The 130,713-nt window shown below is 46.9% G+C and overlaps 2 protein-coding genes and 1 long non-coding RNA gene across 4 annotated transcripts in view; 1 reads left to right on the top strand and 2 right to left on the bottom strand.

The window, feature by feature from the left end:
- Nucleotides 1-48,791: 48,791 nt before the first annotated feature.
- Nucleotides 48,792-104,522, top strand: LOC139055637 (uncharacterized). Of its 2 annotated transcripts, XM_070533165.1 has the most exons (5): nucleotides 48,792-48,870; nucleotides 54,019-54,358; nucleotides 96,504-96,532; nucleotides 96,964-97,029; nucleotides 104,265-104,522. In XM_070533165.1, the coding sequence occupies exons 1-5, from the start codon at nucleotides 48,841-48,843 to the stop codon at nucleotides 104,466-104,468; spliced, it is 669 nt and encodes a 222-aa protein (XP_070389266.1). In that variant the 5' UTR covers nucleotides 48,792-48,840; the 3' UTR covers nucleotides 104,469-104,522. The 2 variants fall into 2 exon arrangements, with proteins under 2 accessions (XP_070389266.1, XP_070389267.1); XM_070533166.1 differs by lacking the exons at nucleotides 48,792-48,870; nucleotides 54,019-54,358 and adding an exon at nucleotides 95,851-96,064.
- On the bottom strand, nucleotides 79,874-82,782 carry LOC139055636 (uncharacterized). Its single transcript, XM_070533164.1, has 4 exons — nucleotides 82,376-82,782; nucleotides 81,705-81,727; nucleotides 81,012-81,053; nucleotides 79,874-80,303 (listed from the first exon to the last, which is right to left on the bottom strand). The coding sequence occupies exons 1-4, from the start codon at nucleotides 82,413-82,415 to the stop codon at nucleotides 80,085-80,087; spliced, it is 324 nt and encodes a 107-aa protein (XP_070389265.1). The 5' UTR covers nucleotides 82,416-82,782; the 3' UTR covers nucleotides 79,874-80,084.
- Nucleotides 104,523-127,593: 23,071 nt separating the features above from the next.
- LOC139056334 (uncharacterized) overlaps nucleotides 127,594-130,713 on the bottom strand; it is a 4,707-nt gene continuing 1,587 nt past the window's right edge. The window contains exon 3 of the long non-coding RNA XR_011512293.1: nucleotides 127,594-130,609. This is a non-coding gene — a long non-coding RNA (uncharacterized lncRNA). The remainder of the gene's footprint in view (nucleotides 130,610-130,713) is intronic.

Raw genomic sequence — 130,713 nt, 5'->3', positions numbered from 1 at the left:
TCCAGCTTTCATGGCTTCCGTAACTGCCAGCCTTTCTGTGACTTTGTCTCTGTGTCGACGTAGGAGAGCGCGACTTGATTTTATTTGTTTCTGAAGTAGTGAAGGAAGAAGGAAGCGTGAAGACAGAGGAGATTGTGACACCCTTTGTAGGGAATTTGCTGGAGTCAAGTTTTGGGGACAGAATGACACCAAACAATCATGCTTATTTAAGGGAGCTAATGACAGATAGTAGAGAGTTTTAGAATAGGGGCCCCAAACGTTTTGGGGCCCCAAAGAAATAGCGTCGAAGCCACTGCGCATGCGCGAGACGCAAACTGCGTTTGGGTTTTGCGTTGGGAACGCTATTTCACCGATTTAGCGGGAGCTCAAATAGCGTTCCCAAAAGCTTTGCGTCAACAAACATGGCGGCACCCATCGAAGCGACGGCTCTGACCTAGCACCAAACTGGGTTCGATTCGCGGTAACGCGTGAAGTTCGCAAGCTAGGAGAAGTGACTGCGGTTATCGCTTTCTCTCAACTAGCGTGTGTTATGAAGATTGACTCATTAGACGCCGCGGATTTCGAATTCGATTGTGGATTTTATGGCTCGTAGGCCTAACACGGCTAAGCTTGGCTGGTGAAGGCTAGTAAAGTTGGTTTGCTCAAAACTAAACGTAACTAATTGTTTGCTACTTACAGAATAGCCTCTAAATTGTAATTAAATGCGAATACACGAAAGCCAAAATTATTATTCCTATCATAAAATGGTATATTTTATTTAATTATTTCTAATAGCTTTTCTTTGACGCCGTAGTGGCGCTGTCAACGCAAGACGCTATCCGCAAACGTAAAACCCTATTCTAAAACTCTTCACTCCTACGTGCCCCAACGTTAACACCCGCAAAGCTCTTTGGGGCCCCAAACTATAGGGGCCCCTATTCTAAAACTCCCTAGTATTCTACAAGGGCTCTTCTAACAGTGGCCCAAACGTTTTACTGCTGTGTCACAACGTCTAAGCTAGCAGAGAACTTGCATATTTGCTCTTGCTTGAGAAGATCTGTTACATTTCCCTTGCGAAGACGGCCGACAAATAGCCAGAAGTATTCTTAATGCAACTTGGAACTTTTTTGTGTGTGTGTTACCACGAAGATGTTAAACTTGGGACAAGGTTTATTGGACTCGTCAAGCGTCACCCAGAAATATAGCGGCAGCAACGATCGCTCAGCTAGATCGGTGAACAGGCCGCGCGACACGCGATGGCGACAGTGCTTCCTAGTGTGCTGATCTTCTGGCTTGATGATGATGACGATGATGATGAATCTCTGTCATGGATCGCACCCACTAAGGGGGATACGCCAAAGATCGGGCGGCAGGAGGTAGCTAAAGGAAATTTTTTTTTGAAGACGATACACGCAAAGTAAAAGAAACAAAAAAAAAGATGCAATAACTAGATTAGTATGTGTAGTATGTGAGCGAGCAGTCAGACTAACTTAAAGGGGAATGTCCGACCTGTGGACGTGCAGGGACTGGTCCCTCATGGATCTGTTGTTCCTGAGCCACGTGGAGAAGCCGCACGACGCCACGTCGGTGCTAGCCGGTATCGAACACCTCGTGGATCTTGCACGTCTAAACATTAGGGGGCCGTACGATTGCGATCACATCTGGTTGCTCAGGTTTACGGACGCCGAAGCACGCGACAAAGTCGTCAATGCGTCGTACCTCGAGTGCGCCGGTCATCCGGCTTTCTGCGTCGAGCCGCAGCCCGAACACTCGCTTCACCGCGGACGCTGCGTCGGTGGAGCTCTGGGTGCGTCGTCACCCTGTGTAACGAATTACTCGTAACGGCGACCATAGCTGGCAGTCTTTCTTTTTTTATGCGTTAGCATTAGGAGAGTTAAAGTGGGGAAAAAGTATGGGTGGGAAGCCGGTCATATGGTGGAGATGCACACACACACACACACACACACACACATACATATATATATATATATATATATATATATATATTTATATATATATATATATATATATATATATATATATATATATATATATATATATATATATATATATATATATATATATATATATATATATATATATATATTCAGCGGTGTGCGAATAGTGCCAGACGCAACTCTAATGCAATGGAATGTCTAGTAGGTTTTGAATATGTTTTGCATAATGAACAGCCATTATCAAGATTGATATTAGATGATGTTCACAACCCAGTATTCTTAAAGTTAGCAGGTTTCTGTCATAGCATATCACGTTATGAAGCATTGTTAATTTGAAAGCAGAAATGGAGCATTTGGAGCAAACAAGTAGTTCCTTCGCATGCACAGGACTCTTCAGAAAGTGCGAATGATCACTGTACAGCCTGTAAAGTATGGCTGCCTAAGTGACGTAGCCTGCTCCACTACGCATGTTCTCACGTTCATGTCTATACTGTGCCCGCAGGACTGAAAAGTTACCGTACTTTTGCTGCAATATTATGTTTACTTGGGAGCAGTTGACGTTCTAAAATATTTGAAAAGAATTCGAAAAATATTCGCAGTTATGACTAGTACACTATTCATATTCCTTAATCGGAAGTTTCGAACATTTCCACATCCCTAAACCATATATATATTGTTACACGAAGGACTAGTCAGTAAGACGAGCAGCTATTTACTGGTTATGTGTGCAACAGCGGTTGAAGCGCTGACCCGTTAGATTCACAGCGCGAGCCCAGTTCGTTCTTCCTCCTTTGTTCTCGAGTGATGGCACAAACGCAGAGGGTGTTCGGTTGATGGGGGCAAACGTCTGAAAGAAGAGGTAGCTCGAGGCACAGCGTACCGGTGGAACAGTCAATGACGGCAGAATGCGTCGTCAGAAATTAGGTCATGAGGGCGACTGGTCAACACGGTGAACAGGACTGGAACTTGGCGGCCAGCAATTCCTATGCAAGCAGTGCACATACCCCTCAAGGCAACAGTGGCGCCATTGGCGACGCCTAGGGCTCGAGTGATGGAAGGCATAACTTTTTTGAGGCGAAGACATAGGTTAGCGCTCATTATGGATACTTCGGCTCCAGTATCCGTTAATGCCGTCTACAGAACACCATCTACGTCCACTTCAAATAGGTTCGTGTTGATGAGGAGCGTCAACGGAGGATTTGGACAGGACGAACGTGACGCAGCGCTACCTCCAAGAGTTGCATGGCCTAGTTTTCTGTCTGTCACTTTGGCGAGGAAAAGCGGTGAGGTTTGGGTGAAGGGAGCGACGGCGTTGAAGCGACAGCAGTCGCACGGAGGAGCGGCTCTCAGGGGCATCAGAAGTAGGGTACAGACGGCGAGGTGAATAACGGCGGACGTCGGCGTATTGGCGAGGAGCAGGGAATGGGCTCCAGTGTGTCCAGGTGGTGCGGCAGCGGCGGGATACATGACCAATGCGGTGGCAGCAGAAGCAGATCGATTTGTCGTCTCGAGTTCGCCATTCAGCAGGCCTGCGTGGTCTGGGATCGAAATATTGGTCATTACAGGTTGTGGACATGGGAATGGGGGCCGAATCAGGTCGCGAGGCAGAACAGGCGGTGGGGATGCCAAGGTTTGCAACTTATTGCCGCACAACAGCTTGAATAACGGGAATAGTGGGGACCGCTTGGTCAAAGGTACCGTCAGGGGGTCGGGAATGAAAAGGGGACGGACTCGACGCTTCAATCTCACGGCGACCGATACGTATGACATTTTCTTGAAATGGTCGTGTGGCGGTAAGAGCGGAGCAAGAGGACGTGGCAGGGTGTTTGGGAGCCGGGAAAACTCTAGGACGACGTGGCAGCTTTTGGCTACCTTGAAGTGGCAGCATTCTTTGACGATGGCGTCGACGGTAGAAACGTCGTTATAGACGAGCAAATCGAAGGCGTCGTCTGCGATGCCATTTAGGATATGTCCCACCTTGTCAACCTCGGTCATGTGTTCGTCGACTTTCAGACAAAGCACGAGCATTTCCCCTATGTAGGAGACATACGATTCGGTCGACGACTGTACACGGGTGGCAAGCTCTTTTCGCGCAGCCTGTTGGCGACCTGACAGGTTGATGAATAGGTCGCGATGCCGCTCTCTCAAAATTTCCCAGCTGGAGAGCTCGATCTCATGGGTGGGAAACCAGACACGCGGTGTCCCGTCTAAATAAAAGATCACATTGGCAAGCATGATGGTAGTGTCCCAGCGGTGGCTTTGGCTGACACGCTCATACATGCTGAGCCAGTCGTCGACGTCAACGTCATTTTGGGCGGAGAATGTCCCAGGATCACGGAGACTTGGAACGGTAACGTACGTTGTGGTTGGCGCCGCAGGTGTAGGTGGCGATGGGGTGGTTCCATCTGAAACCATGGCTGAGAAGACGACGTCGCGGCCGCTTCGGAGCTCCGTGGCGAGGACGGGGAACGTTCCACCTCTACCACAATGTTACGCGAAGGACGAGTCAGTAAGACAAGCAACTATTTCCAGGTGATATTTACAACAGCGGTTGCAGCGCTGACAGGTTAGATTCACAGCGCGAGCCCAGTTCGTCCTTCCTCCGCTTTTCCCGAGTGATGGCACCCACGCGCCTCGTTCAAACAATCAGATACCACACGCATGATCCAATATATATATATATATATATATATATATATATATATATATATATATATATATATATATATATATATATAGTGCGACTGAGGGCGGTCTGCTCCGGACAACAGTTGTACTTTTGCTACTGGAAGAAGCAGGCTGCGTGCTGAATTAGGAGCTCCTAAACCACTCTTTGCAATGTGGTGAACAGGATTCCAATCATGGAACCAGAACCTCAGAGAGATGTGATGTAATGCTAATGCATTTCTCATATTTACCGCTAGATTGCCACTGAATTTTTTTCTTTAAAGTTCATTTTCATTAGCTAACAAAAATATTAAGCAAGCTCACTTACAAAATATATTTTTGGCCTGCGGCTTACCCATACTCACTAAAGTCACACTAACCCTTACTCGCTTGATGGCTCGGAATCACTCACTAGGAGTGACAGGAATCAATAAGGTTCATCCACGATTAAACTCCCCGCCTTTCCTTTTTATTTTGCTCCCTCAGATTCACGCGAACACAAATGAACTACTGCTGGGCCAGTAAATGTGTCTGCAATGCACTAGCTAACCCAGCACCATGTTCTATTTAAGCTATATTTTCTTAAATATGTTTTGAAGTGAGTGTATCTGAGAACCTCACCACGGAGAAGCCTGGGACCATATTTCCAGCATTCATGGTTGACCACATTCGGGCATATTTTCACTTTTGCACGACTGGGAGCACCACCAAGGCGCGATGTCTCACTGGAGTGTTGGGTGTTTTGCGCACGGGCTTAGCCAATCGGCGTCCACCACTGATATTTATATATCCCACAAAATTATCTACCCAGAATACGGTGGCTGGATAACTTGCTTGATCTCCTGGCACCTCACAGCAGTAAACTTTCTCATCTAGTTGACAAAGTGGATTTTTTACACGTCCTCACTCAGGCTTATAGGTTTCCACAGACCCTGCCCTTGGATATCCAGTTAGATTCATTTATGATCATGTGGACTCAGTGTCACATGTAGTCTAATGAAGAGACAAAAAAATCGTATTGACATGCGGTCCCCCGCATGTTGGTCCCATTTCTTTCTCGCTTGAATTCCCTCCAAACTTTCCCAAGTTCCGATTCACTGGGAAAACGCTCTGATTCACTGTGCACAGCCTCTGCAGGCTTGGAGGGACGCCTGTCACTGGCAGAAGATGGCGAGAGCGAGTGGGGCTGTAGTATTCCAGGTACAACCAAATTAGGAAGGCCCACTAAGCTTCAACAAAGACACTCCTTCACCAGAACAGGAGTTGGCCTCCCTGATGCAGTATTCCGCCAGCCCTTCCCTCAATTCCCCAATGACCATCAGTCCCCAGCAGCTGCGGCGCACCTGACCAAGGTGGCTGTCAGACCTGTAACGCAGCAGAGGCTGCTAAGAATCTCTGGGTCTGGACAGGCCGCAAATGTAAACTGATGCTCGCAACGTTTAACACCCGAACCCTCACGAGTGAGGCTAGATTAGCAGGGCACTTTTAGGAAATATTCGACATTGTTTGAGATATCATCGGCATTAGTGAGATTAGAAGAACTGATGAGGCTTATACATTGCTGAATAACGGACATGTCCTCTGTTATAGACGTCTCCGAGATAAGAAGCAATACGCGGTAGGATTCCTAATCCATAAGGATATAGCGGGCAACATTGACGAATTCTACAGCATTAATGAGAGGGTAGCAGTAGGCGTATTCAAACTAAATAACAGGTATAGATGAAAGGTAGTACAAGCCTACGCTCCAACATCCGGTCACAATGTCGAGGAAATCAATCAGTTTTATGAAGATGTTGAAGTAGTGATGAGAAAAATGCAAACTCATCATGCAAAAGAGGAGGAAAAGCAGGCTGATGAACAAGCAATTGGCAACTACGGCGTCGATTATAGGAACGCTAGAGGAGAGATGCTGATAGAATTCGCAGAAAGGAATGAGCTTCAAATAAGGAACACCTTTTTCGGGAATCGTAGCAACAGAAAGTGGACATGAAAAAGCCCTAATAGTGAAACAAGAAATGAAATTGACTTCATACTTTCTGCTGCTCCCAGCATAGTGCATCATGTAGAAGTGATAGGTAGGGTAAAGTGCAGTGATCCTAGTTTAGTGAGGGCTAGGAGTCACCTCAATTCGAAGAGAGAAAGAGAAATTCAGGCTGGTACTTGCAAACAAATATGCAGCCATAGAAAAGACAGGTGATGATGACGTAGAGCTAATGAATGAAACCGTAACTAGGTTGGCTTCAGAGGCAGCAGTTGAAGTGGGAGGCAAGGCACCAAGGCAACCAGTAGGCAAGCTCTCCCAAATAACAAAGGACCTAATAAAGTAACGACAAAAAAATGAAAGTGTCCAACTCAAGAGATAAGATAGAATTCGCGGAACTGTCAAAACTGATCAACAAGGCGAAAATAAGTGATATTCGAAACTATAACGTCAGAAAAACTGAAGAAGCCGTAAAAAATAGACGCTGCCTGAAATAAGTGAGAAAGAAACCTGGCATACGACCTAGATGTATGCACTAAAAGATAATCAGGGTTATGTCATCAGCAATCTCGAAGATATAGTAAAAGCAGCGGAAGAATTCTATACTGACCTGTACAGTACCCAGAGGAGTCAGGATACCTCAATTACAAACAGTAATGAACCGAATACAGAAACTCCTCCTATGACTAGCGATGAGGTCAGAAGGGCCTGGCAATATATGAAACGAGGAAGAGTGGCAGCAGAAGATAGAATAAGAATCGTTTTAATCAAACATGGAGGAGACATAATGGTTGGAAAACTGGCGGCTCTCTATACGAAGTGTCTATCGACTGCAAGGGTCCCCGAAAACTGGAAGAATCCAAACGTTATACTAATCCACAAAAAGGGCGATGTTAAAGAACAGAAAAATAATTGGCCTATTATCTTATTCTCAGTATTATATAAAATATTTACGAAAATAACCTCCAATAGAATGAGGGCAACACTAGACTTTAGTCAACCAAGGGCTGGCTTCAGGAAGGGGTACTCTACAATATACCACATCCATGTCGTCAATCAGGTTATCTAGAAATCCGCGGAGTATAATAAGCCTATTTATATGGCTTTCATAGATTACGAAAATGCATTTGATTCAGTAGAGATACGAACTGTCATAGCGGGATTGCGTAATCAGGGAATGCAGAACGCTTACGTAATTACATTGGGAAATATCTACAGAGGTTCTACAGCTACCTTAATTCTACACAAGAAAAGCAGGAAGATAACTATAAAGAAAGGGGTCAGACAGGGGGGCAAAATCTCTCCAGTGCTATTCACTGCGTGCTTGGAGGAAGTATTCAAGCTATTAAACTGGGAAGGATTAGGAGTAAAGATGGAGGACGAATATCTCAGCAACCTTTGGTTTACCGATGACATTGTTCTATTCACCAACAATGCAGACGAGTTACAACAAATGATTGAGGACCTTAACAGAGAGAGTGTAAGAGTGAGATTGAAGATTAGTATACAGAAGACAAAGATAATCAGAAATAGCCTGGCAAAGGAAAAACATTTGAGGATCGCCCATCGGCCTCTAGAGCCTGTGAAGGAGTACGTTTACCTAGGTCAATTAATCACAGGTAACCCTGGTCATGAGAAGCAAATTCACAGAAGAATAAAAAGTGGTTGGATCGCATACTGCAGACATTGCCAGCTCCTGACTGGAAGCTTACCATTATCATTGAAAAGGAAGGTGTACAATCAGTGCATTTTGCCAGTACTGACATATGGGGTAGAGACTTGGAGACTGACAAAGAAGCTTGAGCACAAGTTAAGGACCGAGCAAAGAGCGATGGAACGAAGATTACTAGGCCTAACGTTAAGAGACAGAAAGAGAGCGGTTTGGATCAGAGAGCAAACGGGTGTAGACGATATTCTAATTTACATAATGAGAATAAAATCGAGCATGGCGGGTCATGTAATGCGCAGGTTAGATAATCGTTGGACCATTAGGGTTACAGAATGGGTGCCAAGAGAAGGAAAACACAATCAAGGACGACAGAAGACTAACTGGAGCGATGAAATTAGGAAATTCGCCGGCGCTAATTGGAACCGGTTGACGCAGGACAGAGGTAATTGGAGATCGCAGGGAGAGGCCTTCGGCCTGCAGTGGACATAAAACAGGCTGATGATGATGATAATGATGAAAGGTGAATGTTAGAAAAGCTACAAGCAAAAAGAAATTAATGTTAATAAAAATTAGGAGAAACCAATTTAGGTGAAATTAATGCAGTTTTGATATTTGGAATAAAGATAGAAGAATTTGCAGGGCGATCGTTTTGTTTCAGTTAAATAATCAAATACTGCAGAACAAACATTTCTGTGAGTATAGCCTAGTGTCGAGGCTCCAAATGATAATAACACTGGTATACTTAACCCTAATCCAATTTCGCAGAGTGAAGCTTCGAGTAATATCTTTCTCTGATGTGAATATCGTCTACATGATAAAAAGTAGAAATCTATTGATTCAATTTCCTTACAATTGTGACATAGAGGGTACATCATCAGACCAGCTCTATGTAAATAAAAATTCAATCGCCGGATGTGACAGCGTAGTGTGGTGTATGTAACTTCCAACTGCCGAGAAAAACACCACTGTTTATTCCAGCAAAAATTCATATGCTGAAAGTCTGGAGAGGGAATAATTTACTTACATCATTTTGCAAACAAAATTTTCTGTATCTCGATGCAGTGATGTAAGCTGTCTCCGTTAAACAGGGATCAAAGGTCCATTTAAAGACGTTCTGGCTAATACATCTGCCATTGAATTTAAGTACAAAACGCGGTGGCCAGGAACCCACCGCAAATTAATTTTTTGTAAACTTGTAGGGACTAAATTTCGCAACGTACTTAAGATAGCTGTATTCATTGCCATGGAGAGCAAGACACATGCCAACAGGGAATCTATAACTACAACAGCTGGAGATTTGTTAGCGGGAAGTTTGAGCAGTGCTAGAACAATAGCCAATAATTCTGCTATGAAAATAGGCGTGTAATCCGGAAAGCATTTAGAAAAGGACCAACAGAGAAAAGGAGAAAAAATGCCTACACCAGGCTTCTCTTTAGATAGTGGAGCATCAGTGGCTATTATATTGGTTGTTTCCAGGTGAGAAAGGTAATCTAGTAAATGGTCATTCAAATACGAGTATGGCATTAATTTAGTATATTAGGGGGAAATATCGTCAAATTCTATCTGAAGACTTATCTTGGATTGACCTGTTGGTTGAATACGTTGAATTTGTACATTCACTGGTTTTAGCTGTGCCTGTACAAATACAATCTGAGGTGTCCGTAGTCGTGGCCAGTGATTATTAAACGATGAACTAGGTTCATTAATGAAAACATACATTGACTTTTGTTTGCGGAGAATCGTAAATATTCAGGTACGTTTGGACTGTGAGGATCCTGAATCTACTTTTTAAACATGTTATTCGCGTTTTCATATGCAGAACGGTGTTTGCAACAAACTTATGGAGTAGAAGGCGCAATCGCAGAGCTTTTCTTCTAATAAAACCAGACGCTGCATTTTATAAGCTGGGCTGCTGGAAAACAAGACACACCCAAATTCCATGAAGGGTTGGACATACATAATATATGTCATAATTATTGTATGTCTTCGTAACCCATATCGTCGGTTACTGACCTTACGCAACCATCCCACGGCACGAGTTGCCTTAGACACGGCTTTCCCAATGTGGGTTTTCCAATTTAGTGTGCCATCATACGTGATTCCCAGGTTTTTAAGAGAACCTACCTGAGGAATGAACTCTTCGCGATACATGGATGAAATGTGAATGGAAACACCTAAAGGAAACAGAAGAAGTGCACTTTTAGTGACGTTCAGAGGCATATATATGCTCTCTATCCAAGTTTCAAGAGTGCATAAGTATTTTGTAATGATTGATAAAGTAAATGTAGATCATCATTCGATGCAAAAAGTGATGTCATCGGCATATATGTATACCTGAATGTCCTGGAGCAGTGGGATGGAGCTTTAAAAGATATGAAATTAAGCTGGAGATAACACTTACCCTTGTGGTACCCTGCGATTCTGCTTATACCTAGGCGATGAACATCTGCATTGAAAACAGTAGAATTATCTTTCCCTTAAAAATTCACAAACCCATGTCGTGATGTATTTAGGAAACTTGTAATTCTTTAATTATTTTATCAGTAATCCATGCTCCACACAATCACAAGCTTTAGCTAGATCTGGGGTCACTAATGCTGAATATCCTCTTCGGCGCCGAGCTAGTTGTATGCGACTCTCTATGTCTACGTGCGCACACCATATGGAGCACACAGATGCAAAGCCGATTTGACTGTTGAGTGTTGAGTTTTCAGAAATGTATGTTATAATTCGGCTTGTGTAATATATAAACTTGTGTAATATATTCTTAATAATGCCCACCTCTCTGTTTTTTATGTATCGGAATTACCTTAGCAATTTTCCATTCTCAATGCATCCAGGCATTTTAGAGAGTAATTTACCATATTCAAAATTTCCGGTGGGGATAATTCATGTACAATTTTCATCACGGCTGTGGTAACTCCAATTGGACCTGACGCGGAAAAAGGCAGAGAGCGAGCATCCGCAAGTTCTTGTAATGTGACTTCCCTAAATCCTCTAGTGGCAATGGTTTCAATAGGTACGGTGGAACTATTGAAGGGAATCTGTTTTAGTCCCTATCCAATATTTTTCAACAATTAGGACAATGCATGTGTCGAAAGGACAAAAGAGTTATTTGCTGGAATAAGAATCATCTTTCGAAAGCACAAAAATCTAAAGAGGGGTTTTTCTTTTTAGATTTAGACAGATAAGTAAATTTATTGTTATCATACTCGTCTTTGGCTTTAGCTATAGTACGCTTGAAAGATGCAGCAATGAATGGGTAATCTCTCCAATTGTTATACATTGATTACAAAGAAGTTTCTTCCAAGCATATATTCGTTTTCGGTGAGCCTGCGTGCATTCTGAATTCCACCACCGACTGAACGATTTACCTATGTCGGAGGCTAGATTAAAAGCTGCATTCTTCAAGGAACGTTTTAAAGCTGCAGAGAGGCTCATAGTTATAATATTCTCTGGCATATCCGTACGGGAAACCATCGTAGATTTCAAGTCCTTTTCAAATTTGGAGTACTTTACAAGTGTGGCATTCTTTCTTCTGAAAAAAATCACAGGTAATTCAATCTCAAAAATAATTGGAAGGTGATCGCTGTTTGTAGCGCAGTCTATAGCACTCCGCGAGGAAACAGAAACGAACTGCAAAAAGTGAGGTCTATGGCCGATTCTGATTGGTCGCGAAGAAACGTAACAACTTTTGAATTTAAACAGGATAGATTATTATCAAGAGTCCAGTCCCACAGGCCTTTGCCCCCTACATCAGTTTTGAGTGAGTGTTTATTGTTTAACGGCGCAAGGGCCAAGTATGGCCAAAGAGCACCATATCTGTGGTAATGAGTTTGCGATGTAATTATGATTACTATGAAGTTGGTGTGACGTGGCTGTAAAGGGGCCTTAAAAATATACGCTCTAAAGTGCGTAAAATCTGTATAATAAAATTATGGCGATGATGTATGACTTCAACTATGAACATTTAGATGCATTTAAAAAAGGATGATACGATAGGTAAAATATATCAGATTATATGAAATGCTAGAGCACTACTGCCTCCTTAGAGCCCTTGAAACACAAGGGCCTGGAGGCATGTGCTATGCAAAACAATTATCGCAGTGGCGTCCTTCGGAGAGAGGAGGCGCTACGAATGTATGGGACTAATAAAATGTAAGACCACATCTCTGAGGTAATCTAGGACTGTGTCTGTATTAAAAAGTGGTTCTGGACCGAGAAACATTGCAGGATGAAGAGGAATGTGCTGTCGGTATGCTATGGAAAAATGTCTCTTTCTCTCAGATTCGGCTTCCCGACACTCCAGGAGGACGTGGAGTACGGTCAGCCTCTCCCCGCATCTACCACAGATTGGAGGCTCACTTCCGGTGAGTAGAAAGGTATGGGTGCCAAATGTGTGTCCTATTCTTAGACGGCAGAATGGGACATCTGTTCGGCGCGATTTTGTCGTCGAGGGCCAGAATCCTAACTGTGGCTTTATCAGGTGGAGCTTATTATCCGTTTCCGCGTCCCACATGTGTTGCCAGTGATCTCGCAGCCTCCTTCGCAAGAAAGGCCTCAGATCTGTGACAGGCACATCAGCGGTAGGGTTAACAGCTTGCGATACGATTGACGTGGCCACCTCGTCCGCCAGAATGTTATCCTCAATGCTCCTATGGCCAGGCACCAAGCATATAATGATACGCTGGTTAGATATGTACGCTTTACACAAGACGGTGTAGAGTTCATTAAGTACAGGATGTTTGTGTGTATAGAGTGACATCAAGGCCTCCACGACGCTTAGGGAGTCTGTATATATCGCTGCTTTTGGAAGTTTTGATTTTCTTATATGGTTCACAGTAGACAGTAATGCGTAGGCTTCGGCCGTAAAGATACTTGTTTCCGGATGCAGTACATCGGATTCTGAGAAGGATGGGCCGACAGCAGCATAGGACACCCCGACATTTGACTTGGAAGCGTCTGTGTAGAACTCTGCACAGGAGTGCTTGTGCTGGAGTTCTAGGAAATGCATTCGGATTTCGATCTCTGGTGCGTGTTTTGTTAATTCTAAAAAGGATATGTCACATTCTACAACCTGCCACTCCCAAGGTGGCAACAACTTCGTTGGATGCATTATGCGAAGCTCGAGGAGTTGGATATGCATTTCATGACTAAGCTCCCTCACACGAAGCTAGAAAGGCTGTCTTACAGAGGGTCGATTCTGGAAAAGTGTAGAACACGTCATAACGTTAACAGTGTTAAAACATGGATGTTGATGATTGGATTGTATTTTCAGGAAATATGTAAGACTGACGTAAGTTCTCTGTAGATGGAGAGACCATTCATTTGATTCCGCATATAAGCTTTCAACCGGGCTTGTTCTGAAAGCGCCAGTGGCTAAGCGGATACCTAGATGGTGAACAGGATCTAGCATCTTTAGCGCGCTCGGGGCGGCAGATTTATATACTAAGGCACCATAATCCAATCGAGACCGAATTAGGCTCTTGTATAGATTGATTAAACACTTCCTGTCACTACCCCATGTAGTCTGGGATAGAAGTTTCATTAGGTTCATTGTTTTAGGCATTTTTCTTTCAGATATTTAATGTGTGGAATGAAAGTGAGTCTATACTCAAGTATAATACCTAAGAATTTGTGTTCCTTGTTGATAGGTATTTGTTGTCCACACAGTTTTAAGCAAGGATCCGGCCCCAGGCCTCTTTTTCTTGTAAAGAGAACACAAGAGCTTTTTTGGGGGGTTGATTTTAAATCCATTTTGGTCTGCCCACTTGGACACCTTGTTCAAGCCATGCTGTACTTGTCTCTCGCACACTTCGAGGTTACAGGATTTGAGAGCTATTTGAATGTCGTCCACATAGAGTAAAAAATGGCAGGTGGTAATGAAGCACGAAGCGTGTTCATCTTCACGATAAAGAGCGTGCAGCTGAGCATGCCTCCTTGAGGTACACCAGTTTCTTGTGTAAAAGGACGTCAGAGTACATTCCCGACTTTTAACCGGAAGGTACGAGTGGACAAATAGTTTTCTATTAGGATTAGCTTATTACCATCGATTCCCTTTTCTGACAGGTCTCTCAAGATTTCATAGCACCACGTTGTGTCGTATGCCTTCTCCATATCGAGGAATATGGATAGGAAAAACTGTGTACAAATGCATCACGGATGTTTGCCTCAATACGTACAAGGTGATCAGTTGTGGAGCGCCCTTCCCTGAAGCCACACTGATAGGGATCAAGCGTTTTTCTCTGTTCAAGGAAATGAATGAGTCACCGATTAATCATTTTTTCAAATACCTTACAAAGGCAACTTGTGAGGGCTATCGGACGGTAACTTGCCACTGAAGAAGGGACTTTGCCTTGTTTCAAAACAGGGACGACAATGGCTTCTTTCCACGCGGTTGGAAGGTATCCTACAGCCCAAATGGTTCACTGCACTCTGGCTACCGCACTCTGGCACTCTGGCTACACCGCACTCTGGCTACAAAAAGACGGACAACACCGGCTGTGCTGGCATTCACGCAGTGGCAGCAGTGGACGGCAGACTGAACGCGTTCTTACAAAATTCTACGCTTGTCCACAGGAAGCCACTGGGATATCACGAAAGCCTTGGGATATCATCGGAGCTGCGCCTGCACGCCTGGCTGACAGCCGAAGAATCATCGTGCCGATCTTCGCATCGATAACTGCGGACAAGCCACGTGACCGCACTCTGGCTACAAAAAGACGGACACCACCGGCTGTGCTGGCATTCACGCAGTGGCAGCAGTGGACGGCAGACTGAACGCGTTCTTACAAAATTCTACGCTTGTTCACAGGTTGGCGGTACTTTTAGCCTCTCTTGTAAGGACTGTAGATCTGGTTGTGTCCACTGCTGCCACAGTGAGGTGTTTATTAGAGCATTCTTGGTGATCTCGGATATGGAGGAAAAAGAGTGTTTGACATGTCATAGTGTGTTGCCTGAAGATGGCATGTACATAATATGCACTGGTTGCAAATACTCGTACCATCTAGGTAAATGCTCGGGGGTGAAAACATCCAATTTCCGTGCCAAGGGTGACTCACTAAAATCTAGCTGGAACTGTGCAACATGTGAACTTGGAAAAAAAAGATGTGGCAATACCGTGACACCAACAGAAGATTCAAACATTCAGAAGAGATTGAAAGAGCTAGATGAAAAGATAACCCTCATGCTTCCCCTCGTCACTAAAGTTGACAATTTGACACAACTATTGAAAAAAGTCAATGACATTGAAATATCAATACAGCACCTTTCCGACAAATATGATACAATATTAAGGAAATTAGACAAGCAAAACTCTGACATTGCAGTCTTGGAAAGAAGGGTCGAGGCCGTAGAATCGGGAACGTCCGCAAGCACGAGGGAAGTCAAACTGCAGCTGAATGAGCTGGAACAGTACAGTCGCAGGCAAAACATGGAAGTACAAGGCCTCATAGTGGAGGAACACGAAGACCTGCTCGCGAAAATGAATGATCGTGCATGCAAACTTCAGCTCCCGCTGCTTGAGAACGGTAACCTTGATGCGCTTCATAGGCTACCTGCACGAAAGGGAAAGAAGCCTATCCTTCTTGCTCGGTTTTCATCCGTCCTACATAAGGAAGAGTGGATGCGCAATCGCTCGCGCCTTGAGAATGAAGCACCAAACGTGAAATTTTTGGACAACCTGACACCTTTCAACAAACGCCTTCTCTGGCTAGCAAGTGGAAAAGGCAGGGAAAAGAACTATCGGTTTGTGTGGCAAAAGAATGGTCACATATTTTCACGAAAAACTGAGGGCGCCAACGCGATTCGCATCCGCGATGAAAGTGACATTGATAAGATGATATGATGTGCTACTTAGATAGTGTATATCTAGTGTGAATGACAGTTCAAATGGATAACAGTCCTCATCACGATGTTAACTCTTTTAAATGTATGAAGGTTTTAAAATCCGGATGCTTTTCCTTTTATCATCTGAATGCATGCAGTTTAAGAAGCAAAGAAGAAGAAATTGATATTTTTTGTCGTCATTGAACCATGAATTTGATGCGCTGGCTTTCACTGAAACCTGGTATACTGAATCGAATGATGTTGTTCGCTTTCCTGGTTATAGGTGTGAAGCGCTGTTTAGGAAAGCCAAAAAAGGGAGAGGTGTAGCTTTGTACAATAAAAACAGTTTTTCTTACGAAATAATGCCACAGTGCACAGTTTTGAGCCCTTCGTACGAATCACTTTTTATTCAGACAAATGCATTCATCTTTGGCGTAATTTATCGGCCACCTTCTGTGTCTCTTCAAGAGTTCTTCAACTTTTTAGAAATAGTATTGGGCGACCTCTCCTTACAAAGTAGGCCTGTGGTAATAATGGGTGATTTTAATATTAACCTACTAGAAACGTCAAATTCTGTCAATGAATTTGTTGATATGATGTTGGCCGACGGCTTTTCCAATATAATCACAACGCCTACTCGTATCACAAGCTCCAGCGAAACACTTATTGATCTATGCCTAAGAAACAGTGATATTGGTGGTACCACGGCAGGAGTACTCCTAAGCGACATCAGTGATCACCTGTCAACCTTCTGCTTTATGGAAAGGTCAAATAAACAAACATTCGAACATACTTACCCGCCAAATAGTTACCGTGTTATAAACCAAAGCAAAATTGAATACTTTCGTCAAATCATCTACTCTGTTGACTGGAGCCAATTGCAGCGTGATGAAGATCCTAATATTTTATACAACAAATTCTTGCACAAACTGACAGAGTTGTATGAATGCGCTTTCCCAGTTGTAACAATAGCAAAGTGTAGAAAAGGAAGGAAGCCTTGGATTACACGAGACCTGCTCAGGCGAATCAAGGCACGAAATAGGCTTTTCTCCAAGTTTATAAAATCTAAAGGCTTGACAGTTTTGAAAGAGTATCAAAAAGTTAGAAATCAATTAGGTGCAGATATAAAGAAATCTAGAATTCAATACTACGCTCATAAATTTTCAGATATCTCCTTTGACCCTCAAAAAACGTGGCGTACAGTCAAAGATCTTCTACAGAAGTCAGAAACAAATATACCTACACAAATGATAATTGGAGGAACGGTTCTGAGTGGTAAAAATCTTGCCAACGAGTTCAACAGCCATTTTTTTGGCATTTGGAGATTTTCCTGCCGGAACGCCCAGTAATATTGGAAAATACATGGAACGTAATCTTCAGCGCAGCCTTTTCTTATATCCAGCTACTCCTGCAGAGATTAATGATATTATATTAGGTTTCAAGAATAACTGTTCTTGCGGTTTTGATGGCATAAAGGTAGCACCAATTAAAGCAATTGCTGACCTAATAGTTAATCTACTTTGTCATATAACAAATCTAATCTTGACAACAGGTATTTTTCCCGAAAAAATGAAGATGGCAAGAGTTGCTGCTTTGTTTAAAGGCGGTGCTGCCAATATAATTGGTAATTATAGACCTATATTAGTTCTACCGTTGATTTCCAAAATAGTAGAAAATGTGATTAATACACGGTATACGACCTATCTTAACAAACACAAGTTAATCTCTCCCAGCCAGTACGGATTTCAGAGGAAGAAATCAACTGAATCTGCATTGCTCAGTATTAAGGATAAACTTATTAACAACATAGAAAATCAATTGTTCACATTACGTGTTTTTCTAGATTTCAGCAAAGCGTTTGATTCTATTAAACATAATATACTTCTTAGCAAACTACCGTATTATGGAATATGAGGCGCTTCACTTAAATTATTGCAAAACTACCTTTCCGGTCATTCCCAGTATGTTGTTATTAATAATGCTACGTCTAATTCTGAGATAATAAAATTTGGGGTTCCTCAGGGGTCAATCCTCGGACCTACTCTGTTTCTTTTATACATCAATGACATGGTATCTATCCCACAAACCCCTTCTATTATCCTTTACGCTGACGACACAAGTGTATTTTTTTTCTGGTGAAAATCTAGGTTCCTTAATCCCGCGTGTAAACTTATGGCTTAAGAATCTATCTGACTGGCTTGTTACAAATGAACTCTCATTAAATGTGGACAAAACAAAGTACATTGTTTTTACCCCTATTAACAGACCTGTTTAATTAATAAATATGTGGCATTCGAGTCGCGACCGCTAAAGAAGGCATATAGCACAAATTAAATTTTTAGGTGTTCAGTTTCATGAAAACCTTCGTTTGTCTTGCCATATTCACTATATTAAGCGTAATATTGCACACTGTATTGATATGCTTAATAAGTTTCGCTTATTGTTGCCTCGTTATATTCGACGTAAACTGTATTTTAGTACCGTTCATTCGCGACTGCATTACTGCCGGCTTGTCTGGGGCACCACTACTAGGTCTAACATGGAAAGCCTCCATCGATTACAGAAAAAAAGTGTGCGCTTTATTGAAAATCTACCCCAACGTGAATCAACATCTGTATATTTTTCGCAGAATCGCATCTTGGACATTGAATCACTATACAAACTGCGACTATCAGAGCTTGCATATTCAGATTTCAAAATTGATCCACAACTTTTCTCTTTGAGGTATACCAAACATGAATCCCACTACGAGTTTAGGAGAACCAACTTCACCAAGTTTAAATGCAGGACGAATTACGGGACACAACTGTTAAATTGGCAAATTCCTAATGTGTTAAACCTTTATCCTGGTCTCATAGACTTTATGGAAAACTGTTCCTCTTTGCCTGCTTTCCGAAACCAGGCAAAAAGATTTTTCTTAAATCGTGTATAAACCAGTTAGAAATTTGTTTCCTTTGTTCTTTTTTGTCAAGTGAACATATTTGTCATGTGAACATTTTTTTTTGTCGTATGGGAGATGCAGTTAGGATTCCTTGCTTTGTTTTTTTCTTTTCTTGGTCAAGTGAACATGTTTGTAGGTATTATACATAATTAATTAGATTGATTTGAATGTACAGTGACCCGCCGCGGTTGCTCAGTGACTATGGTGTTAGGCTGCTGAGCATGAGGTCGCGGGATTGAATCCCGGCCACGGCGGCCGCATTTCGATGGGGGCGAAATGCGAAAACACCCGTGTACTTAGATTTAGGTGCACGTTAAAGAACCCCAGGTGGTCGAAATTTCCGGAGTCCTCCACTACGGCGTGCCTCATAATCAAAAAGTGGTTTTGGCACGTAAAACCCCATAATCTCTTGAATGTACAGTGTATGTATATTGCTGTATGTGAATTGTTATAATCTTCCCGTAAAAAAAAAAGAAATTGTACTTCGCAACTTACCATGTCGAAACTGTGCCTGCGTGAATTCAGGGTGTCTAGGGCCTAGTCAGGTGACCACGTGTGTCACCTTTAGCCCCCTTCACCCGGACAACTGTATATCGTCTAAATTTCAATAAAGTCAAAGTCATAATGTCAGATCCCGGTGCAGAGCTCTTGCATGCACTCAAGGCAGCTCTCAACTCGGCAGTGCTAAAAGGGCGGTTGTATGGTTCATTCTGTCGAGATTTTCTGATGAGTGGCTTACATTCTTCTATTTGTCTGAATTTGAGACAGGATTGTGAATAATTTGTTGAGCTTGACACGCTCTCAAAATACTCCCCAAGTGAGTCTGCCTGGTCTTGCAGGGTATCGCCTTGTGTGTTTACCAAAGGGAGTGAATATGTTTGTCGCCCTCTTATCCTATTAACCTTATTCCAGACTTTGACCTCATCTGCATATGAGTTGATGGCCGATAAAAACTTCTGCCAACTCTCTCGTCTGGCCTGTCGGCGCGTTCTCCTGCCTTGAGACTTTACTTTCTTAAAGCCAATAAGATTCTCCGCAGTGGGAGAAGCGCGTAGCAACCTCCACGCTTTGTTCTGCTTTTTACGAGCGATCCCACATTCGTCGTTCCACCACGGGACACGCCGCTTACATGCCAAACCATTTATTTCTGATGTACATTTAGATGCGGCATCTATTATAAAGGCTGTAAGATACTTCACACCAGCATCGATTCCTAGCGAGGACATGTCATCCCATGAAATACTAATAAGAGTTCGAAATTTCTCTCAGTCGGCTGCATCATTCTTCCACCTAGGAGCCTGTGGTGGATATTCCTTTTCATTAGGTGTTTTTAGCAGTAAGGGGAAGTGGTCGCTTTCGTAAGGATTGTTGTTAACTTCCCATTCGAGTTCAGACAGTATTGACGGGGAAACTAGGCTAAGATCAATTGAAGAAAAGGTTCTCTTTGTGAGACAGTAATAAGTGGGTTCCTTCTTATTCAGCAGACACGCACCGGACGAAAAAAGGAATTGTTCAACGAGCTCGACGACCTCGCGCATCGATACTAGAGTCTCCCCACAAGCTGCTGTGTGCATTGAAATCACCCAGAACAACATAAGGTTCTGACAATTGATCTATAAATGATTGGAATTCATGTTTTGTTAATTTGTAATGGGGGGTATGTAAAGAGAGCTAATAGGGAGGAGATAGTTTAGGAGAACAGCTCGAACCGCCACTGCTTCAAGAGGCGTTTGTAGCTGTAAAAGTTGACACGCAATGCTTTTATGGATGACAATGGCAACACCACCCGATGATGCGACACCATCATCGCGATCTTTGCGAAACGTTCTATACTGTCGGAGGAAGTTTGTGTGTTTTGATTTTAGGTGTGTTTCCTGTAAACAAAGCACTTTCGGATTGTGTTGGTGGATGAGTTCTTGTACATCATCAAGGTTTCTCAGAAGACCTCTGACGCTCCATTGTATGATTTGTGTATCCATATTTAAAGTAAATTGGTGCTGTCTATACGGAAACAGAAGTGATGCATTCAGAGCTCTTGCGAGGCCCCGTAACCGGGGTTTGGCCTTTTCTGGAGCGTTCGAGGGAGCCTCGCCGCTCCTCAGGCGCTTGGTGCGCCATGGGGATAGGTGTTGTGTACATTGCCTCTTGTGAGGTGCTGGACACGCGCGCTTGAGAGCGAGAAGTTTTTTCGAGAGAGTCTCACCTCGGAAGGCAAGACCCCGGCGCCCACCAGCCCGGAGGTCGATGGGGCTCCCTGTGGGATTTGGCTGCGCCGGCTGTTGCCAGCGCTGGAAGGGGCCAGGGAGGTTGAGGCAGCCTCGGCTGCGCCTACCTTCGTGGCCCCTATCGAGATCGCTGCGTGTAACGCAGTTTGCCTCAAATGACTCTTTTGGTGCCGGCAACCCAAGGGTAGCCTGGCCTGTTTGCTGGTTGGATGGAGTAGGCTTACCTACTTCCACCCTGGGGCAGGAGCCAAAGGTACCTGCTCGCTGCACGCGGGCAGGGCACTTGGCAATGGCCGCTGCGACGCTGCCCCCCGACGCGCCGCATAAGCATATGGTGTGCTGTGGAAAGGTGAGCACCTCTTACGGGCTTCCTTAAACGAAATGTTTTCTTTGACTTTGAGGGTGATTATTTCTTTTTCTTTCTTCCAGTTCGGACAGGAGCGTGAGCAGGCTGGATGGTCACCACTACAGTTCACACAGTGGGGTGTGTCATGCAGCTGTCGGAGGGGTGGCCCTGGACTCCACTCTTTCCACAAGTTATTTGACCACGGCAGCTCTGCGAGCCATGGCCGAACCTTTTTCATTGGAAACAACGTCTAGGGTTTGGAATATATGGTTGGACTGTTAACCTAATGTATCCTTTTTCAATGGCTTCCGGAAGAACGCTAGATGCAAATGTTAAGACGAGGTGTTTGGTCGGAATTTCTTTGTTGTCCCGTCTAAGGATAATTCGCTTTACATCAGTCACATTTTGATCTTTCCACCCTTCCAGAAGTTCAGCTTCTGTCAAATCCTGAAGGTCTGCCTCTGACACTACTCCGCATGAGCTATTCATTGATCGGTGTGGTGTGATAGAAACTGGTATGTTACCAAATGTCACCAGACTGCCTAGCTTCTCGTACTTAATTTTTTAGGGATCTCAAGAAGAAGGTCTCCGCTTGCCATTTTTGTCACCTTATAACCTGACCCTTAGGCTTCTGTCAAAGATTTCGAAACTATGAATGGTGAAATGAGTCTGGCCTGTTTTGCAGCGTTCTCACTATCTACAACATGGTATTTCGGGTAGTTCTCTTTTGTGCGGGTCAAACATATGCTGAAGTCTTCGGTGCGTCCCCTCTTCTGAGGGTGACGATCAAGTAGGCAGGGAAATGCGGGTGTTCCCATGGTATTTCGGTTCGTTTTCGGCAGCAATGGCGGCCACCCACCACGGAGCGCAACATGGGGACGCTGCAGAACTTAACGCGTAAGGCTGCAGGCGCCAACCGCAGATTGCCACTATAACCTAATATATTATACCCAAAGGAGGGCACATACACAAGGTTAACCCTTGCCGCCCTAGGAAATTAGGAAGTGATCGAAGAGAAGAGATGATAGGAGAGTAAAAGAAAGAAGATAGGAAAGAAAATAGATTGAAGAGGGGGACAGGAAAAGGCGACTGCCGATTTCCCCCGGATGGGTCAGTCCGGGGGTGCCGTCTACGTGAAGCAGGGGCCGAAGAGGTGTCTTGCCTCCACCGGGGGGGCCCTAAAGGTCCGAACACCCGGCATCGGCTCAACCCCCAGGATCCCCCTTTCCCCGGACACGGCTAAGCCGCGCACGGCTACACGCAGGAGGGTCCAACCCTCGTTTGCTCGGGTACGTGGTGTCGCAACACACCAAACGCCTGCTGACGCAGACGCCCCTGCGGGGTACATCAGTTTTAAAACCGCAAGACATGTGGTGATAATTAAAGTCACCAGCGAGTACTATGGCTTTTCAGCAGGAAGCTAATGCGCTGTGTACCGATCGGGTATCCTGTACTCCTGCTGGAAATATAAATTTACTAAGGTAAAAGGGGAGCAGTTTGGGAGTGTTATGTCTAATGCTAAAATTTCGCATTCAGAATACATACACTGATATGAAAGTGTGGCCTTGTGACAAAATTTAGCTGAAATCAAGAAAGCAACGCCACCACCTCTGGCAGGTCGATCCAAACGAAATAATCGGTAATTCATTAGGAAAAAATTTTAACCATTAGAAAGCCAGGTTTCTTGTATATTCTATATCATAAATCTGTAGTAGCAGAAACCATCGAACGGCAATTGCACTGTAATAGCTGTAGAGAGCCTATGTTGAAGATTGAACGGCAGCGGAAACGGCCTGATCCGAAATACTCTGTTTCAAAAAGTCCTTCATGGAGAGGTCCTCTTTCAGATATTTTTTAGCTTTTGACTTAGGGGAAATTTTATGGGGAGGATTTCTGGTGCCTTTCAGACTCTTAAGTTCCATTTCTACATCCTGGAAGTCTTCATAATTCTCCATTAGTTGTTCTGGTTCCGTCGGCTGTACATGAGTAGAAGGTTCTGCACAAGGAGAATCAGCTAACGGATTGAGTGACGATGTTTGCTTTTGACCTAGATTTAGAATATTAGTTACTTGGAGTGCATGACCTTGGTTACAGGCAGCCCTAATGAACTGTGCCAGCTGACTAGACAGTATTTGTGCCAAGCATTTAAAAATAGTTGTCTCAAGACGTTCCATAACCTTTTCCGTAGCTTTCTCTACTGCGTCGGCTATGACCTTGTACACAGAAACATCTAAGCCAGCAGTGTGACGAGCTGTTACGCTTGCATAGCCATGGGCTCTTCCTTGAACCTCAGTCACTGCTTCCCTACGTGAGCGTCGCCTGCGTTCAACCACTTCGAATATTCTTAATTCTCGTTCTTTCGCAGAACAATTCGAATAGTGAGCAGTGTGAGCTTTAATACACAGACGACATTTCTCTTCCTAAGATTTACAGTCGTGCTGTCAGGATTTTTCTCCGCAAAGTCGGCATCGAGCGACTGACCTGCAGCCTTTGATACTGTGCCCGTAACACCAACATTTCAAGCACTGTAGTGGTCGTGGAGAAAGGGGCTCTACTATATATATCAGGGGCCATGCCTTGATTTCAGATAGACGGACTGTTCCCGCGAATGTAACAGTCACCGATTCCATTGGTGACTTGTTCTCAATAATTCGACTACATCGGTATACAGCAACAGCACCCGCAACTGAAAACAAGTGTAAAGTTACGTCCTCACTTGCGGAAATAAGCCCGCGCAAGGCGGCGCGCTTAAGTACGCCCGCCGCGAAAGGCGCTTTCGTGGCAATTCTCTGCCGCTCTAGGATGGGTACCGAACCCGTTTTTTTTTTTTTTTCGCGGCTCCGCGTTTCCGCAAACCCGAGCGAGCCAATCACAGGCGCCGAAGTCGTCACGTGGGCGGTGAGGTCATTGCTCTCGCCGCTGAGTCGGCACTGACGCGCGCGCCGTGTCCCAGCAGCAGGGGAGGAACGACTGAAACGCGCGGGAATTCTCGCGGGCTCCCGAAGCATCTGGAGAGAGGGCGAGAACTCTCGCCTGCCCGCCGCTCTCCGCGACCGCGAACGCGCAGTGGTGCGGCCTTCGGAACGCGGCGCGCGCTTACTTCCGCAAGTGAGGACTTACCCTAATGCTTCTGAATGGTCCAGGCTCACGTCTACCCCGCGAACTTAGCTTTTCGAGCAGGCAAGGTGAGCTGGAATAAACGGGCTCACCAGATTCGATGAAAACTCTGGAACAGTTGAGGAGGTCTCGAACGCACTCCTGATCAGACGAACAGCCCAGAATACCACCCCGACCACATTTGCCGACCTCAGCGATCTTCTGGAATGAGGAAGCGGCCTCCCGAAGCTGCACCTAAATAGTTTTGGATTTCTTAATCTGTATGGTTCCCCCATTAGTAGGCACTAGGGCCACAGGGACATTATTCACGCAACTGCGTAAATGTGTATCTATCAGCCATTCTCGGGCAGGGCTGGAAGATAGCCAAGGGGAATGCCCTTGACCAGGAGAAGAAAGACGTGGCTAGTCTGACAGCCTTAAACCCTCGACACACTGAATGGAAAGGTGAAAGATAAACCAATATACAAACCTAAAGAACAACAAAAATGTGAAGCGGACAGTATATTACCGCTGCCGGATACTTGACCACACCGCCTAGGGGCCAGGCGACGGTTCCAGCGGTGCAGAACGCGGCCAAAAGCAGCTGTCTGTGTAAGGTGTTTGAGCGATGGCCACAGGACATTTCAGTGTAATTCTTCTTCCTTAAAGTGTATCAAGTATTTTCGGGCACTCTGTCGTAGTCCATGAATGAACGGGATCCCCGTAAACGTGCCAGACAGAAAAGTAGTTTCGTCGCGGTGACCGGCGCCACAAAAATTAGCCACAACTCTAACTAATCACTTCCTGACCAAAATTATCCAATTACATTCCGAAACTTCGCCTTCAGGTAAGAATTATGCCAAGTGATAATCTGTTGCCCCCCTACTCAGTGCGTGTCTGTTTTGTATTTTTCTTTGTATTTTAAACTTTAAATGTTAGCTTGAAGGGGCCCTTAAACACTTTTCTAAATAATTATACAATCGTCTCAGGACGTCGCCTGCTGAATATTCTTCAGCTCAACTCATAAAGGTGTAAATGGATTTATACACGTAGTTATCGCACCGATGAGCGGCTTTATCGCTCCTTTCGTCATCACTAGCGCGCTGCAAGCTACACAGGGAGGGTAGCAAGGGGGCAAGGCTCTGCCGAAAATTTGAGCGTCTAGCAGGCGAGATGTGTTTTATTGCGGTAGAAATTATATGGACACTCCAAGCACATGTCAGCCGTAGGCGTCGCCGTGAGGTTTCGTATAATGTCCAAGGGCGTTAGCACCGTCGCCGCGCTCTGTACGCTGTATGTGCGAGTGAAAGCGTGCGAGGGGAATCGATGATCGGCGGCTCAATCTCGCCCTCGCGAAAGAGACGGAAGCGGGGCAAAGGCCAAGACGTCGCGCGCGAGCCACCCAACGCTACGAGGTAAGCGGGGGAGGGGAAGGGGAGAGGCGGCGTTCTACTCCCGCTGCAACTGCGCATGTGGCGGCTGCGCGCGCGGTTACCACTGAGGAATTGGAATGACTCCAGAATCATTCCACACTTTCGCGACCCCGGAATAGAATGGCGACAACGCTTGGAGGAAGGGAACGGAAATGGAATAACGTCTTTTTCCAAAAATAGAGGGCTTTTTCGTCTACGCGCTGTTTTTTGGCAAAATATGGTGAAGAACCAAGCAGCCCACGTTCAAGCATTGGTAAGTCAGAGCCTCGAATTTAAGCGTAAAGCAGTATTTTTAAAATGGCTTGGCTAATTACAACAATGGTACATTTATAGGCAACGCGCCTACTACAATTGTGTCCTTAGTGGGCACGGAGGCACAAACAAGCAGAATAAAGGACTCGCAGCGCATCTTTTTTGTTGTGCAGCTTCTGGGGTTCCTTTCAAGCAATGGCTGGGATCATCGAACGCCTCCTACTGTCCAAATTCCTTGTTGCTGGTCGACATAGACACGCCTAGCTATCAACTGCGCCGCCACTGAATCTTCACGTGCGTTAGCGAGCAGATCGCCCGGTCTTTCTGACGTCATTCCTTGGCCGAACATCGAGCAACTCTGCCCAGCGTCAGCGACATCGTCATGTGCAATAACGGACAATTTAAAAGCACGCACCGCTTGCCACCACGCTATAGTGGGCATGGAGGCACAAGCAGAATGAAGGACTCACAGCGCATCTTTTTTGTTGTGCAGGTTGGGGATAGCTTTCTCCTGCCTTGTAAATGTTACAAGACAGACGACCCATTTGCGGTTGTGCTTCCGTGCTCAGAAGCATTGTTGAAACCCTTCTGTTCTTTGCTGCTTTTGCTTTGTGGCGACATTTAAGAAAATCTGGGGCCATACAAGGCCATTGCGGAACTACTTCAGACGGTCAAAGAGACAAATGAGCGCTGTATTCGAATCGAACGTAACCAATCCAGTATGTCACAGGCAATGGCGGATCTTAAGATTTCCCAAGAGACGGTTTCTGCTATTGTAACTGACATCACCGTGCGATTGCAAACTGTAGAAAATAGGGTTAACGATCTTCCAAATCTGCAGCAAGAACTATCTAAAGCACGTCAATCGCTAAATCGCGTGGAACAAGAGGCGGCTGAGCTACGAGGCCGCCTTGACGAAGCCGAAGATAGGTCTCGACGGGACAACTTGCTGTTTCACGCCATATCGAACAATTCAGATGAGAAAGCCCGCCAGTCTGAAGAAAATGTTATCTCTATGGACCGTAACCAGCTGGACATTCACATGTGATCTAAAGAAATAGCACGTGCGCACAGAGTATGCAGAGATGCAGCAGGCAGAGATAATAATAATAATAATATATGGGGTTTTACGTGCCAAAACCACTTTCTGATTATGAGGCACGCCGTAGTGAGGGACTCCGGAAATTTTGACCACCTGGGGTTCTTTAACGTGCACCTAAATCTAAGTACACGGGTGTTTTCGCATTTCGCCCCCATCGAAATGCGGCCGCCGTGGCCGGGATTCGATCCCGCGACCTCATGCTCAGCAGCCTAACACCATAGCCACTGAGCAACCACGGCAGGTGTGGCAAAGATCGGCCACTCATTGTTAAATTTTCTTGCTTCAAATCAAAAGAACTCTCATTCTCTAAGCGGTCTGCCTTGCGGGGCACTGGCATCAGCATTACTGAAGATTTCTCCGCACCAACTCGCCATGCTCGTAAAAAACTAGTGGAATTCGGCCTTGGTCTAAAAACGCCTTTCGAACTGCGGTACAAGAGGCTATATGCAAACAAAAAGCGTTACGTGTATGATGCTTCCGAGAATTCCGTCTGCGAAAAGCCTTCCTTTCCCTCCGACACCCCTTCGCCAAGTACCGATGCCCTTTCCCCGAGGGCGACCCGCTCAGGCCGTACCTACTCTGCCGCTAGCTAGGACAGTGCAAGGGGTGGTGACACCGTCCCCGTCAGTGCATTCTGTGATTTCTACAAATATTCGCAGTCTTATTCCAAAAAGAGACAGTCTAAGCGCCTTAATTAATGATACAGATGCTGATATAATATTGCTGACTGAAACTTGGCTATCTGACAAAATTTCAACGTGTGAACTTTTTCAGTGCGAGAAAAGATTCATCGTATATCGTCGTGACCGAGCTGAGAGAACGGGTGGTGGTGTCCTCATTGCCATTAATGAATGCTTTGAATGCACTCTTTTGAACATTCCATGTAATTTAGAAATAGTGTGGTCTTGTATAACCATTGCTTTTAGAAAGCTGGTTTTTGGAAATTGTTACCGCCCGCCTAACTCCAACGCATCTTTTTGCGAGGCAATTCATGATTGTCTAAGCCAGATTTCAGCCAGATTTCCGGGTATACCAGTATTTCTTCTAGGTGATTTTAATTTTCCATCAATACAATCGTCTCATTTATGTCTGCTTGAAGAACCTGCTTCCGCCGAAACTAGTAGCTTCCTAGCCACATGCTTGGATTTCAACTTATCGTAACTCGTCCGCCTTCCTACACGTGTTACTTCTACGTCATCATCCTTACTAAATTTGATACTAACGTCATCACCTGAAATTGTATCAACAATAACTCACCTGCCAGGGCTCAGTGATCACGACGTTATACATTTTTCTATCTCTGTACCAACTGCTAAAAAAAACAAGCACTTTAAACTTATCAGAGATTATAATAAGCTAACTTTGACGCTATGAACACCGATCTTTCTTCCCTCCTCGACAGTTTTTATATATCTTACACCGACGCATCAGACGAAGAATTGTGGGCATCATTTAAAGGTAAAGCAATACATCTAATAAACAAATACATTCCCTTAAGAAAAGTTTATCAATCATCTAACGCGCCGTGGTACACCAGACACCTTAAACGACTATCTAACAAAAAAGCAGACTTTTTTCGTGCTGCAAAGCAATCAACTACTCACAAGCGGTCCGCTTATGCCGTCGCAGCAAAAGCGTACTCTAATGCTTTAAAAGAAACTAAATTTAATTTCTATAACACCACGCTTCCATCGTTACTCAGAACGAATCCGAAACGCTTTTGGAACGTCGTGAAAAGCCGCGATAGTCAAGGTATAATTCTTACTAATGAATTAGGTGAGATAATCCCAAGCCTTGTTGCGCGTCTACACTTCACATCGCTTTCACCCATTCATTTTGCCCCACTCACTCTGGCAGCTCTCCACCATTCATAGCACCTAGTTTCTTTCCAATGGAACCGATTTTACTCGACTCATCTGGTATCTGCTCTGTTATTAACAATCTAAATAGATCCTCTTCGTGCGGTATTGATAGCATTACGTCCAAATTCTTGCAGGGTACTACTGAATATAGTTCCGTTAGATTAAACTTGATTTTTACAAAATGTCTGAACAATAGCTCTTTGCCCAGAGACTGGAAAAAAGGCAAGGTGATTCCACTTCACAAGTCCGGATATACCCATAACCCATACAACTACAGACCTATTTCCTTGACATCAGTACCATGTAAAATATTTGAACACATAATTTTCTCCCATCTTGTCAACTTCTTGCAATCAAACCGGTTTTTTCATAACAGTCAACACGGGTTCCGTAAGTCCATCTCATGCGAAACGCAGTTATTAACATTTTGTAGCGATCTCCATACTTTTCTAGACGCTGGCTTTATAGTAGACTGTATATTTCTAGATTTTGCAAAAGCCTTCGACAGAGTTAACCGCCACTTACTCCTACTAAAACTCGGCCAGCTAAATACTGATCCCGTGGTCTTCAACTGGATTCGAGAGTTTCTTTCTAACCGTACACAATATGTAAGCATTAATGGTAATTATCCTCTTGAAGTTCCGCTCGGTTCAGGGGTACCTCAAGGCTCTGTTTTATAATCCTTACTTTTCTTAATTTATATCAATGATCTTCCTAAACAAATTGCAAGTTCCATTTGTCTATTTGCTGAAGACTGTGTTATACACCGCAAGATTGAAAGCACTAACTATACTTTAACAATCTAGGGTGATCTGAATAAGACTGCAGCATGGTGCAAGCTTTGGCTAATGGATCTAAACACTTCTAAATGCAAAGCAATGAGAATTTCCCGTAGCCAGTCAGCTTGCCCCGCCTACATACTTAATTATACTCCCCTTGACCCAGTACTCTTTTACAAATATCTCGGTGTGCATATTGCTAGCAATCTTTCATGGAAAAGACACATCGAATACATCACGTCGAAAGATAACCGCATGCTTGGCTATCTATCTCAGACGTAACTTTTCTTTAGCTCCACCGAAACTAAAACAACAACTCTACGTCACTTATGTCAGACCTAACCTCGAATACGCATGCTCGATATTGGACCCTGGGCATGGTACTCTAATAAATATCCTTGAAAGTGTGCAAAATCGATCGGTCCGTTTCATTCTTAACAATTATCAGCGTAATTCTAGCATTACTAACATGAAACTGGCTCTTGGAATTCCCCTTCTCTCTTCCCGAGGAAAATTATCTCGTCTCTCCCTCTTTCACAAAATCTACTATCATAACTACGAGCTCAAGTCCCGGTACATTACACCAGCATCTTATGTCTCCGCACGTGTCGATCATCGCTTCAAATTTCATGTACCTGCGCAGCGCACAGTCACCTACTCATACTCATTCTTGCCGAGGACATCTCTTGAGTGGAACCACCTGCCTGCATCACTAGTCGCTATCACAGATAGAGACCGTTTTCGCAGAGCACTATCAAACGAATTATAAGCCTACTTCAAAACTGCGTCACTACTGCGTTGTCACCTATTGCTATCGTTTTTTTTATTGCTATTATTCCGTGTTTTCGTTTTTCTATTCTTATTACCGCACTTGATTTTTAAGTGTTTATTTTTGCTTTGTTACCTTTGTGCTCATTTACCTGTTGTTGCTGTATTTTCTTTGCGGTATAACAGTTCTTCACTTCTCCTTGTATTTATTTTATATGTACTGATATACTAAAGCCCCTCCCCTGTATAATGCTTCTTGTAAGCCCTGAGGGTAATAATACATAAAATAATAAATAAAATAATATTGACTGAGTTGCCGGGAAGTTTGTCTCGATTCTTCGCGTAACCGCAACATAATGCGTTTGGTTTTCGTTGTGCGGAACTACGGCGGCGGCATACTACCAGCCCCCGTTATGCCTTGTGATTTTTTCTTACTTCAGCGGCGCCTTCGCCCCGGCCGCCTGCTGTATCGTCACCCTTCACTTCTTTGTTTTTGCTTCTGTCGCCATCAGTGGCTCGGACGCATATTCGAAAAAGCGTTTCTAGAAGTTGTCATGCGTATTAACGCTGGCGCGATGCTTGCGTTCACTGAAAGCTTTCGCATACCAGCTTGCGCGCCGTCTCACCTCGCACTCCTCCCCCCTCCTAACGCTTTTGCAACACTGTCCCCCTTGTCTAAACACACGGAAGCTTGTGCCTGAAGCTTTGTCGATGAATGTATGAAGCTCAGCGCAGCACACAGTCGTACACGATCATCGGGGCGCCCTCTCCCTCCATACCTCCTCCTCCATACCTCCCTCTCCAGATAGAGAGAGAATAAACTTTCGCAAGCATTGGTTCGGGAAGCCAGCCGAAGCAGGAGAGCCCACGTAACTGCGGCTACGGCGGCGCCTCCACGAGGCATAACGCGACGATTCGCACAAAAGAAAACTCACGTTCGCTCTGTTCTAGGGCGCTCGTTTTCTTTTTTTTTTCCTTGTGTTTTTTTTTGGGGGGGGAGGGGGGGGGGTCCGCTGTGGCGCCGCCGCCATGCTGGCGCGCGTGAGAAGCCCAACGGTTCATTTAGTAGCTCACGCATACTGTGATGGCTAGACAATGCTCCGAAACTACCCCCTCGGCTTTCTGTGCTACCACTCCGACCCTCCTTTCCAGCCTTTTATCGCTAATAAAAAGCGCTTCAATAACGCACTCGCCACACTGGCTCCTGCACATGGCTCACGCACGCGGTACGTCTGCCAGCATGGCACATTGGAAGCATTTTTTTTTAATTACCCGCGAAGAAAACACACAAGATGCACGCTGCAAGCTTTGCTTCGAAACTATTTATGCTGTAGTCTGAGTTTCTTCTAATTTGATTCGGCACCTAAAAAGAAAGCACTAACGTGAGTACACGCAACAAGAGAAAGGGCTGGCAAGCCAGCAGTAGATAACGTCGGCCTTCACCGCTGGGCGCAGCTCTGTGCCTGATCATCGAAAGGCTGCTCTTGACGACGCCATAATCAACATGATTTGGACTTACATGAAGCCCTTTTGTGTTGTCGAGAGGGAGGGATTCAAACAGTTCGTAATGGTAAGTTTGGCAATATTATGAGCCACCTTTCATCTTTCGAAACTGAGGTCGCCATCCCGAGCTACAAGTTGCCATCACGGGACGACCTCAGAGAGAAGTTCCTGCCCAGGAAAGTATCAGCGCTGCAGACCAAAATGTCATCGTCTTTGACGGGAGCGGAGTACGTCTGTATCGCACTAGACGTGTGGACTTGGCGGTCTACGGAGGCCTTCCTGGCTGTCGAAGCAACATTTGTAGACAGTGACTTCACGGCTCACACGTACCTCCTCAGTTTCACTCGCCTGACGAGGAGCCGCACAGCTGCTCGGATTCGCTCCGAGTAGGACGCAGCGATGCTGCAGTGCAACATCGCTAACAAAGTGAAATATGTATTATCGTACAATTTCGCCTCCGTTAACTCTCTTTATTTCATTTTCCAGATCCTTCGCGTGTTGACAGATAACTAGGGCTCATTGCTTTCGGATAAATCTGAAAAAATGCGATAAACACACGCCGGTAAAATTTTTTACTATTCGAATTTGTCCGATAAACTCCGATTTTAACGGCTAATGTGACCATATGACCCTGTTCTGTTCTTTATCGAAAGCATTTCCATAAAGGGCATGTTCTAAGAGGTCCCTGATACATCGGCCACTCTGGCCGATGTAAACTTTACCTCACCTCAATGGTATCCCAGCGATCGCACCAATCGCACATTTAACAACTGGCTTGTCGCCCTCGGGAGCGCGAGACGACATCTTTATACACAGTCCCCTGGCGGCACTCGAGCGCCAGGGGACCGAATCGAGTGCGGAAAGCCTGCTGACGGGAAGCATGGCACGCTCGCACGGCGTATTTCTGTAGCGAGGAACATAAATTTTGGACAAGCAAAATGGGAAAAAAACGAAAGCTTTCCAGTGACTACATAAAGGAGTTTAGTGTTACTGAAGAGTCAACGTCATCTGAAGTAGTCACTGTTTGCAAGTTTTGTCGTGTGACAGCATTTCCAACGGCAAGGTTGCCTTAAAAATTGTGGAGCATCTGCAATCACAACGCCACGTCCAGCTGAAAAAGCCCCGTCTAGACACTGATGCCTTCTTTAACTGTTGGTGCTCTGAATTTACGGCTATGTGAGAGTGTATGTAGCATGCCTCGTACAGCCTCACATGGCTTCTCCCTTTATTGTGCACACTTCCTTCTTTGCCAGGTGTCTTAACAGACTTCATTCACATGGTCGCAAATCAATTCGTTCACATCGTCTTGTTATTCCTATCCCTTAGACAACTCGTCACAGCAAAGCTCGCTGGCAGAATGCCTCACACGGGCCCGATCCAATAAACAAGACGCGGATGACACCCCGCAACAGTTTTGTCGTGCACTCTGGTATGCTGGGATTCCACTGCGCCAGGCTGATGGACCTCTTGGCAGCCTCTTTCGAAGCAAGTGCCCGGTGGCACGCACGATGCGAGGTAGTGATAAACTATATCGGAAATACCTAAACGAAGTCAGTGCGAAAGACATTGCGAGGATAGGCTCTTCGATGAAAGACCGCCCTATTTTTCACCATCGACGAGTCGCCGGAACTCCGCGGACGTCCAGCAGTGGCGGTGCTTGCATCCTTCTACGACGACGAGCTTCCTGGACGTAGGTCCCTCATGGTAGACTTGCAAGCGGTTCTGCAGTCTAACGCAGTATCAATAGGCATGTTCATACAAACCGCTCTTCAGAAGGTTGGAAAAGCCTTAGCCCACGTAGCTGTGTTGTGCTCCTATTCAGCTTACTACATGCAGAAGCTTCACAAAGACTTGCAACTCTTCAGCCCCGATTTCAAGGCACTTCATGTCAAAGATACGTGCCACCTATTTATCAACGCCCTGGAGGATGGAATTAAGACGAGCTCATTTAAGGTAGTTTACAATTTTGTTGTGCCCTTTCCTGCCCTGTTGAAGTCGTCGCGGAACCTGCGCCGTAAGTTTCGTCTTGCGTGCATGGCCATGGCCATGACCATCAAGTCGCTGAAGACTGTATGTCCGTCTAGGTGGTTCTCTTTTTATGAAGCCCTAGAAGATGTTCTGGAGTATTGGCGTGCCATATTGTCTTTCTTGAGAAGCGACGATGCCAAAGGAAAGCTTCAAAAGGGAAAGCTCAGAAGTTCCGTTTCATCGCCTGAAGTTGTGCACGGCATGCTGATTAGGCTGAGTTTTCTTAAGACAAATGTGTGTGCTGTGCTCTCAATAATTAAGGAACTTGAGGCAGAGAGTACCCTGGTACACTCCACGATTACCTCATAATGGGGGTTCGTTTGCACGCGCTCTTCATTCAATGGCGTGACCCACCTGAGGTCTTCCCATCAAATGTCGCAAGTCTGTTGGATCTCCTTGATGAAAATGACCGCTCAACGAATGTCGCGGACACCCATGAGTACTACGTTGCTGTCGCTGAAAAGTGGAGAGAGACAGTTGAGAGTAACCTTTGCGATGCACTCCAGTACACCATTGAATCGTTATGGAATAATGTTCAAATTGTGAATCCAAATGTGACGTATGAGCTACCCCGCGCGTTCGAAACCTACGCCGATTTTTAAGTTAGTGTTTCTTGAAACTGACGACATGAGTCAGCTCATGAGTGATTTTGCGATCAGAGCTATAAAATAAATAACATTGTTGAGTCCCTGTCGTTTTGGAGACTTCACACTGTCCAGTGGCCAGTGTTTTCTCGCTGCGCACTGAGCTTTCTGGCTCACCCTGCTTAGAGCGCAAACGTTGAAAGGGCATTTTCGAAGCTGAGAATCATCACTCGAAAGGAGCGCGCTTCCATCAGTGAGAGAAACCTTGCAATGTATGCTTCCGCCTATTACGAGAAGCTTTAAGGTTGTAATACGCACAAACGTAGGTGTTTTGTATTCAAGTATTTGTGCTTGTGTGTATATGTGTTTGTGCGTTCAAACCTTCCAGATAACTAAAAATCGCATCGTGTGTTCCGATGTTTTCGTGTTCTTCATCTAACATTTCGGAGTATTGAAAATAATGCAAAATTTAACTCTGAACTTCGTAAAATTGGGAATTTACGAGAAATAAACACCGAAAACGCCAAATTCCCAACAAAAATTGAACTCCGAAAACACAGAGCCCTACGGATAATGCTTCATCAATGATAAAGGCATTTGTATTTACCGGGTGGGAGACTGAAGAGGACGGTGATGATGAAAATTTCGACGACTGCCCGGAACGCTTAACCAAGGAGCTTTTAAGCGAGTTCCATTAGTTGGAGAAATTTTGATTTGGCTGCGCCGCGCACAGTCTGCAGCTGCCGTAAAAGACGCCATTTCGCAGGTATGCGATATTAAATAGCACAGTGGTTTCATCTTATGTGCGTTGATACATCGTTAATTTATTACTGTTTTCACGAACAAATGTTTGGGCCAAGCTTCGTTAAATATTTTGCCATGAATGCGTGGACAAACAATGTATGAATATAATATTTGCAGTTTGAAAAGTAAGGGCAGACAACTGTGCTTATTACAGTTTCGGTGCTTTGAAGCTTTATTATGCAACTACCCCCAGCTCATGTTTAGCCGAATTTTCGAGCGTTTCGCCTTTTCATCTTGGGGAATCGTGGTGCATTTGCTGTCATGACCGGGTTCACGAACTCTGCTTCCCATCAAACATTGGCTGAGGATCATTTTTATGCCACAGGCCAGGCACCAAGCTTACGTGAGTTCGAAGTCTGCTGTCACCAAGTCAATCAACCGTTCTGAAATACCTCTAAAGACAAACAAAAACAAAACTAGCACATCTTGTAAAGAACACCCACGGTGTCCTGAAGTCCCATTTTAAAAGATTTGGATTTGGTTGAGTCTTTACTCCAGCAGTTTTTATGTTATTGTGTTTTGTGCTCCTTGCTATTTTTCTCCTTTTGTGATCTCCCACTCCTTACTTTTGGATTACACTAAAGCAAGCGTCATTTACACTTCGGGTTTTGAAAACTAAATGGAGAAGCGCCCGTTTAGCTCATGACATTATGTTGCGAAATTTCGATGAATAAAACCAAAATAAAGCTTCTTTTAGCACCTTGCACTGCTTGCGACCTTTAGTGAAGCATTTATAAATCACGATGACACCTAAGTAAAATACGCTATGTCGTCTACGCGCGCCGCGTTCCGAAGGCCACACCACTGCGCGTTCGCGGTCGCGGAGAGCGGCGGGCAGTCGAGTGTTCTCGCCCTCTCTCTAGATGCCTCGGGAGCCGGCGAGAATTCCCGCTAGTTTCAGTCGTTGTTGCTCCCCGGCTGCTGGGACATGGCGCGCGCGCCGGTCGGGCTCGCCGGCGAGAGCATTGACCTCACCGCCCACGTGACGACTTTGGCGCCTGTAATTGGCTCGCTCGGGTTTGCGGAAACGCAGCGCCGCGAATAAAATGTATTCGGGCCCATCCTCGCGCGGCAGAGAAATCTTGACGCGAAAGTGCCTGTCGCGGCGCGCGTTTTTAAACGCGCCACCTTGCGCGCGCTTATTTTCGCAAGTGAGGACGTATACCTTAACGCGCAGCTGGACCAGGACTTCAGCGTAGCAGAGGTGGGGGCGGCACTGCACAAGCTCAACAGAAAATCAGCGTCGGGCCCGTACGGGATAACCAATCAAAACGCTTCGTAACTTGGACGACGAGTCGATAGAACGGCTGACGGATTACATGAACGGGTGCTGGGGCGCGGGCGCGATACCGAGCTCGTGGAAAACGGCGCGCATAATAATGAGCCCCAAACCGGGCAAACTGGTACAGCTCGACAATCTTCGACCAATATTTCTAACGTCCTGCGTCGCCTAGGTCATGGAACACGGGGCTCCCGCTCACCTTATTAACTACCTCGAGGACCGAGACATGCTACCACGCACGATGCTTGGGCTCCGTAGTGGCCTTTCCATGTAGGACGTCGTGATTCAACTCAAACAACAAATTGTAGAGAATCCCACGTGATCCACAAAAGTGATACTCTGGGTTGACCTCAAAAAGGCGTTCGACAACGTAAATCATGCCGCGATACTTGAAAGCATGCGAGCATTGGGACTGGGCGAGGGAACTTACGACTACCTACGGGACCTCCTTACTGGTCGCCTGGCCCGCATAGCGATCGGCGGACAGGAAATTGCGAGACATAGACATAGCTATGCTGCACGGGCACGCCTCAGGGCTCGGTCATTTCACCCATGCTCTTTAACCTCGCGCTTCTCTATAGTTACCCCGGAAACTACCACATACAGAAGGCCTCCACCATAGCTTGTACGATGATGACATCACGCTCTCGGTTGCTTAGGGAAATGACGGCTAAGTAGAGCAAACGTTGCAGGCGGCTCTCGGCGCGTTGCAGGAGCATCTGCGCGACACAGGCCTCGAATGCTCCGCGCCCAAATCGGCCGGAGCTCCTACTCCACAGACCCACGCGCAGGTACCGCAAACCCAAGAACGCTGATTCCGCCGCCGAGCACACAGACAGAGGAATTAGAGTAGTCACGTCAGACGGCACCGTCATCCCGCATCATCATCATCATTTATTTACCCTTAAAGGCCCTTGGATTAGGGCATGTTCACACCATTAGGGTACTGGGCTTGCGCCTGTGGGCAAACGGCCACAACGGCGAAACCGTACGCAGGCTAAAGCGTGCAGTCGATGAAAAGATCGGGCTGCTGAAACGCATCACAAATAGACATAGTGGAATGAAGGAAAGCAATACGATCCGCCTGGTGCAGGCGCTTATAACCAGCCACATAAAGTACGTCGCCTCCTACCTCAAGTGGCAGGTGACCGAACGAACCAAGCTAGACCACCTCATCCACAAGGCGTACAAACGTGCCATCCACTTGCCGATCAATACTAGCGCGGATAAAGTTCTCGAACTGGGTTTACACAATACCCTAGACGAGATAACCGAAGCGCACAACGTCGCGCAGTACGAGCGTTTGGCAAAGATCAAGACCGGACGACACATCCTCGAGACGCTGGGCATCAGCTATCCACACACAGCACGACGAAAAGGTCGCGATACCCACACCGATTCGCCGTTGCCCGAGAACATGCAGCCGACGCATCACGTCGGCCGGAGCAACAGGCGCGCGCGAGACCTGCAAAAGAAATACGGCAGCAGCAAAGAAACCGTTTCGCGGTCGCAATCACGGACCACAGCGGAACTTGCGTCGCGAGCGCAGCGATACGCAGTGAAGACATGGGGGCAGCCGAGGAAGCGGCGATAGCCCTCGCGGCAGCCACCACGGACCCCGAGGTGATAAGCGACTCGCAGGCAGCGATACGCAACCACGCTAGCGGTCAGGTCTCCCGGGAAGCGGTCCGTATTCTCCAAATTCCACATGGTAATATTTGCCGCAAAAACGGCAGTTTCCTCGTACGGACCCCCGCCCACACGGACCCTCCGCTCCCGGGCAACGAGACGGCCCACGCCGCGGCTCGAGGACGTGCATGCCGAGCCGCGGCGCCCGCCGTCAATCCCGACGTCTCGCCCACCGCGGGAGCCATGAGTGAGTGGACGTGGCGGGATCGTATGACCACCTTCAGAGACATTACGCAATACTACAGATTGAACAGATGCAGATACCCACCACCACACGCCAAACTGAAGAAGAAACAGGCGGTTGCCTGGAGGCAATTGCAGACACACACGTATCCGAACCCAGCGATCCTTCGTCTCTGCTACTCCGACATTTAATTCATCCGACGTGTGTAAAGCGTGCGGAGCCAGAGCGAAGCTGCAGCGCATGCTGTGGGTCTGCACCAGTAGCGAGCATCAGGAGGTCCCGACGAACGGGGTAGGCATGGCAGTCTCGAACAGAGGGGCGCGTTGGGAGGCGGCCCTGCTCAGCCTTGATCTCGCCGATCAACTGTGGGCCGTCCGGAACGCTGAGGAAGCCGCCCGTGTCCGAGAGCTCGAGGCCGTCATCTAGGCTGGCATGCTTAATGCCCCACGCGGCCCAAATCGCCGGACATTTCGAATAAAGTTTACACTCACTCACCACATGCGGCGTCTCTCGTGCCAGAGACGCGCCTCATATCTTATACCAGTGGCCTAGTGAATACTGTTGTTTAAGAATTTGCTTTGCATAAGTTGCTGCATTCCTGATCTTGTGACGCTCTTGCTGCTCTTTCCGGTCTCAACCATTCCACACGCCACGCAACCGCAATAATTCCAGAGCCACGTCTACCTTCACCGGCCCACAACGCCTTGGTGATGAACTGCCCTGTCACCCAAGCACGTGTACAGCCTCGGCTCGTGCGGCAGCGTACCTGTCGATGTGCTGCTCACCTCTCGCCCTTATGATGTTACCTGGGATGGTACATTCATGGGCGTTCGCATGCCCATGACGTGATTCAATGAATGCTTAAACGGCCTTAAACATTACAATTGAAATAAATTATGGGGCTTTACGTGCCACAACCACGATCTCATTATGAGGCACGCCATAGTGAGGGACTCCGGAATAAATTTGACCACCTGGGGTTCTTTAAGGTGGATACACACGGGAGGGCAAAATCCCGCCTGCTCCGCGGACAAAATAGTGACGTCATCACTTGAATCCGGCGCAGACGAGTTAGGTCGAATTCCCACAGCCGGAGCGCCGTTAGCGGAATCCGCGTGCTTACTCTCGGCGCCAACGCCACGCACGTTGCCAAATTGCTGGGTACGAGTGCGCATTCCAAGATAGACAGCTATCGGAGGCGGCGTTTGTCCGCGTTGGCTGTTCTACTCGAAGTGAGTGACGACGGCTAGGTGAAGGCTGTAAAAAGAGAACGATTATGCTGGAGGAAACCACGGATATCGAAGAATACGCTTTGTGTTCAGAGCTTGCTTTGTGAAGATCTGCTCGAGTGTGATCCGGCCGAATACAAGCGCCTACTGCGCGTCAGCAGCACGCAGTTTTTCGAACTTCTCGCCCGCGTTCAACATAATATGTTGAACGCGGATTATATTATAATCGAGCGGCAAGAAACCATCGTGAGACCATCTGTGCCAGCGGAGACACGGCTTCAAATCACTCTTCGCTTTCTCGCCGCAGGTAAGCACTAGCGTTTGCTTCAATTTGAAGTATCAAGTGTCACTTTTCAAGAGGCGCGCTGACTTTTAAAGCGAAGGCATGCCCCAGCTTTCTCCACTGTGACTGCTGCCGCTCTCTTGGGAAGTGCGCGCTTCACGTCGCGTGTAATGTGCGCGTGCACTTATTTCCGTTAGCCCGTGGACGCAGGAATGGAACGAAAAAAAAGAACCAAACCACTCTTTAGCGTTCTACATCTCTGTGCAGTGTGTACAATGACAAATACATCTTCGTTGTGACGTGACCGCCCTTACCTCTCGCAATGAACAGTTCGTGTATTTCGGTGTAGATATAGCAAATGCTACGGCGCATCAACAGTAGTAAATTGTTTTGACCGCCACGGCGCATGAACATCGTATACGCATGTTGCATAAGAATGTTGGAAATATGGTGAAATAAAAACAACTGTGTGTATGGAATTTAGTTTCATAGCATGAAAATAGCCGCTTTATAAGAGATTCGCTTTACACAGATTCCAGTGTGAATATCAGATGTGCATATTTTATTCGAATGCGGAGTTCTGTCTTTCTTTGTTAATTTTTAGCGTAACCAACAATTTCTTGTTTTTCCTTTTTTAATAGGAGAAACGCACTACTCCTTAAGCTGACAGTTCAGGGAGGACACTCAACTGTCAACCAGCTCATAAAAGAGACATGTGTGGCAATCCACCTGGAGCTGAAAGACGAATTCTTGAAGACCCCCAAGACTTACGGAGAGTGGTCCAGAGCCATGCAAGACATCAAAGAAAAATGGCAGTTCCCCAATTCTATTGGTGCGATAGATGGAAAGCATGTGTGCATCATCAAGCCAAATATTCAGGCTCTTTGTATTTCCACTACAATAAAACCTTCAGCATAGTGCTATTTGAGCTTGTTGATGCGAACTATATTTTTCGCTATTTGGACATTGGCGCCCCTGGTTCACAAGGCGATGGCGGAATTTGGCAGTCAACACCTCTGCGAAAAGCAATTGATGAAATAAAATGCGGGACTGCCCAAAACTGTAAAAGTGGCAGGTTCGCCGGATCTTGAAATGCCCCCGGTTATTGTAGGAGATGATGCTTTTCCTCTGGGTGAAAATTCCTGAAGGTGCGGCGTTTGTTCGGGAAAACCGTTTTTAGAAACTCTGCAGAGGTTCAATCAGATGAAGAAAACATAATGGTTCAAATCTAGAAGAGCATTCCCAAAAATGAAGTAAATGTTTCGGCTACATGGTTCATATTGAACTGGTAACATGCTGCTGACCACAAAACAGAAAAAGAGAGACAGGGCTGAGCGGCCTGCCCTCTCTCTTTATTTTTTTGGTTACGCAGCACGACATTATCCCCAAAATGAAGTTATAGCAAATAATACAAACCGACAGAGTAAGGCGCTGATTCTGCATGCCGCTGAGCCGTTTCGAGAGCCATCTCTTGCCATAGCCTGTAACGCAGCTGCACGCTTGCATAATCGGCGTGCTCTATATTAAATAGCACTTCGAATCCATCATCAAGAGCAAAAAAAGTGCCGGTCACGCAGGCTACGCGGTCTAAATAGGAATGCGCGTGCAACCACGACTCGCCTTTCCCGCTGCACCACAACAAAAGCACATGCGGTCACTCCTGCACAACAAAAACACACGTGGCATCAAGCCACGGATGCATCAAGCCGACAACATGCCATCGTAGCCACGCCAACCCGTCTAATGTTGGCAGATTTGACGCTGACTACGTTAAATTGAGGCCAGACGACCGCCAAACGGACGGATGGAAATACCGGCGAGCATTTTCAATCCGGACCGCGAGCGGAGGAGGCCGGACAAGGCGAGGGCGGCAAGTTTTGATGACGCGCGCGTCACGTGATGCGCCATCCGCTGCGAAAATTCCTCCTCCGTCCGTTCGTGTGAATGCACCCTAATGGTGCATCCACACGACGGACGGCTCCGCGCAAATCCGTGCCGCGGACGCTTACTCCGCCGCCCGTCCGGCTGCGAAGCGCATCCAGACGACGGACGGACTGAGTAGGCGACCGCGCCGGAAAAATAAAGATGGCGGCTACGTCCGAAGCGACTGCCGTCCGCCTCGAACCTGTAAAGTCGTCGTCGTCCACTGTGAGGCCCGTAACTTTCAAACTAAGGATTGTATTTGGCTTAAATTTATGTCCAGAAGCTTCGACAGCAATGTATTCGTGATGAGAGGGCACCGTTTCCGAAAGCGATACTGAGATTCTCGGCGTGTAGGCTTAGAATGGCTGTATTGGCTGAACATGGCCTCGAAGATGTTGCGGCAGCCCGGGCGGATCTCAGTGGCCGTAAGTTGCAAATGTTTGCTTGTTTCTACTCACTCTAGATGGCGCCATCAGTGTAACAAAGACTTTCATGCGTATTTTTCACTCTGAATGAAGATGGAGGTCGAAAGAAAACGACAGCTGCGTCGTCGCTCAGATTCATCTCGGTGCCTCGTGTAGAGTCGCGCGCGCACAGACACGAATGATGTCAGCAGCGATGAAGCTGTCACAGAAAGGTCCCAAAGGCGCGCATGTTGCCAGACTGTAGAGCATGTTCGGCTAAATCCGCAGCATTCGACCCCCAAAATCCGGATGCGAAAAAGAGCTCGGCATTTTCCGTCCGGGGGGGTCCCGGACGACGCGCGGACGACACAAATCCGTGACGCGTAGTCACGTGATGCGCCGTCCGGCGCGAGAAACACGGATTTCGTCCGTCGTGTGGATACACCATTATGGTGTATCCACACGACGGACGAAATCCGTGTTTCTCGCGCCGGACGGCGCATCACGTGACTACGCGTCACGGATTTGTGTCGTCCGCGTGTCGTCCGGGACCCCCCCGGACGGAAAATGCCGAGCTCTTTTTCGCATCCGGATTTTGGGGGTCGAATGCTGCGGATTTAGCCGAACATGCTCTACAGTCTGGCAACATGCGCGGCTTTGGGACCTTTCTGTGACAGCTTCATCGCTGCTGACATCATTCGTGTCTGTGCGCGCGCGACTCTACACGAGGCACCGAGATGAATCTGAGCGACGACGCAGCTGTCGTTTTCTTTCGACCTCCATCTTCATTCGGAGTGAAAAACACGCATGAAAGTCTTTGTTACACTGATGGCGCCATCTAGAGTGAGTAGAAACAAGCAAACATTTGCAACTTACGGCCACTGAGATCCGCCCGGGCTGCCGCAACATCTTCGAGGCCATGTTCAGCCAATACAGCCATTCTAAGCCTACACGCCGAGAATCTCAGTATCGCTTTCGGAAACGGTGCCCTCTCATCACGAATACATTGCTGTCGAAGCTTCTGGACATAAATTTAAGCCAAATACAATCCTTAGTTTGAAAGTTACGGGCCTCACAGTGGACGACGACGACTTTACAGGTTCGAGGCGGACGGCAGTCGCTTCGGACGTAGCCGCCATCTTTATTTTTCCGGCGCGGTCGCCTACTCAGTCCGTCCGTCGTCTGGATGCGCTTCGCAGCCGGACGGGCGGCGGAGTAAGCGTCCGCGGCACGGATTTGCGCGGAGCCGTCCGTCGTGTGGATGCACCATAAAGGTGCATTCACACGACCGGACGGAGGAGGAATTTTCGCAGCGGATGGCGCATCACGTGACGTGCGCGTCATCAAAACTTGCCGCCCTCGCCTTGTCCGGCCTCCTCCGCTCGCGGTCCGGATTGAAAATGCTCGCCGGTATTTCCATCCGTCCGTTTGGCGGTCGTCTGGCCTCAATTTAACGTAGTCAGCGTCAAATCTGCCAACATTGGACGGGTTGGCGTGGCTACGGTGGCGTGTTGTTGGCTTGATGCATCCGTGGCTTGATGCCACGTGTGTTTTTGTTGTGCAGGAGTGTGCAGGAGCGACCGCTTGTGCTTTTGTTGTGGTGCAGCGGGAAGGGCGAGTCGTGGTTGCGCGCGCATTTCTATTTAGACCGCGCAGCCTGCGTGACCTCAACATGAGTGAGGTGCACAAGAAAATGCTAAGTGACGAAGCAACCGGTACCTTTTTTGCTCTTGTTGATGGATTCGCAGTGCTATTGAGTATAGAGCTCGCCGATTATGCAAGCGCGCAGCTGCGTAACAGGCTATGGCAAGAGATCGCTCTCGAAATGGCTCAGAGGCATGCAGAATCAGCGCCTTACTCTGTCGGTGTGTATTATTAGCTATAACTTCATTTTTGGGATAATGACGTGCTGCGTAACCAAAAAATAAAGAAAGAGAGAGGGCAGGGTGCTCTGTCATTTCGGCGCTCAGCCCTGCCTCTCTTTTTTCTTCTTTTGTGGTCAGCAGCACGTTACCAGTTCAATATCAACCATGTAGCCGAAACATTTACTTCATTTTTGGGAATGCTCTTCTAGATTTGAACCATTTCGTTTTCTTCATCTGATTGAACCTCTGCAGAGTTTCTAAAAACGGTTTTCGCGAACAAACGCCGCACCTTTAGGAATTTTCACCCAGAGGAAAAGCATTATCTCCTACAATAACCGGGGGCATTTGAAGATCCGGCGAACTTGCCACTTTTAGGTTTTGGGCAGTCCCGCATTTTATTTCATCAATTGCTTCTCGCAGAGGTGTTGACTGCCAAATTCCGCCATCGCCTTGTGAACCAGGGGCGCCAATGTCCAAATAGCGAAAAATATAGTTCACATCAACAAGCGCAAATAGCACTATGCTGAAGGTTTTATTGTAGTAGAAATACAAAGAGCCTGAATATTTGGCTTGATGATGCACACATGCTTTCCATCTATCGCACCAATACAATTGGCGAACTGCCACTTTTCTTTGATGTCTTGCATGGTTCGAGACCACTCTCCGTCAGTCTTGGGGGTCTTCAAGAATTCGTCTTTCAGCTCCAGGTAAATTGCCACACATCTCTCTTTATGAGCTGGTTGACAGTTGAGTGTCCTCCCTGAACTGTCAGCTTAAGGAGTAGTGCGTTTCTCCTGTTAAAAAAAGAAAAACAAGAAATTGTTGGTTACGCTAAAAATAAACAGAGAAAGACAGAACTCCGCATTCGAATAAAATATGCACATCTGATATTCACACTGGTATCTGTGTGAAGCGGATCTCTTATAAAGCTGCTATTTTCATGTTATGAAACTAAATTCCATGCACACAGTTGTCTTTATTTCACCATATTTCCAACATTCTTATGCAACATGTTTATACGATGTTCATGCGCCGTGCCGGTCAAAACAATTTAGTGCTGTTGATGCGCCGTAGCATTTGCTATATCTACGCCGCAATACACGAACTGTTCATTGCGAGAGGTAAGGGCATTCACGTCACAACGAAGATGTGTTTGTCATTGTACACACTACACAGAGATCTAGGACGCTAAAGAGTGGTTTGGTTCTTTTTTTTTCGTTTTATTCCTGCGTCCACGGGCTAACGGAAATAAGTGCACGCGCACATTACACGCGACGTGAAGCGCGCACTTTCCAAGAGAGCGGCAGCAGTCACAGTCGAGAAAGCTGGGGGATGCCTTTGCTTTAAAAGTCAGCACGCCTCATGAAAAGTGACACTTGGTACTTCAAATTGAAGCAAACGCTAGTGCTTACCTGCGGCGAGAAAGCGAATAGTGATTTGAAGCCGTGTCTTCGCTGGCACAGATGATCTCACGATGGTTTCTTGCCACTCGATTGTATGTTGAACGCGGGCCAGAAGTTCGAAAAACTGCGTGCTGCTGACGCGCAGTAGGCGCTTGTATTCGTCCGGATCACACTCGAGTAGATCTTCACAAAGCAAGCTCTGAACACAAAGCGTATTCTTCGACATCCGTGGTTTCTTCCAGCATAATCGTTTTCTTTTTACACCCTACACCTAGTCGTCTTCGCTTACTTCGAGTAGAACAGCCAACGCAGACGAACGCTGCCTCCGATAGCTGTCTATTTTGGAATGCGCACTCGTACCCAGCAATTTGGCAACGTGCGTGGCGTTGGCGCCGAGAGTAAGCACGCGGATTCCGCAAACGGTGCTCCGGCTGTGGGAATGCGACCTAACTCGGCTGCACGGATTCAAGTGATGACGTCACTATTTTGTCCGCGGAGCAGGCGGGATTTTGCCCTCGCGTGTGTATCCACCTTTAAGGTACTGCTAAATCTAAGTACACGAGTGTTTTTGCTTTCGCCCCCATCGAAATGCGGCCGCCGAGGCCGGGATTTGATCCCGTGACAAAAGGGCTTGCCGCCTGAATAAGAACAACGATGTGGGCGAGTTGGTTTAGGTCCATGGTGTAACATTCCTGCAGCGCGAACCGTTGAATTGCGGAATAAAATGAAAAAAAAATGAATGGAGGAAGATGGATTGCATGAAGACAACACGAGCGCTGACTACCAACTGAATTTATTGATCACAAAACACACACACGCACAAATATAGATAGATAGATAGATAGATAGATAGATAGATAGATAGATAGATAGATAGATAGAAGGTGATATAGTTAACAAACACAGCGTCAGAGAAACTAGACAAAATTAGGTTTAGGCTCAAAAGCGCGAACTCCTTGCAAAGGTTGAATTTTCCTTGCCAAGGTTGCCAGCATTCTTAAACAAAAGCTGGGCGGCCTCGTAAAAGTCGTCTTTAGGTATGTAGATGACTATCACATTTCTTGCAGCCTTCCTTATAATATTTGGGGTTTTACGTGCCAAAACCACTTTCTGATTATGAGGCACGCCGTAGTGGAGGACTCCGGAAATTTTGACCACCTGGGGTTCTTTAACGTGCACCTAAATTTAAGCACACGGGTGTTTTCGCATTTCGCCCCCATCGAAATGCGGCCGCCGTGGCCGGGATTCGATCCCGCGACCTCGTGCTCAGCAGCCCAACACCATAGCCACTGAGCAACCACGGCGGGTCCAGCCTTCCTTGTCGAGTAGTAGTTGGAACTTGACCAAGCATATCCTAGGTGTTTCAAAGAACGCGGCGGGGGGTTGGACTTAGTGTGCGAAATTCCTTAGGACAAATGGTTGCGCTTTTCAGATATCAGTATTAGACAACTGCGACATCATGTTTGCTGGGCATACCAACCGCGAAGCGTTAAGCCCGTTCTTACGCTTCTAATCACTCTAAACTGGTAAAGAGAGCGATTCCTTCGTCAGGCATTAGCGCCGCGTTAACAAAATATTGGTCACACATGGAGGAGAACAGCGTAAAAGTACAGTTGGACAGGGTCCTTCCCGCGGGATTACCGAGGTTTGTCATTTCGTCAGTTTGCGAAAAGCTTTTGCACAAAGTAAAAAAAAAAAGAAGCGGGGACAGGAAGTACCAGAAGAAAAAAAAAAGCTAAGAAACGAGCCGCAGCTATCCCGTATGTGCCCAAAGTTTCCCATGAATATGGTCGTGATACAGCTTCGAGGTAGCCCTATCAGTCCCTTGGAAGCTTGGACGTATTTGCAGGATGACGGACGAACGCCTTAGCGGGACATCAAATAAATACACATGGTCATGCGTGGCCAATAATGAAAGAAAAACAAATTTGTGAATCGCTGCGTTGGGGTCGTCTATCGGATAGCGTTATCACGTGGCCGCAGTTATATTGGTCAAACGGGGCGTTGCATCGCCCAAAGACTACAGAGAACACAAAAATCACCTCGATACAGCAAGAACTCCTAACCTAATGTTGCACTACAATGGCTGCGGATGTAAGCCTCGGTTTAAAGATGGACGTGTGCTAGATCGTCATCGCGGGAAGGGAACGCGAGGAATTTCAGAGGCGTATTTTACTAAGAAATTTGGATACAGATGCGTCAGCCAACCAGCACTGGTTTTACACGATAAAAAGTTCGCGCCGTTGAGCCTGCCAGCCCTAATATTGTCTGGCTTTACTGCTGACTAACCTTCCGATATGACTAGTGTCTCTGACGCTGCGTTTGATAGCTATATCCCTTATATATATATATATATATATATATATATGTGTGTGTGTGTGTGTGTGTGTGTCCGTGCGTGCGTGCGTGCGTGCGTGTGTGTGTGTGTGTGTGTTTGTGTGTGTGTGTGTGTGTGTGTGTGTGCGCGTGCGTGCGTGCGTGCGTGCGTGTGTGTGTGTGTGTGTGTGTGTGTGTGTGTGTGTGTGTGTGTGTGTGTGTGTGTGTGTGTGTGTGTGTGTGTGTGTGTGTGTGTGTGTGTGTGTGTGTTTTGTGATCAATACGTTCACTTGATAGTCAGCCCTCGTGTTGTCCTCTTGTAGTCCCTCTTCCTGCTTCGTCCGTTCTTGTCCCCTTTTTTTCCACACTTCAGTGATTCGCACTGCAGAAATTTTACGCCATGTCTTAATGCAGCACACATCTTCAATGGGCAAGACAGCGGCTGGATCGACCCCATGCCTGATCGTATGCTGTTGTTTACGCAGGTATGCGTTATTGCAATTATTGTTATTACTTCACATCTGATGAACGCTATCTACTACTGCTGCCTTGCCGAGCAGTCTCAATTCTCGCCTTTCGAGCGCTCTATCTTGCACACGACGGCTTCTGTAAGGCCAGTATTCTGAAATGAATACTGGCCCACTGAAGCCTGCACAGTGATCTTATCCCGAGCGATCTGACCAGTCTGACATGGCATGCTTAACACGCTAGAATAGTACATCTGGATCTAAGAAGGAAGTATATTCTGCTTCAAGTGTTAATGCAGGCAAAGGTTCAGCCAGTGATATAACCAGCATATCTGCTGTGTTGCTTGATCTACGAAAACAAATGACTCAGACCTAGATAAGCTGCAAAAATCTGTTAATGATCGACTATATGCCATAGAATCCAGCGTGTCAGCATTTGAATCAGCACTTACATCAACCGACTCTGCTTCAACAACATTTGATGCTTTAGAATCTCTCGTTACTGCACTTCAATATTTTACACCAATGATTGAGCCACGATTATCAAGTTGCCGTATGCTGGAATAACGCCTAAGTGGGCTGGAATCATCCCGCCTTCTTGTCGATGATATCTCTCCTTGTAATATGTTACGCTCTGATATAGATACGAGTTTGCTATCCCTTTAAACTATTACCGTAAAAAAGTGATGATGTAGATAATTACTCCAGGCGCAACAACATCGTGTTACACACACTCACCAAGACACGAAAGAAAATAACGTCCTACTTAAAGACAGGATCACGGAGTTCTTTTCCCAGAAGCTCAACATTGCTTGTTCTTCAATAGAATGGATAAGCGGCATCGGAAGAAAGGGAGCTGAAGGCTCACGTCTCCTGAGTATGAGGTTACTGGGCTTTCGAAGCAAAATAGACGTAATGAAAAACGTTTCAAAATGAAAGAGCTCATCTTATCATATTTCTGAGCATTTTTTTCCTAGAATACGCTCTCTACATGAGCAGCTCTAGAATGCTGTCACATAATTTCCAAGCAAAGGGGACATTGTGATGCTCTCGTACGACCATGTTTTCATTGACCGCGTTCGTTACCATTGGGATGGATTTCCTAGCCGTGCTGTGAATGATGCCACCGAACCCCTAGCTACTTCATCATCCACATCTCCCCGTTGTCTTCCTCCTTCCGCCTCTGAACAATTTACTTTACTGTATCTAATATATAGCCCAGTCCTAATATATTTCAAAGACTTGCCGAGTAATATTTCTTTTAATATCAAACTCTTCGCTGATGACTGCGTTCTTTATCGTCTAATTAACAACATGTCTGACATTCCCTCCGACATTAATCAGACCAAAACTTGAATACGCATGCCCTGCTTGAGACCCTCACCAATGTAACCTTAATGAAATCCTAGAATTTACTCATATCCCTCGAGTGATTTTCATCGAACCGAAATCTGATGTAAAGAGTGACTCATGTCATTAGGTACGAGCAAAGCATCGCTAATTTCTTTCCATCGCCTGCTATATTATCTGATTTGCAACTCCGAAATTTCATGTGTACGTACATACAAGTACTTAGGTGTTAATTTGTTGTCAGAATTAACATGTTCCCTTCACATAACGAACGTTACTAATGAAGCTAACCGCGCCCTTGGTGAAGGTTACTTAAAAGCGTATAATTTAGTTTCTTTTAACCTTTATCTAGCATCTCCTTCCCTCCGACTTCTCTCCTCTCAGACATTAATCAGACCAAAACTTGAATACGCATGCCCTGCTTGGGACCCTCACCAATGTAACATTAATGAAATCCTAGAATTTACTCATATCACTCGAGTGTTATCGAACTAAAATCTCGTGCTAACCTTGAAAGTCTTTCGTCGCGCTGCATTATAGCACGTCTGTTCCTGTTCTTGGTGTTTTATCACGCGTCCCCATGTACTTTTGCCCTCAAGCCAGCCCGTCGTCATTCAGATCGCACAAACCACAGAAAAGCTGTATACCTGCGATGTGCTCGAACCACTGCGCACCTTTCTTCATTTTTTTTTGTCGAGACATCCCAAGATTTCAATGGCCTTCCCGCTGACGTGCACCACTCAAGTAGCACCGTCTTCAAGGCAACAATCGAGAAAGTGTATAAAATTTAACGCATCTGTGATAGCCCACCTCCCATCTAAAACCCCTTCACTGAAACCTTTAGACTATTCTAAATAAGTAAATAAATAAATGCTAGAAGCATATCGATCAAGTTCGCTGATATTCTGTCACTAACAACTTCGTATTCTCCGCATATAGTTTCCAGAACTGAAACATGGCTGCATGGCGGTATTCTTGACTCCGTATTTACACCTTCTGGTTTCGTCGCTGTCCGTTCGGATCAAAATAAATGCCGAGGAGGTGGTGTCGCTCGTTTATTTCGGTTGGACCGGAGCTTTTGTGTAATTGCTGGACCTCCTTATCTTGAATCCTTGGGATGCAAACTTTACTTGCCTAAGCACACTTCAATGCTGTCGGCCTTCTGTCGTTATCCTGCTCGTTCAATTGACAGTCTATATGTTCTCTATGAATTTGTGAACAAACAGAACTTCCACATTTCAAATCTTATAACTTTGGCAGACTTTATCGTACCAGGCGTCGATTGGGGTACACACACTTCTTTTGGACATGACGCCTTTCTAGCAGGTGAACTAATTAGCCTCTATTTGTCCTGCGACCTAAAACAAATCGTCCCGGCTCCCACACTGTGGAAATATCTTCTTGACCTTTTTTTTTTAAAGTTCAAGCCTTGCAGAGAATTATTCTCGCTACGAAATAGTTAATGAAATCTCAGACCACAAGGCTGTATTACTTTCACTTCCTTGTCCGGTTTCAAAGTTCCGCACTCAGTTCATGGGATTTTATTACTTTCATCATGAAGATATTAGTCAGGACAGCGGTTTGGTCAACGGCCAAGCACAGCGAGCGCAAGTACCACTGTAGAGCAATTAATACCGCAAAGCGCGCGTAATGCGGAGGATGTGGATTCAGCTCCCTCCGACAGTGAGTTGTTCTTCCTCCACTTTCATTTCCGTTTAGCTTAGAATTTCTACACATCAATCAAAAACCAAATATGACTTTTTCTATGCTGTCCTTCGCATCATTATTTGTTGGCTTCATGCGTTTGTGGCTAACAAAAATCGGGCCTCTCAGTTCCCATTCTTGCCTTTCATTGCCGTGATTCAAGTAAATATCATAGACTATTTTTATAAGATGTCAGAAAAAAAAACACATTGCATAATCATAGTATTGCTTCCGCTAGGCGCCATTTAGGTTGCGAATAAAGAGTCCCGACAGCAGTTCGGTCAACGGTCAAGCAGAGCGCGCACGAGTACCAAAAACCGCGTATCCTTTCACAACTTTTGCTGCAGGCGTCCGTATGTGTCACTACAGTGTTATACAAGGAACACAAAAGGAGAAGGTGCTCATGTAAGCATACGAGAACTTGTCAATAAAGCCAATGTCTTGAATGAATGAGGAAAAAAATTAAGTTTGACACTGTTATGTCGATGAAGGCATAGGGCCGAATATGCTTGCAGGCTACAAGAATGAAGCGGCTATAAGGTTATCCGTATTTAATTTTGCCGGCCTTGAAGGTACATTAGCTTTGAAGGTCTATTTCCTTCCAATGGGCAGCTCGGCGCGAATGCCGACCTGTCCCTGTGGAGGGCCGTTCCAGCCGTGACCTCCGGCGCGGCCGAAGCTCTTGGAGGCCTCGGCACTGGCGATGATCTTGCCACCACTGGGGAACTTGTGGATCACTACCTCGGCGCGAACACTGACGTTGGCGCCAAAGTCGCGGGCGCTATTTCCTGCTGCGGACACGATGGGCCTTATGTTCTGCTCGAGAGCGAAATGAGAGAGATGTTGAAAAAAATGATGATAACACAGCAGAACAACTTAGAGTATGGATCTATCCGATAAACGTGTTAGCTTAATGTAGTTTAAAAGTATATCTTCCCTCACCCACTGAGCAGCAACCAAGGAGATGGCTAAAACAAAAGAGAGAGAGAGAGACGATCACCTAGTGCATTTTGTAACGTGTGTTGTCTAATGGCATAACGCCGCGCTGTCGATAGCGTGGCACATTACAACACAAAGTATGTGCTGAAAGCTCCCTTCACGCAGGTTCGCCTTGAAACGCAGGCGAAAAGAAACCAGAACAGCGTTCACACCATTACTGTGAAATGTAACCCTGCGTTACGTTTAATTCGAAATTCCTTATGGTCCTTCCAGATCAAAAGCTGCTCTCGTTTGGTTTCGCCCTCTGGGTTCAAAGCAGTAAACAACATTCTTTTAAAAAAAGAGTGAAAATTGTGTTAAAATAGGGAGCAATGTAACGGAATAAATGTTTTTAAGTTTCGCCTCTAAGGGGAACAGCTGGTTCCTCGCTTTTAGTTTCCTTCTTTCAATTCCCAAGAAAGTATTGGATATAATTTGGCACAGCACCTAAATGCAGGCTGTTGATAAACAGGTCCAGCCAGGAATAACGACAAACAAGTCTATAAATTTACGCCTAACTCGTCAAGCTAGTACACAGCGTTCATGGCGATTCTTCCTCCCGTCATCTGCTTGTCGTTCCTACAGCCGATGACGATGATGATAATGATGATGACCTCATACTATAGGGCCCGCACCCACACTGAGGGATTGGCCAAAAATTGTGTGCGTGAGCTTTTACTTAATGCTTTGAAGTATTACATATTCCAATAAAAAAACACGAAAAAGAACATTCAATAGAAAACTTGTTTAGGTGATTGTATGTAACCGAAAACGGCATCAAATATGTCCCTGTAGCTAAAACCCAGAACTGACACAACGAATGTTGGTATTATTTATGATTGCAAAATTAACCCTAATTTACAAAGCGGAAGTTCTAGAAGTCTTCCGAATAATTTGTACCAGTGCCATAACAAAAAAAAGAGTAAAGCCAGTTCCACCCACGCAGTGAAAGCTGTCAAAACCGCGAAGCTTGTGGTCTTTTCCTCAAGTTTGAACTCGTGTTTAGCGCGATTTTTATGAGTCGTTTGTCTCGTTATCATCGTTTTGCTAGATTACAGCTTCGGTGCCGGACTGCGCACACTCCTCAGTTGCGTGAGGTTGTGATCAAACCCCAGTCTATCACACACCTTGCAGCTATGGCTGCACGCACGGTCGAGTGCGGCCACAGCTGAAACCTATATCGGCACCCTCCGCGGGAGGAACCTCTCTGCATCGACATCTCTGCTCGGCCTCCTACTGTCGAAGTTGGGGGTTGGCTTGCCTCTGCTGGCGCTTTGCTTGCGCTTCTCGTTCTCGAAGCTCGGGATTTGCGTGACGTCGGCGCTGCCGTTCTCGCGCAAGCTCCGGCATTTATTGTGGACTTCATCATCGGTATATTATCATCATCATGTGTGCGCCCTACAACTTCACCACGCGTGTGGGCGCGTCATCAGCGTGGACTGTGCCGAGGGTCCTTCGCCGTCTCTCAGTAAAGGTAAGCCCTTATTGTATTGTGCTATATATATATATATATATATGGCAAGCAGAAGGATAGAGTATATAGTAGTGGGTCAGAAGCTCCGAAACATGCCTCCCTGCGTGACACCGGACAACGGACGGCGAAGGCTCGCTGTAGAACAGCTCCACTGTTAAAATGGTCATCTAGGGATTCTGTTTCTTAGTAGTATTGACACAGGGACAATAATGTCAGACCAGTCGGATGATTTGAGCAGTCCTCCTTTTTCTTGTATGTCCAACAGTCACGTTCGTTGATTCACAGAGCTAATCAAAGGCTCAGGAGTATCATCACTGACCACGCTTATCCGGCAGTAGGCACGATAGGTCTCACTGCGTTTACATGCCTTTAAGTTGTGTACACCTTTGCTGTTTTGGATAACAACGCGTGCATTACCCCGCCTAGAGCAAAAGCAGTTCTAGATTTGAAATAATGACACCGCTCGCATCAATACGGAGACTTGAACGAAAGTAGTGTGGAAACAGGCACGCATTCATTCCGAAAGGTGTTTGTCTGGCTTTTTATAATGTTCCTCTCTACACCATGTAGAGATCACGTAGTACGTATTCCTTACGTTAATGTTCTTTAGAAATCTCTCCTTATGGTGAAGTAACTCACCCGCCAGAACGACGACAATGCGGAGAACTTCATGAGCCATCTCAGTGAGCAGATGAAGTCAACCAAACCGAAGAACTCAGTGGCAACAGAGGAAGTAACCGTCCGGTGTGTGTTTCCAAATAGGAATGAAAAGCTCCCTTATTTATGGCGCACAGTGTGAGTACATAAAGAAAGGGGGAAAAAAAAGACACGGGCATTAACGCAGCTGTGTGGTTACACCTTATCTTAGTCGTTTGCAGAGGAATTTCCACCACGATTTCATTCTTTGCCTACAGTCGGGGTTTTACTTCACTATTGACTCAGTGCGAGCAATGAATGGTGTTTGCTGAGCGCATGTGTCTGGCATGTGCGTGTTTGCACGCGTGAGTGTTTATATGCATAAATTCGTGTCGGTTTGCTCCTGCAGTGCGGGTGGAAGTGCGAGCTATGGGCTCATTTGATGAGGTAGATTATTCTGAGCCTAAGTGTTTACTCTTCATAACCAATAGGCGTTTCCATCACTACTCTTCACAAGCGCAAAATTCGGATATATCGTGAATAGGAAATTTTAAGAATATCCTATAGAAAAAAAATAGTTTCACAATTAGTTACGACGCAACATTTTCCCTGACTATGCGTGAACCATTGCTTGTACCTGGGAGCGAGGAGCAAATACCCGCAACTTATCGTTTTTCTACGATAACATTAGGTTACTATGCGCCGGTGTGTGCATAGCAGAGTAGTTTTGCAGGAGCTCTGTTCCCACAGTGGGCTCCGGTTGATAGGATGGCGCAAGCAAGAGCAACCTTCGCAAGCTGATGTGTCAAGTAAACAGGATGACGTCGAAGCTCACCGGTTTTTCATATTGACACGTGTACTTATCTTTATCGGGCGACCACGTTTGGCTGCCTAACAAATGTTATCGTGCAGCGCAGGACGCGCCTGCATGTAAAAGAGGTTTCAGGAATGTTATCGATGATTCCCTCCGCTGTCTTTCACGGCAACTTGTGTAATCTGATCGCATGTGTGCGCGACGCGAGTAGTGCAGAACTTTGTGGAAGGCACGCGGGTCCTATCGGTTAATCTGGAACATTCCACGACTGATCTATAAAAGCCGACGCGCTTGACCCGCTGATCAGATTTTCGACGATCGCCGACCGTGTTCGCCGCTATCGTTGTGCTATAAGTGTAGCCTGTTTTGTGGGCACAGGTTCGCCCAATAAAGGTTAGTTTTGTCTTTCACAGTATTGCTACTGTGTTCTTAACGTCACCACCCCGTGACAATATCATGTGGTGCGGAAAACTCGCTTGACCCGGCTGTAATAGGGCGAAAGACCGCGAGCGCTTATTTATCCCGCGACCATTTCGAATATTGGCGAGGTATCGGACAATCGTTAATGGCGTGCTTATCTTACACGAGAAACGACGTCTTTTCCAACAATGCCGTGCCGCGTAAAATCTTTATTCTTAGGGTCCTCTTGTTTATTATTGTTGTCTTAATATTATATTAGTACTAATAGTAGAAGTAGTAGTAGTATTAGTAGTAGTATTGGCAAAAGCGGACATGTGAAAGTGAGGAGACTGACAACGTTGGCGAGCACATAGCACGCTGCAGGAAAGGGTATAAAATTAGCATTCGCTATAAACGGACCTGATTTGCTCTTGATGTACCAGCCTTGAATGGAAGTTCCTCTTTAAGAATAGATTAGAACCCAGAATAATTTTTTTTTTCGCCTCGATGACGTCCCGCATCACACAAGTTGTAAATCATGGACTCATACAACGCGTATGAACTATATGTACACATTAAAGACGTGGTTTCGGAGGTCGAAGCACGCTTTCGCTTAGGATAGGATAGGATAGGATAGGGATAACTTTAATGAGGTGCCGGCATACGACGATATAACGTGTCGTGACGCTGGCCAAGCGTCGACCCGGGGTTATACCCTACTCTGCACTAGCCCAGTTGGGCCCGTTTGTAGTGGGTCATGAGGCTTGTGCTTTTCGAGCGCACCCCGGGCCTGCTGGACGGCCCATAGTTGCGATTCCTTGTCTGCAGACTGCAGTGCACCTTGAAGTTCTGGCGGGTAAGTCCTGGAGGTAGCTGCCGTCGGGAACCTGGTACAGTCCCACATGATATGCCATTGGTCCGCCGGACCCGCTGCACAAACACCGCACAGCCCACTCGGATAGAGCTCTGGGTGAAGCACGTGCAGCATTGCGGGGGCGAGGAGTGACGCGGTCTGTATTTGTCTTAGTATTACGGCCTCCTCCCGACTGAGTGCCGGGTGGGGAGGCGGCATTGTCCGTCGAGCTAAGCGGTAACACTTGGTTACTTCGGCATAACTAGTCAATCTGTCCTTGGTTTCGAACCACCACACGGAACGGTCACTCTCGGGGGCACGGAAGGTAAGCGCTCGTGCCGCCGAATGAGCCGTCTCGTTGTGGTTCGGTGAGGATTTTCACTCGCCGGCGTGCGCCGGGAACCACTTGATACGGACGGCGCTGCCGCGGTCTTGAAGTTGGAGCTTGCCGATGATGGCGGCCGCCGGCGCGCATATTCGCCCCTTGGCAAAGTTGCGCACGGCATTCCTCGAGTCGCTGAGCACGGTGCGACACTCGGCCTCGGTGATCGCCAGAGCGATCGCAACCTCCTCAGCGTCTGTGGCGTTCGTGCACCGCACGCTCGCCGCCGTTGTCTTGGTGCCGGTAGCAGCCGCAACGACCACCACCGCGAAGCCTTCCCGCTTGTATTCCGCGGCGTCCACATACCGGGCGTGCGGGTCTTGGGCGTGTTGTTCAGTGAGGGTCTTGGCCCGCGCCTGCCGCCGTTCTTGATTGTATTCCGGGTGCATGTTCTTCGGGATGGGGTCCACGTAAATGTGGGCCCGCGCCTTATCTGTGATCTCGCACGGTTGCCGGCTGGGAGCTTGAGGGCTGTAACCCAGGGACGTCAGTATACTGCGGCCCGTCTTGGTGGTAGAGAGGCGCTCGAATTGCGCGCTGAGCTGCGCCTCGGCTATTTCTTCTAGGGTGTTATGGACGCCGAGCTGCAAGAGCCGAGCCGTACTCGTGCTCTCCACTAAACCCAGCGCCGCCTTGTAAGCCCGTCTGATCAGCGTGTTGATCTTGGTCCTGTCAGTGACGTGCCAGTTAAGGTAGGCCGCAACGTAGGCGATGTGACTGATCACGAACGACTGGACAAGGCGCACGAGACTGTCTTCACGCATGCCCGCCCGTCGTGCAGAGACTCGATGTATGAGCCGGATGGCGTCCATTGCCTTGGTGGTAAGCTTGTTGATGGTCTCGTCGTTGCGGCCGCTCTTGTTGAGCAGCAGGCCCAGGACCCTGATCTTGGGAACTTCGGGGATGCGTTGCCCCGATGCAGTCACAATTTTGATGTGATCACACTCGCGAAGAGGAGCGCGCTTCCGTCCCAGTCGAAGCGGTGTGAGGACGAACAGCTCGGATTTGGCGGGCGAGCACATGAGGCCTGTGCCATCAAGGTGCTGCTCGATGGCGGTAACCGCCGCTTGCAGCTGTTGCTCGATGCTGGCGTCGGTGCCGCCGGCCGCCCACAGGGTAATGTCGTCGGCGTAGATCGTATGCCGGACGCCGGTCCCCGCTACTGCCCTCGCTACCCCGATCATGACGAGGTTAAAGAGCAATGGCGATATAACCGAACCCTGTGGAGTACCCGTACTGCCGAGCTTGTGTTCGGGGAGCTTGAGGTCTCCGGCGTGCAGTTCCATCGTGCGGTTGGTCAAGAAGTCTTGAATGTAATTGTAGCTCGTTACCCCCATGTTGAGCCTTGATACTTGTCCTAATATGGCTGAGTGTTTGACTTTGTCGAATGCACTTTGTAAATCGAGACCCAGAATTACTTTGCTGTCTCGTGTCTTGTTGTCGACGATTTCTTGTTTGAGCTGTAACATGGCATCTTGTGTGCTGAGTCTGCGCCGGAAGCCGATCATCGTGTCAGGATAGAGGCCTTCCTTCTCTAGGTATTTCTGCCAACGGTTGGCGACCACGTGCTCCAGCACCTTGCCCACGCAGGACGTCAGCGAGATGGGACGCAGGTTGCCGATGTCCAGTGGTTTGCCCGGTTTCGGAATCAGGATCGTTCTAGCCGTTTTCCACTGTCGCGGGAGCTTGCCCGAATGCCAGCATTCATTGAAGTAGTCGGTTAGGGCCTCTATCGAAGCGTCGTCCAGGTTGCGTAGCATCTTGTTTGTAACGAGATCTGGGCCGGCTGCTGAGCGGGTGTTGAGCTCGTGCAGCGCTACCCGTACCTCTGATATGGTAATGTCGCGGTCTAGCCACGCGTTGGGCAGCCCCCTGTAAGGCGGGTGGGTTTCTGTTGGCGTGTCTGGCAGATACTTGGCTTCCAGGCTCCTGATAACAGCGTCTTTTCCTTGTTGTTGTGTGATGGTGTGCATGAGGAGGGCCAGGCGGTCTCGCTGGGTTGACTTGGTCTTTGTTTCGTCTAGGAGGTGCCGAAATAGATTCCATGTACAACTGCGGTGCAATTCCTTGTCAGCTCGGTTGCAGATCTCGTTCCACTGTTGACGGCACAGGAGCATGCAATGTTGTTCAATGGCCCTATTTAAATCAGCCACCTTCTTCCTCAATTTGCGATTCAGCCGGTGCTGCTTCCAACGCGCCTGTATCGAACGTTTGGCCTCTATCAGATGGGCCAGGCGGCTGTCCATGATGATGACGTGCTCGTCTGTTTCTATGGTCTTTGTGGCTGAGCGCACGGCATCGCGGAGTTCCGCAGTCCAGGTTTCGATCTCTGTGATGTCTTGTGCTGTGGTGAGGCGCCCCTTACGGAATTCGTCCCAGTCCGTCCACTTATGTATAATGGTATTGCTCCGTAATTGGTTGGGTATCGTAATTTCGAGGATGTAGTGGTCACTGCCCAGGTCGACGCCCGTGTTGTGCCATGTTACTTTGCCCGTGTGGTCATTTTTGATGAACGTAAGGTCTGGTGTGGTGTCTCGTGCTACGGAGTTGCCGATGCGCGTAGGATGCGCGGGGTCCGTGATTAGGACACATTTGTGGTCCAGGGTATCCTGCAATAAGTCCCGTCCCTTGGCCGTGTCCTTCACATAACCCCACGCTCGATAGGCGGCGTTGAAGTCCCCTGCGATCAGCAACGTGTTGTCTCTGGCTTGGGTGCTGGCTGTGTGTAGTAGGGTCTTGAATTTCTGTGTTTGGTGCTTGGGGTTACTGTAGATGTTGGCGATGAACAGGCTGCCTTTCCGTTGTTTGCTTCGGATGATTTCGGTGAAGGCGTATTCCACCCTGCTGCGGCCTTGTTTGAGTTGGTGCTCGATGAACGTGAGCCCTTTGCGGACGAACGTGCAGACGCCCCGTTCCTCCGCTTGGCTGACGTGTGCGCGATACCCAGGAAGGGTGGGGGTCACCGTCACCGTTTCTTGCAGCAGGATAATGTCGGGTTTCTTGTTTACTGTGCGAATATGTTGTTGCAGCACGGCTTTCTTGTTGTTGTAACTGTGGCAGTTCCACTGCCAGACCGTAAGGCCCGGTAGTGATGCTATTGTGGATTTGTGTTGGGACATAGTTGTGGCGAGGGTGGGGCTTGCGTCTGTTCTTGGAGGTATGGGTGTTTGGCGAATTCCGCTGAAAAGACGGGGCTGCGGACTATGGGCTTGAGGGTGTGTTCAATGAATTCGAAACGCTCTTGTATGGTGCGGAAGGACGTGGTGATCAGTTCCTCCAGCCGTGCCAGTCGTTGGTCGCTCACTGCAGCCGTGCTGGCGTAGGTGTTGGCGAGCGCTTCAATTTTGGCTTCGAGCTGAGTTTCCAATTGGGTCAGGTCCTTGTAATGTCGTGATGAAGTGCGTGTTCGTGTCTTGGTGGTTGGGTCAGTGGTCTTCTCCTCCTGGGGCGCGTCTTGGGTTTTGTCCTTTGATTCTGTGACTTGGTGCGATAGCGTGTCGGAGTTCTGCTCGGGGACAACGGTGGGTGTTGGTTCGGTGCGTGCTCGTTTCTTGGGGGTTGGATCAGTGGTGTTCTCCTCCTGGGGCTCGTCTTGAGTTGTGTCCATTGATTGTATGCCTTGGTGTGATGGCGTGTCGGTGGCGGGTGTAGGTGTCTCGGGTGACTGAGCTGGTTCTGTCTTTTGATGGGCTTGTTGTGCTTGAAGCTCTTTCTTGACCTCGGCTAGCTCTTCGCCAAGCCGGCGCGTGGTTTCTACCAGGGTCGCATTGGTTGCGCGGAGTTGTTCGAGTTCCTTGTAGTAGGGGCTCGTAGTCCACGCCTGCCAGGTGCTCGGAGTGCTTCGGCCACTAGTGGCGCTGTTGGAGCTGGCGCTGCAGCCTTTAACTTCGCCCTTGGCTACGTCGGCCCAGCTGACTTTGTCACGGGAGCGCGATCGCTTTGCGCCGCAACTGTTCCTGTCCGATGAGTCACGGCCGCGGGATGCGCTGCGCGAGGCATGACGGGAAGCGTAACGTGATGCGTGGCGCGACGCGCTGCGGGACCTGCCACGGGAAGCGCTGCGCGAGCGGGAGCGTCCTAGGCGTGGAAAGGCGCTTGATTCGAGTGCTTGCTTTCGCTGTTCTTCGGCGTTACGGCGTTCCCATCGCCGTCGCCGCACGACGTACGGAACCTTGTATTTGGCTCTGCAGAGGCGGTCTCCAGTGGGGTGTTCTTCGCCACAGAGCTTGCACTTGGGGACACACTTGTGGCCCTCTCTGGGCTTAGAAACACCGCATGAAAGACAAGCACGTACGTTTGGTGTGGGGCACACGTCGCGCCTGTGGCCGACCTTGCCGCATACTTTGCACACTTCTATTTGCTTCCTGTAGAGACTGCACGGATAGAGCGTGGATCCATAACGCACATACTTGGGAACCTTGATACCGTTGAACACAACGATTATTGTCGTCGTGTTCCCGATACGCTTCGCTCCCACGGCGAGGGGGTTGTACTTGGTAACATTCTGCTGCATTATTTCGGCTTCGCTGTCCTCGAGCGCTGTGCCCCTGATCACGCCCTTGACTGTGTCATGGGCGGTCGTTCCGTAAGCGCTCACTTCGTATATTTTGCCTTGCACGTTGATAGCTTGTATTCGAGCATACTTGTTCGCTCGCTCCTCACAAGGAGTGCTGAGCACCATAATGTTCTGATGGATATTGGGACACGCCATATCCTCAGCTCGATCTGCCTTCTCAATTCCCGCTGCCGCCATAATGGCAGTAGCCACGCATGCAGCTCCCGCCTTGGAAATATCGAGCCCTCCGCGGGGCCGCACGACGATCTTAATTTCTTCCGCAGGCATTGCGGGCATGCGAGCCGCCCGAATAACTGCGGTCCTGACGTTCTTGTTGAATTTAGTCTTCTGCTGAGAGCTCGGAGTATCGGTACGAGAATTCGACGCACCCTGCGTTGCATGCAGGCGTGTTCGGCTCGTGTGCCCACCATTGTATAGCCATCCGGGCGTGCGATGAAATTCCTCGGGCATAATTTCTACTCCCTCTACTTGCACGCACATTTGGGAAACCTGGGAACCATGCGTCAAAGCGATGGGGGAAACCTCCATGTTGACGTGGCTGTAGCACGGCTTGCTAGACCCAGCAAGCCTTGGCTTCGCTTAGGCCTAGCAATGCCTGTTGGCAGTGAACCAGGTAAAGTCCGATAAAACGATGAAAAACGCACCTTTGATGGAACGTCGGGTATCGGAGGATAGCGGATACCTTCACGATCACACTGGTAATAAAATCTTCGGGATCCAAACTAATTAGCACTGAGAAAGCGGGCATTAACGACGGAGCCGATATGAGCACTTCTTTGTCAGCAATGGCTCATACCCACCCACCCGCTTTCGCTTAATCTTCAGCGTCGATCTGATAATTGTCTACAGCGCGTAAAGCACAACACCTAACTGCGCACATAAATACGAATAATTATATTAGCCGATGCTGCATTACTTTGTATCAGGAAAGTTTCGCATTCAGGCACTACCTACATCGAGGCCCACCAGGTAAATATTGATGACTTGGGGTTGTTTATTTTAACCTGAATTTGAGCACAAGGTGCTTTTTGAAATCGACCCAAATCGGTATGCGGCAAGCGGGGCGACGAAAGAAACTCACGCCATCCTATTGCTGCTGTTATTTAATGAGCTGCTCTTGTACAGGTTTACACTATTGATCGCGTGGCAATACACTTTGATCGAAGCGCCATTTTCTACTCGCTTCCCGTGGGCAGCAGTGTCTCTCTGGGATTATATCGAATATGGGAACGAATAATAATGAATGCGTTGCAAAAAGGCGACGCTTCTACTGTCGTATACCAATCGCTCAGAAAACTGAAGCGATTAACAGCACCTTGAATCAAGAGGCATCGTCTCGCGACTGCTCTGCAGAGAATTGAATGCCATTATGATTGGCGGAGCTGCTGCGGAGAAAAATAATATTGATTACCCGTGTATGAGAGCTCAAGATGGCGGAATGGATGTGAAAAACCGCGCGATACTTTTTTTACAACCCTGAAATGATGAGATTCCAAATATTCCAGTCAAAGTGCGGACTTGTCATCGCTGACGACTCGCCTTGGCATGTCAAAGATCATTGGCGGATACACCTAGTCTGTTTAAGCGAGGAATAAGTTTTGTTTCTCTGTTTTCTTCAGTGCGAAGTGTCACGCCTATCTTGTTAGTACTATTTATCTGCACAAAGAATAAAGCGAGGCTTGTTTCGCATACGAAATCAGTAGTATATGATCCTGAGAAAAAAGAAGAAAATATTACTTTCTTTTTAAATGTACGTGAAGTTTGGGACGTCAGTAAACGCGCGAAAACATACTTGAGACTTTGTTTCGAACATTGCAGCAATAAGGTGGCAAAGACTTCAATCACTAGGCAGTCGATGATTTTGTTAATGGGCCAACACAACGGGACCAAATTCACAAAGCTTTTTCGCATTGGCCGGTTATTATGTACAACATTACGATTGACTGGCACTTGTTCTTGCAAACAGTTCCAGTGTAAAAACTTCATTGTGAATAAAAGGAGACGGGTCCAGCGGTAGAATCTGCCAAGCTTTTAAAGGGCCCCTCCCCAGATCTGGCCATATTGAGCTGACAAGCACAGTGCATACAATGCGCGCTAACGATCGTGTCTGCCAAGTATTACATTGCTACGCGCCGCGAAAAGGGGCTGACATTTCATACGGAACGCAGTTTGCCCTTCTTCTCGTAGGCGCCGCGCTCCCAACCGGAAAGGTGGCCATATGAGCAAGTGTGCCTACTGTTATGAACGGCCGGCACGGGTACCGACCTGCAAAATTTTCCCAGCCAGCTGCAGCTGCAGAGGTGGCGAGCTTCCCAGAAGCGATCGAGGAACCCTTCCCCACCTGCGGCGGTGACTTGTAAGGCACATTCACACCGAAAGCGGAGCGTCTACGCGGACAATCGGATTTTCAAAGCGGCGAGGTGGCGAGCGCCCGCGCCTGTTCAGACCAGCCGCGTTGTCTGGCAGTCCGCGCCGCCGGGAATGCGGGGCATCTTGCAATTTCTTTAGCAATTTCAGGGACGTGCCGCCATCTCGCGGCACTTTGGGTTTGTACGCACGCTTTCGAAATTTGTTCGTCGTGGGTTGGCACGCTCCCGTCCACTATCTACTTCTGCAAAATGATGAGCTCAGCCGAAGAAGACGAGATCTTTGGCATTTTATTCGCCACTTGCCTAGTCGCTTTTGAAGATTTCTTACAGCGCAACACAAGACAAGGTGAAAAGAACGTATAAAGCGACGACACGGCGCCGTGTCATCGTTTTATACCTTCTTTTGTCCTCGTCTTGTGTTGCGCTGTAACAAACCTTACTAGGAATCCCAACCAACTGACCCAACTTGCCGTTTTGACGCTTTTCAAGAAGAGAAGCGAAAAGCTCAGAGAAAGACATTCGTTTACATTCGTTCACCAGCGCTTCTGCCGTGCCGGGTTCTGATTGGCTGCGGCCAACTTGTCCGCGCGGAAAAAATCATACCGTGCGCGATCCGGCCAAGCGGCCGCGTATTTTCTGCACAGCGGAAAATCCGCGGCCGCTTGGCCGGATCCGCTTGTCCGCTTCGCCTTCGGTGGGAACGTGCCTGTATTGTAGGGGCGACGATGTGCGGCATCAACACCCCCTCGGTGCCGCTATGACTAAACGCAGTCGGCGGGCCATGTATTGTTAGTGGAATGGCCAATGCCTTCACGGTTCGATTGAAGCAGGTAGAACTGCTGAAAGGATATGCTTTGCGGTACCTTCTCACAGGCCTTTGAAGACAGGAGCTAGGCAGGGCAAGTGGAAAGAGCGTCTATGTTGGCGGTGACGCTCGCCTCCTGAAATCATGGGTTCGCGGCACTGAAATATTTCTATCTCGGCTATTAGTTGAAATATTCTTGCCATGGAATGCTCCCTAGGGGGCATGTAACAAATTCCAGCGTACAGTCGAAATTTTATATGCGGCCTGGTGAGGGGTCCTTTAAGCTAAGCTTTCTTTGCCTCCTCCTTCCGCTTTACCACTACCGCTGCTGTCATGGCCCACCACGTCGGGAGGTGGTTCAGAGTGTCAGGATCGGCCGGATGTGGCAGAGAGGAAAGGCGATGCGAGAAACTCGTTTGCGCCTTCGCACCGCGGCTAATGTGCACTATGTCCTCTGGAGCTCACTGAATGCCGCGACGTGATCCACCGCAAAATCATTGTAGAAATTGCAGCAATTACCTTTCTACAATGTGCAAGTCCAGCGGGAAGTTAGATAAAATGGCAGAGAGGAAGGCAGAAAGGGGGAAGAGAATATGTAGCCAACTTATGGTATCTCATGCTCGATTATAGTGGTAACATACAGCTGGCGTTTGCAGGACCTGTTTCACAGGTCCTGCAGTATTCCCTTGTAGGGCTCCACGGTGGGTGAGTGGCGTTACTGCCGAAAATTCGCTTACTTACAGGGGCGTAGCCAGGGGGGGGGGCTTATGGGGCTTCAGCCCCCCCCCCGAAATTTTTTCATGCTGTCCATGCACCGCCGACCAAAGCGACTCCCGGCGCCGGAAATCACCCTGGATTTTGTCTAGAATGTCTTTTTGACGCTCGAAAAGACATTTAACCGCGAAGATTGCGAACTCGGGCGGGATTTCGTGGCAAGCCCGTACACCGGCAGTCATATAACGCCAAGCAGTCCCATCCGAGCACAAAGTTTCAAGGGCGCTTTGATGGTGAGCGGGATCGCCGCGGCATCTCACTGAGGCCACGGAATCTATGGAGCGCATGGATATCAATTGCGAAACTTTATTGGGTATAAATCTCATATGCTCTTGATGTGAAACGTGCATTGACATTTCCAAAGTTGTGCTTTAAATTTTCAATTGCGGAACTTTGTGGGTTTAATGTTGTTATAAACATTTGACGCCAAAAGTCCAATGACTTTTCTAAAGTCTTACATCGGAACATACAACGAGACAAGCCAAATCAACACACTAGCAGACCAGTTGACAAAGCACGCAGCGAGGTCCAATGAGACGATGCGTTGGGGTGGTTCATTTGTGCCGTCATGTCACATAAAAAATATCAACATTTTTTTTTAACCTACGTCAGAACATCCATGTCAAGACACTAAAGCCAGCCAAAGTAACTACGTTCTTATTTATTTTCTCTACATTGACTTTTATTCGCCGAGGACACATTGAGCCTCTTCAATTTTTTTGTTCTCGCTACTCTACCCGCGGGCTGCCAGAGCGAGCCATAGCGCATATGTTTTTCTCGTATGGCCCCGACCACCGCGCGGTGCACTTCGGTGGGCGTTCGGTTTGCTCTGGTAGAGTGGATTTTCATCTGACAGAGTTTTGGAAGCTTTCTGGCTAGCAGACGAGAAAAAAAAACAAAGCTCGCTCGCCGCCATCACTGCGGGGACTCGAAGGATTGCACCGCGTTCCTTGAGCGGAACCTTTCCGGAAAGTCTTGTTTCGCCGGTGTAGGATACTGAGCAGTATGCGTATGGTTCTCAGTGGGTCAATCATCCCATGTTTTCTTCGGTATTAATTCCGTAGCCCCATTAGGTGCCCGTTGTAGGCATTCGATTCTGGCCAACATACTTTCCTATGCGTTCTTTTTTCCATTTCGGTGCCTCCGCCCCACAGAAAAAAAATACATTGTTGTGGCGCAGCGAATTGTCGCATGGTGAAAGTTCGATTTTGATACTTCTTTTGCGGAAAGTAATGGGCGACGGGACGCTTCAGTTTCCGGATACGTTTATTATATTATTGCAAAAGCAATTAAATGGACACTCCAGGCGCATTCCTGCCGTCGCCGTCATGTTTCGTATGAAGTCCAAGGGTGATAAAATCGTGACCACGCGCTGCATGCTGTATGTGCGAGTGAAAGCGTAGGAGGGGAAGTGGAATGGGTGAGCCGACGATGGTGGCTCAGTCTTGTGTGCGCAAAGGAGAAAAGCGGGGAGCAAGCGCGCCGCCTTCCATCGCGCGCAATACATCGGGGGGAGTGGATGGAATGGGGGCGGAATCTAGGATTCTGTGAATCTATGATTGTGCAACATGTTTATTTGCCCTGTTTGACGCATTACATACAGTTACTTTTTCTTACATAGACTCATTGGAGACTTATACGTATACTTAAATATCTTGTTGCGAGGTTTTGTGTATACATGAAGTGAACTTTGTTTCCAGTGACACTTTTTTGTCCTTTATCAAGCCGTATTTTCGCATTTGTATATCCCATTGTATCTTTGCATTTCTAATGTACGAGGGCGAGTCAAATGAAAATGCGCCTACCCTAACCGCGCAATAATGGTTCGGTTCATTATCTGCGAGGCATGCGCGTAGGAGAACAGCATGTCTCATTTACAAAAGTGACACGCAGGTGTGAAGATAACTGTTCTTTAATGCTCTCATACACTGGGTTGAATATGGGTGCGTCGCATAATGGACACTTCAAAAGTTGAACAGCTCGGTGTCGCGAAGTTTTTGACAGCTAAAGGTGTTTCCAAAACAGAAATTAATCGCCGTATGGCTGCTGTTTACGTTGAACACGGCATTTCATTGACCACTGTGAAGCGTTGGAGCAAACGGTTTAAAGGACGATGTAAAGACATTCCAAGACCGGGCCAAAACCATCGTGCAATCACCCCCCACACAATTTCAAAGGTTCATGAGCTGATGAAACAAGAAGGGAGCATAAGCATCGATGAACTGGCAGACCCTCTGAACATCAGTCATGGTTCGGTTCACGCCATAATTCATGAGCTTCTCGGTTATCGGCTCTTTGGTGCGCAATGGATCCCCAAGATTTTGATCCATCGCGAGAAGATGGAGAAGTTTCGCGCTGCCTTGACTCATCTCATCGCGTATCACAATGAGGATGACGACTTCTTCTTTGCATTTGTGATCGGGGACGAACCTTGATGCCACTACTACGAGCCTGAAACACGACGGCAAAGCTTACAGTGGAAACATTCGAATTTACCACGCCCAAAGAACGCAAAGGCCATCATCTCCGCTGGAAAGGTGTTGTTGACTTTTTTTTTCGGTCGTCAGGGTCCATTACTGATAGAATTTGCTAAATCTTGACAGGCTATCAATTGTTTCCAATATTGTGAAACGCCAGAACGGCAGTGTGTCGCAATCAAGAACGAACAACGTGGAAAATTGACGAATGGGGTCATCTTGTTCCACGACAATGCCTGTCCCCACGTCGCTTATGTGGTTAATACAAAACTGGTGTGTCGCAATCAAGAACGAACAACGTGAAAAATTGACCAATGGGGTCATCTTGTTCCACGACAATGCCTGTCCCCACGTCGCTTAGGTGGTTAATACAAAACTGGCAAAATTCAAGTGGGAAACGCTTCAGCATCCGCCATACAGCTCAGACCTGTCACCTTGCGACTTCTACATTTTAGGGCAGCCGAAAAAACAGCTCAAGGGAACCAGATGCAGACTTTTTGAAGCAGCAACCCAAGGATGTTTATAAGACGGGAATCACGCGACTCGTTAGTCAATGGAACAAATATCTAAATTCTCATGAAGGCTACTTTTAAATAAAATACCCCGTTGTTGGCTCACATTCATTTGACTTGCCCTCGTATATCGTGCAGAATTCCTGCTTTTTATACTATATGATTTCGGTGCAATTACTCAGGATACACGACCGGTGACAGCTGCTCCGGCGTAATACATTAAAACAAATTACAGCGTTATTGAGATTTTTCACTGGCCATTGCATATATACTAGAATGTAAGCACGGTTCTTGAATGACAAAGTTTCGTTAACATATTTGTCCTCAACTTGCTCAGTTCATTGCCTTTTTAATTTTTCATATCAGTGGCATGCACTGCTTTTCTGTTTTCGAACTGATATAGTTCTAAAGTTCGTGTGATATTTTCTTTACTTAGATAGACAAAAATATGGAAGCATTGATACCAGTTATTTTGGGCAAAATTTTTGGCACATACGAGTATATTCTTTTATGAAAAAATACATATTTTATTCTTTTGACTGTGCGTAGCGTTCAAGAATTCGTTTGCAGCATCTTTGGCAATGACAATGCAGTTATTATTCATGGATTTGCTCCCTTGACAAATTGTTTAAGAGGAAGCTTTAGCTCGGGCCCAATCCGACGCGGCCTATTCAAATAATTGTAAAACGCAGAAACGCTTTTCTTAGATAATCCTGCAAATCGCTTTTTTTTGAAATTGGTTGCATTTGAGAGAGAAAGTTAAATTCTAGTTCTGTTGGAAACACAACTTCGATTTAGGGCCTGAATTTTGTTTAAAATATTTTGAAAAATTCGAAAGTTTGAAAAAATAGAAGCACTACGTTTACAAACTAATAGTTATGCATGAAGAACAGACATTGTGGTTCTGTAAACGGCATCTATTATAACAGTCAAAGCGGACAAGTTTGCTATGTCAATTTGTATCTTACGTGAATTGGTTACGTTGTGTACAAGGGTTCGGCACGAGCCGTATTTCCACAATACTAAATTTTTTTTTATTCATGTGTAACATATCCATTTTGTCCGCTGTAGATGTACTATTAGATGCAATTCACAGAATTGCGATATCATTTTTCATTGTTGAGTCAGGGAGGTTTAAACTTGATAGTTTCGTTTCCTGAAAAGTTTCGACTTGGTCAATTTTTAATAAATAATTGACCACCTAAATGAAAAATTCGAAACCAGCAGTCACTAGAATTAAACTTTTTCTTTTAAATGCAACAAACCTCCTCAAATTTGGTGAAGTGGTTGCAGGGAAAAACGAATTCCCCTTATAAATGTATTTAAATAGGAGCACCCGAGCTAAAGCTTCCTCGAACAAAATTTCTGGCTACGCCACTGGCCCCATATATATATTTATATATATATATATATATATATATATATATATATATATATATATATATATATATACATATATATGGGGCCAGTGGCGTAGCCCCCCCCCCCCGAACAAAATTTCTGGCTACGCCACTGCTTACTTATGTCTGCTTCCGTCCCCCCACTACCTGATCGCTCCCTAAAAAGGGGGCGCACCGACGGAATGTTCACTTTCTAGTAAAACCAGCAGAAACATTTCGCAAGTACCATGTGAAACATAGCCAACAATAAACAAAGGCTGTCCGTCCAATATTCACATTTGTTGTCGTAAGATGTCTTGCATAAGCAATCGGCTCAGGTTACGAAGTAACGAAGATGGTAAGTGGCGACCTTCTTGAAGCGCGTGACAATCTTCAGTAGGACAAGCTGTCAAAACTCATGGCGGTTGTGGACATTCCTGTCTCAGTGGGCCCACACAGACCAATGCACACTGTGCGTGGCGTCATCTCTGATGACGACCGGCTTGAACTTAGGGAAAGTGAGCTGTTGTATGGATGGCAAGACCAGAACGTGGTAAAGGTCCAACGAATTAAGATGAGGCGCAACAACAAGGGAATTCCAACTAAACATGTAATCATTATTGGTACAAGCAACCTCCCTGAGTCAATTGTAACCGGATATCATAAGCTGCGTTGTTAGGTTTAGGGACTTAATTCCATCGCTCGTAATCAGTTGTGAAGATTGGAGTCGGGCATGAATTAGAAGATAGCTGGCCCATGCCGTCGTCCAACTTATCCACGCTGACGACGTTGATGAAGGGAAGGACTGCTTCTCATCGAGAACGAGGAATATGGGTTTATTTACACTATCTACATAAGGATGTTGCAGTTCATCAGTTCTAGCATGACTGCGAGAAAAAGTGCGTCAGTCTATCATGACTGCGAGAGAAAGTGCACTGAGCCGCCGCACAACAGCGGTTTATAAACACTCGGTCCTCCCTCGATCCCAAGGTGAGGGAAACGGCCGACCAGCCATCGTAAACAAGTCGCCTCTCTGTGGGACGGCTCACACACACACTCAGACACACACACTTCCTTGCGCGAGGTTCACGGTCCCCAACCAAGGTCAGACGGACTTCGTAGAACTCGGGGCTTGTGTCAGGAAAGGTGCCTTTTATTCCCCGAGCTGACCCCCGCAGCGCGGCCGGGTGCCCATTGTCTTGCGTCTTGGACGGTGCGTGGGAAGGGGTTTCGAACTACGTTCCCTCGGGGACTCCCTCGTTCACAGCAGATTAGGTTGGTGGTGGCGGGCGGGTTCAGGCACAAAGCCTGCTTCGTCGCACTCATCTTGGCTCCAGTGACGGAGAGTTCAGGACGCGCGTATTGTTCTTCACACACAGTGGACTTAGTGACGCCGTGGCTAGAGATTTGCGGTGGCGTTCCAGGAATGTTGCCGCCGCTGTCGCAAGTGGCTGGCAAAACTTGCACTTCAGCTGACCGTTCTTAACAGCGTGTGCAACCGTACATCCCAAATCCGCGCCGATGCTTCAAGGGTCAGTGCTTTGGGCATGGGTCGCAGAGCTGCCGAGGGCGCTCTGTTTGTGCCAAATATTCATCTAACGACCATTTATGAGAAATGCGCACTTCCGGAACCCAGTGTGCCAACTTTGACGGAGACCACCCAGCCTATTCCCGATCGGGCCCGTCTTGAAAGAAAGAAAAAGAGCTAGGAGAACTCGAGGTGAAACTAAGCATCTTTCCAAAAGCGCGCAAATGTTTTTCTATCATCAATCAAATGCGCCTTATTCTGATGTGACGCGCCGGGGGGCAGTGCCACATCATCCGGTGGCTGTCCGAGTCAAGAAGGACCTGCAGACTTCCGGGCCTGCCGGTCCCAGGGCCACTGCCCGTGCAGACAGGCCCGTAAAACCCTCGAGTCTGCCGGCCGAGCAGGCGTCGTGCACCTGCCTCTGAAGAGGCAATGGATGCAACCACCAATCCTCCGGTGTCTCAGACGCGAAGGAACAGCGCAGCTCCGTAGAGCGCGTCGGAAAAAAATAAAAATCCCATATCACGGGGCCTGCGAAGGCCTCGTGAGCTAACTTGATCGGCCTCTCTTCCCACGCAGCACAATACACTTCAAATATGGCTACATGATTAATACATTAGAACGCTAGGGGTCTACTCCACAATCTGGAGGACCAGGAGCTCCTACACATGTTTAATCCAAGTGTGCTGTATGTGCAAGTGACACACCTAAATTTTATTCACGCAAGGTTACTGCGGGAATATGCCATTTAGTGCAAAGCCCGCACCGATGCTCTCGCCTTATCGGGCGGTGTCACCATAATAGTTGATAAGCATGTCGGCTGCCAGCATTCACAGCTCTGAACGCCCCTTGAGGCAGTTGAATTCAGAGCAGTGCTTTTTGGTAATCTGTGGACAATTATTTCTACATACATCCCACCCAGCTGTCAGCTCTTCAGAACAGAATTTCAAAGCTTTATTGCACAACTTCCGAAGCCCTACATTGTCGTTGCAGACTTAAACACACATAATACATTGTGGGACGACTCTCGATGTGATGCCAGAGGACGCATGATAGAACATTTCCTCTTGTGTACAGGTGAATGTTTTCTAAACCAGAAATAACTCACTTTTTACAGCATCGTAAACATTTTCATATGTAGGTTTAACCATTGCATCAAGTACACTCGTGCCGTACTTGGAATCGAAGGTGCTTCAGAATCCACACGGGAGTGAACATTTCCTGATTGTTTTAAAATTAACAAAACGGGACGAATGCTCTCCACATGTGCGCCATTCGAAAGTCGACTCAGCAGACTGGCAGCGATACAAAGAACTGACATCTTTCACCTGGGATGACATTCGTATGTGTAGTATTGACGATGCAGTTGCATATTTAACAGCATTTATTGTCAATGCAGCGTCAACATGTATCCCGCTAACAAATGGGTCGCCTCCTAAACGACGTGATCCCTGGTGGAACGATGAATGTGTCGAGGCGCAAAGGAAACAAAATAAGGCTCGCAATCGCCTCCATGGCTCTCCGACTACAGAGAAATTCATCAGTTTCAAGAAAATAAAGTCGGAAGGTTGATGAACGCGCCGCCGTGCAAAAACGAAAGCTGACAAAAATACACAACTGGCATTAATTCTTATAGAGACAAAAGAAAAAGCCCGGAACAAGGTAAAGGAAATAAAAGGCCGTCAAATTCATCATCTGCCATTAGTATATAAACAAGGAGACACTCTTGAGAACCAATCTTATTCTCCAGGGACACACTTTGAATACATCTCTAGTTCATCCCATTACTCAGATACATTCCTAAGATACCAACGACAAGCGGAGTCACTGCCTCTGGATTGGAAAGGAAATAGAAGTGAACCTTGCAAGCGCCCGTTTAGCGTGCCGGAACTTCAGGCTGCACTAAATTGTTGTAATAAATCAGCCTCTGGAAACGATCGAACACTTTACGAGATGATCGAACATACCGAAACACAAAACACTCTCCCATCCCATTTTAACGCGATATTCTCTGCCAGCTATATTCCGTCCGCCTGGAAGAAAGCAGTAGTAATACCTATTCTCAAAGAGGGCAAGGACCCGTCATCGGCTAGCAGCTACAAGCCTACAACCCTGACAAGCTGCCTATGAAAGCTCTTTGAGAAAATGGTGAACCGACGCCTGATCCATTATCTTGAGATCAACAAAATACTAGACCACTTACAGCGCTGTTTCAGGGAGGGTAGATCCACAAGAGATCACCTTGTCCGCATCGAGGCTAATATCCACGATGCCTTTGTGCACAAACAGTCTCTTATTATCGGTATCTTTAGACATGAATAAGGCATGCGACACAACTTGGCATTTTGGAATTCTCCGTGATTTGATTGGAATGGGAGTCCGAGGCAACCTTTTGAACGTCATTAAAAGCTGTCCCTCTAATCGCACATTCCGTGTTAGGGTCGTTAATGCCTTGTCTCATGCATTTACACAGGAAACTGCTGTACCACAAAGTGGTGTGCTGAGATGTGCTGAGAACTGTATTCGTTGTAAAAATCAACTCCCTGTGTATAGTGTCATACCACGCAAAATGTTTTATTCTGTGTATGTGGCTGAAGTACAAATAGGTTTTAAATCATGTAATAATTCTACCTGTGAGCGACATGTACAGCTTTGGTTAAACAAGTTATCTAAGTGGCCTGAGGAGAATGAATTTAAACTAAACCCTCATTGAAGCACGTGCGTTCTCTTCTCGAACAAGAGAGGTATAGTGACTGACCCCGCTATCTATCTTACTCGACAACGGCTATCTGTTAGCCACAAGCATAAATATTTAGAAATTATCTTAGACTACAAACTAACTTTTTTTGCTAGCCTCAATTATCTGAGGGAACGGTGTTTGAAGACGATGAAATTACTGAAGCTGATGTCCCGGACATCTTGGGGAAGTGACAGGGGATGCCTTTTGAGCCTCAACAAAAGCCTTATACGATCACGCCTCGACTGCGGAGCTATAGTTTATAACTGCGCCTAGTGCTTTGAAGACGCTACATCCTGTTCACCACTTGGGTATACCCCTTGGTATCGATGCTTTCAGGACTAGTTTCATAGAAAGCCTGTATTTGAACTCTAATGAATGGTCTCTGCATTTCAAAGGACATATTTAAGTTTTTCCTGTGCCCCGAAGGTCAGATCAGATGTGGAGCATCCATGTCACTCAACTATTGGCGACACGTCCATTGCCAGGCTGTTTCGTCACCGCCCAGCTATTATGGTTCCATTGAAAATTCGTTTGGGAGCATTGGCAGGAGGTATACACGGGTCCAACTTCTATAAAATGTCCTAATGGCTCCCCCTCGCCTGCCCCCACCTTGAGAATGGCAGACCATTGAATGCGGCATCGCTAGACATATGAAAGCCCGCGCTGGAGGCACATATACACTCCCATTTTCTTGAACTCCAGAGAAGTACTCCTGCACAGAATGCTATACAGATGCTTCCAAGTCCTCTACTGGTATTTCTTACGCCGCTCGCGGACACTCCTCTTCAACATCTGGTGCACTAAATCTGCACACAAATATAATTACAGCGGAAACATATGCTGTACTCTAAGCTATTCAACAAATAAGGCTGACAGATCTCGCTAGGGCTATTGTATTCACCGATTCACTAAGTAGAGTCAGAGCCCTGACTAGTTCACGAAAACATAAAAACTCCACTTTTATTTAACTGTACAGCTTCATTAAAGCTGTACAGCTTGTTGTGCTCCGCATCTATGTGCAGCCAAGGGATTTCCTTATGCTGGGTACCTGGTCACAAAGATATAAAAGGCAGTGAAGCTGCTGAGGAAAATGCTGCGCCAGCAACTTTTAGTAACACAAATGCAAATATCTCCATGCCTGCCAAAGACCTAAAGTATTTTCTAAAGCCGTAAGCTGAGGAAGCATTGGCAAAGAGAATGAAATACCCAGCTTTTGTATAAGCTACACATGATGAAACCTGGACTTCGGAATTGGATAACTGAGAAAACAGCACGATAAAAGGAAGTATTTGTTTGTCGATTAAGAACAGGACACATATGTGGTACTCGCTCTTACCTATTGACTGGGGGGGGGGGGGGGATATTTTGACCTCTATTAATTGCGGCAATAATCTCACAGTCTTCGATGTTCTTATTCAATACCCTGTAAAAGAAGCAGAGAGGAAAAAGTATTAGCCTTTTGCATATCGCGAAAAGACACTTCTCTACGTGGCATTTTTTCTTAGGAATGAACCGCTTTATAATCTAAAGATAGTCTTCGATTTCCTAGCTGAAACAGACGCCCTGAAAATCACTTGGTCAGGTAATCTTTAGCACGTGATTAACAGCGCTTGTATTCAAGGGCTCTCTAGAAGCCCTGGTATCGCTGTTGTGTTTTGTTGTATCATGTATGTTGTTAATGAAACCCAATCACCCTAGCCCACATCACTAAATGATCAGTGTCATTATTACAACGAAACTGTATACGTCTAGCCGATTCTTCCCTCCGTCCCTCTGTCGGTCCCCTGTACGCCGAAAACTCCTCCGGCGCAACCCCATGCGCAAGCGCACAAAAAAGAAAAGAGAGAGAAATAGAGGCGCGATTAGCTGCGCCAGTAGTGACGTGGTTGCGGTCCGTCGCAGCCGAGCGCAGGGTTGCCAGATTCGGCTATTAAGAGCCAAATTGGGCTACTTTTTACGCAGATTGGCATCGAAAATTCCGAGTTGGGTAGATGGCTATACATTTGGCCTATTTTTGTCTTCAAGACTTCCAATTCGCGAGGACAAGTCCACGCCGACAAAATTCTGGAAGGCCGTCGTAAAACCCAAAGCTCATTGCTGCCACATAGCTATGTAGGCAATCTCGAAGGCTTTTCTTTAGCAACGCCGGCGCGGGAAGGATGGCGTTAAGTAATGGCTGCCATACGCATACGTAATTCCAGCGCTAGGCTATCTTCTTTTTGTTTTGGTTTCGACGCCATCAGCTGTCGCTTCACGTGCGGTTCCGTAAAAAAAACGGTGGGGCTAACTGCTTTAGAGTACATGTTCCATGCCGGCTGCTATACAACTAACCATTCTGTCGATTTAACACAACAGCTCAAGTAGTGGCACGCATGTCGTAGCGAGTCATTTTCGCCCGTGGTCCTCCAATATTGATCAAGGGTTCCTCGAAGCCTATTTCTTGGTTTTCGCATAAATCACCGCGTTATTTATTCACCCAGTAAACTGACGACGAAATCCGTGAGTCGCTTTAAACGAGACACATGACTGTTGAAGTCTCTGTGTACATGCTCAGCGAAGCGCAGTAGTCTCGATTGTCGGTCAAAACGAAATGTTCTACTCTAGTATCACCAAGCATCAACAAGCACCAGGAATGCAAAAAAGATTGCCGGAAATCCAATGTTCCTCCTGCTGTCTGAGCTCGCTTTACGCAGCCTCTTTCGAACGCACCAGTCCAACGCGTGTTCGGCCAGGTTTCACTGACAAGGAATGATTTGAGAAACTGCATGTCAGCTGAGACACTGCGAGCTCTCATTCACGTTAAGTTCACGTTAGTTCAAATTTTCTTTGCCTGCCTGCACCCATCTGAATTTGAATTCCTACGTTTGCGTATGTGATAATTTGGCAGATCTCGGTAATGTAATCTGTGCGCCTGCGCGCTTGTGTGGCCTAGGGTTTATATATGCATTGACGACGAAAAAATAAAGAAGTTGTTAGTCAGCGCCAGTGTGTGTCGTATCTTCCTTTTGTGGTTCGTCTTAGGTGTTTGCGCTGCAAGTTTAAGTTCAGGGCTAATATTTGTCGCGTCCAGCAACGGGCACAATGTCAACAAGCCTAGAGCCCACAACAGATTCCGCTGAAAGACAGCATTTACTAATGAAAACCGCTCTGATTTCTAAGTTGTAAGGAGTCTAGAGGGGCTGCTTTTTGATGTACCTGATATGTTGATCTAAAACGCATGAGGGCAGCGACCGAGTTAAATTGCGACTTTTGACGTCTCAAAACAGAGTGGGTCACGAGGGGCGCCGTAGTCCAGAGCTCTCGATTAATTTTGTCCACTTGGGGTCCTTTTGACATGCACCCAAAAACACGGCACACGAGCGCATTTCGCATTCCGTTCCCATCGCAATGTGGCGCTCCCGGCCTGAAATTAAACCCCTGACCTCGTAGTCAGCAACAAGACGCTGTAGCCACTGCGACACAGCGGTGAGTCCCGATTTAGTTAAAGGGAAGCTGAAGAGTTTTCCAGAAAAAATTAGTGAAGGGCTGTACGTAATGGTATTCAACCCTCTGAATTCGGATATCGGATAGAAATTGAGCGAAAGAAAGCGCAAACAGACTTTATTCCGACGAGAAGTGCAGCAGCAGACATGGGCCGCTCGCGCGGCTCGTTTCCGTCTGTGATTGGTCGGGCGCCCCGTGACGTCAACATTGGTGTTCGTCCGGACCGGACGCTGCCGCCACTCATGAAGCACGGCGCAAGGTGGTTTGACGCTGTGGTTTGGTGAAACTGTAATGGTAAATTTCGAGAGCTTGCGTTTGTCTGAGAAGTTCGGCGTTGCTCCCTACATGTATATGTGGCCGGCCTCTCCAAGAAGCAAAAGATGCTGGTAGCAAGCAGTACTTTCGACGCGAACGAAAGCGATTTGTTAGCATCTCCTCGTGTTAGAAATGTTCTTTGGTGAGTATGTTTTTTGCAAAACTGTATTTAGCGATCCAGTGAGTTCGTTTCCGGGCAAACAATTGTACTGTTATGTTCCTGCATGCCTCCTCGTGCAACGTAAGGAGGGATGCGATCGTCCGCATTTTTGCGCTGACACAAAGCTGTTGGCAATCTACACAGACTGTTTACATGCGGGAAAAGTTTTCCGGCTCTTGTAGCACGTGTAGTGGCCTTCATCAGCGCGCCATCCGCACGCTACTCGTAACCGGAGCCGTAAAGGCGGCGAATTCCGTCGGCTACGTGAAACACCCGGATTCTCTCTGTGCGCGAGGTGGAGCACAGCGTCCTGGCGTGCGCCGGCTTTCAAGCACATGAAAACTTTACACTTGCACTCCATTATGATAACTGCATGTTGGCTGTTACACAACACACATGCGAATAGAAAATTAACGGTGGTTTGCGACGAAACCTGCGTCAAGGACGAACATGTACCTTCCGTTCAGCGTGCTAACACGAAGGAGCTAGCAATAATTCAAAATGCAGGTTTGGACGAGTTCGTGTATTCATAAGGTATTCCAAGGCCAGTTACCATCCGTCCGCCCGCTCCTGTCCCGCCTTGGTGCGTTCGCTGCCCCGACCTTTTCGCGCTGTGTTTAGAAAGCCTGCTAGCAGAAAGTCGTACTCTCACTCATTCACGTATTATTGATAAACTCTGGTAGTAATCGTCGTCATGGAAGTGCACGGTTAGAGCGCAGCACTGTTGTTCTTCAGCGCTTGAAATTCTTTCTATTGACAGCAGCATCCCACTTAGCTGCAAGCTTCTTGCGGGAAGTAATGGAACATCGTCGCGGCCGCTGGTGTTCGTGCAACCGTAGGCTGCTCAGAAGGCCGGCATGATCGGCCCACCACTTCAATTGATGCTGCGCACATCAACTACCACTCTACATACACACAAACAAAGGAATACAGGCTCGAGCGAGGCAGATTATGACGGCACGCACGCAGAAACAAGCGTGGTCAGGCACGGTCGCGGAGACTGCGAAGGAGCGGAACGCCAGTGCTGACGTCACTACGCCACGGTTTCCGGTCTGTGCTCGCATCGTCAGCGTCAGCAGCAGCGCGCGACGCTCGATGGGGGGCGGAGCGACAGCGCAATTTTAACCGGCGATTACGTCGTTCCTAAGTGAAAAATCCCGCCCAAAATTTTCCGTGCATGGCTCATAAGGTACCCGCATCCGTATATGAGCGTCTTATTGAATTCGACAGACTCTTCAGCTTCCCTTTAAGCCGTCGTGCACGCACATTGCCACCTAATGCTGCCCCTCGTATTAAACAAATGTGAGCGCGTGCAAGGTGTATTTTTTTGCTTTATTTCACATTAGAGAAGAACAGCAACGCCAAAAAATAAAAGTAATAAAGACCCGTCCTTCCGCACACAGCACTCGCCGTCGTTCCCGTAGGCTCGCCCTCGCGCGCGAGCGGTTGCGCGGCTCCGCCTCTCGATCTCCGTCGAGCACAGAACTTCTCTCGTCGTCGCGCCCGGTTGCAGAGGCGTCGCTCTCAGAAAGGTATGTGGGCCCGCACTCCGACCTCTCCCTGCGGCTTTCCCCGGTACGAGTGTCCGTCGAAGCGGCCGAAGCTCTGCGTGCCCTCGGCGTAGCCGGTCACGCGGCCGCCGTTCTTGGAGCGGTGCAAGTCGTACTCGCCGCGGACACCCACGTTGGCGTTGAAGTTGCGACCGCTGTTGCCGGACGCCGATCCGAACACGTTCAGCCGATGCTGCGGGACAACCAGGAGGGCAGGAGGCGAGCAATTAGGTGAACAGACAGGGCGACACGCGCGAATGGTAACGCCTGCTTTTGACTCGCTCTTGCCCGGCAATAAGAGCGAGACTTGTGAGGGATCGTGTTCAAACGGTCTATAGCAGGTAGGGATCTACAATACATAAAAAAAGAAACTTAATAATAAGAAAAAAAGAAACTTAAAAAAAAACGGCATCAGAAGCAGACGGGCGGCCAATGTCAGCAGACGCCGCAAGCCAATCGTGACGGAAGAAAAAGTATGAGCGAAGGCTATAGCGGTCAACTGCAAACAGCGCCTATGAACGAAAACCTCCGTGAATTAAGGCCTAACTTATTTTCAATCATGTAAGCTCCAAGCTGTATACATGTAGTACGCTGTGAGCAAAGCTCAAATAAGAAACCGTGCTTCGTGCATATAAAGCGTCTTTCATTAGTAAAAATTATGCATTGCGCCGCAGGTAAGAAAAAAGTGATAATAATAATAACAGTTAAATAAAACTCATTTATAAAACAACGCGAACAATCTGCGACTGCTGAAATCCATATTGTCCATTATGTCCGTCACGCTTGCAATGAATAGCGCGTACATATCAATTGCCATTGTTTTCGATAAACTTTGAAAGTGCCGACGTGACACGAATATTACGCGGTGTACTTGCAAGTTACACACGCTGGGAGCACTTACTCGGGGAGATTCGGGCTTGAACTCAAAGTGTGGACGGCGTCTCTGTTGGAAAAAAAAAATGTTTGTTCCTTATCGTTGCATAGATTGCTGTAACACTTTCCCAGGAACGCTGATAATGTGTACGAAAGATATCTATTTTTTTTTAATGTTCATGCAATTTTACCTACCAGCAGTCAAATAAACTGTGCTGCCTGCTTTGTGTAATATTTAAAAATAGCTCATTTTAGCAGGTTTAGTAGGATTCACGTGTTTAACAGATTACACAGAACTTTACTTGTTTTCAGCGCGTTTACATTCGTTTGCTTGGCCTGTCATAGTGGCTCACTGGCCCTGACATTGATCTGCTGAGGTCATGGGTTCGACTCCTGGTCACGGCTGCCTCATTTAGAGTAGGGAGGAATGTAAAAACGTTCTTGTACTGGTTTCTGGATGGACGTTAATGAACTGTAGGAGGCCACAATTAACTAGCAGCCCTTCCGTCATAGGCCACGGTGTAGTTTCTGGCAAGTGGTTAAATCCCACGATTGTCTTGACTCATTGCTTTGGTGGTTGACATAATTTCTTGTTTATGGATAATGTCATATCAGACTGCAGGTGGTCACGGCCATATAAGAACACAACGTATAAGGTGAATGAGCAAATACAAGCTACCAGTTGAAATCCGAATTAAAATGAAAAGAAAGATGTACTCACCTGCCCGACAATCATGGTGACAGCTTGAAAAAACATAATGGGGAAAGGAGAGTTAGTAGATCCTTTCTTTTATAAAAAACAGAAGAAAAAAACATGCATAGGATATTTAGGGCAATTATGTAAAATCGCTCTGATTTAACAGGAATGCCATTTCGAAAATTTTACGCGCTGTAATTTCATTCTATTTACATAAGTACGAATGTTCTTTTTTTTCGTATTTTCTTTCTTTGTTTGTTTTTGTTATTATCACGAAGACAACTATGATTCGTGGAAGACGTTAACAAGCTACGAAAATGCTGTTAAAACACAATAAAGTGACGTTAATGTTTTCGCAAAATCCTGGTTTATATTGTATAGATTTAGAAGCAAGCAAGAAATGATAACTGACCATCATATTAGGGCTCACTGAAGCGTTAAGCCAAAGACAGCAAGCGGTCTCTGAAGCCATACCTAAATATGTGTTATCAGGGCCCGAATGCTGGGAGCTCTTAACCACGGCCCGGTCGCCTTCGCTAATAATGTGTCCCGCATAACGAGTGGGGGGAATCTGTTCTTAAGAAACAATTCTACCGCAAAAGCATTTCCCGAATACGGGCCCACGACATTCCATCGCTTACGGCGCGTTAAAAAAACAAGAAAGAGAAAACAAGAGCACACGCACGACAGCTTACCTATCAGCAGTACGAAAACACAAAGTGACACACGGCACATGTTTGCAGGACACTGCCCAACAGAGGACTCTCCAAGGCGCACGTGGTGAGCGTAGAGCAGGAGTGAATGGCGGTTGACGGGCGTCGCTCAGACATTTATACTCGATCCGCCTCGTAGAGAAAAAAAGGGCGGTTCAAACTTCGTTTAGCTATGCATCTTTTTTTTTCCCCCTCTTGATTCCGCGGGCTCACATCAGCTCTTTTGGGTTCCATTACTACGTCCCGCGTATAGCTGCATCCGGACGGACGCAGAGGGAGGTTGCCATGCTACCTGGCAATGCACCACCGACTACGAGCGTGTGCGGGATCATCGGGCAAACGTCGAGGCGGCTTCGGTTTCCTCGACGTGCTAGCACGAGCCGCGCGGTCGGGATTCCCCCCTCCCGGCAAGCGCTTGCCTTTCGGCTCCGTGATACGCGTCTGACGCGGGTCGGTCATTCAACGCTTAGCAGTTCCTGGTTTGTCAGGAAGATGAAAAAAAAGAGCGCGATATTGCACGCGTTCATCTTCGAAACCGACAGCTCGAAACCAGCGCGGCGCCTTGCCGTGATAATCGAGAGTGATCGCTTTCACCATTTACCGGCAGTCAGCCGTGCTGGGACGCATCCGTTGCAGAGAACAGCGCTACTTAGTTCTTCTGTAAAGTTGTTTCGTTGGCACTGCGAAACAGCGTTGGCAATGCTCAGAATGTATGCTAGCCACACCACCGAGGATACGTGAATGACGTGACAGGTTGTTTCGAGCTGTAATAACACGGTTCAAGTATGGGCACACTGTTTCTTCTCGCCTCTATCAACCCCCAGTACAGGGATGACAACAAAAAAAACGGAGATAATGGGCCCAGAAGCATACAGTGCCCATATAATGGCTAAATCTGATACTCAAACGACTGAGAGAAATGGCAGGGTGCCCAGTCAGACGAGCGTCCGGTTTGCTACCCTACACTGGGAGTAAGGGAAAGGGCGAATAGTAGGGGGGAAATAAAAAGCGACTGAGCTCTGAGTGCACGCCGGAGTATGCGCAGGGACACTATAAGCGGTCTCAAACCGGTGCACATTAAGAAGTGTACTAATGCACGAATCGCTTTTTGTGCAAACGAGATTTTCTTGTTTACTATCATGTACTTATTTGTAGGGAAAGCTAAACTCTTTAATTGGACAGAAATGGTTAGATATAACTGCAAAACTCGTTAAGCCGGAGTTCGCGTGCTTATTGAGCACTCACTTCTGCGTGAGACACGCAGGCGAATCAGCTTGCTTGTATACCTCAGGAATGTTGTAGCTCTTAGCGTGATGAATGTGTCATTGTCCGGTGGTAAGAGTGCCATGAATAGAGCAGCAGATTCTGGAATCGAAGCGAACACCACCCACTGCTCTGTGCTCCAGCAATGCAGTTGTATTCGACGACCGTAAAGCTTTCTCGCTGCATCGCTGCTACCACAGTGCAGTGGCGCTTTCTTTCATGGGCACCAAGTTCGCCTATTCATATTTCCGTCTTTTAAGTTGTTGACAGTCTGTCAACAACTTAGAACAACTTACATGTAGAAGTGGCTTGCGCTAACCACTTGTCCATGCAGCCTTGAGCACACTGGCTGACAACCTTTGTCGTCTCGAGAATGAGCGGCTTAATAAGCGTCCTTGACGTCTGGCAGGATGAACCGGAAAGAAGTGTGCCCCCGCCTCGACTTCATTTAGTGACGGCGTCGTGAGTTCGACCTTGACCTATCTGTACATGACCGCGTGCGCTGCTCAATCGCTTGTGCTTCGCCATTTTAGCAAGATTTATCGCTGCTTCAGCGCTCATTGTGAAGAGAGGGCACGAGGGCAGAAACGGGCCTCCCAGTGAATCGGTAACGTATGACAAAAGATTCATGCTGGTAAGCCTTGATACACGCCTATATCGCGATCGATCTAACCCATTGCTCAATCTCTGGCGTATGTTGGGAACAAACGGTTAGAGAACGGGAGCTGTGACGGCTGTTTTGCACACCTGTTCATATTCCGAGTGAAAGACAATTTTTTTCTGTACGTAATTATTACTTTTTACCTACAGATACACGGATGAAAGAACGAGCATATAGAGAAAACCCATTAAATTTCGCCGCAAGTTATGAATCAAAGAGATGAGCATTTTTCTGAGTATATTGAGCGATGATGATCGATCAATTGGTCGTTATTTGATTCCTGCACAGCGCTGCTGTTGCTCTGCTGAGACGCCAGTCTGCGGTACACGTTACCGTTATCACAATAAACGAGGATACTGATCGCATATTTCGTTGATACTCGTAAGAGCTGTTCGATTCGGAATTGCTGAATAAATTCAATAACTAATTCATCTACCGCCCACTCTGCATTTGTATAGCGTCACTATTTGCAGCAGTATTCCGTGAATCTACAAGACGGGCGCATCTTTCAGTGTTTTCAGTAATTTTTTCATAGTTTTTTTCATCAACGGCTAAACGAGAGCGAATACCTGTGGTGCTGAAACGCTGCAGAGCGTAAATGGGACAAGGAACGAAGCCATGCCTCGTTCACTGTCACGGGACTAAGGAGCGATACTTATGCGACGTCGAATGGCGCCTTCGCTGTGAAGAATGTATTTTATTACATTTTCTATAAATGAGATGCATTTGTATAAATAGGCAGCTCTAGAAAACTGTTAGGTGTTATTATCAAGAGGGGAGGGGGGTACAAAATGAATAGGGTACAGCACTTCAGCACTTGTTTTAACCATCTCATCGATTCAGTAATTTGCGAACTCCTGTAGGCAAGGCGTATTAAATAGAGGAACAGAAAAAGCCACTGGCTTTGCTCAGGACAACTCATGACTTGTACTTAACGTAAATACTCTACTCGAGATACTGTATCATAAATGATTTATAATGTAACTTTGTATGTTTTAAATCATTTGACAACTGCGTATTTTTTAGGCTAACCCTAAATACTTCTTCAGAGCATCTTCCACTCAGTATTCAAGATACGCCTTTCGTCACTGTCAGGTGCGGTGTCGCTGCGCAACGAGCTCGTCGCGGCAGACGCGACGTGTGCAGATGGTCGGTCCCGCCCATTTCGTGCGTCTCACAACGTTGCGTTATGGGCGGCAGGCTTGCAAATTAAAACAAGAACGAAAGAAAGAACGGAAACGCGACTCTCAAGCTTGACATGCCAAAAATAAACAACCGGCAGCGCCTTTCTTGAAGCAGCCTTGCAGCATGCACGTTTCGCTTTAGAATAAGAAGGGCGATATTTTTGCAAAAGTTATTACTTTTGCAAAACAAGCATCTTTCGTGTTCTTATTTTTCACAGTCATCCAGCGTTCGCTATAAATGTATCAATGTTGAATAGCAGTTGAATGTTGCTGTTATAGTGTCGCCAGGCATCATGCTTTCGACGATGCCGATGTTGTGCTTATACTGACAATAGAACACGAACTTCATGTTGCTGCATTTCTAACCACCGCACTGCTTGGTTGCCGTATTTCCATGGAAATGGCTAGTATAATGAATTGAGTTTAGCTGTGGGATGGACTATTGCTGTTTATTGGAAGTCGTTGCCTAACCTCGACACTTGTTCCCAAATAATTTCTTATACAGCTCAAGAACCAAACTGCGGTTTCCAATTCACATCAACGGGAGATCGTGTATAGCGCGAACTTGCAGTATATTAAGTGCCACTCTTCGCTACTTACTTCCTTATCTTTATGTGATGTTTCCCTTATTAGAACAATGAAACATTTGTCTAGTGTTTGTTCTGTCTAATCATTACTTTTTTTCTCTCCTTAAGTGTCACGCATGGCATTGGGAATGGCCGATTGGGAACGTTGTTAGCGACACCCATAAGAAATGAAGATTTCTGTTCAGGGGCGCTATTCTGGGAGATGTTCCCGCCGTCATCGAAAACTGTAGGCAACGCCGTGAGGTGAACCGTTAACGAAGAAGCAGCAAGAAAAAAGCCGCAGCGATGTTTATTACTCGCGGAATGTTTTAGCATTCAACTCGACAATGTATCGGGGTGCGTTCTATGGGCCCCTCACGGATGAACCTTCCCATTCAGATATTTAGTCCCAAACATCTGTTGGCATGGGTACAAGTGGTCATACCGGTTAGGTATAGCACGTGTCGTCAAGAAAAATAATAATTGAAAGAAAAAGAGACGATAACATTCCACCGTAGGTGGCTTTTGAAAGACATCACGCTGCACGGGCGAGTATGCAGCGTGTTACACTTGTGCCATCGTGCCGGCGCGTGTGGGTTGGTTTGTTTGCCTATGCGCGATAAACAAGTGTCCAGGGGATTACTTTGGCTGCCTTTCTGATGGACGAGATAAGATATATCTGGATTTCCCGCGGCTCAGCCTCAACAGGCGCTGTGTTTTTCGGGCTTTGTTTTCAGACGCCACATGACACGCTTTGTCACATGGCTGCCATTAAAAAAAAAAAAACACGAGTAGAATTCATTCTTTGTCACTGCAATGTTCGCGCACGTTTCTTCTTGTTTTTTATGCTACTACCACCGCCAAAACCTTGTCTCTGCCTCTCTGTTCTGTGGGGTTTATTGTCCCCAAACTGCAAAGTGGTTTACGAGGGACGCCGCCGTGGGAGACTTTTGATTAGCTTTGACCACCTGCCGTTCTTTAACTTGCGCCCGAACCACGGTACACGGGCGCTCTCGCGCTTTGCCCCAATCGAATTTCGGCCCCCGCGGCCGGTACCGAACCCTCGACCTCGTGAACAGCAGCGCAATTGCATAGCAACTTGGCCACCACGACGTGTAAGCTTGTCTCTGCCCTCTAGTTATTCGTAGCAGTACTAGCTGCTGCCGAAAATTGGCGTCTAAAATAGAGACACTCGAGGTCTTCAACAACCTGCTACACATACGCTGATAATTGTTAAACGTATCTATTTCTCGCGCAACGCAGCATGAACAAATTAAGGGTTTCACATACTCGGGGGAAGGGGGGGGGACATTTCGCGGAGCGAAGATGACTTTTCGAGTAAATGCTGTTTCTTAGAGGTAAAATTTTGTGCGTGCTGAATTTAGTGGCCGTTGGATATTCAGTTCACTGAGTGCGGGAAGGGACTCGTTGCACTGGCAAGCTTCGTAGAAGCACCCAAGTATACCCGAACGTTTAGTGAACGCATGCTTGCGTTCTCACGGACACGATGTTCGTATAGGACTTCTGTCTGCTTGTCTAGAAAATGGCCATGACTTATGAATGACAATTTTTCCTAAAAAAAAAGATGCCTCGCCCAGGTTAACTCTCTCACGCGTGCTGCTTTATGTTCACCTAGAAGTCCATCTGTGGGGTAAACGGGCAATTGCGCTAGTGAATTCAGTTATGCGCAGCCTGATGATGCCACGCGAAATATCGTTACATTCGGCATAGTGCGATCCCAAAGATTGTCAAGGTGTACTAAGTGCGTGGCGAGAAATATGAAATAATTGCGATATATCCCATTTTATGAAAGATCTTGAAGTCGTGTTAAATCTCCATGTCCGTTGAAATCATGGCGTACGTTGCTGCAAAATAAAAGACAAAAAAAGAAAGCGTTCAGCGGTATAGCGAGTGTTCGGCGAAATAGTTACTATCATAAATTCAGCTTTTCAATTAACTAGCTCACTTTCACGACGATTAATATCGATTTTGTTCAAACCCCAAAAGAAGTTTTTGCAGGTAGAGCACGTAGAAATATTCATGGTTTACCATCTCCCTCGTTCTTCGCTTGTATGTGTGTACGCGGGGGGTGCTGATAAGTTACGGGCATATTGGAGGTTGGAATGCGCAACAGTTTGACGATACACGCAGAAGAGACACACACCACAGAGCGCTACTTGCAACTATCGTTTTATTCCCTTGTCAGTGGAATAAATACAGGAAGATACTCAGGGGGGAGGGCGGTAGCGACAAAAAAACAAACAAAAAACAAAAATAGTTTTGACAAATATTGCCATCTACCAATGCCAAGCCGGCTTTGTCATGCGATCGTTTTTGCTGCACTCATCACAAAAAACCCCGGATACGAAAATTCCCGATTAGCGCTTGAGGAAATCTAATTCCTTTGCACTAAGGGAAACTGAAGGCGTGCTCACGCACATACTACCCAAACGCGCAATCTCAGCAGCTTCGATTATCTCCCGCGTTATTTGGCTGCCATCTTTGCTCACAATCTTACAATTCTTGAATAATGGCCGACATCCGCAATCTCTACAATGTATCCCAAGGTGTCCAGTGACTGTTCTTGAAACGTTATAATCATGTTCCTTTAATCTTTCGTTTAAACATCGTCCAGTCTGACCGATGTACTTTCTGCCGCACTGAAGTGGAATGGAATATACTACTCCCTCAGCGCAGTCGACGAACTTCTTTCTGTGTTGTGTTGCACAACCTCGTTTCTGTGTGGCACCTGGGTTAACCTTTGCACACATGCTCAGCAATTTCTCCGGTGCGGAAAACACCACTTTTACCTCGCATCTTTTACCAATTTTCTTAACTCGGTGCGCGATCGAATGAATATACGGCATCACCACTATTTTTTGTCGTGTGCTTGGACCGCAAGGCTCCTTCCCAGATAACGGAGCCCTGGTTCCGATTTCCTTGAACAAACATTGTGCCACAGATACTAATAGTTGTGAAGGATAACCTGCCTCTGTGAGCCTGCGCGTTTGCTCCCGAAAGCTGTCAGCAATGCTATGATGGCACGACTTTTGCAACGAGTTTCTGTAGCATGACTTAACTATGCCTCGTTTTACGATTTTGGAATGCGCAGATTCGAAGGGCAAAAGAGGCTTATTTGCACGCGGTTCATATTGCCAACAACAATGACTGGAGCCCAGACTTAGTTTTAAGTCAAGAAACCTAATTGCTCCACCATCTGGCTCTTCACTTGTGATCACCAATGGCTCTAGCCCCTCTCTGAAAATACTTTCAAGGTTTGTCAACAGCGACTGATTCTTGTTATCAACGTTGTCCACTAAAACTAAGTAATCATCAACAAACCTGAACACACGAGCAACCCGTGAATTCATGAGGCGTGCAGCTAGGGATCTGTCAATGTTGGCTAGGAACAGGTCACTCAGAATCGGTGCAATAGACGAACCTATACATATTCCTTGTTTTTGAAGGAAAATGTCTCCATTCCAAGACACGTAGGTGGATGTTAAATACATGGACAACAACTCTAAAAACGCTTCAACATGCATCTGTGAATCATTTTGAAAAGCAACGTTTCCGTATTTGTCAATACATCGTTCAATTCACAGCAAGAGCTCCTTGTGAGGAATAGAGTAAAATAAGTCTTTGACGTCAAAAGAGTAAGCCAAATACCCCTTGTTAGAATTTTCTCGTAGGAACGCAATAGCTTGCTCCGAGTTCTTTATCAAAAAGGGGTCGTCAACTTCCAGTAATTTTAACCTGCTCTGCAGGAACGAGGCTACCGGCAACTGCCAGGTGTCTTTAGCAGTGACAATTACCCTAAGCGGGCAGTCCACCTTGTGTGTCTTTGCTGTGAAGAACATTTGTAAGCTTAATTTTCTCTTTTTATCAAGAGACTTATTCAGATTATCCAGTTTCCATTTGGCGCACAACTTCCTAGCTTCATTTTTTACTTTAGACAGGCAGACACTGGTGCGGCAGTCAAAAGTCCCTCTGATGGCTTCTGCTGCTTTAGATAAATACAATTCCTTAGGTAACACCAAGAAGCCTCCTTCTTTATCCGCAGGAACTAAAGACAGCGAATGCTCCTTTAGGAAGGACACTGCTTTTTTGACAGGAACAACGTTCATAGGTGTCTTGCATCTCACCAAAACGTCGATGCCTTCAGACAAACAGCGGTCAGTTTCACTTTCCGGAGCCAACTTGGAGACGCGCTTGACGATACCCAGAAGAGCTGGCGGTGAGAGCTTAGGTTGAACGGCAAACTTTGGTCCCTTCGAGAGAACGTCCTTGATTGGTTCCGGTAGCACCACGTCACCTCGTAGGTGGATGGGACCCATTGAAGAGGCGGTCTTTCGCTTCATCGACGCTCGTAGCTGCGAAAGCTTCTGCATCCACATGAATTCAGCTGTCGCATCGGCCAGGTTCCTAAAACTACGCCAGTCACGGATGCCTCTTTGCGAGCCCGATCCATGCACACGTAAGAAGAGGCAGTCCCTGAAGAAACGTGCTTGCTTGTGGCATTCGGAGTGCAGAAGCTTGCATACCCGCATTCCCTTTGACTGCGACGGTGCAAAGCCCCCGAAAAGAAGCAGTACTTCTGGAGGTAGCTGGTTCATCCGTATGTGGAAGGCCAGGCTTCGTGCTCGGCAGATGGCGACGGCAATGAATGTCACGAGAAGGGTAGGGTGAACAGAAAGACAATTAAAAGGGCCCATTGAAGTGGAGATGAAACTTGCCAAGGTTGACGACCGGGCGTGTTGGTATAGCATATTGGAGGTTGGAATGCGCAACAGTTTGACGATACACGCAGAAGAGACACACACCACAGAGCGCTACTTGCAAGATTTCCTCAAGCGCTAATCGGGAATTTTCGTATCCGGGGTTTTTTGTGATGAGTGCAGTAAAAACGATCGCATGACAAAGCCGGCTTGGCATTGGTAGATGGCAATAATTGTCAAAACTATTTTAGTTTTTTGTTTGCTTGTTTGTTTTGTCGCTACCGCCCTCCCCCCTGAGTATCTTCCTGTATTTATTCCACTGACAAGGGAATAAAACGATAGTTGCAAGTAGCGCTCTGTGGTGTGTGTCTCTTCTGCGTGTATCGTCAAACTGTTGCGCATTCCAACCTCCAATATGCTATACCAACACGCCCAGTCGTCAACCTTGGCAAGTTACGGGCGTTGGCCCCTTCCGAATGAAATAGAAAAGAAGGAGTGTATATCTGCCCATTACGGCCTAATATCTTGGAATTTAACTGCGCAAATATCAGACGTTTGCCATTATTAGACCTGTTTTCTTTTTCTTCATGGAGAAGCTGTGATTCCAGAGACAAAAGCAAGTTTCACGTCGTCAGAGTTACGGGCCGTGATGAGGTTTTGGTTTCTCCAGGGAAATTCAGCAAAAGGACATCCACACTGCGATTTTACAAACACTGGGGGAGAAGTGTCCTTCCTACAGCTCTGTCAAATGGTGGATATCTCTTTTCAAGACTGGGCACTTCACCATTGAAATTGAGCCCCTCAGTGAGAGTCCTCGAACCTGAACTGGCCAAGCAACCTGCGATGCTGTTCAGTAGCTGTTTATTCACAACGGGCGAATGTTCACCAATAATAGACATCTTACGGGCGCGTGTGGGGTTTATTGTCTCCGCCATCCTAGAAATGCGCGGGCTTTCAGTGAAGTGGCTGCAGAAATGTTTGAAAAGTGAATCGCAAGAAAAAAAATGAGTTGAAGCATCCAAATCCATTTTGGCCCACTTTGAAGCTGCACGGAACTTAATTAGCTAGGTTAGTGACCGAGAATAAAAACCTCGCTCCACATCTATGATCAAGAAACGAAGGAACACTCAAAGGAATGGTGCCACAGAACATATCCAAGGCCGATGAAGTTCTGCACCCACAAATCAGCCCCCCCAAAAATTGATCGGGGTCCATTTTTCTGGAACAAAGATGGTATTCTCTTGATAGACTACCTACCTCATGGCTCTATTATTACCAGACATCATCATCATCATCATCATCATCATCAGCCTGGTTACGCCCACTGCAGGGCAAAGGCCTCTCCCATATTTCTCCAACAACCCCACTCATGTACTAATTGTGGCCATGCCGTCCCTGCAAACTTCTTAATCTCATCCGCCCACCTAACTTTCTGCCGTCCCCTGCTACGCTTCCCTTCCCTTGGAATCCAGTCCGTAACCCTTAATGACCATCGGTTATCTTCCCTCCTCATTACATGTCCTGCCCATGCCCATTTCTTTTTCTTGATTTCAACTAAGATGTCATTAACTCGCGTTTGTTCCCTTACCCAATCTGCTCTTTTCTTATCCCTTAACGTTACACCTATCATTCTTCTTTCCATAGCTCGTTGCGTCGTCCTCAATTTGAGTAGAGCCCTTTTCGTAAGCCTCCAGGTTTCTGCCCCGTAGGCGAGTACTGGTAAGACACAGCTATTATACACTTTTCTCTTGAGGGATAATGGCAACCTGCTGTTCATGATCTGAGAATGCCTGCCAAGCGCAACCCAGCCCATTCTTATTCTTCTGATTATTTCTGTCTCATGATCCGGATCCGCAGTCACTACCTGCCCTAAGTAGATGTATTCCCTTACGACTTCCAGTGCCTCGCTGCCTATTGTAAACTGCTGTTCTCTTCCGAGACTGTTAAACATTACTTTAGTTTTCTGCAGATTAATTTTTAGACCCACTCTTCTGCTTTGCCTCTCCAGGTCAGTGAGCATGCATTGCAGTTGGTCCCCTGAGTTACTAAGCAAGGCAATATCATCAGCGAATCGCAAGTTACTAAGGTATTCTCCATTAACTTTTATCCCCATTTCTTCCCAATCCAGGTCTCTGAATACGCCTCCTGTAAACACGCTGTGAATAGCATTGGAGAGATCGTATCTCCCTGCCTGACGCCTTTCTTTATTGGGATTTTGTTGCTTTCTTTATGGAGGACTATGGTGGCTGTGGAGCCGCTATAGATATTTTTTAGTATTTTTACATATGGCTCGTCTACACCCTGATTTCGTAATGCCTCCATGACTGCTGAGGTTTCGACAGAATCAAATGCTTTCTCGTAATCAATGAAAGCTATATATAAGGGTTGGTTATATTCCGCACATTTCTCTATCACCTGATTGATAGTGTGAATATGATCTATTGTTGAGTAGCCTTTACGGAATCCTGCCTGGTCCTTTGCTTGACAGAAGTCTAAGGTGTTCTTGATTCTATTTGCGATTACCTTAGTAAATAGTTTGTAGGCAACGGACAGTAAGCTGATTGGTCTATAATTTTTCAAGTCTTTGGCGTCCCCTTTCTTATGGATTAGGATTATGTTAGCATTTTTCCAAGATTCGGGTACGGTCGAAGTCATGAGGCATTGCGTATACAGGGTGGCCAGTTTCTCTAGAACAATCTGCCCACCATCCTTAAACAAATCTGCTGTTACCTGATCCTCCCCAGCTGCCTTCCCCCTTCGCATATCTCCCAAGGCTTTCTTTACTTCTTCCGGCGTTACCTGTGGGATTTCAAATTCCTCTAGACTATTTTCTCTTCCATTATCGTCGTGGGTGGCACTGGTACTGTACAAATCTCTATAGAACTCCTCAGCCACTTGTACTATCTCATCCATATTAGTAATGATATTGCCGGCTTTGTCTCTTAACGCATACATCTGATTCTTGCCAATTCCTAGTTTCTTCTTCACTGTTTTTAGGCTTCCTCCGTTCCTGAGAGCATGTTCAATTCTATCCATATTATACTTCCTTATGTCAGCTGTCTTACGCTTGTTGATTAACTTCGAAAGTTCTGCCACTTCTATTCTAGCTGTAGGGTTAGAGGCTTTCATACATTGGCGTTTCTTGATCAGATCTTTCGTCTCCTGCGATAGTTTACTGGTATCCTGCCTAACGGAGTTACCACCGACTTCCATTGCGCACTCCTTAATGATGTCCACAAGATTGTCGTTCATTGCTTCAACACTAAGGTCCTCTTCCTGAGTTAAAGCCGAATACCTGCTCTGTAGCTTGATCTGGAATTGCTCTATTTTCCCTCTTACCGCTAACTCATTGATCGGCTTCTTATGTACCAGTTTCTTCCGTTCCCTTCTCAGGTCTAGGCTAATTCGAGTTCTTACCATCCTGTGGTCACTGCAGCGCACCTTGCCGAGCACGTCCACATCTTTTATGATGCCAGGGTTAGCGCAGAGTGTGAAGTCTATTTCATTTCTAGTCTCGCCGTTCGGGCCCCTCCACGTCCACTTTCGGCTATCCCGTTTGCGGAAGAAGGTATTCATTATCCTCATATTATTCTGTTCCGCAAACTCTACCAATAACTCCCCCCTGATATTCCTAGTGCCTATGCCATATTCCCCCACTGCCTTGTCTCCAGCCTGCTTTTTGCCTACCTTGGCATTAAAGTCACCCATTAGTATAGTGTATTTAGTTTTCACTCTACCCATCGCCGATTCCACGTCTTCATAGAAGCTTTCGACTTCCTGGTCATGACTGGATGTAGGGGCGTAGACCTGTACAATCTTCATTTTGTACCTCTTATTAAGTTTCACAACAAGACCTGCCACCCTCTCGTTAATGCTATAGAATTCCTGTATGTTACCAGCTATATTCTTATTAATCAGGAATCCGACGCCTAGTTCCCTTCTCTCTTCTAAGCCCCGGTAGCACAGGACGTGCCCGCTTTTTAGCACTGTATATGCTTCTTTTGGCCTCCTAACTTCGCTGAGCCCTATTATATCCCATTTACTGCCCTCTAATTCCTCCAATAGCACTGCTAGACTCGCCTCACTAGATAACGTTCTAGCGTTAAACGTTGCCAGGTTCATATTCCAATGGCGGCCTGTCCGGAGCCAGTGATTCTTAGCACCCTCTGCAGCGTCGCAGGTCTGACCGCCGCCGTGGTCAGTTGCTTCGCAGCTGCTGGGGACTGAGGGCCGGGGTTTGATTGCGTTGTTCATATAGGAGGTTGTGGCCAAGTACTGCACCAGGGTGGCCAATCCTGCTCTGGTGAGGGAGTGCGTTACCGGTTCTGGTCACCGGGATCAGGCCACACTCCAGGCCTGTTTATATGAAATTGCATAAAAAAAATTGTATTACCAGACAGTGTTACGTTAACCTCCTAAACCAACTGAAGGAGGCAATTTATAGAAAACATCGTGGAAAGTTGACCACAGGGACCTTTTCATTTCTTTTTTTTGCACGACGATGAACCTGCGCACACGCCCAACATTGTGGTTTCCAAATTTAGCTCACTGGGTATCCCTTTGGTCTACCATCTATCCTACTTACCTGAGCTGGCCCACTTCGGACAGTTATCCGTTCTCAAACTTGAAGAAACACCTGAAGGGGCTGAGGGCTGGTTTGAGGCCCACCCGAAGGACTTTTATTTGAACGGCCTAGAAAAGCTGCAACGGTGCTGTACCTAATAAGTGCATCAGTCTCTCTAGGGGAGGGGGGGGGGATATGGTGAATAAATGTGTTATTTCATAACCCTGACTCTTCTTTCTGGTCGAAGCCAGACACTTATTATCAGCACACCCTCGTATATACACGTATAAGAGGAAAAAAAAAAGAACTGCAACAAAACAGCGCTTTGTGCACTCACTTTGAGAATGTCGTTTCGCTAGGGCAAGCAACACACTATATTCGCGAGAAGGGTGTCAGCGCGGTCAACGCAACGCGACACGTGGAAAGCGGAGGAAGCGGGGTCTTTCCTGCCTGGCTCGCCGATTAGCGTCCGCTCGTCATCGAGTGCGGCTCGTGCGCGGCGGGAAATACCGGCGGCGTGCAAGGTTTCAACAGAGAGCACGCCGACCTCTCGCCCTCGTTCCATCTCAGCGGCGCTTTATATTTATAAGCCACCACGGCTTGGGACCACGGGTCTTACTTTTTTCTCTGAAGAGCGGAGGAACAGCCAGTGTTAGCTCAATTCCAGGCGTCATGTCTTCGAGGATAGTTGCGGTGTGCCTGCTTTTCCTGTCTGGTGAGCGAAAAATTGCGAGGCCCTCGCCTTGCAGCTTCCTCGAGCTGAATTCTGAGCACAACTGACCCAATACCGTTTGCAACATCGTAGGAAGCGGTTTCCTTTTATTTTTATGTTTGCCAAACGCTGTTGTTGTCGTGCACTGTATACTGGCTGCTGATGCCGACTGGCTTTTTGCCGAAGGCCGACTACATTGACGAGTTTTATCTGCTGCCGGGTGTCTGCAAAGGAATACCTCGTCTAAATTTCCCTATAGCACTGTTTTGATATATACTAAAATTAATGCAAGGCTATAGCCCCAAAGATAATATATGGGTGAGCATATATGGGTGTAATGGTGGGATGAGCAAGTATGTAGGGTTGTGTAATGCCTTGAGCAACGTACCACAACGGTGAGCATTCGACCAAACATTCATTTCTTTTTTTTTTGTCTCTTCAGTGATTGCCCTCATCGACGCGCAGCAGGTGGTAAGCGATCTTTCTCATAAAAACTGCCACTTACCGGGAGTGCGACATTGCGTTGCCTCATGTATTAAGGAGATTATAGTATGCACAGCTGCAATAACCAACCAAAATTGCGCTCTGTTTACGTATACAATTTTTTTTACTTTATGTAAAAACTGCTGGGGACGTCGTGGAATAACTCAAAGACATTGGAAATCTTTGTGTGTGCGTGTGCGTGTGCGTGTGTGTGTGTACATGTATTTGTTCCCGGGTTTCACGTAACCATATTGCAAAGAACTAAATGACCGCGCCTCCTTCGGTTACGACTGCCTCGGTGCTGCTGGTTTATTCCAACCTTGTGTGCGCTGGCTCGTGCGCGGGATGGTGACGCGCTTCTTCCTCTTCTGTTCTGTTCACGCGACTAAGAGAAAAGATCATTTATGTTTATTTCGCAGAGGCCCGACACCATCCGAGTGTCGCCACCACGCATTCACCTGCCGAAAATACCACCGCTGCCAAGGGTACGTATGGACGAGTCGTGCTTGTATTTATCAACACGTTTATTGCTGAAGCGTCGATGTGGGAGAGGGCTCTTGAATCTCCCATTATTTTGCTACAAAGGTGCTCAAGATGGTACCTCTACTTAACGTATCGTTTTGCACATCTTTTTCATTGCTCCTCAAAAGTTCCAAACCGGTGCAGTTGCTTTGCTCAAGAGAGTGAAAACGGTGTAGCACAGTCAACGTTTATTGAAGACCAAGCCATGTTGGCCTCTCAGCTTGCTCTTCGTTTCTTTTATTCCCTTTTTACTTCTTGTTTGTTTCTCTCTCTTCTTTTTTGCTCATGCAGTAATTTTGATAGAAATGAAGTATATCCGAAAGCAGTGTAGCGATGCTTCCTGGTCACAAAAACCAAAAAAGTGGGGTGAGGGGAGGAAGGTGGGTGTAGAAAAGCCGACCGTTTCTCATTTATGTAACACGATTTTAATATTCACAAACAGGACATATTTAGGCTTAACCTCATATACCGCAGAAGAAACGCAGCATTCTGATAAGTGACTTTGAAAGCATACGAACAGCTTGCGTATCGTGGAGTGAAAACTGTTGGACCATATTTAAAAAATAAAGACATTACACCCGCATTGCGACTCTATAGCCTAACGGACTTCGTGCGAAAAGCATTGGGTCTGATTAGGATGTTTGCCCGTGGCTGACCGAAGTCCTCGTTGCCTTCTCCTTCGCTATCGTGGTTGGCCGACCGCTCGTTCTTATATACAGGGTGCGTGTTTTTTTTTTTTCGCTGCGCCAAAATTTTCAAGACTGCCTGTGACAGATAACCCAATTCTAAACCTTGATCTAAATTACTCGATAAAGAGAGAGAGAGAGAGAGAAAGGCAAAGGAAAGACAGGGAGGTTAACCAGAGATTATCTCCGGTTGGCTACCCTGTACTGGGGGAGGGGAAAGGGGAAGCGATAGGTGAGAGGGAGAAGGATTTTAAAAAAAACTACACACACACGCACGTACACACAAACTGTTTCTGTGGGCACTGTCACGCAGCCCGCAAAGGCGATCCTACTGTGATGCAGTACACCGTACAATCCTGAGTCACACAGTGAAGTCACAATCTGGCAGAAAGTCCAGTGTCTTTTAAATACCGCAGCAGCGCCTTCATAGCCGATCACGCTGATGTTCGCGTAGGCCAGTGTCCAAGGATCTTGTTTTCTGACAGTGGGCGCTTGTCCAGTTTGTCTAGGGTGGCTGAGAGGACTGCTCTTTGCGGGTTCAAACGAGAGCACTCACAAAGAAGGTGCGCGATTGTTTCATTGCACCCGCAGAAGTCACAAAGTGGGTTGTCGGACATTCCGATAAGAAAGGAGTACGCATTTGAAAATGCTACTCCAAGCCATAGACGAACTAGAAGGGTACAGTCGCGTCGTGGAAGCTCGGGCGGAATACGGAGTTGTAAAGTAGGGTCCAGGGTATGAAGTCGTGCACTTGTGAAATCGGATGAATTCCACTGAGCTAATGTCAGGTCGTTTGCCAGTACAGCAAGCTTTTTCGCTGCGTCGGCTCTCGAAAGAGGAATGGCAACGCACCTGACGCCGTCATGGGCAGATCGGGCAGCTGCGTCTGCTCGATCATTGCCGTGTATGCCACAGTGACTAGGCAACCACTGATATATGATATCGTGTCCTTCGTCAACTATGCGATGGTGTACTTCTCTGATCTCTGCGACGAGCTGTTCATGTGATCCATGGCGCAGTGCTGAGAGTACACTCTGTAGGGCTGCCTTGGAATCACAGAAGACTGACCATGCATGCGGTGGTTCCTCCTGAATGAAATGGAGAGCCGCACGCAAGGCTACCAGTTCAGCAGCTGTCGTTGATGATACATGCGACGTTTTTAGCTGTATTTCGATGGATCTTGTTGGTATCACCACAGCAGCAGCTGAACTTGCAGATGTGACCGAGCCATCGATGTAAACGTGTACGCGGCCGCTGTGCACCTCATGTATAAGTTGTAATGTGACCTGCTTCAGGGCAAACGACGGCATGTTAGCCTTTTTAGTGATTCCTGGGATGGTGAGGCGTACTTCAGGTCTGTGCAGGCACCATAAAGGTGTGGATGGTCTTGCTGCAGGCATGTAGTTCATCGGCAATGAGGTGCGATTAGCAACAATCATACGACTGATAGCTGCGTGTGGCCTTTCTGCGGGTAGAGCGGCAAGGTGGTGAGAAGGTAGTCGGGCAACGTGGCGAATATGCGCTCTGAGAGCGTCGGTTACCAAGTACGTTGTTATTGGGTGATCTTGAGCTATGACAATCGTTGCCGCTGTAGACGCACACCTCGGAAGACCGAGACACGTCCTTAGGGCTTGAGCTTGTAGTCCCTGGAGTACACGCAGGTTTGTTTTGCAGGTGTTCCCAATCACAGGGAGGCTGTATCTTGCGAAACCGAGGAACAAGGCGTTATACAGCTGCAGCATTGACCGCACCGAAGTGCCCCATGACTTTCCGCCGAGAAATTTGAGGAGATGTATTATTGTCAATAATCTCTTCTTCACGTATGCGGGCTCCATGATAGGTCTCGGTCAATAATTACCCCTAAAAAATGGTGTTTCCGTGAATTTGCAACTGCTTGCCCATTGACCTTTACACTGTAACGCTTCATTTCCTTCCGAGTGAATGTAACAAGGCAGCATTTCTCTGAAGACAGCTCTAAGTTCTGTTTTCGCAAGTACAGAGATGTTATCGTAGCTGCCTTTTGTAGCCGTGCTCGTACCTGCAGTCGTGTTACGGCAGACGCCCAAATGCAGATATCGTCGACATATAGTGATACCTGAACTGTGTTGGGCAAGCATTGGACTAGGCCAACGAGCACTAGGTTGAATAGCGTCGGGCTCAACACTCCGCCTTGCGGTACTCCGCAGAACGTTTGGTGTTGAGTCGTGGCGCCTTCCTCGGTCATCACGAAGAAATGCCTGTCGGTCAAATAACTGCACAGCCACTGAAAAGTGCGGCCACCGATTCCTGCTTTAATCAGAGCCTCTATAATGGCATAATGTGCTACATTGTCATAGGCGCCTTTTATGTCAAGGAATAATGCCGCAGTGAGTCGTTTCATCCGTTTTTGATGTTGAACATACGCGACCAAATCGATGACATTATCTATGGATGAGCGCCCACGCCGGAAGCCAGCCATAGCATCTGGGTACACGTTGTAACTTTCCAGGTACCATTCCAGGCGCGTCAAAATCATTCGTTCCATTATTTTCCCTATGCAGCTGGCCAGAGCGATGGGGCGGTACGATGACAAGTTTAACGGTGATTTACCAGGTTTGAGAAGTGGAACCAAGCGGCTGCGTTTCCATTCACGCGGAACCAAACCGTTGCGCCAAGACTCGTTGTAAAGGTTTAGCAGCATGAGGCGTGCATTCTGCCCAAGATTGGCGAGCGCCGCATAGGTAACGCCGTCCGGCCCAGGTGACGAAGAGCGCCTGCAAGTCGCTAGTGCCGCTTCAAGCTCCTCCACCGAAAACATTACATCCATGCGGGAGTCCCGTGGCACAGGAGTGGCACATGGTGTAAGGGCGCGTTGAGGCTGCGAGCTGGCAAGTCTTGAGCAAAATTCTTCGGCAACGTCTATTTCGCTGCGACCTTGTTGCAAAGCGAGGCACTTAAAAGGAACACGCTGTTGCGGTGATACACGAAGTCCACGCACAGTTCTCCATATCTGAGATAATCGCTGACGTGGATCCAACGACTCGCAGAAACGTTTCCATCTTTGAGATTGAAGTGCATCAATGCGGCGTTGAATCTTCTTTTGCATCCGCCTTGCCTCTCTGAGATCATGGATGGATTTGGTTCTCCTGTATCTTCTTTCAGCCCGCCGGCGAACTGCTCGTAGTCGCTGCAGTTCGGCTTCGAATTCTTCGTATTTCGGGAAAGGCTGAAAAGCACGCGTAGTATCTTGCATGGCTTTTTGAATTTCGTTTTCCAGACTTGAATGGTTCACTAGCTGACATACTTCCTCCATGTGCGACCGAAACGCCGACCAGTCAATTCTCCGGAGTGTCGTGGAGGGGCATTTAAATAGTCCCTTGATCTTCAGGTACGTCGGAATGTGGTCGCTTCCACGGGATTCGATGTCTGGAAACCATTGCACGTTTCTTTCAAGACGCCGAGAAACCAGGGTCACGTCTAGGCAGCTGCTGTATGTAAGCCCGCGTAAATATGTTGGGCTACCATCATTGAGGCAGTGAAGGTCGTGCTGTGTGGCAAAGGATGCTAGTCTCCTTCCCCTGGAGTCCATCTTCAAGCTCCCCCAAAGCGGATGGTGAGCATTAAAATCTCCGGTGAGAATCGTAGGGTTGGGTGTCGCTGATAGCACGTCGCGCAGTCGTTTAGAGTCGAATCCGCGTGAAGGAGCAAGATAAACAGCAACGAGTGTGAACGTAAACTTGTTCGTTTTCACAATTAAACAAACGTACTGGTTGTCGTCGTGCGGCGGGACTGGGTGCAACACGTATGTCAGATCACATCTAATATATACAATTACCTTGCTTACATCACCACAGGTAGAGGACATGAATGCCTCATAGCCAGAAATGCGTATAACATTCTGCACGTTCGGTTCGCAAATCACAAGTATGGGAAATCGGTTTTCGAAAACGTAGTGTCTGAAATCTGAAATTCTCGATTTGAGACCACGTGCATTCCACTGCAGTAAAGATGCTTTCTTGACTTCCTTGTGGAAGGGCAGCGAGGGGCGGGCCATGGTGCTATGCGATGCTTTCAAGTACTGGAGTCAGCGCGTCCAGCACTTGCAGTGCGCTACGAGCAGCCGGAGTGTCCATGTTTGTCCGTAGTAGACGCATGACATTCGTGAGGGATTTGAGCATAGCAATCACTTGTGAATCCTTGTCTCGCACTTGGTCAACTGAAGTGACATGTGACGTTAAGTGGCGAGTCATGTGCTGTGGCTCTGGCGCGTGGCATGTCTTCGGCAGTGCTGGCCACACCTCACTTGATGAAGCAGGAATAGCAGGGCCACTTTTATCGTTGACATTCGTGCTGTTACTGGAGACAGATGGAACAGGAGGTGGCGTTGCCGGACGAGACTTTTCCCTTGAACCGAAAGAGGATGTCGTAGACTTTCGTTTCCGAGAGTGGTGTCGCCTTATCGCTGCAGAAGCATCTCTGTGTGATGATCCGTCTCTGGCCATTTTCCGCAAGATTTTCTGCTCTTTCTTTAGGCGTGGACAGTCTTTTGAGGATGCGACGTGTGGGCCTTGACAATTAGGGCACTTGAGCTCTGTTGCACGGCAGGTGTCCGTATCGTGTTGTTTGGAACATCGTGGGCATGTCGCTGTATTTCGGCAGACAGCGCTCACATGTCCAATTCTTTGACACCTTCTGCACATAAGTGGTTTGGGTACGAAAGGTCGTACCACATGCCGAAAGTGTCCGACCTTTACATGTGACGGTAGACAGTCACCTTTAAACACGAGCCTTACACAGGTCGACTTGCCGAGGCGCCGAGCTTGTAGTAAGGCAACACCATCAGTGGCAGGTTTGATTAAAATTGGCAGGTCGCTGTCGCTAATCGATGTGTCAATATCATAAACGACACCAGCCGTGGTTTCGTTGTCCTGTGGAATGAGGTAGTGGACGTTGATGTTGCCCAGGAGTTTTACTGCCATCAAAGCATTGATTGCGCTTTGGTTATGGACATCAATAGCCAGGACGTTCTTTCGAGTATTAATTCTGATATCCTTGATTTTTCCTGGGACAAGAGCCTCCAGAGAAACGGAAATCGCTTGTCTATTAAGGCGGTTGAGGTTGTCGGCGGGTGTGTCCGGCACAAAAAGAATAGTGTGCGCAGACGGCCTTCACTGTGGCATGACGGTAGACTTACTTGACGAAGACCGTCCGCTGATGTTTCTTCTCTTGGCCTTGCGATGTACCACTCTTTCGAAGCCTTCGTCATCTGAGGCGTCTTCACTTGAGCAGGAGTACAGCGCAGTGTCCTCGCTGTCAGCTTGACTCGGTGGGCAATTTCTCTTCCTCGGGCAGGTACCTGCCGAAGCAGTCACGTCGCGGCGGCATTCTGCCGACTCCACTTCCATTGCCGTGGCAATGGGAACGGCGTCACCCAGTAAAACACGGGAAAAAGCTGAAAATACTGCAGCGCGAAGGAACAGTGGTCCCTACGAGAATCACTTCCGATACTCGATAAGGCGGCCATTATGTCTACGAGTAATCGGAATGCTTAATTGAGTAAGCAACATCATCACGCTAATTGTTTTTTTAATGAGTTATTCTATGGCGCATATTTTACGAATTGTAGCTAGTTAGTCCTTAAGGCGTATCCACTTAGAACGAATTCTCAGAACTGCACCAGTTTGGAGATATTAATTTTCTAAGTGAATACGCCTTGCGGACTCACCGGTTATAATTCGTAGGTTGAAATATGGGCCGTTCAATAATAATCAAAAATATCACTTAGCGCAATTACGTTAATTATTCAATTAATCACTTCGATTTCTCGCAGAAGTAACGGCCGCCTCGTCAAGTAGTTTAGATCAAGGGTTAGAATTGCGTTATCTTTAGAGAGGTTTAGTTTGTCCGGTATTCCGGTAAAACGCAGGCGGACGCAGGTTGGGGCGTTGGGGCGGATGCGTAAACGTGAGTGGTGTGCATAGTGCAGCCTTGAGACAGAAACAGCTGATATTGCATTGACCGAGCGTATTCTTCGCTGCTGGTAGAAATTTTCGGCACTGGAGTAATCGTGTTGCTGCCAAAAATTTACACCCGCAACAAAGTAAAATACACTTGGTTACTGCAATATTAGCAGTTTCTGTCTGTTTGAGCACTGCGCCACCAGGTGGATGCACTATGCAGACCGCTCACGTTTACGCCTCCGTCTCGACGCCCCAACACCCCGTCCACCTGCGTTTTATTGGAATACCGGACAAGCTAAACGTCTCTTTTTACACAGGCGATGTTTAAAAATTTGGTGCAGGTAAAGGAAACACCCTATATATAGGCACAGGCGTAGCATGCTCCCGGCATAGGATACACCAACCGTTATTTTCGCAAGAAAGACGCCTGCTACCCTCTTTAGTTACAGTTACACAAGGCTTCTTATCTGGCACGCATCGGGAGAGTGTTTTACTTACCGGCAAAAGCCATAATGATGAATAAATGAGGCACCGCAGGGACTTTTCCACGACTGAATTCTCGTTCACGTGCAGACGCGGATCGATGTGCAAGGAGGTGGCGGGCGGTCCCAGCACAGCGTGAGTGGTAGTATTCACCATGACGTGTACCGCCCCAACCGTGGTCCCACAATCTCCATCTGGGGTAAGGGCTCGCACCAGTGGCACCCAGCCACGGGCGCCCAGGGCCAGGGTCAAGTTGGAGTTGGTGTCGGGATCCCCATAGGAAAGCGCGGATAAACATCAGCGCTTTAATCGCTTGCGTACCAATCATTTCCGAAATAAACATGTGCTAGTCTACATTTTGCATTGTTTGCTTGCTTTCTTTTTTTTTGCTTTATACTTTGTTGAGGTAGCTAGAACATCGCTAGATCCGTTAAAGAATCCCATGTGGTCAAAATTAATACTGAGTCCCCCGCTCCAGCGTGCCTCATAATCATGTCGTAGTTTTGGCAAGTAAAACCATAGAATTTAATTTATTCAATAAGTGGGAGGATCGGATAAAACACACTCGCCAGCGGGCCCACGCGTAGACAATCTATGTGATACTATATACAAGTAGCTGTAAAAGCTATCTCTATCGCTGTTGAATGTAACTGGTTCAAGCAGCGTGCCCTAGAATGGTTTAGAGCAATAGAGAAGCAATCGTTGCTTACATGCACTAAATCACTCAAATTCTGTGCATCTTCATTACGTTAGCCAGTTATGGGAATTTTCCCGGACTGGTCATGGCGTCTGTGTGCATAACGTAACCAAAAACCTAGTGCATGGCCACCAGTATCGGCTTAGAGTAGTGCCCGTACCAGTTGCTCATTAAAAATTAAATTGGCTTTACGGGCAAAAAAAAAAGCTGCATATGAGGCGCATTGTACTGGTGGAACTCGGGATTCATTTTGACCACCTGCGATTTTTCAAAGTACATCTATACGTAAGAATACGAACGATTTTGCATTTCGCCCCCATCGACATATACGGCTGCCCCTGCCGGGATTGATTCCACGACCTCCAGCGCAGCAGCGCGACGGCATAGTCGCTAAACTACCGCAGCGGGTGCCAGCGGCCCATCGAAAGGTGCTATTCGTCACTGAACGAGCACACCAAGTCTGTCTGCCGAGACACCATACCTGACCTTACGTTCATTAAGAACATAGAGCATGTTTCTTGGACTAACACAAACATGAATTTTGGCAGCGATAATTACGCAATGCAAGTCAAACTGGAAGTTGACAAAGGCCAAACTCGAGAATTCCGAGTCGTGACCTTTTGCGTAAGAAACCCAAAACGGAAAAAAACCCACCAAACTCAACCTCAGAGACTGGTGTGAAGGCATCAGAAGGGACATTAAAACAGCGTCCAAAAAGATTGTTACAGATAGTAATATGGAGGCAATGGACTCTAAACTTTCGCACTTAATAGAGGCCAAGGAAACCGTAACCCGAAGGTGGTGCGCCCAAAGGCTAAACCGTAGGCTGAGAAAACAAATCGCAAAACTTCACAAACAAATCGAACAACACTGCAACACCCTCTGCAAGCAACAGTGGAATGAGTTTCGTCAGTCAATCGATGGGCAGATAAGGGACGGCAAGGCATGGAAACTGATCGAGCTTCTGCTTGATGAAGAAGGCACTAAAGCCAACCAGAGACACAGCCTTGCCCTAGCTACATACATAGCCCTTAGGGATCGGCCCATCGAAACAGTCACCAAGCAACTAATTGACAAATACCTACCAGTTAGAAATGAGCAGGGCCAATCACTTCCATCAGAATACAGGGAGCCCCTCAACCTGAACTCGACCAACCCTTCACCACATATAAAATCCGGAGGGTGTTGACTGAACTAAAGTCAGCCTAGTTATGATGGAGTAACAATAACTTGATCACTCAGTAATCTCGACGAGTTGTCCATTGAATCACTAACAGACGTCATCAATGAAGCATGGAGCTCAGACGAAGCCCCAGAAGAATGGAAAACCTCACAAGTTATACTAATACCGAAACCAGGTAAACCTCCAATCTTGAAGAACTTACGGCCAATATCACTTACATCATGCGTGGGAAAGGTCGCTGAACACGCATCCTTAATAGGCTAAAAGGCAATAATATATACACACACCACATGCTGGGTTTTAGGTCCGCACCTTCCACGCAGGATGCATTGAAATAAGTCAAACACCACATACTCGACGGATATTCTAGAGATACCAAGGCCATACTCAGATTATACTCGGAAAAAGCGTTCGACAACATCAAGCATGAGTACATCCTCAAAACAATAGAAGACATTGGACTCTGGTTGACGATGTATAACTACATCAAATCCTTTCTCAAAGCACGCACGGCGAAGATAAAGGTCGAAGATATACTCGGAAGTGGTTCAGCTCGGAGATCGAGGAACCCCCAAGGATCATTCATCCCTACCGTTCTTTTCAACCTGTGTATGAGTGGTCTGTCCAGAAAGCTGGGCAACGTTATGGACATTGACCATACCATATATGCTGATGATCTCACTATATGGTGTGCTCGTGGCAGTGAAGGACACATACAGGACGCGCTTACTGAAGCGATCAAGACGGTGGAGGAATACCTGAGACCTACTGAACTCAGGTGCTCCCCACATAAATCGGTGTTGCTACATTATAGACGTGAAAAAGGGGTGAGGCCTAAGGGCTGGAAACCTCTATGGGAAAGCGATATACATCTACTTACAGAAAATGGTGTCAATATACCGAGAGTCAACGTCATCAGGGTACTATAGGTTTTTTCATTGATGCAAACGGTGGAAACCATACGGAGCTCAAGAAAATCACCCTTAAAGCGGATAACGCGTACAGGATGAGCAGGCACCTGGCAGGAAGACACACGGGCATGAAAGAAAATCACCTCCATTCTACTTAATCAACTCTTTCGTACTCTGTCATATTTCATACGCCGCTGCCATGGACAACTGGACGCAGGCTCAACTCAAGAAGCTTGACATGCAAATCAAGAAGGCTGCTAAAAGTGCATTGGGGCTCCCAATTCGAATCCGTACTGAAAAATTGCTCATGTTAGGAATACACAACACGACCATGGAGATGGCGGAGGCTCAAGAAATATCGCAAATAGCGAGACCATCTACAACCAGCACGGGAGGATCAATCCTAGACAAGATCATGATCAACCCGAAAGGTAACGAGAGTTCTAGTGATAATTACTGTCCTATATCATTACCATGCATTGGCTGCAAAATGTTGGAACACATTATCGCATCCCATATATATTCTCATCTTTAATGTAATAACTTTTTTTACCCGAGACAGCATGGTTTCCGACAAAGATTTTCTTGCGAAACGCAACTACTAGCATTCCCGTCAGACTTACACTTTGATGTGAACAATAATAAACAAATTGACTGCATCTTTTTGGACTTCTCGAAAGCATTCGATCGTGTAGCCCATAGTCGCCTGATATCAAAGCTCTCAGCAATTAAACTCGACTCACTAACGCTATCATGGATTCGTAATTTTCTTACTAATCGCGACCAGTTCACTGTTGTTGCTAACTTTTCCTCTGGCCTCTCTGACATCACCTCTGGTGTACCTCAAGGCAGTGTACTTGGACCTCTTCCTTTTTTAATTTACATTAACGACTTACCAAACAATATATCACAATCTTCCGTAAGATTATTTGCTGACGACTGCATTGTATACCGTTCGATTAACTGTCCTTCTGACCACGTGGTACTTCAAAATGATCTTGCACATATCAGTGATTGGTGTGCTACGTGGCTCATGTCCCTAAACGTGTCGAAGTGCAAAGTAGTTTCCTTTTCTAGAAAAACTATTAACTCTCACTTTTCTTATAATTTCGATTCTAACATAGTTGACCACACCACAGAATATATGTACTTAGGAGTGCTCCTTACGCATAATCTTTCATGGACTAAACACATCACCTCCATTTCAGCTAACGCCTCCAGATCATTAGGATTTCTGCGCCGCAACTTAAGAAGTGCGCCTTCACCACTACGAAAACTAGCTTACGTAACTATTGTACGGCCGGAAATTGAGTACGCCTCTTGTACATGGTCTCCTCATCAAAATTACCTCATCGAACTCCTGGAGAGCATCCAGAATAGAGCGAGCCGTTTCATTTAAAAAACTATAGTAACCAGTCAAGTGCAACCCAAAAAAGATCGATCTTCCGTTGCAACCGCTAACTACTCGCCGTGATATTGCCGTGCTATTATTATTTCATAGATTTGTTCACACAGTTGGCCTAACCTTATATAACCTGAAAAAAGCATCATCGACGTCACAACGACTGAACAATCAGTTCAGTATACACCCGAATTCATGGCAACACACACGCTTTTAATTTTTCAGCCTTGCCCCGTGCGGTTCGTTTATGGAACGCTCTGCCAGATAACATCGCTTGCCAATCTAAACACACTGCATTTCGCTATCTGCTAACCGATCAATATGCCGTTTCAACCGTCTAAACACGTCATGCCTTTTGTAATTTTCCTGCATTTTTTCTACAAGTTAAAGAATTTCAGTGGTCCCAATTTTTTTACAATACTTACTACTGTATAAAATGCAAAAACGTTTACAATGTTATGCTATTATGTTATTATTTACCATTTATTGGTATTGCTCTACGTATTGTATTTGCTATATTAATTTTTCATATTGTGTGCGTACTCCATTCATTATACTGATGTTTACCTTTTTCCCGATTCCATACTAATATGTTACCGTATTTCCCCCCTTACACTATGCCTTCTTGAAGGCCTGTAAGGTACATGTAAATAAATAAATAAATAATATATATATATATATATATATATATATATATATATATATATATATATATATATATATATATATATATATATATATATATATATATATATATATATATATATATACAGAAATAAATAAACCCCCTTACAGATCTAGAGCAGTACAATAAAGTTCATCAAGAATTCACCAACAACGTAATTGTCACACCACTACCCAGGAATAGGCACCCAATCCATAACATCAACAGGGGGGTTGCATGAGCCAGGGCGTTAATCAAGAAAATGGATAAAGGGGGCAGAGGAGCCTGCTTTGTTGATTCGGCTGCCTACAAGGATCGCACTGAGTTCACGGCGGAGGTAGTGGGACACCAGGGCGAATGCACCAACTTCGCCATGGTTTACACTAGCAAACCTGAAGTCGCTGAACAAGTTGTCCTTGCATTGGCACGAACGGACGATAGATACGCAGAAATATATAGTGAGTCCAAAACGGCTATTAGAGCTTTCAACAGGGGCAAGATTTGCCCCACAGGCTGCGAAGATAGTTAACGCAAGACAAACAAATGTTACACATTACATTTATCGGTTCCCGGCGCTCCTTGGTTGACTTGATGACATTCCTGTCAATCCAAATGAATCGGTCAACAGCGTCACCCGCGAACATACAGACCGGGCCGCTTTCACATATGGTTTTGATTCTGCTGGATTGAAGAACCTACAGAGAGGTACGCCCATGACATACAATGCAATTACAAAACATAACTACATGGGAAGGAGGGAGCTTGCAACCCCTCGCTATAGACTAAATAGAGCACAAGCGGTTACACTTAAGCAATTACAAACACAGTCCTATTATTCACCTGCACAAATCAAGGAATGGTATAACACTGCAGACATGAATCATATATGCAAAGCATGCAAAAAGGAGATATGTGCGCTTGAACATATGCTCTGGGAATGTGGGTCGTTCAGCCCTGGCATTTCCTGGAATCGGTTTTCAGGAATGATCAAATCCCACGATCATATCCTTCAAGTCCTGGCTGTCCAGTACGCCCGAGATAGGGCTAGGAGGCTTGACCTCCCGGTCCCAACATGGAACTAGCCAGGTAGATAGCAACACTTTGTACAGGACCCGAACGAAGTTTTTTCCTACCCCCCTTCCCTCCTCCGAGCACACCAAAATTACCACGTCGCCACCATTTTTAAAAGATGCAGTGCCTTCAAAGTTAAACTATAAATTTTTGTTTTTAATTTGATAGCAAAGCACCTGTAACGCGTGAAGGCGAAAGCGGGCTGCACGCTTGGTAATGCACCGGCTCGCATCGTCGCCTTGCTGCTTTCCCAGTTCGGCTTATTCAGCTCGTTTTCGACGCTTAGCTCGGACTCGCGCCGATGATGTTCCTCTTCGACTTTACGTTGCATCCTCTCAGCAGGGTATTGAAACGTATGCTGTTCTGTGTGTTGTATGGGTGACTTCAATGAATGCATGCACTGTTTGCTTCACTTTGGTTAGCGGCGTTTGTGAGCCATTGCCTACGCTGATATGAGCCTTTGAGAAGGTCACGTGGTTTTTTGTGCCACTCGCCTAGATGCCGCGTTTCTGTAAGTTGTATGCGTGATTCCAATAAATGTATGCACTGTACGCGTCACTTTGCTGAATGTTTCTAGCCTCTGCATTGCAAAAGGGCTGAGCCATTGCATGTTTTGCTTGCTTAGAGGCGTATGAGCCATTTCTGATGATAATAGTGTTTTGTGCCATTGGAACGGACGGCGTGTTTTGCCCCAAGGCCATCGGAGGTATAAGCTACTTAAGGCTTTCGCCTTAATAAAAAATACCATGCCGGCTTTAGCGTCCACATTAGTGGACGTACACTTTTCGCAAGCAAGTGCACTCAACAAATACATAATTATGAAACATTTCTCAATTAGTTATTCTAGTTTCTCGATTATGGCATATGCTTAGTGGGGATTTGCGAATTCGCCGGCGCCATTGCGCGGGCGCATTCCCCTGTTCTGCCATCCCTACGCCTCACCCCCTTCTCACCCGCAACCGGTTGTCAGCGATGGCGCTCCGCTCGCGACGGTTCGCGATGAAGGCGGGGCACTGGCGATTACAGTTTTAGTTTAGCGTACGCTATACGCTAAACAGCGCACGTTGTCTACAATTTTAGTTGGCCGGCGATATATTCGGATCTCAGAGGCCATACGTCGTTGTTGCGGCTATTTCACGCCAGTAGCAATAGGTGGCGCTAATATCTAGAACGTTTTAAAGCCCCTCAATTTTTCAAAAGTAGCGCCATTAAATATTTCCGCCACCGCGCTCACCCTGGCGCATCCTCCTCCACGCCTCCTGTCGCCCCAACCTCCTCCGTTCCCCATTGGCCAATCTGTGTCACGTGGAAGCAGGCGCCGCGCTTTTGAATATTTTTTTCTTTCTAGCGCGCGCCGACCTCCATTGTTGGGCCTGCGCGACGAAAGTACGGCAGGCGGACTGACGGAGTGCGTTAGCGTAATAGAATGTGCAGGGCCGAGAACTTAATTGCGACGCCATGCTGCTGCGCCTTCGGTTGCCGCAACAGACACAGCGAGGGCAAAAAGCTTTTTGCTTTGCCGTCCGGTGGGCGCAACGCAAAAAGAAGTGTGGATTCGCAGCATCGGGCAGGCTGACTTCCAGGAAGTGGCAAAGAACGCACGGCTTAGAGAAGAAAGGGCCACGGCTTCTCACAACCTCTTATTTCGAGCCTAGTTCACGCCTTCCGCTTCAAAAAAGTGTGTTCATGCTCTGCGTGGTTCTTAGCGCATTCTTTGACTTCTTTTTTTTTAGAATGTGCTCTCTTTGTTTCATGTAGTTTCGTCTTGCGGTAAAATGCACGCATCTGCAGCTGGCCTGTGATATAAAAGCGACATTATTCAGGGTGTGTTTTGAGCTCCACCAGAAGTTGGCACATTCTCGACGCTTTTGCAAGGCTCAGTATGACTTACTATGCAGTCTTTTAGCTTCGAATTCGGTTTGTGGTGATTAACGTTTTTAACGTTCCGAAGCGAGCGACTAAAGCTAGGATGCAGGTTGTAGTGGATGGCTCCGGATAACATTATCTAGCTCGCCTGGGGATGTTTAACGTGCACTTTGATCGTAGAGTCGTACGTGGGCCGGTAAATTCCTTGTTGGCGTTTCATAATACTCGCGCGGGCGCGCTAGCGCTGCTTTAGAAGTTGGCGCCTCGGCGCGATTTTATTTCTTCAATAAACTTTATTTACTAGTTGTAATACCTTGTCATTATTTCGTATTACTGACGGCGCCTCCAGGGCACCAAAGCGGCAACGGGAACACCAAAGCTAGAACCAGGGCTGGATGGGGCCCGCCGAAGCCTGTGCATGCCAAGGGGATATAATATTGCGGACAGTCAATTGTGTATGCGAACACTCCCTGCGACACCTGCATTATTGTAATGTCACGTGCTCTTCAGAGGCCTCCGTTAGCCATTACATGTTCCCTCCTGGAGCAGTACTTGTAAAAAAAACAATATATCGTCACGATTACCAAAGCACCCCGCAATGAAAAAAACGGCCCGGTTGCCAGACATTGCCGACCGCACACAGCCGGAATCTCTCACGCGCCGACCGAACAAAAGTGTCCTGCAGGTACGCAAATCAACCTACGAAACCACGTACACATACTTTCACGCTGTCAACCCCTGAAACTTTGGCAATTACGCGCGTGTTTGAGTACACCGCGTGCTTGCGTCGTGTTTCAGCAACACGAACTCTCAACGTCGCGCGCTTTACGCCTTAAATACGCCTTGAATAATGGTCCTTTTCTCTATTTCTTCCGCAATTCCAACACGAAATTCTAAAGGCCAGTTACCGACTGACGAAGAAAGATCTCGATTGAAAAAAAGGGCACGAACGAACTTTTCTGCGGATTTCCTCCCGTAGCGTGGTAGCCGTCGTCTGCTACGGCAGGCCCACCACCGGCGGCGCCACCATCGAGGCCGCGCCGAGCGGAGGAGGAGGGAAGTGAATGGCGCTACTTATAATAGAGAGATTGAGGGGTTTTGGAACGTTTAATCTCGAATGTATCTTGAAGCCGCCACGCGGAAAAAGCAGGAGCCCAGGGGACAATGCCCCTTGTCGAGTCCGAATCACGAGGAAAGGGGCAAAGAAAAGCATGGCGAATTAAGACACCCCCCCCCCCTCATCCCCGCCCACGTCACCACTTCTCACGCACATTTCTAAAGCGCCGCCAAATCAATGTTGAGACTTGATAGCTATTGGGCGGTCAACATTTTGCTGCCTTTTTCACTCATTTTGGATGGCGGTAGTTATTGGCGTCTCCTAGGATGTGAAGGCCAGTTTCCTCATCAATTCGATGCCCGCGCGATTAACTCCAGATGCATTCAGTTGTCACCGTCTGTTCAGCGGTCACGCGCATCGTTGTTGCTGCGTTAGTTCAACCTTCTTCGTTTAGACTGATCCAGGGACCAGGAAAGGGATTCAGTTCGTGGTCAGCTGGTCTGTATGCACGTCGAACGAGAGGCGGCCAGAAAAAAAACGCCAATTGCGTTCAACCTTTTTTTTGTTGTTTCATTATTTCCTCGAGTGAAGGCTCGCCGCGACGCTGACAGATCCTCGGAACCATATATCCGGGATAGGGGTGATAGGGTGGAAAATAAAATAATGCGGAAACAGCGTCCATCATCAAACCCTGCAATAACCCTTAAACTCATAGGCAATATGACTGTCACCCGTTAGCGCATCTGTTTTTTTCGTAATTGTACAGCTCTTTTCGTGCAAAATTGCCAACTTGGAACAAGAGTCGCAAGGATTCGAGAAATTAAGCGATCCACTTTAAGGGAGAGAGCCAACGCAACAGCCCAACAGGAAGGAAAAGCGAAAATTAACAAATTTAACCGCTCTTTAAGAAAATATTTATGGATCAACATCTTCTTATTTAAAAAGGAAGTAGAGAAAACGCCGCCAAAAGTGGAGGACAATTCCCTGTGTTCTGAATGACGCTTCTGCAGTTATCAGTCGAGCCGCCTAACGTAGCCACTTTTCTGCTGTGCTTATGTAGGTGTTTTTCTAACCTTCCGCGGTGGGCACAGTACGTGTCGAATCGCAGCTTCCTGCGCCGTACGCGGTTGTACGCGACTGGCGGTCACGCATCGTTACGTAACTTCCCAAATAACAATACGAGTCGGTTGTGGCACTTAACTTGTTCGAGAAGTAAACGAGGGATCCAAAAGAACTGTGATTGTTCCGCAAATATATATTTCTGTATAATTTTTCCAGAGCTAATTCGAAAAACGCTATTATAGACGGATACATCTTAAGTCTGCAATGAAACCCCGCCCATGCCTTCATAACCGCCAGCCACTGTTCCTCACGCGAGGCTGCAAATAATTCGTACTTCAAACTTTTTCTGTTACCCAAAGAAGCCGGTAATTAGAAAAGTACGATTATTAGCGCGTAATTTAAACCTTTTCCCTCGACTATTATAGTGGAATGGCGAATACCTAATTCTTTATTGAACTGAAAAACTATGCTTTCTTCGCTACAACTTTTTGTTGTGAAGTTTCACTTCAGTTGGCACTGAAGCATGAGTAAAACGGGTTCAGCAGTGAAATGAACTGCACCGCAGACTTTTGAAGAGCGAAATGCTCAGACTCCATACGTTTTGTCCATGTCTGTTGCACACCTCATTGATTCCGCCGATGAAAAGACTCTTCAAGAACAGCAGACGCTCCAAAGGTATCAAGTACGATGCCATTTTGAAAAGGCCGCATGACGACGATTTTGTTTGCTTCTGTGATTCGCTGGGGGAGTAACACAACTCCGTGCGGTCCGTCTGCCTTGTTGCCAACTGCTGATTATTTAGGTTCTATTCCACGAAAGCAATCTTTATATTACACTTTCGTTTCTTTACTTGTTTCTGGCAGTGTTCTTCTTGCGCTTCTTTCCTGCGCCAGTTCATTTGACGTGGTTCTTTGTTTGCCAAGTAAGGGAGAGGTGTATCGCACAGGCGTACCCATAAAATACACCTTATTTCATTTATCTTTTCTGGGTTTACGCGTTTTTATGGCGAAAGGTGGGCGTTATTCACATTTGTACTAGTAAAAGTACCTCCCCTCATTTGCATAGCAATGTTATCTTGGTTGGGCCCCCCTCCGAAAAAAAAATCCTGGGTACGTGCCTGCATGACGCCTTGTCTAATCCTGTCTGATGTGCTACAGCTTAGCTGGTCATCCATCTTCACAGAGTGGAATGGCTCCTAATATATTTTTTTCTTTTTGCGTCGGTTTCGCTTTCAGAAAACGATAATGGTATAAAGGCAGTGCCATTCAATCTTGTCTCTGTGGATATAAATAAGATTCAAGTAAACTCTGTATCCGCGCCGTGCTTGCTTAGTGTCCGTGGTGTTGGGCTAAGCATGAGGTCACGGGATCAAATCCCAGCTACGGCGGCCGCATTTCGGTGGGGGCGGAATGCGAAAACACCCGTGTACTTAGATTTAGGTGCAAGTTAAAGAGCCCCAAGTGGTCGAAATTATTTTAGAGTCTCCCACTACGATGTGACTCGTAATCAGACTGTGCGTTTGACACGTAGAAAGCCCATAATTTTAACGTCAATATTTCATTTGCATCCGCGAATAGGTGCAAGTAAGGAAATGCTAGCTTCTCACACACACCTATACACACAAACATATTTTCACCACCCTCTCTCTCTCTCTCTCTCTCTCTCTCAAGCACACAGACGTAAAGATAACTGGAATCTTCACCTCCACGCACATTTACACGCGCCCACGATGTACACACACAGAAAAATCTGCGCACGCACGCACGTACACTGAAATGCAGGCAAACACAAATGCGCGTATGCTCGCTGACGCATAAACGCGCTCGTTCGCACGCAGATTCAAATACGGAGACACAAGAGCGGGCGAACACACAAACTCAAGTTCACGCGCATGCACACTCAAAACGTGCACACGCATATACACTCCCTCTCCCTCCCTGCTGCCTCTCAAGACGCTACTGCGTGCAGAGTGAATCACACTTGCTCTGCAATTAGAGTTCCAACGCCAGCTCTAATAAATCACCTTACGGTTTAAATTTCGTGCTTCTTGAAGTTAATAGGGCTATGTTTTCATCTACACTGGCTACAAGAGTGCAGTCAGTAGGCAGTCGCCATCTTTTACTTGGCGTAAAAGATGCGGAATAGAACAGGTAGGTACTTGGCGTACCTACCTGTCCTGACCTTCCTGAGGAAGTTCCCAGCAGGCTCTGCTTCGCTGAGCGCTATCGACTCGCCCCACATGCCCTGACCAGAGTACTGCTTTATACAGCTACACCTGTGCCTTATGGTGACTGTGTTGTGTCACCTCTCGCGGAAGTACTCCTTCTTCTTCACGTTGATCTTCAGCAAACCATCGTCAGTGTCACCAACAGCTCCACCAGCCTTCAGCTCGTCAAATTGGGAATCGGTGACCACGTCCTACGACAAGGCATAGTCTTAGGTACGCTGTCTTCATCCCAAGGTTGTCTATTTTCAGCCTCGGCAGCTTATATTACGTCGTCTCCCGTTGACACTTCTTCTTTGTCGGCTGCTTTTCCTGAGCTCACAAACGTTATTGCTCCCGAACTTCCGCCTCACCATGCCAACTAGCTGCTCTCCGCGTTCAGGGACATTTCAGATCTGGGCCGCCCTTTCGGCCAGATCTCTCGCACGACACACCATACTGACATGGGTGACGAACACCCTATTCACAGGCGACCATACCGTCACTCCTTGCACGAACGACAAGTCATTCAAACGGAGGTCGAGAAGATTCTCGATGAATCATTGAACCATCATACAGTCCTTGGGCGTCCCCTGTCGTTCTAGTTAAAAAGCACGTCAGCTGGTGCTTCTGCGTGGATTGCCAGCACCTCAACAAGATCACCAATAAAGACGTTTATCCCCTATCACGCGTTGATCACGCCCTCGACTGCTTCCATGGTGCGAAGTACTTTTCTTTCATCGCCCTTGGTTCCGGTTACTGGCAGACTGCGTCGACGACATTGACCGAGAGAAAACCGCCTTTATAAAGTTCAAATTTATATCATTCGGCTTATGTGATGCTCCATCTACTTTTGAATGCATGATGGACGTACTCCTTCATAACCTCGAGTGGTTCATCTGTATTTGTTACTTAGATAACGCCGTCGTTTTTGTTCCTACATTTTTATTCCTACATTCCTACATTCCTCGTTCGTTCTTTCTGTTTTTCCCAGTACTTGCCTTCAACTTAATTCGTCTAAATGTCACTTAAGACGGCGCTAAATTACTATCCTCGGTCATATTGTTCATTCATCTGGTGTGCGCCCAGACCCGGGAAGAGCTCGTGCCGTACAAAATTTTCCCGTGCCAACATGTGCTAAATATGTCCGGAGCTTCGTCGGCCTGTTCTCGTACTTCCGACGCTTCAGGCACAATATTTCGGAGGACACCCACCCTCTGCTCTTCTGAAGGCAGGTGCTTCATTTTTTTGGAGACCTGAACAAGCAACTGCCTTCTCGAAGCTTATCTCTCTCCTTACATCTCCATTTCTTCTTGCGCACTTCGACCAGACTGCTTCAAGAGAAGTCAGCACTGATGGCAGTGGTCATGGAATTGGTGCCATTTTTCGCCAACGTCAACGAGGCCACGACCGCGTCATTTCCTACGCCAGCCGTCTGCTTTCTCCAGCTGAGCGGAATTATTTCATTACTGAACGTGACTGCCTTGCAGTTCTCTAGGCAGTAGCGAAATCCCGCCCTTACCTATGTGGTCGGCCCTTTACATTCACCACAGACCACGATGCGGTCTGCTGGCTTTCGTCCCTCAAAGTCCCTACCGATCGCCTAGGTCACTGGGCGCTACGCCTACAGGAATACTCGTGCACAGTTGCTTACCAGTCCGATCGTTTATGCCAAGATGCCGACTGCTTGTACCGCCACCCAGACGATGTTCCGGCGACCTATGCTTCTGCTTTGTATTTCCTCTATCTGCTTAGCTGACTTTGCTACCGAACAGCGCCGAGATCCAAGCATACGTGGTATCATCGAAAAGCTCACATCTAGGTCATGTGATCCTTCTCTTGGTAAGTTCCTACTCAAGGACGGCACTTTATATCGGCGTAGCATGTACCCCAGTAGATTAGATGGTGCTGGTTATTCCACGGCATGTTCGCACTACTATTCTGTCCAAGCTGCGTGATCTACCAACTTTTGGTCCCCTAGGGGAATCAGTACGTACGACCGCGTTCGGCGACGATTCTTTCGGCCTGGTATGCGCCGATCTGGCCGCCGCTACGTCGCTTCTTGTGAGTTATGCCAACGCCAAAAGAAGCCATCTGACCTCACTGTTGGTTTACTCCTACCTCTTGGCGTTCCTACCGAACCATTCTATCGCGTTGCTGTAGATCTCTTGGCACCTTTCCCCAGATCTGACTGATGCAACAAGTGTGTTGTCGTCGCAACACATTATACAACTTGGTTCGCGTTCACCAGAGCCCTTCCAACTGCCGTAGCCTACTTACTGTTGCACAACGTCATTGTTCGCCACGGCGCTCCTCGTCAATTTCTTAGTGACAGGGGTCGCTCCTTTCTCTCGAGGACGACGTCCTCCGAGGTATGGGGTAGGGTGTAATGGTTCCAGGACTTACTTTTGGAAAGGCGGTTGCTTGCTTTAAATCAGGGGTACAATCAGGACTCGGTGGGAACCAAAGGTCAGTTGGTCGCCTCGCAGACTACAAATGAAGCTGTGCAGGGTGATATGGGCTGGACTAGTTTTGAAGTAAGGGAAGCTCGCAGTAAAATTGAGTATGAAGAACGGCTGACGAATATGGAAGAAAGTAAATGGGCTGGGAGAGTGTCCAGGTATCTGTAGAGGAAAGACATTGATTCACATTGGAGGAAAAGAACGAGGAAGCTTACCAGCAAGTATGCGACATGCAGGGTGTGCAACACAGCAACAAAAAAGGTCAAGCTGAAAGTCAGAGAGGCTAAAATAATCTCATGGGTGGCGGCAATGGAAAATAAACCCTGACATGAATAACTACTTAAGAGGAAAAAACGCAATCAGGAAAGAAACCATTTATAACTCAAAGGGAAGCTCATAACTTTCCGAAGCGAGATTGGGATGCCTTAGAACATATTACTATAAAGCGAGATATAAGAAGGAAGAAGCATGTGCTTGTTGCGGTAAAGCTAGGGAAACTATGCAGCATCGTTTATTAGAATGTAAAGACGTCTACCCAGAAGTCGATTAAGGCACCACTAGCCTGCTTGAAGCCCTTGGGTGCAGCGGGAGCAGTGGAAAAGTAAACACGTCCGCAATAGGCATTAGTAAGAGGCGATTGGAGGATTGCTGGAAGAAAAGTAGGGAAACGACAAAAAACGGAGACGTACAAAAGCACACTTCGCAATAGGGGATCAGAAAATTTGAGTGTGGTAGTCCATCATGTTTTTTTTTATTGTTTAACCTAGGTAGGACATTAGGCAGTATAAAAGCAAGAGCCTGGTGGCACAACCTTCCGCAATTTTACGTGCCAAGGGGATGCTCATAACATCCATCCATCCATCCAGTTGTGAACGACTTCCTCCGTCCTTATTCTACCAAGCACAAGTTTACCATTGCACGCCATGCGCAGACCAACGGTCTTACGGAGCGGCTTCATCGAATATGAACAGACATGCTCTTCATGTATGTTTCTGATGACCATCGGGACTGGGATACTGCTCGCCCGTTTGTCATATTAGCGTGCAATTCATCACGGCACGACACTGCACGTGACTCGCCATTTTATTTGTTGTGCGGCCGAGATTCAGTATTGCTCTTTAATACAATACTGACTACCCCTCAAGAGTCCGTGTCTCAGTATACAAGCGATGTCATTGCTCGAGCCCAAGAAACAGGCCAAGTTGCTTACCGTCGCCTTTGTGCTTCTTAGAACAAGAGTAAAAGCATTTGTGACAGTAGTCACCAGGACGCCGATTATATTCTCGGGGATCTTGCCCCTCTTCGCTCTCCCACCTGCCATTTCGGCCTCTCGGAAAAACTGATATCCCGCTACTCCGGCGCTTACCGGGTCTTCTGTCAGGGAACCTACGTAACCTATGATATGTCTCCGGTCACACCTACTACTCGCTCCATCCAAACTTCCCATCACGTCGTGCAGGTCAGCCGCTTAAAACGCTATCAGTCCTTTTCTGCCTAAAAATCAGCGGGACGGTGCTTCCACGCCAAGTGGAAATATGTTGCGCAGCTCTGCACAAAGCTGAGGAAGATGAATACGAGCTTAGCTCTGAAAAAGAAAACGCTTTAATGACTAGCCTGCTGTAGGCTTGGCTTTGTCAATTAGTGTAAATTACTGCACATTCTGTAAATAAAAATAATTATGGGGTTTTACGTGCTAGACCACGATCTGATTAGGAGGCACGGCGTAGTTGGGGAATCCGGAAAATTTCGACCACCTGGGCATCTTTAACGTACAAATAAATCTAAGTACACGTGTGTCTTCGCATTTCGCCCCAACCGAACTGCAGCCGCCATAATGTATATGCGCTACCCGTCTTGCTTCTTCTCTCAGCAAAAATATTAGTCTAAACCTAACTTTACGGGAAGCTTTAGCTCCTACACGGGAAATCACCAATCCTTTCATCTTACAACCACTGCACCGCAATTCATGAGTTATGTTGAACTTAAAAGAAACAGTTAAAATTAGATTTCGGAAAGCGAATTTTTATTTAGCTTTCTCTTTCTTAAATTCTAAAAAAAATGCGAAATTTCAAGAAACAATACTCGAAGTATACGACTCTGTACCTCAGCAACTAAAAACGATATCGGATTCTCTAAGCTGCCCCTAATATTTCATTTAATGCAGACAAAAATGATAGATCATATGCCACCCTTAAATACACCGCTAACTCCTGAATATGGTATTCGCAAAATCTTTACAGGCATTGTAACTTGACATAAGTTATCAATTCATACATCGAATTTGTCCGATTGAGATGCAAGGGATCTAGTTTAGAGGGACGTGATATGAGTTTTTATCCGAACTAACAGATTTGTAAACTTCGCACTTCTACTCTTTCTTTTTCAGATTTGCCGATTTCCGATCATTCTTGTCAATAATGCCATGGCCTAGATCAATATAATTATTGCAGCGATCACTGTGATCTAATGTCCTCTCTTGAATGCAACAATTCTCATTCATATCGGTTGAGCGATTTTCTCATAAAATAATTTATGCGTTTCACATGTGTTTGAGCACCGGGCATAGAAGAGGGGCCGAGCTAAAGCTTCCTCTTATTGAATCACACTGGTTCTTTGAAAACACAAGAAAAATAACACTGACTATACCGAAGCCCGCGGCCGCAGTTGTGCACAAATAAACAGAAAAAAACAACGAAGAAAGGGCACCAAACGCAAGCTTTGCGGGAGCTGTTATCTCGGCCAGACACCTCACCCGGAATGCCAACGAGCTGCCTGGCAAGGTGTCTAGCAAAATCGTCCATTCATTGCATGTCGAGCAAGAAGCAGGTTGTCTTCAAGATAACGCTCATACATAAGCGCGCTCGTTTCCTAGTGCCGAGGTGAAGCAACAGTCTCAGGGTGTGCTTCTTTTTATTGTTTTCTTTAGTTGTGCATCATGGCATACGTCACGGCGCGAATTTCAAATCTTTTGGGTTGATACGTCACGTGGTGGCGAAAAAAGAAAATAAATGCATGTTCAGAATTCCTGGGTATGCTCCCAAATGGAGCACGCGAAACGAAGCTTGCAACAACCGAGAACGCAGCTCACGAATACATTGACGAGCACAGAGCACGACGACGAACACACCCAGCAGCCGACAAACAGCCGTTTTTAAACACTTCGTCTTCCCTAGGTCCCTAGGTGAGGCAAAACGTTCGACGTCATCGTAAACAAGCCGCCTCTCTGCGGGACGGTTTACATACACACGTACGCACAGTTTTCACTGCCGACTAGCAGCGTTAAACGTCAACGCAGTCCACCCGCCGCTTGCTCATTATCTTGAGTCTTGAAAGGCCCGTTGGTTCTCCGACCTGACCAGGCTCCATGCCACCGGTTGTCCCTTGTCCGGCGCCTCTAAATTCAAGAGCGGACCTCGCACGGTGGCCTTCAACGCTGTCCACTGTCTGCCGTCTTCAAAGGCACGCAATGGTGATTGTGTCTGTAATATGTTACACTGATTGATGTACACTGCAAGAACAACTGAAAATTCTAACATAAAGCCTGCACACCCTTCTTATCGAGACAGTCACTGCGGCTGTAAGCAAGATGCCATCACGCTGATGGTGCTTTCACGCCACACGCATGCTGTCTGAAGTGTACAAAGAGCCTACAGCAGTGGGAAGAAACCTGGGACTCCTGTCAAGTGCACAGTATGCAGAATTCTCTGGAAACGCACCATGCAACAAGGGAGGTCGACTGAGGGGGGAGTGATGTGTTGCGACAAAAGACAAGGATGTGTATGAATGCTGCTTGTCGGAACTTGTCGTGGCGAGAGAGCCTCCTTAGCTTGCCTGCCTAGCTTGCTTTATAACGCCTCTTTGCTTCTATCTTCGGCTACTACTAAACCCTTTCTTAAAAATTACTCTGGTAAAGCACTCCCTGGATCGCCCTTTACAACTCTTAGTGTACACCAAAATGCCAACAGGGCCTGCCGAGGGGGCTCTTTAAAAATTGGCAGAAATGGGAAGGGAGAGCAGGCAGCTGGCATGACGGATGTCTCGAGTAAACTTCCACGCAGCAGCACAATATCCTAATTCCACAACTGGCAAACCATCATAAAAGATTAACAGCTCTTTTACAATAATGCATTACCTTGTTTCTCTACACCATTTTGTGCGTAAAACTGCAACTCGATAGCATTTTTTTTTTTGCCTGTGCATCATGGTGGCAATACTAGAAAAGCTAGTTATTGTGGACCGTTCTGCTGAAGAACCTTGTGAGCAGCTTGACGCAAATACAAATGCAATCATATTAGCTTATTGGCACCTTAAGGGTTACTTTTGGATAATTCATGAATTTCGACATTGCACATTAACTGTGCTTTGGGCAATTTTCCTCAGTACCCTGGACGTAAAATGCAATTTCCTAGAAAAGGGCCAACTAGCCACACTAATTTCACTATTTGTTCTCAAGCACAGGCAACACATTTCACATTGCGGCTTGCCACAGTGACACCAACATGCGAAGGTTGTGGGATCGTTCCCCACCTATGGCAAGTTGTTTTTTCATCCACTTTCATTTCCATTAATTTATCGTTTCATTTCATTTATTAAGCTCAAGTAAGCTTCCCTATGTTGTCCTTGGTGTCAGTGTTTCTTGGCTTCTTATGATATGACTAATGAAAAAATCGGGGCCCCTTGGTTAACCCCCTTTCTTCTCGTTTACCAACATGTGTATTACCAAGAAGCAGTAGCTTAAATTTTTTTTTCCAGCCCACATTTTTCACTAGTCTGCTCTGCACAAAGGGACAAGCCTACAAAATAAATTTTTTTTTCGACTGACCGCCAGTAGCAGCATGTTTTACAGAGCTCGTGAACCACACACACAACATCAGAACAATAACCATCTCAGTATCTTGTCTTATGAGGTAAACATCACATTGTTTTTAAATCAAGGCGACACTTTCATGTGGTATTGTAGGATTTAAGGAACATGTTGTACTCGTGCATAGGCACACCAGTAACACGACTTCAGATGGGCATGCTGTGTATGCCCTAATTCCCACATTGCCACAGGCCAGTGTACTCAGATCGCAAATGTGGTGTTTACCTCTGGTCTTTGCAGTTCATCTCACAGTGGCTTCATTTCGGCACAGAAAGCAACTTAACAGAAAAACAAATCGGCATGATCACCTCCCTTTCAGCACTGTAACACATAGAGAAAGAAATACAGTCTTTGATCTATTTAAAAGGACACAAATCGAGGATCAAGAGGCTAAAAAGAGTTGCGATTCGCGTTTTCAACACTACAGAAGTTTTAACATACCATGTGCAGAAAATGTTGTAAAAGGTGCTTGGGAAAAGTCTTTATATGCAGAAAACACACAGTGCCACCGCCTTATGTAGATGGCACATAAGTGTCTGTTGCAGCAATGAAGTGTTTGCATATCAATAAGAAGAGGTCACCAAACACACAGTGGCGTCGATTCGAGACCTGCATGGTTTGCATGAGTTGAAGAGATGGGCCTGCGAATTCAAAGTATCAAGTGAACAGTTCCAAGAGAAAGACTAGATTGGGCCTGCTAAAAGCTGCTGGCCGTGGATCACAATGGGCGGAACTGTGTCAGTAACATGCTCCCATTTAGAAAAGAAAAAGAGAGAGAGAGGAAGGAGTCATATGCTGCCTTGAAGCCTCTATTTTTGGTCACAGCGACGACTGCACTGTTAAGCCATCACTACATGATGCTGCAAATCTGACTGAAATGACTGCTAGTCAGCACGAACTCCTTCCTTTACGTCGACATATGGCTTTCCCGTGCCACTGCACGCGTAGCACTTCTTCGTCTCTCCATAGGAAAGAAAACTCGAAGGTCGCTGTTTCTCGCGACGTTCCTGGAACAGGACATGTGCCGTGTCTTCATAGCGTCTTTTGATGTCTCCCAAAGATTCAGCAATACCAGGAACCGGAGCCGCCTTGTTCATTCCCTCTGGCGCTTTTAGAAGATTGCTCCTGCAAAACAAAAGTCTTGCCTCAGGGTACTGCTCCTGCTAATAAAACATGACAAACCAACATTTTGGAAGCCGTTCGAAAACAAGAAGAATGCGAACAATGTGGGTTACATCCCATTGGACCACGAATATCCTCTGGACATCCCGATAAGATCCGAACGTCCAAGTCCCGGTCAGGATGTCCAGTGGATAACATGTGGACATTAATTTCGGGATGTCCTATTTAAGACATCCTTCAGACATCCACACGATTAAACTTCTGGGATCTAAACAAAATCCCAAAACTTTAATCCTATGGATGTCCGAAGGATGTGTTCAACGGGATGTCCCATAGCGGCCTTATGTGGGACCAACACACAGTCCAACACGTACTATGTAATCATATCGCGGCATATAAATCTCTACCACGGCTGCCTTGAGCGCACGCTCAAGGCAGCCGTGGGAATCCAACGCAGCGCAGGCAGCGCAGGAATCCAACGAACAACGCCATGTACAGTTGTACATGGCGTTGTTCGTTGGATTCCTGCGCTACAGCCTGCCTGCAATATCCAACACCTGCAAGACTAACCTGCGTACGATTCAGAGCATTCAAGCCCAAGCCCTTAAGATATGTCTTGGCTTACCACGCAGTGCATCAACGGCTGAAACCATTGCCCTAGCGCAGGATTACCCGATCACGACGCACATTGCCGTTGAGACAATGCGTATGCATCTCAGGCATTATGCTAGGACCCCTTCCCACCACTTGGCGAGCCTCACTGCTGCAAGGCCCTGCTCGACATTTAGCGGTATTGTTAGTGCACATCGTGCGTCATTTACCTCAGGGTACGTACCTGCGGCCACGCCAGCGTTTCCTCCGTGGTGTTTGAGCCGTCCACAAGTTGAGATAATGATTCCAGGACTACAGAAGAAGACAGATCTACCGGCCCCTGCTCTAAAACAGCTGAGCTTACTTCTTCTGCATGAAAAGTACAGCAACCACGTGCACATCTATACCGACGGATCGACTACGTCGTGCCGTTCTGGTGGTGCCGTGGTTATACCAACGCGAGGAATGACACTGCGGTTCAAGACATCGCATGTCACGACCTCAACGGCGGCAGAACTAACGGCCCTGCGTCGAGCACTGGAATTCATTGATTCGGAAAGACCCAGAAAATGGGCTGTGTTCTGTGATTCAAAACCGGCATTACAGTGCACGCAGTCAGTTCTCCGACACGGATGTCATGACCAATTGACATACGAAGTCGTGAAACTTCACCATGACGTCCAACAAAAAGGCCACGAAGTCGTTTTTCAGTGGGTACCTGGCCACTGTGGAATCAGTGGCAATGATTCCGCCGATAACGCTGCTCGCACAGCTCATCAAGAAGAGCACAGCGTTCCGATTCCGCTTTCAAGGACTGACGCTGCAAGGCAGCTTCGACACCTGGCACGCAGCCTCACAGTGACTGAGTGGAACTCGCAAAACTTACGACTGATACGACTACATCGACTAAACCCCTCCCTGCAGCTCCGACCTCCACCCGGACTTCCTCGACGTGAAGCTACGCTTCTCTGTCGCCTTTGGTTAGGAGTGGCCTTCACAAAGGCATACTCTACATTAATTGGAGTGACTGACAGTGCAGCATGCGAGGTCTGTGGCACCGAAGAAAACATCGACCACCTGCTGTGTCACTGTCCAAGATATGCCCTAGAGAGACAAGAACTTGCCAAAGCTTTCCAAAAACTGGACAATCGGCCGCTTTCTGTGCAGGTGCTACTGGAACACCGCCCCCATCGCCCGTCGGCCCATAAAGCGGTGAAGGCACTTTTGTGTTTCCTAAGGACGACGGGTTTGTGCGACCACCTGTGACTATTAAGGCAATTTTTGTAAAACCACACGCGTCAGCGAACTTGCCGTAATTTCCTTCTTTCCTTCCCTCCTCTCTCTCCCTGTGATCTTTGCTTTCCCCTTTCCCATTCCCCCGGTGTAGGGTAGCCAACCGGACGTTATTCTGGTTAACCTCCCTGCCTTCTTCTTTTCTCTTTCCTCCTTCCTCCTCTTCCGAAAAGACATGTCAGCCAGCAATATGAAGTTGCTGCACTCATAATCAAACTTCCAATGCAGAGGATAAATGGAGAAGTTGAAATGAACGACCGAAACTGCACAAGCATATCGGGAGGAAACGTCACAAAGCGGCAGGTAGAACGCCGGAACAGCTGCGCATTACCACCTACCGCAAAGCGTAACCCGCGTAACCGAATCAATCGTGTCCTATGCTCCCACGCTCTCCGAACATGTCGAGAAAGAGGAGTACGGCAAGCTCTGCAACGCCTGCAACCCCTGCCGTTGTACAGAGCAGTGACTGTCTTTACCCAGTCGAATCACCACTGTCTGTTGCATGCACACGCACGCTTTGCGCTGATTTGCGCGTAGTCGGTCACATGACTTAACGACGTGGTCTTATTGGATCTCTTCACCCTTCTTTGCAAGCTCGGAATGCCTGAAGGCTTGCAAAGGTTGCTGGGTTGGTGTGCTCCGCGCTTTCACACGCTCAGTTCGCGCGCTTACCATAGAATAAAGAACAACTTTAGAGAAGGGAAACTGTACCTTCCACAGTGGTTCGAAAATAAGAAGCGGCAGCGCATGGAACTTAGTGGGGAACCCGACAGATGGCGCTACTTAAACAGGAAGCGGAAATGCTTTTTTTTAGTACACTATTCAATATGGCCGCTTTACACCGGTGCCGTACGCTGGGTACGCGCCGTGTTCGCCTCGCTGGCTTTGCGGCATGCCTCAGCTGCCGCGTTTTAATGGCCAGGAGACTAAAGAGCCTCTACTGACGCCCATACAAACAAGCCACAAGTGAGTGAACAGGACGTGCGACTTTATTGGCAGAATAAAACCAGTGCACCTTCTCATACAAGATCAGAAATAAAATTTGCATGTCGAGATGCGCTGAAACCATTAACGCGAGCTCGTAAACTGCTCACTTTCGTCGCCGCACATGGCGATCTGGTAACGAGCGACAATCAGTAGCGCAAGCAAATTGGGCAGTGCACCACCTGTTTGCATTGACAGTTGCCGTAACTTGCATTGCGAAGCAATCCGGTGACGCAAGGCATCTGCTGCCGCAACCAACACAGCGACATGGACTAAACGGCATTTTAGCGTTCCCGCCTTTCCAACCTGCACGTTTCTTTTTGTTCTTTCGGGGGCCGCTAATGTGTAACTCATAGTTGGTGCGCCACATTCTCCATGTGGGCATCACCATTTTGCAGCCACTTTTGCAGGCCTTTCCACCCATGTGGCTATCAACTTCGGACCATGTAATAACGTGTGCTGTCTCCGTTCACGCCACATCACGGCCGATGAAGGCCCACAAGCATACTTGGCCGGCGGCTGCAGCAAGAAATGTCGAATGGGGAGAGCACCAATTACGGTGCATGTAAATTGGGAGTCTTTGTCGCTGTGTGGACTGCAGGAGCAGATGGTTACCTCGGGAGACTGTTGCCCATGCAGCTAACCAGGTCGCCACATCGAAGAAACATAACACGGCAACCATTATCAAATTAGACTCCGCATTCAATCACCGCATAAGGCTCAGGCAATACACTGTACATTGGCTAAGATCCACATGACAACAGTGGGCATTCACGCACTACAAGTTGCATACAGCACATTCAGCTATCCGACTTCAGGCACAGTGCTTGCCTACGTCGCACATGGTCGTCTAGTAACGAGTGACAACCAGTAGCACAAGCAGATTGGACAGTGCCCCACCTGTTTGCAATGACAGTCACCGTAACTTGCACTGCGAATCAATCGGGTGACGCAGGCACCTGCTGCCATAGCCAACACAGTGACATGAACTACCTGGCATCCTAGTGTTACCTCCTTTCCTACATGCACGTTTCTTTTTGTTCTTTCAGTGGCCACTAATGTGTCGCTCACACTTGGTGCCCCACCTGCTCTCAATATCGATGTGGTCTGTTTTGTGGTAATCGCCAATTCGCAGCCACTTTTGCAGGCCTTTCCACCCATGTGGATATCAACTTCATACACTTCAAACCATGTAATCATGTATGATAGTCTCTGTTCACGCCAAATCATGTACAAAGAAGGCCACAAGCACACTTTACCCATGTCTGCAGCAGGAAAGGACAAACAGGGAGCACCAATCACAGTACATGTAAACAAGGAGTTCGTGTCACTGTGTGGACTGCAGGAGCAGGTGCTTACCTCGAGAGGCTGTTGGCCAATACAACTAAACAGGCTGCCACATCCCAGAAATGTAACACGGCAACCATGACCAAGTGGGACAACATTGAAACAAGATTATGTAATCAAATCACTTCAGCATACTCTAACATAACGCTCAATCTATACATTGGCACTATGCATTGGCTGCGATCTACATGACAACAGTGAGCATACACGCACATGGGCTGCTTGCGGCACATTCAACCGTCCGACTGTAGGCATAGCGCTTGCCTTCGTCGCCCACTGCAGTCTGGTAACAAGCAACAACCAGCAGCACAAGCAGATTGGACAGTGTGTCCCACGTGTTTGCACCGACAGTCGGCGTTGAATGTGAGCAACTTGCATCGCGAAACAATCGGGTGACGCAAGCATCTGCTGCCACAGCCAACAGCGACATGGAGTGCCCGGCATATTAGCGTTACCGCCTTTCCAACCTGCATGTTTCTTTTTGTTCTATTGCATGCCACTAATGTGTAACTCACACTTGGTCCGCCACATTCTCTATATATGGACATGGTCGGTTTTGTGGACATAACTATTTTGCAGGCCTTTCCACAAATGTGGATATCAACTTCATACACTTAGAACCATGTAATTATGTACGAGAGTCTCCGTTGATGCCAAATCATGGCTGAGGAAGGCCACAAGCAAAATTTGCACACGGCAGCAGCAGGAAAGGACGGAACGGGGAGCACCAACCACGGTGCGTGTAAATTCGCAGTCTATGTCAATGTGCAGACTGTAGGAGCAGGTGCTTGCCTCGAGAGACTGTTTCCCAATGCAACTGACCAGGCTCCCACATATGAGAAACGTAACACGGTGACAAGTACCAAGTCGCACAGCGCCGAAACCATATTCTGCAATCAATCTCTTCAATGTAGCTTGCACAAAAACACAGGCTGTCGAGCAAGAATAGCAATCCTGAATGAGACTAGGAATTCAATATGGGAATGAGAAAGCTTGCATTCAAGAAAGAAGCCACTCTACCTTGCAAGCATTGAAAGCCAAAAACATTAACAAAAGTTAAATGCTACATAGCACACAGTGTAAAGGTTAATGCAAGACACACGCCAATGCCACATCAGCTATTTCAGGAGAGGAATTGCACATGGCAACATACACTAGAAAGAACTGCTACACATATGTTATGCTACTAGACAGTGACTGGCATTAAGTATGAGCAAAGAATCGGTTGACCTTTAATGTTTGTATGAGGAATAGGAATGATCTCTAACAAAAGTGTGGAATGAAGAAGCGTGCATTCATTGAAACAAAATTATACTTGGCAAGAATTGGCAAGGCCAGGGAGCTCCCTAAGGAAGGGCAAGCTGACAGAACACTCTTAGCCAGCGTCGTCTGTGCTTGTTCAGAGGTTGCAGGTACATCTGAAGACAAATACTTTTTGTTGTTGAGGTACCTGGATGACTCGGCCAATATCCGTGCTGGTGGAATGATGGCGTAGGCTCTTTTCACTCTTGAAACAGTCGTCCGTAGACTTGATATCTCATCCAAATAATTCTGGAATGGCTTCTTTGTTCGTGGTCTTGTGAATTCAGCTCCAGCCCCTTCCTGTTGGTGTAGATGGGGGCTCCCGTGATGACCAAGATGTACTTGGCACAGACTCTGTTGGGGCAGAACAATGGCACATGAGATACAGCAAAGATTATCCAAACTCATGTAGTGTTTTCTTTTATGTTGGAACTAATTATGCTGAACTGTAAACATGA

This window comes from Dermacentor albipictus, chromosome 2 (genome assembly GCF_038994185.2).
Source record: "Dermacentor albipictus isolate Rhodes 1998 colony chromosome 2, USDA_Dalb.pri_finalv2, whole genome shotgun sequence".
In the NCBI taxonomy this organism is placed as follows: Eukaryota; Metazoa; Arthropoda; class Arachnida; order Ixodida; family Ixodidae; genus Dermacentor; species Dermacentor albipictus.
This window is presented reverse-complemented; position numbering and strand designations above follow the sequence as displayed.

Excerpts from the sequence above, each read along its gene's own strand:
- LOC139055637 (XM_070533165.1), top strand. The coding sequence starts at position 48,841 with ATGCCTGATCGTATGCTGTTGTTTACGCAG. Across the intron at positions 48,871-54,018 it reads GTATGCTGTTGTTTACGCAG|CTATGGCTGCACGCACGGTC; the intron begins GTATGCGTTATT and ends CACACCTTGCAG. Across the intron at positions 97,030-104,264 it reads AAATACCACCGCTGCCAAGG|ACGCGGATCGATGTGCAAGG; the intron begins GTACGTATGGAC and ends GTTCACGTGCAG.
- LOC139055636 (XM_070533164.1), bottom strand. The coding sequence starts at position 82,415 with ATGTGCCGTGTGTCACTTTGTGTTTTCGTACTGCTGATAG. Across the intron at positions 81,728-82,375 it reads TGTTTTCGTACTGCTGATAG|CTGTCACCATGATTGTCGGG; the intron begins GTAAGCTGTCGT and ends TGTTTTTTCAAG. Across the intron at positions 80,304-81,011 it reads TCAAGCCCGAATCTCCCCGA|CATCGGCTGAACGTGTTCGG; the intron begins GTAAGTGCTCCC and ends GTTGTCCCGCAG.